The following is a 128,415-nucleotide window of genomic DNA, read 5'->3' as shown; positions in this document are numbered from 1 at the left end:
TCTCCGACACACATCTAGCATGTCAGCCCGGCCCAGCTTGGCCCACCCCATCCTGCGGCGCTGACCGAGTCTGGCTCACATCTTTGTCCCCTGGAATCCGGGGGGCCAGAAGGTGAGTGACAGGGCCATGGAGGGCAGGGATAGGGCCTTGACAGAGGAGAGGAAGGAGAGGGAACGGCAGAGGGAGAAGAGAGGGAGTGGGAAAATGCAGAGGGTCCTCTGGGGACTGAAATATGTTCCTTCATTCCGGAATGTGCTTCTTAATCAACCTAATGGGCCTCTGCCCGAGAAGGGGCCTCAGGAGCTAGGAAAGATGGGGATGGCAGCCGAGGCCGCCCACTCGGGGCTCCAGAGGAAGGTCCTGGGGGAAGCGTGGATGCTGGGCTGGCTGTTGGGACCTTCCCCCTTCTCCTTCCTGACCCTCTCCCCAGCCTGGGCCTGGGTCCTCCTGGACTGGGTGGGAAGTGGGAGCCACTGACCCGGGCTTTTGATATCTGACCTCTGACTTAGCCCAGCAGCCTCATGAGTCCAGGGTGTGCTGGAGGGAAGGTGAAGGAGCCACCACGGGATGGGCCAGGGGTCATGGTCACGGCCGAGGCACTCAGGGGTGGCTCTTTCGGGCCATCAATCAGTGAAGCTCCAGAACGTCCTGCAGGCAGTGGCGCTGATTCTTGGCCCGCTGGGCGGGTGCCAGCTTCCTGAGCAGGGGAGCCTTGTGCCGCAGGGGTGCTGAGGTGGGAAGTGGGGTTGCCGTGTTCTCTCCACCTCCTTTCCTTTCTGTGCCTTGGAAAGACCAGCCATGGGAAGGAATCGGGGATCACGGGTCTCCCAGCTCCCTGTTAACCATTCTGGCAGGGGGACGTCTCAGGTTGCTTCATTCTGAGCCTTGATCTTCCGGACCTTAAAGTGGGGCTCCTGACACCGCCCTCCCTCCCAGCAGCGAGGGAGGAATGTGGCGAGTGAAGCGCTCGGGCAAAGTGGATGCTGTGGCCCCCTGTGAGCTGTGGTCCCGCTCGGGCGGCGTCTGTGGAGGCGGTGGGGAGTCTCGGATCCGGATGCGGATCCGGCCAGCAGGGTGTGAGGGTGCGGCGGGGGGTGGGGGGGGGCGGTGCGGGCGGGGGGTGGAAGCAGGAAGACGGAGCTTGTCGCTTGTCCCAGGGCACCGGGCAGTGTCCTTCCGGAGTGTAGGAGCTGAGGGATGCGAGGAAGAGGGCCGGTTGCGGGTTTTCCAGGGCTGTGCCTCTGACGCCCCCTCAGAGTGTGTTCTCCAGCAGCCCCGGGGCGGGCCAGGACTGGGGCCGCCTGGCTGTGTCACAGCTTGAAGGGCGCCGGGGCATCCCTTTGTGGGTACAAAGGCCAAGAGGGCCAGAGGACCAGGGGCAGGGGAAGAGCACAACCCCACAAATCTCAGGTTCCTGGTCCTGTGTGCATTTTCGACCACGTGATGATGATGACAGTGATAAGAACAGTAGTACCCATGAGCGCTTATCACGCCTTTCACTAAGTAGTTTCCTCACGTCCACTCATTGAGTCTGCACACCAACCCTGTGGAGTCCGTATTACGGGTTATCCCCATCTGACTGTCTGAGTCCCGAGGGCACCGAAGAGCAGACAGGTTGGGTGACTTCCCAAGGCCGCCCATCTGGACGTGGCAGGGCTGGGATTCACGCCTGGGCCTTGTGGGCCAGGACCCTGGCTTTCGTCCACCACGCCCTGAGATGCAAGTTCCCAGTGCAGCTCACGGATGGTCCCCCCTTGCCCTGGTGCCCCCATTCCCAGACCTGTGGGTGGGGGTGGGAGAGGCAGGGTGCCTCTGTCTGGGGCCCTTGCCCGGAGATGATTAAGTTGATTGCCTTGAGAACATTTTTTGTCTCCCTGGTGTCAAGCCCAGAACAGCCAGGGAGACAATGGCTGCAGGAATCACATTTGTTCATCTTGCATTCGTTAATTTATTTTATTTTCCATCCTTAGAATTAGGACAAGCCTCTTGAACTCAATATGCAAATGTATGCAAAGCAAGATGAACAGGCATCTTTAAAACCTTGACGCTTTGTTTCCCCTCCTTGCATTAGGGGAATTACAGCTCCCCCCCCAGCCAGTGGGTGGAAGGGGGGTGGGGTGGAGGGGTGGCGGGGTGGCAGGGCAGGCCTCAAGAGGGGGGGTTCTTTGTCCTGTTCCAAAGCAACTTTCTTTTTTTCTTTGTTTCTTTGTTTCTTTCTTCTTTCTTTTTTAAAAATATTTTATTTATTTATTCATGAGAGACACACAGAGAGGCCGAGACAGGAACGCAGGCTCCCCGTGGGGAGCCCAATGCAGGACCCCAGGATCATGACCTGAACTGAAGGCAGACGCTCAACCACTGAGTCAGCCTGGTGCCTCACCAGTGAAAATTTCTGTCCTTGAACTAATTTTCCCGTCCCTGGGACACCTTGCAGTGGGTCTGCATTTCACTAGGAGGCCAACGAGGCTCAAAGCAGTGAAGTTGCATGCTCAAGATGGCAGAGGAAGGAAAGAGAGGAGCTTGTGCCTGGGGCTTTTGACTCCAAACTCCGTTCTCTTTGCTCTGCTCCTGACACACGCCTTCTCCTTCTGCCACAGCCTGACCACTAATTTCTTTTCTAACCCTCATGTAGCGAGGGACCTGCAGCTCAGTGGCCTGGCTGGGCCCGGAGCTGAGCCTGTGGCTCTTGAAAGGCGGCGTGCAGGGAAGGACTTTTAAGGCTCGTATCCCCACTACCTTCTCTTCCCCCTCAGTCCTTCCTGCACCTGGCCTTGGTCCCTTGGCCAGGCGGTGGAAAGAGGCTCTGACTGCTGCCCTGCCCTCCTCCTGCCCTCCCCACGGGGCCCAGTGGAGCGGGTTATTGCTTGCCAGGTGTTTAACAATCTCTCGGATCAGAGGCCTTGGCCTAATTGCTAGAAAAGCCTCCCTCAGCTCCCCAGGAAGCAAAAGTTGACAGATTTCCCAGCAGTAGTCATGTTGCTGGAGGGGAGACGGAGAGAATCAGAGAGAAGCAGAGAGAGAGAGAGAGAGAAGTGAGTAACAGGATGCGAGGGACTTCCAGGTCTCCAGGAAGGAGGACTCACCCTCCCTCCTCACCTCTCCACCTCCCTGCCCTTCCTCATCTCTCTTCTTAGTCTACCCAGAACCCAGTTGCAAAGCTACCATCCTGAAGGATGAGGACAGAGCCATAGAAGGGCCTGGGGACAGGAGTGGGGCAGTGAACTGGGGTGGGCTGGATGGGGAGGGTGGGAGCAGGCCCCTGGGAAGAGGCAGAGAACATTAGGGAGTCTGAGGACGAGCCTGTGCAGGCAGGGAGATGTTTCTGCATTCTTTAGACCAATCCCCTCAGTGGGTTTGTGCAGACTCTAAACCCAAGCTGGGACTATCATCTAGCCTGTGCCCTGCTTCCCTGTGTGGATGGCCTCACCCTTGTCCAAAGCCCTCCCTGTCCTTAGACCCAGGAATGAGAAGTTTCCAGGCCCAGGCCAGGTGTCATGCAGACAGACCACAGCCGCCTCCCCGGGCATTTTGCACCTGTGCCTGCACCCATGGAGCGTGTTCTAGGCTGCAGCCTGTTGCTTGGGGAAGTATGCCCAGGCACAAAGCGAGGCTGCAGGCTGGTGTCAAGGGAGAGGTGCCCACCATCTGTTCTGTGAAGAAACAGATACCGTTAGCTCAGCCAACTCAAACAGCCGGGATGAAAACAGGTTCTCCCGGAATCCCAGCACCAATGGGCAGCTTCTCCATGAGCAATCTCGGGGCCTGGGCAGAGGGAACCACAGCAGCCCTGACCTGGGCATCAGCTAGCCTTCCCTCTCCAGGGGAGGTGGGCACAAGCAGGTCACCCACCCCCTCCCGATCCCCTTCGCTTCAATGAATTATTCTCCAATGTCAGGTTTTACTCGGAAAGAATGAGAGGGAGTTTGAAAAATAAATAAACATTTAAAAAAAATCAATAAATAAGAGAGCAGGCCACTCTTTTCCCCTTTAATTTTTTAAAGGAATAATTAATTTTCCCTTTGCCTAAGTACCTGTCACCTTAAATTAATGTCTATGCTGAGTGAGTAAGTCAGTCGGAGAAGGACAAACATTATATGTTCTCATTCATTTGGGGAATATAAATAATAGTGAAAGGGAAAATAAGGGAAGGGAGAAGAAATGTGTGGGAAATATCAGAAAGGGAGACAGAACATAAAGACTGCTAACTCTGGGAAACGAACTAGGGGTGGTAGAAGGGGAGGAGGGCGGGGGGTGGGAGTGAATGGGTGACGGGCACTGGGTGTTATTCTGTATGTTAGTAAATTGAACACCAATAAAAAAAAAAAAAAAAAAAAAAATTAAATTAATGTCTCTGAGAGCGAAAATGACGGAGAAGTTGGGTCATTAGGCAAATTTTAATTAGAGGCTCAGATGTCCTTTACTAATAAGATGCTACATATATTTCCTTCTGTTCTGCCTCCCGACTGCCAGGACATCTCTGCAATGCAATTGAGGCCTCTGGGGGGCCAGGGAGCTGGGGCCTTGGGCAGACAGGTGTGGGGCAAGGGAGGGCAATGGTGGGGGGTGGGTTTCCATGCAGGGCACTGGGCAGGGTAGGGAAGGGGAGTGTAGGGAGAAGGGGTCCACTCCAGGGCCTGAACCAGCTCCACTTTTCCCAGTGTGTGTTGTGTGTGTGTGCGTGTGTGTTGTGTGCATACACATGTGTGCAAAGACACAGTCTATCGGAGATAGCAGAACGGTCAAGAGGTTGGGTTCAGAAGCCAGGCTACTCTAGATTCACATTTAAGTTCTAATTATATATCCCTGAATGGTTACTTAACTTCTCTGTGCCTCAGTTTCTTTACCTGAAAAATGAGGATATTGGGTGCCTTCCTCCTACAGGGGTTGGAATGGTTCAACTTGACTTAATAAACCCCTTCGAAAGGGGTCTGGCGGTGGTAAGCCCTTGGTGTTGGCCACACGCGCTCATGTGCTGGTGAGAGTGAGTGAGGGCATGCGGTGTGTGCTTGTGTGTGTTGCCCTTCAACGGAGACAGCACTGAATTTGGACTCAAAAGACATGGCTTCGAGTTGGACATCTGCTACTTCCAGTCTGGGTAACTTTGGTAGGTCACCTTACTTCTCTGAGCCTTTTTAAGTTTGCCAGCTACCAAGAGGCTCAAAGATGTCCCTGAGTGGGGACAAGACTCAGATGAGACATGCGGCATATGCTGGGAAGCATGGGCCTTGGGTCAGGAGGCATGTCTGCTCACACCCCCCTAGTCACCTGCAGGCAGTGCTGATCAGCACGCAGGATGGGATGCATGACATGCCTCCTAACAGGAGTGTAAGAGTGGCTATCTATGAATGGATCAGGGGCAGGCTCTTTAAAAGGCTCCCTCTACATCCTTCAGGGGACTCCTCTGTGCTTTTCCTGATCAAGCCCTCCTCTGGCTCTGCAAATGTGCATCATTTCACCCAGGCCCACACCAGCCACAGAGCAGGCACAGAGCTCGGTGGCTGTTCCACAGCCTGATGGTGGTCAGGGACAGCGGTGGATGCAGAGATTTAGTGTATCCTACCCTTCTCTGTCCATATCTAATGTGCTCAGGCTCAGAGCTAGGGCATGATTTAGCAGGAGCCTCTCTTATCTTGTTGTGAGGCCTGAGGGGGCCCCTGAACTCCTCTGGGGACATGATCATCCATTTCTGGGCTTCAATTCCCTCTGGAAGCCATCCAGCACAGGGCAGGAGGGCACACTGTGAGCGTCACCCTGGATGTTCTTGGATGTTCTTGCTCCCCTTGGCCATGTTTGGAGAGGAAACAGAGAGTGGAAAAGTGCACCTATCATGTTCCAAGCACTGTGTGCAGCACTTTGAATATACTTTTGTTCTTTAACTACCCCAGAGATATGATCATTATCACCTTTTTAAAGAAAATATTTTATTTATTTATTCATGAGAGACATAGAGAGAGAGGCAGAGACATAAGCAGAAGGAGAGGCAGGCTCCCTGGGGGGAACCCAATGTGGGACTCGATCCCAGGATCCTAGGATCATGACCTGAGCCAAAGGCAGATGCTCAACCACTGAGCCATCCAGGTGTCCCTCATTATTGCCTTTCACAGATGGAAACATTGAGGCTAGGTAATTTTTCTAGGGTCACATAGTTAGTGAGCTGACACTCAAATCTAGGTCCCTCTAGTTTTAGTTCCTTCCTTTGTGCATAAGCTTGTAGGCTAGTGGTAGGGTCCTGGGAGTGTCAGAATGTCCCACAGCCTCTGTGGCTCGGGGGCAGTAGGGTGCTGAGTGGCTGTGTGCCTTAGATGAGGCCCTTCCCCTCTCTGGGTCTCCATCTCCCTCTGGTGCTGAGAATCAAATGAGCTCTGGCAGCTTTTCTTGAGACCAAGTCTGAAGGACACCCTGAAGAAAAGAAATAATGCGGTGTTGAGGGGCTGGTGCAGGGGGTGGTATGGCTGAGTTGAAGCTGTCACCACTCCCCCTGGCTTGTTGGCCCTAAGTTCATCTTTGGGGCATGAGGTACAAGCAAAGGACAGAGCCATTGCTGGGCCATTACTCACCAAGGCAACACCTCACCGCTGCTGGCTCACTGGACCCAGCTTCCTGTGGAAAGGAAGGGAAATTGCACTCATTTTCCAGGAACAAAGAGGCCAACTTACTGACCCTTGCCATTTTCCTCCTACCTTTGCTCTATTCTCTGCCTTTACTTGGTTGTATAAGGATTTCTGCTACCCCTCAGAGATGGATGGAAAGATACACCCCACCCAAAGCAGTGGGGCAGAGAGCTCAGGAGGGCCGCAAAGTCCTTCTCATCAATCTCTCCTTCCCCAGCTTACTCTGGTGGAGAGGGAGTCAGAGGCAGGAGTCAGGGGCAGGTAGTGGCAGGAGAAATATGGGTGGAAGCCCTCTAGGGAGAGCAAATGAGCTGATGATGGGGTAGGGAGAGAAAATTCACTTTTATGATCATCTGTTGTATATGAAGGTCTTCTTCACATGCTATGTCATTAAATTCTTACAATACCCATCATCAGCCTATTTTAAATATTGAAACAGACTCAGAGAGGTTAAATAGTTTTCCCAAGAACACAGAGCATCTCAGATGGCAGGGTAAGGATTCAAACACCAGCCCTATCAGACTAGAGGGACTTTCCACTCTCCCACAGTGCCTCTCCTCTGCTCAGGAGGTGGTACTTCTGAGTTTCAGACATGGAAGGAATGTTACATTACTATGCAAGTCTCTCTGAGCCTATATTTACCCATCTGTAAAATGAGAAGATTGGACTAAATGATTTCTAAAGTCTCTTTTAGCGCAGTCTTTCTGTGCGTAAGAGGTGAGAGTTTTGCTCCCCTTCTGCTCCCTGTCCCCGCAACCCAGTGGTGAGAACAACAGATAGCTTGGAGGGGCATCAGGGCATTGGAGCTAACCTCTGTCTTAAGTGAATTAGAATGAAGTCTTTTTGGCTCTCAGGACTTCATCATTACCAGATGTACCAGAGTACTTTGTCTACTGGTTCTAGCTCTGCAGACATATGCCTTCTCCCAGGATGTGGGTAAAGAGCCCCATCTTAGGGGGCCATCAGGCAAGGACACATGAACACTTTCTCTGTGACACAAGAACCCTTCTTTGCAAGCCACAGACCCCAATTAGCAGCTTAGCACCAAAGTTCCCAAGATTCTTTCCTGCCTTTGGATACACTGAATAATGGAGATGTTTTTGAAGCTGGGATGAGGAGGGGAGGTTGGATGTAAACCTGTAAAAATGGAGAGAGAGAGTGGGGGGGGAGAGAGAGAGAGATAGAGAGAGATTTCAGATTCCTGGGTGTTGCACTTCCTTCACACTTTTAAGAAGGTGTCTGGTTCCTGAAAGGAGTCCTGGCCCAAGTATAATTTTCTTATAATTACCCTCTTACTCTGAGCTCACACTATCATCGTAAGAATTGAGGAGTGAGTTAAAGAGACAGGTCTCTGCCTCCTGGGGAAAACCAGTCCTTGTCCTGTGGGAATGGGAATCCAGTGAGGAAGGCATAGGTACCAATGGGAATGAGTGTCCAACCCAACAAGCTATCATGGTTGCTTCCCTTAGGACATTCTTGGGCTGGTGAGGAAGATAGTATCCTTGTCTAGGGAGAGCTGATCTGAAGGCATTAAGGGGAATGCAGGTGGAAAATATAAAGTACAAATGCAAAAAGATGAAATAACTGAAGAGCATTCCATCTGATGCTGGAGGAAAGAGGGAGAGGGGAGAGAGGTAAGTCACCCTCAGGGAGCCCAGGGATAAAATTGAAGGGTGTGTGTGTGTGTGTGTGTGTGTGTGTGTGTGTGTAAATACACATGCAGTCACATGCCTAAGATAGGAACTCCTCCTTTCTGATTTTGCTTGACAGAGACTGTAACAAGGAAACCTCAAGAAAAGGATTCTTTTGTCCTGGTCCTCATCATTTGGGGCAGAAAAGCTCAAATTGGAAACACACATATAAATATCATGCCTCCTTCTACCAGGTTCAAGTTGTTTTACTTTGTATGCTTTGTATTGTATTGTATGAGGAAAAGGTGTAGAAGTCATAAGAGCATGCCTGGTCATTGTATGACTTCAGAAGGCTCCTTTCCCCATTCTGGGCCTCACTCTTGTTGACTGAATTTAGTTAATATCTCAGATATTTTCTAGTCCCTGACATTCTTGTTTTTGTTTTTCTTTTCCTTTTCTGAGTCTTCTCAACCAGCTTCTGGGAGGAGGCAGGATCTGTCTATGGTTCAGAAGACCATGGGGCCAATGAGAATCACCCATCTGGCCCAATTACAGTCATAATTGAAGTAATCTGAAGTTCAAGGGGCCTTTGCCTTCTTGGATTTCTCAGGCGGTGTTTAAAGGCTTATTGTATATGTGAGATGAGTGAGGCACAGAAGGGAGGACAGAAGAGAACCTGTCATTCAATCAGTCCTCAGAAGAATCCTGTGAAGAGGGATTGCTATTATCAGGCTGATTTTACAGATGTGAAAGCAGAAGCCAGAGAATGAAATATTTGGTCCAAACCGACCAGTTAGCAAGTGGTAGATCTTATTTTCCAGTAAAGAACCCATACTTCTTCCACTCCAAAATGAATAGCAGACCAGAGGTAAGAACAGAATGGGCCCACAAGAATCTTAGTATGTCCTTTCAGATTGCTCATATCTTTCCATCTGCACCCCTGTCTTCATTGTGGCTGGCAAAATATCAGATTTCTTCTGAGAGTGAGTCCATCCTTCTCCCTTCTCCAGAGCGTGAAGCTGGGTGGGGCTTCTCCCTCTTTATCCTTGCCTTTCAGATCTCAAATATGCCTCTTGGGAGAGTTTTTGTCACACTAAGTGCCTTTGCAAGATTGGAAGTGCTCAAACAGCCCACTCTGCTCCACAAGGGTCGTTTGGCGGCTCCCTAGAATAGTAAATCTGCAGGTGGGGAGGCATCCTGCTGGGACCAACACTACTCACCCAATAGCTCCTGCTGATGCCATTCTTCCTCCACGTCTCACCTCTATATTGTGTGTAGGGAAATGTGAGTAGCAAGTGTGTTAAGGGGGAAGAGCCCCTCAAATGCTCAAAGGAAAAAGCTTTCTTATAAATATTGGAAATGTGATAAAATTGTCAACGTTACTCGAAACCAGTTGCATCAGTTGTGAAACACAAGTCATGATTCTGTTTATTCTGCATCAGTGTAAAAATTGCTAAAATGTCATCAAGAAGGGAAATAAAAGCAAAGGAAGCTGGATGAGAGTCACCAGAATCCTGGGTTTAGGAGAAAACAATCGGGATCAAGTTTACAAGCATGAGTCAGCACCACGGACAGAGACAGAGCTTGTTACAGCCTTCCTCCTTTCTCTTTTTAATGATGCTGTGCTTATAGCTAGGGTCAGGTCCTCCAACTGGCAGGCCTCCTTCTCCTGACCCCTGCCCTCCCTTTGCCCTAGCTTGGGCATCTCCTGGGGGCTGTGAACAGCTGGCACTGTCCTGGCACCTTTACAGGATGAACTTGCTACTTTTCAAAGCTCAGGCCTCCGACACGGAGGGCATCTGGGCTGCTCAGGCCTCCTCCCCACAGGGTAGGTGACCTTCTTCTTTGATGAAGGAGCAGGTGGGTTGGTTTGGCTCTAGTGAGGATTTTTGCTGTGACAGGTGGCCTAGAGCGATTGGACAGGAACCCTCTCCCTTCCCCCACATCTAGGAGACTCTGGCTGCAGGGAAGAAGGAGAAAAATTAAAACTACAGTTTATTATGAAATTAGGGCCATAAAAGCCACAGGCTATAGCAATGTGACAGCAAGACCATAAATATAGACCCCATTTGATAATCAAATAGATGATTTTACACATTAAGTAGAAACACTTATGTACAGGTAACAGAACAACTCCTATGCTTCTGTTTGTGGCAAAAACTGGACCTTTATGGAATTTCTGTGGTTGTTTACTGGTGAATTGTCTGGGATGGGGTAGCTCAGTGTATCTAAAAGAATCAAGCCTCTAAGAAGCAAGTGCCTAGTGTTCAGGTCTGATTGGTAATGCTCACTTTGGGACATAGGAAGCAGGATGTTGTTTACTTGTGTTGTTTTTTCTAATCAGCATTTTTATTAAGTTTTGCTCTGTGATATGCAGTGTAACCCTGTCTTCCATCTTCTGTTGGAATCTTCAGTAAAACTGGCTTCATTTGCTAAGACTTTATGTGTACTTGGATCAGCTATTGGAGTCTTGGCTAAAGTGCTAGGCCCTCCTTAAGGGTGGGCGCAAGTTGCCAACAAAGGCTATACCTGGGGCTCTCATTCTGGTTTCCATCTCTAGGTAATTTAAAACTGGTTCAGCATAGAGCAGAAACAGAAAGATCCTTTGCCTTGAAACACAACAAGTAATGAAAGTCCTGTTGTGTTTCGTGAGCTATCATCAGATGTAATACTGCTTTTCCATAATACTGGAGTTTTTTGGTGGCAGGCTATTTTTCCTCCTGGTCCTTCTGTTTTTCCTGGCTCCAGCCTCATCAGTAGAGTACCTCTCTCTGCTAACTCTGAGGACAATGCCAGCCTGGGCTCTTCCAATTGCCCAGTTTCCAGCTTGCCACATGGAAGCAGAATGTTTTGAAGTATTCCTTAGGTTTTTCTCCCCCCACAAGCCCAATTTTTATTCAGTAAGTCACGGCCACTTTCAGCATTAGGAACTCAGCTCTGGAGCTGGTTTTTGGGCTTAAGCTCCTTTCTTCCCATCTACTAAGGGTTTCTATGGCCTCCTCTGATCTGTCACAAGGCAAAGGTAGATTTCTAGAATAAGGGCCATTTTGCTCCCTAAGTTCTAGAAAAGGCCAACAGGCACACCTAACAGCTATCCAGAAATATCTCTAACAACTAGTAACACATTCTAATCTCTAAATTCAACAAACATTCATTCAACAAAATTCGATGAGACCTATGATATGTCAGGCTCTGGACACAAGGGTATAAAGTGAATTAAACACAATCCCTTCCCTCAAAGAGTTCCCAATCTGGTGGGTGGGGGAGTTGTAAAGGTAACATATAAATGATGATGTAATAGAAGATGCAGAACAATAAGACTATTGCCATGTCATTATCTGGGGGCCAACTAATGCATTACCTGTGGCTAAAATACTTTAGAACTGGGATGTGCTTAACTCTTACAAAGGGACGTAGAAGAGGTGATTAGTGTATATTGAGACCTCTTTTGTGGAGGGAGAATGTCTGTGATTCCATGTTAGAGGGTCGTATCTAAGCCCCTACTTAAGCCCTAACTGGAATACCCTACCTCATTGTCTCCATCCCCATTCCAAGCTTTATGATCCTAAGGTTAACTCCTTTCTGTAATTACACGCATTACCCCTTGCCCATTTTCCAAGCCCCTTCTGAGAAGTAGGCACCTCTGGGTCCATTGTCCCCTTACTCATAGTGATCTGATAATATGTGATGGAGGATTGACTACAGTTATGTTTTGTTGGTGACTCAGGTCTATCTGTGGCTTCCTTCCATGTCTCTGTGTTCAGTTACTTAGTTACTTAGTTAATTGAGAGTTAGACATTTATGTAAGCAGCAGAACTATCCTGGGGGAATAGGTGAGGATCTCTGGAGGACTTCCCCCTTCTGAAGGAGGGGAGGTATCTGATATGGGACTTTGAAAGATGTAGAGATATATAATTAGTTTGGTTTCCCCTGTATGAACGTCGTAGGATGTGGAGGCAGGTGTGCAGTAGGTAGCTGACTTATCCTGTTCTATTTCCCTTGTGCCTACTCTAGGGTGGACCCTGACTAGGCTTATGCCACAGAAGACCCTGAATATCCTTCCACTGTCAGAAAGGATGGCAACCCAACATTCTCTAAGTTGGCTCTTGTTTGCATTTTTCAGAGGCAAGATATGTTGTACTTTTCCCAGTCCTCTTCTCTCCCGCAAATGTTATTTCAATGATCTATACTGTCAGAAATAATCTTAATATGGTCACAGAACTTTATAGTTTATGAGATTTTCCACTAGGGTGTAATCAAAGCCCTATAGTATGGACAAGTTGGGAAAGAATTGTCAGTTTCATTTTATGGATAAGATGCTTGGGCCTCAGAGAGATCACCTTAGGTGGCAAACTGGGGCCAGAACTTAGGTCTCCTGACTTCAAGGAAGGACCTTTTGATTCTATGAGATTTGAAGCTCTACCTCAGCCTAATAGCCTGAATACCTATTGCTAAACATGACTCTCACATCTTCATTTTCCATCTTTGAGAGGTTCCACAAGGCAGATCCCCACATGATTTGAAGTCTCCTGGGTTTAGCCCGTATTTCCTGAATGATAGTGATAGTTGGTGCTTACTAAATACCATTTGCAGGCAATGTTCTATATTCTTCACATATATTAATACATATAGTTACACAACTCTATGAGGTCAGAGGTCACTACTATTATTATCCCTATTTGACAAATGGGGAATTGAAGCATAGGGATATTAACTAACTTACTCAATGTCCCACAGGTGGCAAATGGCAGACCAAGCAGCCTGCTCCAAAGTCTATACTGTCAATCACTACACCACATTGTCTTTGGAGAGTGACTTATGTTCAAGCTCTTATCCGCATTTACTTTGCAATGTCACTTTACCTGCGACTCAGTTTCCTTCATTGACAAATAATAGCAATACCTCATCTTCATATGGTACTTTGCAGTTTACAAAGTGCTTTGTCAGACGCCATCTCATTTGATCCTCACAAATGTCAGTGAAGAAGATGACTATCTTGACTTTACATGTGAGAAAGCCCAAGGCTCTAAGGGTCTGGCCAAGGTTATATAGCTTATATGCACTGACGTAAGATCTGCAACTGAAGCCTTAGTGGTTTCCTTGGTGTAGATTATGTGTGTCTTGGACCAAATGCTATCCAAGAGTCCTGTCAGCTCTGATCTTCTCTGTGCTGGAAAATAAGAATATGAGGTGGTCTCAGTCAAATTGGGATACTACAATAAATTACCATAGATCAGGGTGACTCATAAACAGTAGAAGCTTATTTCTCACAGTTTTGGAGGTTGAATGTTTGAGATCAGAATGCCAACCTGGTTGGGTTCTGGTAAGAATCCCCTTCTGTGTTGCAGACTGCCCACTTCTTATGTCCTCACATGGTGGAAAGAGATGGGAGAGATCTCTAGCATCTCCTTTATAAGAGCACTAATCTCATTCATGATGGTTCTACCATAGACTTAATCACATCCCGAAGGCCTCACCTCCTAATACCATTACACTGGAAGTTAGGATTTCAACATATGAATTTAGGGGGGACACATACATTCAGTCTATAACAGGGGTAATAGTGAGCTCTTAGCTTGGGGCCAGCCCAAGCTGATGGTACAGATAACAGCTTCTTTGTACACAGCACTCAGCTAGACATCTGAGACTATCCTTTTTGTAATCCCTCACCAATCACAAGGCTTAATGGGAATCTCCCACAGACCATCCTTCCAGTAGAAGCTGGCTTTAGAGAACAACCATGAAACCACCTTTTGACCTTCTCTTCCTCAGCCTGAGAAGCCTCCTCTCCCTTGCCCTTTCATTTTTTTTTTTTTTTCAGATATCAACCCCAGGGATGGCCAGGAAGCATCTCTGAGCTGAGGCTTTGTCCCCAGAGAGGCAAAAGGAAAAAGGGCAAAAATATAAAATAAAGATTATATAGAAGAATTACCCTGCATGTTTCTCCCATCTCCCTCATCTCCCCGTGTAAATTACCCTATTATTCTGCTCCCTTAGGACTCCTGATCGTCCTTATTTCTTCTTTTGAGCTAAAGTCATTCATGCAGTAAATTAGTTCTTTGCTTCGAAACAGCTCTGATTGTAGCAGTTGCCACCACCAGTAGCAGCACCACATCCCCCGGACAGTTTCCAAAAAAAAAAAAAAAAAAAACCCTCAACAACTCTCCCTCCCTTCCTCCCACTCTATTCACATGTACGGAAAGACATGGGGTGCCCATTTCCTGGGAAATGTTTTCTTCGAAAGGCAAGTAGGTGTTGAGAAGGAGTCCAGATGGAGTCCTAACTAAGAAACAACTCAAGTTGGATATGGCCTGAAAACTTCCACTCTGCTGTCTCCCCTCAAAAACCAAACCTTGGTTTATCTTGGGTTACTGGGGAAGCAGTAAAATAACACAGAGGTTAAGGACTCAGCTTTGGTGTCAGACACGCCTGGACTGAGTCCTGGACTCTGCCACTTTTTAGCTGTGTGACCTTGGGCAAGGGTCCTAAAAGATCTTAATATACAAGTTTCCTTTAAAACATTTTATACATATTCATTTTATTTTTATGTCTGACTATCCATCAAGTATATTTAGTGCCTACTATGTGCTAGTTTCATTGTAGAAGTTGGGGATTCAGCAGTAAACAAAACATATAAACATACCCGCTTTTAGGCAGCTTACACTCTAGTGGGATATTCCAATATCTGAGGCCAAATGATTTGCAAGTAATTTCTCTCGTTCTGTGGGTTGTCTTTTCAATTTTTTGATAATACCTTTTGATGCCAGTACCATACTCTTGCTTTCTGTGGCTTTGTAGTAAGTTTTGATACTGGGGCAATATGAGTTCTCTGACTTTGTTATTATTTATCAAGATTGTTTCGGCTGCTCAGGGTCCCCTTATAACTCCACATGAATTTGACAATTGGCTTCTCCATTTCAGAAAAAAAGGCTATTGGTTTTTGATAAGGATTTCATTGCATCAGTTAGTATAGGCATCTTAACAATATGGTCTTCCTACCTATGAACATGGCATGTGTTTTGTTGGGGAGGGAAAATTTTCCACTTCCCTTTGTGGTTCTTATGGCTGATCTAAGAATTAAATTGACATGAGACAGATTACATGAGAAAATAAAGTTTAATCATGCACCTACAGGAGCTCTGTAAGAATATGATACCTCCAGGCAGTCAGGTAATTGAGACTTATATGCCATCTAAGCTAAGAAGGGTGTTTAGGTCTGGAACTTCAAAGAGAAGGAAGACAACTCACAGGAGGGTGAAAAGGAGTAAATGTTTGGTAAGCAAATATTTGCTGGGTAGTGCAGAAACAATGGGACACAGAGGAATTTTAACATGACTTTGTCAGGTTCCTTCCTGTCTACCACACCTAGTTCATATTATACAGTAGTCATCTATGGTGATAACTCCCTTCCTGGAACAGCTCCTCTGTCTAAATTCCTTTCAGGCAGTTAGAAGGGAGCCAACAAAGAAAAACTTCTTGAGTCTTCTATTTTTTAAAAAATAATCAGCTCAAAATAATCCCCATGCCAAAGATATACATTTTGGGGTGGTAAATTTTGCTCCCTTAAGAGTCCATTTAGTTAGGTCTTTAATTTCTTTTGGCCATTTTTGGATTCCTTTCCTATATTTCAGGTGTATAGAAACAACTGATCTTATACCCTACCACTTTGCTGAATTGCTAGTTCTAGAGCTTTCTTGTGAGTTATTTGGGATTTATATATATGGGATCATGTTATCTATAAACAGAGGTAGTTTTACATCATGCTTTCCAACATGGATGTTTTTTATTTATTTTTCTTGTCTAATTGCTCCACCAGTTAAATAGCAGTGGTGAAAGTAAGTATCCTTGTATCCTTGTCTTGTTCCAACACCTGTCTTTTGAGTTGCCTTGCTGGCCTAGTTTCAGTAAATTTTGGGGGGATGGACGAGACCATTACATATTTCTCTTACTTATGTTGACCCTAGAAATGAATTTAAGTCTGTTTTTGCAGGAGCTAGTTTTGTAGTGAAGGACCTTTTAGGTTATTTAGTTTCCTATTGCTGGAAGCAACACAGGATGACACTTTGAAAAACTCTGACATAGAAAATGGGGGATTAGTTCTCATGGCCTACTTTAATGGCTCTCTTTCTATCTCACCCAGAATAATAAAAACAAGCTGTATTATCACATTAGAAACTGAGTCCTAAAGAAAATCTGGAAGTTAATCAAACTTATAGGGGCCAGAGTGTGGAGGAGGCTCTGGGAGAAAGTGACTTGAAGGATGAGAGTTGAATAGATCTTGTATACAAGATCCAATAACCAAGTTTGTTCCATTTCTTAGCCAAATGTCTAGGATCCAATCATGTAACCCTTGCAAATGTGTCATCAATTGCTAGGGAACTTACCCTTGAGAACATGAATCACACTTTAAGCTGTGTATCTGTGTATTCACGAGATGCACGGTGTGGAAGGGGGATGTGAGAGAGAGAGACTGAGAGTAAGAGAGAGAGATAGAAAGAGAGAAAATGAGATATGGGGGAGATGTACTAGTTGTCTCATGGAGTCTTCTATAAAAGAGAAGCAGAGAAAACACTTTGGCTCTTCCCCCTATCTCTTTTCCTGTTTGTTCTTCCTTGGGGCCTCAGTACCATCTTCCTTTCTCTAGATATCTGGGCACACCCCACCCTCAGTTCCTGTGAGCCCAGGTGTGTGAAGGCGGATGTGCTTCCACCTGCCCAATAAGCTGTTGAGCGCTGTGACCTGCTGCCAATGCCTGGGGGTGACGTTGCCCAGTTACAGTTGCTGGGGGAACCTCAAGTTAGAATTTCTTCACTTTAGGGCGTGTAAAGTCTCAATCACTACACTGAATTAATGTTGCTTTTCCCTGACTAAATGTGAGTGCTGGCTTCTGGGATGATTGAAGTTAGAGCGTTCCTACTTGGATACTGTCAATCACTCCTCCCTCACTCTCTGCTGAGTGCACTCAGCCTGCACAACCCAATTGGGAATCATGATAATATAGGAAACCACTGGCAGCCCTCTGAAAAGACCCTATCAAATTGGCAGATACATCCAAGGAGGCCTTCTGATGGTAGAGTTAGTCCCCATCCTAAGAGAGTTCCTAAGCTGATGGAAAAGACATAATTTCTAGCCTATTGAAGCTCCTGGTATGATGAGGAAGACCTAGGATCTATTTAAAGTAAGCACTTAGTCTGATAGGGGATATCTAGTCCCTGTACTGGGGAGCCTCTGGTCCTATGGAGATGATACTCTCAATGGGAGATATGATGGCACCATGCTGTCCCTCAGATGTCCTATTGGATAGTTGTGATTAGGCTGGCTGGACTGTTGACAGAACTGCTGGGACTCATGTTGACTGGCTTTCTGACACATAAGAGCTGTAGAACCCCAGCTGAACCCTTATTTCACCCAGGAAATACTGACCACTTCTTCCTGCTCTCACCCCAAGGCTGTTATGAGTTTTTTTCCATTCTTGACCAGCTTTGCATCCCCTCTTTGACTCCCTTTTCCCCAAAGGTTTATTATGAAATTTTAAAAATGAAAAGAATTGTTGAGTATTCATAATTGGGTACTCCGCATGTAGATTCTACAAATGTGAACATTTTGCTCTGTCTCCTTCAAAGATCTATCTCTATATGTACCCTTCAAAACATCTTGCTTTTGGTATATTTTAAAGTAAGATGCAGACCATCAATATCTTCACTCATTAAGCAGAATTCAGTATTTGCTTGTGATTCTTTGTGTGTGTGTGTCAGGGGGTGTGAAATTTGTATCAGTGAAATGGTAAAATATACAGATTATAAGTATATTCTTCCAGAAGATTTGACAAATGCTTACACATGTGTAACTCAAATCCCGATTAAGATATGGAACATTCCTATCACACAGGAAGTCTGTTCATGCCCCTTTCTAGTCAATCATTGTTTCATCTTGCAGAAACATTCAGTTTGCCTTAAAAAAAAAAAAACCTTTCCAGAATTTCATGTAAACGGAACCAAATATTGTGTACTCATCATGTTTTCGGGATCCATCCATTTTGTCGCATGTGTCAGTACTCTGTTCCTTATGTGTCACTGAATAGTGGTTACAATTCGTTTATCCATTTCCCCCCATTATGTGGGGTTGTTTCCAGTTAGAGGCTGCTATGAATGAAGCTTCCATGGATATTCTTGTACAAGCATTTTTGTGGATGTATGTTTTATTTTCTTTTGGGTAATTACCTATAAGTGGAATTGCTGGTCATAGGACAGGCATACACTTAGTATATCCACCTTATTTTGAAGTGTCTGTTCAAATATTTTGCCCTTTTCTTTATCAAGTTGTTTGTGTATTTATTGTGTTTTAGTTCCTTATATATACTTGATATAATTCTTCTAATGAACATGTTTTTGCAAGTATTTCCTCCTACTCTGACTTGTTATCCATTTTCTTTCTTCGATAGGAAGTAGGATTTATTGGTGGGCGTGAATAAGGAGGAGCAGTGTAGAAGCTCTCAGGAGTGCAGGGCTTAGCATTTGTCCAAAGGGCCCACAATTAGGGATGTATTTGACCCCATAGCCATCCAGGATAAACTACTTTTTCAGGTGCCATGTTTTCAAATTCATCCGTATTAAACTTGGTAAAGCCCCACTTCTTGGAGATGTGGGTCATTTGGCCACCAGGGAACTTGAACTTGGCCTTGTGAAGGGCTTAAATCACATGCTTCTTGTTCTGTAGCTGGTGCAGATGGACATGATGACTTGGCCAGTGTGGACCATGGCCACTGTGCCCTGAAGTTTCCAAAGGCACCTTGAATACCAGGAAATCCTGACCACTCCTTCCTGCTCTCACCCCAAGGCTGTTATGAGTTTTTCTGGAGCCTAGACTGGGGACATCATGAGGTCCGACATGCGTGTCCACTGGAAATTATGGTCCCAAGGTACCTTAGGACAACCTCTCTGAGCAACTGGCTGCATACACTACTGAGGAGGCCACTGTGCGCAGTCACTGCACACCATCATTTTCTCAACTAGGTTTTTGATGAGAAGTTTTTAATTTTTATAAAACCTAAATTATGATTCTTTCTTTGATGGTGATTATTTTCTACCTCCTGCCTAAGAAACTTTCGCCCATTTGCAAATCATGAAGATATTCTCCTATGTTTTATTCTAGAAGCTTTATAGTTTTAGCTTTTATGTTTAGATCTATCATTCATCTCAAATTAAATTTTGTGTATTTTGTGAGACAGGGATCAGTGTTCATGTTTCTCCATATTGATAGCCAGTTGTGCCAACCACATCTTTTGAAAAGACTGCTTTATCTAAGTCGCTTTGGCTCCTCATTGAAAATCAAATAATCATATTACACGTGGGTCTATTTCAGGGCTCTTTATTTTGTTTCATTGAACTATATGTATCCCTTTACACTACCATCCTGTCTTGAAGATGGTATACCAGCTTTATAGCAAGTCTTGAAGTTAGGTAGTGTTAAGTCCTTTGTTTTTCTTTATCAAGATGCCTTGAATATCCTAGGTCCTTTGCATTTCCATAAAATTTTTAGGATAAACCTATCAATTTTTACAAATGAAGTCTGCTGGAAAATGGGGTTTGGATCGTGTTGCACCTGTAGATCAAATTCGAGAAAATTGACATTTGAACAATATTGAGTCTTCCCATACAAAAACATTTATTTAAGTCTTCCTTATCTCAGTATTTTTAAAGCAGTTTTTAGTACATAGTTCTTATATATCTTTTGTTGAATCTATTCCTAAGTATCTATGCTTTTTGGCCTTATTGTAAATGAAAATATTAAAAAAATGTCTTTTTCCAATGCTTTGCTGCTAGTATATTGGAATACAATTGATTTGTGAGTATTGCTTTTTTATCTCGTGACTTTGTTAAATTCCTTTATTCATTCCAGTTGCTATTTCGTAGGTTAGTTGAGATTAAAAATCACATCATCTGTGCATAAAATTTTAATTCTTCCTTTCTGATCCTTGTGCTTTTTACTCTTTATCTTGCTTTATTGCCTTGGCCAAAACCTCCACTAGAATATTAAATAAATGTAGTGAGAGTGGACATCCTTGCTTTGTTTCTCATCTTAGAGGAAATGTGTATTAAATTATACTAAATATGGTGTTAGCTGTAGGTTTTTCATGGAGGTACTTTATCTGAAATGCCTTCTCTTTCTACTTGGCTCAGACTTTAAAAAATGATAAACAGGTTTTGGATCGTACAAAAACATTCATTTTGCTTCTTTATGCTGTTAATGTAGTGTATTACATTAACGAGTTTGTTCAAATAATCCTACATTCCTAGGATAAACCTACCTGGTCATGACATATATTTTTGTGTATTGCTGGTTTTATTTGCTAATAATCTGTTAAGAAATTATGTTCATGAGGCATATTGACTTGTCTTTTTTTTTTCTTTTTGTAATATTTTTGTCAGGTTTTAGTATCAGGGTCAATCTAGCATCATAAAACAAGTTGGGAATGTTCATTTTTCTCCATTTTCTGAGTTTGTATAGAATTGATATTATTTCTTCCTTAAATTTCTGATCAAATTCATAGTGAAACCATCCAGTTATGGAATTTTGCCCGTGGGAAGGTTTTTTTTTTATAACAAATTAACTTTATTTGATAGATAAAGGCTACTTAAATTTTTCTATTTTATCTTGTGTCAGTTTTAGTAACTTGTATTTTTCAAGGAATGTGTCCAATTTGTCTAAGTTGTTCATAATGTTCTTATTACCCTTCTAATATCTGTGGGAAATGTAGTAATAGTCCCTCTTTCGTGCCTGATATTAGTCATTTTGCTCTTTTTTTCCTTTGTCAACCTATGGACCCCTATCCTACTCCCTACTTTTTGGTTTTAACTAATGCTCTTGCCTCTGACTTTTCTGGAAGTCAAGGGTGAAGCTCCTAGGCCAGTCAGTTTCCCACTCTCTACTTCAACATGCCTTTATCTTCTCTTTCTTCCTTCCTTCCTACCTTAAAGGAAGAATTGTCTTGATTCTTCCTGTTCGAACTCTCCTCTGACAGGAAACCCATGTCCTGAACTCCCATTAGGGTTCAAACACCCCCAACACAACATTCTTCTTGATTTTTCCCTCTTTCCATATTATGGCCCACACTGCTGATCATGCCATGGTGTCTTTAGGCATCTCCAGCCTCAGCTCTGGATCTGACAGTTCCAAGTATCAGAGTGACTCACAAGTCTAAAACATGTCATGTTTCACTCACTGGTATTTTCTTCATGCTTTCTCTCCATATGGAGCATGTCTTCCCCCACAGTCTTCCTGGAGAATATTTACATAGTTCTTGAGTAACTTCCTTCTTTCACTTCAGTCTGATGAAATCAATCACCTCCTTGTTTTGTGGTCTCCTTGGACTGATACTGTGGATAAAAGCATCTGTTATATTTCATTGCGTGCATTTGTTGATGTCTTTGTTTCCCGCACTGATACCATAAAGTCCCTGGGGCAGAAACCATGTCTGTTTATATTTATATTCCTAGTGACTGACATACTGTAGGCTCAACATATGATTGTTGACCGAATATAGAATATTTGCATTTTTTGAAGATCAGGGTTTCCAATATGGAACCACTCACCCTTTCCCCATCACTTTTGCCATTTTCTTAGTACCCCCCTTTCTTAAAACTGTGACATCACTGCTGAGTCTTTTCTCTTTATTATTTACCAACTCTTGCTCTGCTAGGTCCTTTTCTTTTTCTTCCCATCAGTCTCTGTTGTTGCCACTAAATTTTGAAGCAGCATTACATTACTCATGAACCACTGTCTTTTTTTTAATTATTAATTTATTTATGATAGACAGAGAGAAAGAGAGGCAGAGATACAGGAGGAGGGAGAAGCAGGCTCCATGCTGGGAGCCTGACGCGGGACTCGATCCCGGGACTCCAGGATCGCGCCCTGGGCTAAAGGCAGGTACCAAACCGCTGAGCTACCCAGGGATCCCCATGAACCACTGTCTTGAAATCTAGCTCTTAGACTTTCCTCTTACCCCACTCCAATCCATTCTCCTTACCACCATTAATTTCCTTAAAACATATTAGGGATAATGGAACTACATCAAAATAAAAAGCTTCTGTTCAGCAAAGGAAACAGTCAACAAAACAAGACAACTTACTGATTGGGAGAAGATATTTGTAAATGACATATCTGATAAAGTGTTAGTATCCCAATACTCAACACCAAATAACCAAATGATCCAATTAAAAATGAGCAGAAGACATTAACAGACATTTCTCCAAAGAAGGCAGACAGATGGCCAACAGACATACAAAAAGATGCTCAACATCACTCATCATCAGGGAAATGCAAATCAAAATCACAATGAGATATCACCTCATATCTGTCAGAATGGCTAAAATCCAAAACACAAGAAAAAATAAGTGTTGGCAAGGATGTGGAGGAAAAGGAACCCTCATGCACTTTTGGTGGGAATGCAAACTGGTGCAGCCACTGTGGAAAACAGTATGGAGGCTCCTCAAAAATTAAAAACAGTTTACCATATGATCCAGTAATTCTACTACTGGGTAGAAGGAATATGAAAACAATAATTTGAAAAGATATGTGCACCCTTCTGTTTATTGAAGCATTATCTACAATAGCCAAATTATGGAAGCATCCCAAATGTCCTTTGATAGATAAATGGATGAGGAAGATGTGATGTACACACACACACACACACACACACACACACACACTGGAATATTAGCTATAAAAAAGAATGAAATCTTGCCATTTGAACAACATGGATGGATCTACAGGATATAATGCTAAGTCAGTCAGAGAAATATAAATACCATAGATATCACTTATATGTGAACTTTAAGAAACAAAAGAACAGAGGAAAAAGGAGACAAACCAAGAAACAGACTCTCAACGACAGAGAACAAACAAATGGTGGCCAGAGGGGAGTGAGGTGGGGGGATGGGTGAAATAGGTGAAAGGGATTAAGAGTACAGTTATTGTGATGAGCACTGAGTAATTTATGGAAGTCATTATATTTATGGAATCACTATATTGTACACCTGAAACTAATATACCACTGTATGGTAACTATACTGGAATTAAAAGAATATATATCAGGAAAAAGCTGCCCTTACTCTTCATCCCTCAAAGGACAAACCATAGCTCCCATTGATTGAGTGCCACTGCCTTCCAGGTGCTGTATAAATGTTAGCTTATTGTTACTTTTTAGGGGCATGTATTAGCCTCTTAGTAAGGATGAGAAAACTGACTCTTAGAACCATACTTGCTCAAGGTCACTCAAGTACTAGGAGGAAGTGGACCCAGACCTCTGCCTTCCCTGGCAAACTTGAACCTCGTCTCCTAATTCTCTTCTCTTGCCAGCTTCAGGCAAAGATTCCTGTGGTATAAGCCCTGACAATTTTTTCTTCTTTCTTTCTTGTAATTCAAGGGCTGGCTTTGATAACCAAGGCATGCACTTCAAAGACTGCGATCTCACTATCTGGAATAAACATTTACTGGCCACAGGCTGGGTAAAGAGCCAGATGAACTCCTCCAACTGGGGCTTCTTTGTTTTAGAGATCATGACTGATTTTGATAACTATTTGGGCCAGTTGTCTTTTCTCTTCTCTGTGCTTTAAATTCCCACCTGTATATTTTATTTATTTATTTTTTCCCACCTGTATATTTTAAATTCACCAATAACAAGTGAGCCTGAGAAACCCTCGACCTCCAACGTTGACCCCAATAAAAACAGAACCCCCATCCAGACAGGCTCTCTCTCCACCTGTGACCTCGTTGTGTGACCCTGGGTGTGCTGTGTAATTACTTTCCAGGTCTTGTAAGTAATAATCCTTTTATTTATTTATTTTTTTTAGTTTCCTGATGGCTGTTGCTGCAGGGTGTCTTGCAATCGTAATGAGAACCACAAGAGAGTCCTAATGTTGGTTTCGCAAAGGGAGATGTCTACAGGCAGCTCACTCAGGCCCAGGTGAGTGCCCCCAGGCATTTTGAGTCCATAGCATTATCGCTGGTAGGTTGAGACCTCACCAAAAAATGCCCTGTAGAGAAACCCTGGCACCTGTCATTGTGTGTCCTTCACTGTCTTCCCAAGAGGCCATGCACTCCTACCCTGGGTCTTTGCTCTCATGGATCCCCTTTCCAGAATGTTCCATCCCCAGCCCCACCCCCATTTCTGGATACTTGCCAAATTTCCACCCTTCTTTTATGCCTCATGCAACTTTCACCTCTTCCAGGAAGCCTGGCTTGTTATACCATCAGGGATATCATGACCCTTTGATCATTTCTTCCTGAAGGTGTTGGTTGCTTACACTCAGTATGAGCCCTGCAAAGGCAGCTGCTCTGCATCCTATCAGCTAGCACAGGGCACCAAACGCAGCAGGTTCTCACAAATGTTTCTTGTTGATGAGGGTTTCCTGTTTATCTCATACCTGGCTCATTCACTCACTTGATCTATGTTTCCCCACCACCCCCTCAGCTTTACTAAGATTTAATCTACATATAATATTGTGCAAGTTTAAGATGTATAACATGATGATCTGATACTGATATATATTGTAAAATGATCACTGTAGTAGGGTTAGTAAACACCTCCATCACCTTACATTATTACCATTTCCTTTTTTATGGCAAGAACATTTAAGATCTATTCTTTTTGCAACTTTCAAGTCTATAATACAGTTGTCACCATGCTGTATATCAGGTATCCAGAGCTTGCTCTCCTTGTAACTGAAAGTTTGAGGCCATTGACCGACATCTCCCCATTTCCCCACCTCCCAGCCCCTGGTAACCATCATGCTACAATCTGTTTCTACCGGTTTGGCTTTTTAAAATTCCATGTGTAAGTGATATCATACAGTATTTGTCTTTCTCTGTCTGACTTCTTTATTTATTTATTTATTTTTATTTATTTATTTTTTCTGTCTGACTTATTTAACTTAGGATAGTGTTCTCCAATTCTATCTATGTTGCCACAAATGATAAGATTTTATTCTTTTTTTAAGGCTGAGTAATATTCTAGTGTGTGTGTGTGTGTGTGTGTGTGTGTGTGTGTGTATACCATATCTTCCTTATCCACTCACCCATATGTGGACACTTAGGTTATTTCCATGTCTTGCTAACTGTGAATAATGCTGCAGTGATCATGGGAGTACAAATATCTCTTCAAAATTCTGATTTCATTTCCTTTGGTTGGATACTCAGAAGTAGGATTGCTGGATCATATGGTAGTCTTAATTTTGTGAGGACGCTCCACCCCATTTTCCATAGTGGCTGCACCAATTTACATTCCCACCAAGAGTGTACAAAGGTTTCATTTTCTCCACATCCTCACCAGCGTTTATTAAGTCTTGTCTTTCCCTACCACCCCAGCTTTATTGATGTATAATTGACAAAACTGTAAGATATTTAAAGTGTAAGCAATACGCATATAGGTTGTGAAGGGATTCCCCCCACTAAGTTAAATAACACATCTATCACCTCACATAGGGCATTATGGTAAGTGAAAGAAACCAAACAGAGAAAGACAAATACTCTTTGCTATCACTCATATGTGGAATCTAAAAAAAAAGTCAAACCCATAGAAATAAAGAGTAAATAGGTGGTTGGCAGGGACTGAGAAGTGGGGGAGATAGAAAGAAGTTGGTAAGAGGACCAAACTTTCAGTTATAAGATCAATAAGATCTGAGGATCTAATGTATTACATGGTGACTACAGTTGATAACACAATGTTGTATAACTGAAATTTGCTAACAGTAAAATTTAAATGTTCTCACCCTCCCAACAGCAACAACAAGAACAAAATCCCAAACAGAAACCCTGGATCTTTGAATAAGTCCTAAGAAGAACCAGTCATTGGCAAGGTGACCTAGAGCTGAAGCTGGGGACAGGGATGCTGGGTGACAATGACGTGAGCACACAGCTACCGGATACTTGTTTTGTGCTAGGTTCTATTCTAAACCCTTTACACGATTTGTAAATTCAACCCTCTCAATAATCCTGTGAGATAATAAGGACTATTATTAGCTTCATTTTACAGATGAGGAAACTGAGGCACAGATTTTTTTTTCCTTTTAAGAAGTATGTCAGATGTAGCTACACGTGTGGTAAGCACAGCATAATGTATAGAGATGTTGAATCACCATGTCATACACTTAAAACTAATGTAACGTTGTGTGTGTCAGACTATGCTCCAAGAAATCTGCCCACGATCACAAGTGAATGGTAGATCGGGAGCCAGGCACCTTGACAAAGTCCAATCCGACAGCTGGGGAGCTCTCATTCCTGCGTAGGTTTACTCATTACAGACTAATAATGATAACTGCCACTTATTGGGTACTTAATATATGCAATATATTATTCTAAGCACTTTAGATGCCTTGTTTTACTTTAATCCTTTCTCCAAAAAAATCCTATGAAGCTGGTAGTATGACTCACATTTCACAGGTGAGGAAATAGACGTTCAGAGAAAGTTAACTTGCTCAAGGTCACACAGCAAGTAAGATGCAGAGCTGGGACCTGAGCCCAGGTCCACCAGTTCCAAATGGTACATGCTCCTAACCATCCCATCCCACTGCCTCTGCTCTCACGAACTCTCAGAATTATAAGAGTCACCTTTAGGATCTCCTCCTTGATGTGGAAGTTGTTCTGATCATCTCTGACAAAGGATCTTCCCAGCCCAGTTTGAATGCTTCCAGGGGTGGGGAGCTCACTCCCTCCTGGGGCAGGCAGCTCACTCATGGTTGCACAGGGCTGATTGCCAGAATTCTTTTTTTTCCTAACAAGCCCAAGAAGTCAGCCCCCCTCAGTCCCCAGAGGGTCCTTTCCTGAACTGCCTATACCCTCATCCTTCAGGACAGGCTCTGTGTTCCTCCAGCTTTGCCCATGGGAAGATGGAGTCAAATCTCCTGGGCCAGAGAGGGGGCTTAGCAGGCATCCCTGGGAAGAGATGGTCTAGGTCTTTTCATCTTAAGTGGTTTCTGATTTGTCTGGCTGAGCGAACGCCTAGAGCCACTCCTGTTTAACATTCATGTAGATTCCAGGCTGGGCTATTGCAGGAGTAAATCACCCCTGCCTGATATGCACCACCCCCCAATCCCAGCCCCCCAGGACAAATATCCCCCTGGTCTCCATGGCAACAGGGCCATCTGTTTCGCAGAGCATCCCAGGCCAGGGAAGTTCATTTTGTCCCAACTCTGCTAAGTTATGGTGAGTGCAGGAAGAAGCGGGAGAAAGGAGCCTCAGGGGAGCAGAGTGGGCTTTTGTAGTTCCTTGTAATTCGATTTAGAATAAGGCAGCCTGTCAGGGCTGGAAGAGCCCTTAGAGGTCCACTGGCCCAACACCCTCACTTTATGTATAGAAACTGGCTTTAGAGAGGAAAGTGGTAGTCACATAGCACATTAGGGACAAAGCTGGGTCTAGCGGATAACCAATAAACATTTGCTAAATGAATGAATCATAGAATCATAAAGAGTTGGAGGCAGCCAACAGATTATGCCAAAATTCTCATCCAGTGCATGAAAGTGTCCAGAAATTATATTCTACAACAGATGGTCATCCAAACCGTGCTTGAATGCTTGAATTGTGCTCGATCACTATCTTAACTGCTTCCATTACTGGACACTTTGAATACAGAAAGCTTCTTCTACATACTGCATGGAAGCCTGACTGCCTATAAATTTACCCATGGGTTGTGATTCTGTCCTTTGGAGCCACGAAGATTCCAGCCGTTTGTGGGTGTTGTCCTGTTTGACTAGCTCAGGGGAAGTCTGATAGGGCTCTCGGGGGTGAAGTAATTGACCAGAGGTTGAGAGCTAGTTAAGAGTGCCCTGGCCCTTGGGTGGGGGCAGTTGTCTTTTATCTCCTCTGGGTGCTTCTCATTTTCCTCCCATCTGGTGGGCTGGGCCAGCCCATTTCTCATCTGTACCATCTGTGAGGTTAGTTTCTGAGCTGCTGCTTTTGCCTCTCCGGCTGCCTTGCCCCTGCCTCCCAGGGACCCACTATCTCTGTAAGGCAAGAAAGCAGCCCCCTGCCCAAGCTCAGGCCCAGGCCTTGTGAATGGATGGGGAAGGTGTCAGGTCCTGATCCCCAACTCAGCCCTTCCCCCTCAGCTCCTCCACAACTGCTTCAATAGCTTCCATGATCCGTGGTGTGGAAGCTGGTGAAACACAGAACGGCCAAGGCATCTCTCACTTTCCTGCTGGGGAGCCTCTGGTCTGTAATTTGTGGGGAGCTATTAAGCTTCTTCAAATATTTCTGTTGTCCCTTCTCAGTGCTCCTAGTGCCTCGTATTTCCTGCAAGAAACTCTACCTGGGGAAGGGTCTGACGGGGTGGGCTGCTGGCACAGTTCCCAAAGGGGGGTCACCCTGGCAGACAGGGACAGAGGAGTGAGTGTTTGGGGCAGAAGGCAGGGTTAGAGCTGAGAAAGGGGCAGCAGAAGGTGATTTGGAGAGAATGTCCTCTTTTCTTCCTTCCCACCCATCTGGAATCCTGCCCCTTACTCCTAGCCTTCCAATTAGGCTAAGAAGCTCATCCCTCCTGGGACTCAAACATTGCTGAACGCCTTTGGGTGGATTGATACTCGGGTTCCCCTCTGCCTTAACTTTGGGGCTGGTGTTCCACCCCAGGCAGCAGCAGTTTAGCCATTCAATGCAGGTACGAAAATGAGAGAACCCTGAGCAGCCTTTTCCCTGGCCATTCAGCAGCGGAGTTACACCCTCAGCTCTGTGATTGGTCCGTCCCAAGACTGACCGTGGGAGCTCAGGCTGCTATTTTCTTTAAAGATTGGGCGAGGGATCCCTGGGTGGCGCAGCAGTTTGGCGCCTGCCTTTGGCCCAGGGCGCGATCCTGGAGACCCCGGATCGAGTCCCACATCGGGCTCCCGGTGCATGGAGCCTGCTTCTCCCTCTGCCTGTGTCTCTGCCTCTCTCTCTCTCTCTCTCTATCATAAATAAATAAAAATTAAAAAAAAATAAATAAAGATTGGGCGAGTGGGCAAGGAAGGAAGGCAAGCGTAATTAGGACACACACACACACACACACACACACACACATTCCGTTTACTTTGGAATGCATTCTATCACAGTTCTACATCCTGTTTGGCTTCAAATAATGCAACAGTCAGTTGACTTGTTGTCAGAGGGTGTAGGGGGGATTGGGAGAGGGTTGAGAAGGGCAGACCTGGACAAACACAGGATGGATATGGTAGCCACCCCCCGCCACCCCTGCCCAGTTACGCTTCCCACATTATATCTCGTCTCCCTTCTGATTGGTGTCAGCCCCCTCTCCATTGTCCCCTCCCTCAGATGTGTTCACGGGGACCACTCCAACATCTAGCACCAAGGCCTCGGGTGTGCCCCGAGTGGGGCTCTGTGTGTACATACCAGACAAGAAGATGGATTGTTCCCTGCAATAAATATCGACTGATTCATAAATCTGGTTGCCAGATTCAATCAAAGTCTCTACCTGCATAATCCAGGAGCATAAGACGCCAGCTAATTCTGTGCCGGGCCCGCTGATTCCCAGCGGAAGATGTTGTATAAACATCAATGTCTCTTAGCTCCGTGCAACCTGGAGACTGTGTGCGGGGGTTACGGAGAACAAATTTTCCCAGCCGAGGGGGCAGGTGGTGAACACAGAGTGAGCCAAGGGGCAGAAGGTTCCATGAGGCGCAACTGCCACGGCTTCTCCCTCACCATCATCCCCTGGCCTCCTCAACTTGAACCTGTCTCTACAGCAACCACTGCCAGGCTGAACCTGGGGAACGCTGAACATCTGGACGAAAAGCAGAACCAGCCAGCCCATCACTCAGATGTTTCTAAATACCTAGAGCTTTGTACTGAAAAAAGAAACAAACAAAAAAAAACCCAACCAACAACCCAACCTGACAATGATGATTTTTCATTTCATTCAGATGTGAGGGGCACCCTTTTACCTTCCTGCTCTGTGCAGGCCTTCTGCTCTCCTCTTCTGGGGTCAGGGTCTGTAATCAATAATCCAAACTGCTCTGCCCTCCACTGTCTATTACAGGTGTGACTCCAAGAAACCAGCCCTGCCCTGCCCAACCCTGGACAAGGCCGGGTTCCCTGGGCTCCTGATGGAGAAGAGGCAGGGCTGGGAGGGTGGAGGAGCTGGGCTAGATCAGGCGAGGCGCTTGGGGAGGGCCTGAAGGAGGTACAGCTGCTAAGAACGTGCACTAGGCTGCTGGACCCTCTGGGCTCTAATCCCGGCTTTGCTCCCAGCTCTGTGGCCTTGGGCGGTCCCCTGAGCCTCATGTTCTCATCTGTAAGTCAGGGGTAGTAACAGTACCTGCCTCACAGGATCACTGTGGGGCAAAAATCGGTCAAGGCACCTAAGAGCTGGAGCCTAGATGGAACAGGATGTGACCTGCGGTGTTGGCGGTGACTTCAGCCCTGGGCTAGGTCCCTGGTATCCCATTCTACCAAGCGTTTGGGGTCCCTGGAGTGCGTAGGTCACCATTTGGTGCATGGAGCCTGCAAAGGTCAGTCAGAAATCGTTCCGTCATGCTCCTCCCATAATGGCCATGACGACGGCAGACAAGGGGCCCAAGGCAGGGCTGGGTCAAATGTTCCAACTGTGGGGAGAGACAGGGAAGGTCTGATGGAGAGAGGGAGGAGGGTTTCTGGTCGGGTCACTGGAAGATGAGTGGTTGTGACCAGGATGGGAGGGCACTTGAGGAGAGAGACTAGTGTCAGCGAAAGCACGGAGGGGGGATAGCACAGGGTCTGGAGAACAGAGGATGAAAGAGGGAATTGGAATTTGGAATTTGGACTCAGAAAGAGGGAGCTGAGGCTGGGAAAGGCAGGTGTACTAAGTCGTGGAGGGCCGTGAAAGCTCCGTGAGGGCCTGTGCCTCATCCCAGAGGCAGTGGGGAATCATCGAAGGATCTGCAGGAGGGGTGATCAGAGCTGTGCAGTGGTATGGCCTCTCTGGGGGAGGTGTGACAGTGAGAGAGAAGGGGGTGAGACTGCAGAGCTGGTGGGGTGCCCCAGGCCCGAGTGAGGTCATGTGGGATGGAGTGGACGGCGACCCCCCATAAAGCAAAGAATGGGGTCCAGAGAGCTGGTGTACACAACCAGGAGAAAGAGGGTGTAGGCAGCTGGGAGGGGTGGGGGAGACACACCACATCTCTTTAGTGGTTACTCAGTTTCCCTCTGGGGAAAGGGAGCAGCTGTCTCCCTCAGGAGGTAGATTGTGGAGTGTGGAACCAAACCCTTACAAATCCCCAGAATGTTAGAGCTCGAGACACCCAGAGAGAGCTGTGCAGCTCTCTATTTCATGGGTGCCCAAAGGAGGTCTCCAGGGGGTAGGGAGCCATTCCGTTGCCACCTTGCTGGCGGTGGGGAGGGGTGCGCAGAGCAGTTGGAGCCCACACCCCTCCCGACTCCCGCCCTGGCCCAGCTGCTTAAACACAATTCAAACCAAGTCTGCTCCTCAGAGGCTGCCGGCAGCTACTGCCTGCCAGGCCCCAGCTAGGCCGGCGGGAGGGCAAAGTGAGAGCAGCGCCGGCCCCCCTCAAAGAGCCCGCCCGCAGCAGGAGAGACCGGTGCATCCACATCCACACGTGTGATCCGTGCAGCAAGGATTCCAACAGCATGAGGTGCTGCGTTCCAGCAATTGCGAGATATTCTAGGCAGCTCCAGCTCTCCCGCTCACCCCCTCTGGTTTCCCGTCAGTCTCTAGCTGCCTGTTGACTCTGAATATCTTTTTCTAAATTTTCCCTCTCTCATTTCCCTCCCTCCCACTCACACCCTCCGTGCTGCTCTGGCCCCTCCTGATTGAATAGAAGCATATGCTGCAGTGGGGAGAAGTGTGTGGCTGTAATGACTCTGATAATTGAGACCACCCAGCGGAGATTTCCTGCCTGGCCTGGCCTGGCTCCCACTGCCCTCACTCACGTGCTCTCGCAGTGGGGTGGTTTTACAGGTGCCTGGATGTGACATCTTCTCATCGCTTCCGAACGCCGACCCAGACTGTGGCCCAGGTGGCACTGGCTCCCACCTTCAGAAGGTTAAAGATACAGTGATGGTGCACACCTGTGCCAGGCACGGTGAGACACTCTGGGGAATAAAGCAAGCTGGACAAAATCCCTGTCCTCACAGAGTGCATGTGGGACAGACCAACAGACACATACATACATTAGGGAGAAATATATTGTACTAGATGTCTGGGGGCGTTAAGGAGAAAAGGCAAGAAAGGGGGGTTAGGCCACGGTGGGGCAGACTCGCAATTCTAGCAGGTGTGGCTGGGGCGGGTGGGGGGAGTGCTCTCTGAGAAGATGATATTTGAGTCAAGACCAGAAGAAAGTGAGCCGACCATGTGATGTCTGCAGGGTGTACGGGCAGAGGGAGCTGCACTTGCAAAGGACCAGAGGCGGAACTGAGCCTGCGGTGTCTGAGGAATGGTGAGGTGGCCCATGCGGCCAGGGAGGGTGAGCAGCGAGGCCAGAAGTAGGACATGAGGTCGGTGTTGTCACAGGGCCTGGGTCATACAGGTCCCTGGTGGCCAGTGCAGGACTGTGGGCTTCTCCCTGGCTGAGCTCCAATCCTGTGGGCAATCCTCCTAAGAGCCAAGCCCTGCAGGAGAGTAGCTTCACTGTGCTACCACCAAGAGCCTCCTCCTCCTCCCCTTCCTCCTCCACTCATCCAGGACTTTCTGGGATGGGGGTGGGACCTTTGTGCTCCTGGTGAAGTGCGTTTCCATCTAGTCTACATGGATGCCACTGACCCTGTGGCCCAGGGCCACACCCTGTTCTGGGGGCGTCCAGGGGCTTTGGCCTTGGGGTAACTAGGCTGTGCATACAGGTAGGGCAGGCATTTGTGTGGTAAGAAGAAAGACCAGACCCCAGGTGAGAGTCTGATCTGTGGGTGCTGCTGGCTGGGGTCCACTCTGACTGGAAGTGAGCTCAACTGTCTGCTGGCTTGCTCGGACCTAGCACTTGTGACAGAGTTATTTTTTAGTGGATGAAATGATCCCCCAACCCTACTCTGACCCTCTCCACCTGGCTCCTTCTCAGTTTGTGGGATTTTAAAAAATGGGATCCGAGGGTAGTACTAGGAAGAGCATGGGCTCTGGGGCCAGAGAGCTTGCAGTCCTAGATCTACCATATGCCAGCTGTGTCACCTGGAACAAGTTGCTCAGTTCCTCTAAGCCATGGTTTCTTTATCTGTAGAGTGGACTTAGTGGAATGGTGCCGACTTCACGGCGTCGTGGGAGGGCCAGATATGATGATCATGCAAAGGGCCCGGCACATAACAAGCCCTCAGTGCAGCTTGGCTTCTGTTATGGCAGCAGCCAGAACAAGGGTAGATCCTGGGATCCCGGCCTTAGCCGAGGCGTCGGGGAGGCAGAAGCACCAGAGCCACTATTTCTCAGAGCCCAAGGCCCTGCTTGGGGCCCAGGAAGCTCTGGAGGTAGCCGTGGTTCTAGTGCTGCGGGTCACCCAGGGACTGGCCTCATAATCGTGCCACTCTATGTATGGCTTCTGCTTTCTCTCAGGTGACACTTGCTCATTCAAGTACCTCCTGTTTTTCTCTTTAAGTGAATAGTTTCTGGAGGTTATAAAAGATGACCATCTGCAGCAGAGGGTGAGAGAGAAATCCACACAAGGGGCCTCAAAAAATGTGGGTTCTCACCCTACCTATGCCATGTGGCCTTGGATGGGTCACCTCTCCTCCCTGGCTCTGAGCAATTGCTTCTGTAAGAGCTCCAGCTTGGCCCAGAGGATCAGGGGGTTCCTCTCTGGCTGGGAAAAATCTATTCTGAGGATCAAAAAAAAAAAAAAAATCAAACCCAAGTTCTAGTGCCAAAGTTAAAAGCCTCTCATCTGTGAAAAGAGGGTTTAAATTACCCTGTGTTTGAAAAAGAAGAGAGGGGAAAAAAATTAATGGGGCTTAGAATGGAAAGTCCAAGTGCAACCCACTCTGCCAAAGGGGGTGAGGCGGGGCAGGGTTATTATCTTCAGCATCCGAGCTTTTGGAGTCTTTCATCTCTGATTTGAAAAGTTTTGCAGGTGTCAGAAGGGGGTGGGGGAGTTCCAGATGAGGTGTTAGAAGGAGGTAGGTCTTAGAGGAGACAAGCCCCAGAGTGGGGAACTGGGGGAAACCATGGAGGGACAGCTGGGAGAGGCTGGCTAAATATGTCTGGTCCTAGGGTGGGGGTGTCTCGGAGGCTGGGCTGGTGAGAAATTTTCTCAATCTAGAGAAGGAGTAAGTTTTGCTGAGGAAAAAGCCTGGCAAACGGTCTTTGCCAGTGAAGGAGCTTCCAGGCCTGATTGGGTCTTCAGAATTTGCATTGGCTTCCCCCAATTCAATTTGCTCAAGCATCAGTCCTGACCATGGCGGGGGTCAGGGTGAGGGCTGGCATGAAGGATGTTGTGTCCAGTGCAATTTGGGGCCAGGCAGGACCAAATCAGGGTGTGTGGGGAGAGCCTGGGCAGGCCAGGAGTGAATCTTTGGCAGTGGCCATGGTGCAAAAGGTGGCATATGGGGCCATCTCAAGTGTTTGGAGCACGAGGTTTGGTAACCAGTTGGAGGACTGGAGGAATCAAATAACCTTGGTGTGCACGAAGGACAAAGATTCGTGGGCAAAGTGTTCCAGGTGGAGGGAAGGCATGAGTAAAGGCTGAGGGGCCAGCAAATAAGGGTCTGTTTGAGGAACAGGAAGTAGCCCAATGTCAACCATTGCTTCTAAGCCCATTGCTCATTCTAGCGACCCAGGACCCGCACACAGGACAGTCTCATATCCAAGGAACTCTGGCTCTTGTTGGCACAGCTGGTTGGATTGGGGCATGCTGAGCCAATCAGAGAGCCCTGTTCCTGGGAATTTGGAATTTGGACTCAGAAGGAGTCAGATGGGAATGTAAGAGGCCCCATGGGTGCCTGGCCCCTCTGGAATTCTACCCAGAATTCCCTTCTATCCCTCCACCTTCCTCTCACAGGGAGTAGGGCTGGTCACGTCTACACTGCTGTAAATGCTGTGCTATAGGGTCCAAGAGGATCTTCCCTCTCCAACGACATGAGTGCACCTGACACTTTGTCAAGTGTTTAATATGTGCTCATTGAATGAACAAATGCATGTAGAAATGATTCCTAGAACCCGTTCCTGGAACCCGGAGGCCAGTACCTCTTCACCTAACTCCTCCTCCTCTCTGCTGTGAGCGTCCAGTCTGCAGAGCTGGCCCTCTGCTTGGGTCCCGGGACACCGGTTCCTTGCCTGCCCTAAGCTGGTGGAGTCCCTGGGGGCGGGACCCAGCTTCCAGCTACTCCTCATCTCCCTGTCCAGGGCCCTTGCCCACTGGTGTCTGGGTACTGCGTCCCCCCACCCCCACCCCGCCCCCACCCCAGACTTTTGGCTGAAGCCTGATGCCTCCCTAACCTGACATTAGTCTTGCTGTCTCTGATACCCTATCCCTTCCTCTTTCACCCCCTCAACCCTCTCTCCTCAGTGATAACCACTGTTCGGAGCATGACAGGAGTTACCCCGGATCTTTTTCTATACATAGCTTAAAATCCTTCCCTTCCCATAAAATCCAAACTCTGTACTGTAGCTGAAAACCTTTGCAGTTCTGGCCTCTGCTTTCCTCTCTGACCTCACTCTCCCCTCCCCCACCACTCACACAGCAGGCTTTTGTCTGGCTTCCAAACACAAAAAGCTCTGTCCCACCTCAGGGCCTTTGCACAGGCTGTCTTTTCTGCCGGGAACAATCTTGGCATTAATGGTCACATGACCAGCTCCTCATACTTAAGTTTCCACAAATGCTACCTTCCTGGAGGAGTCTTCTCTAGTGATGCTCCCGTGATGCTCCCTATCTTCTTCTTCTTCTTTTTTTTTTTTTTTGTCACAGCATGTATTATTATTTAAAATTACCAACTGCTGGGGCACCAGGGTGGCTCAGTGGTTGAGAGTCTGCCTTTGGCTCAGGTGATGATCCCAGGGTTCAGGGATGGAGTCCTGTATCAGGCTCCCTACATGGAGCCTGCTTCTCCCTCTGCCTGTGTCTCTGCCTCTCTCTCTATGTCTCTCATGAATAGATAAATAACATCTTTGAAATAAAAATTGCCAACTGCTGATTTACTCATTTATGGTCCATCTCTCTCTCTGGAATGTAAGTTCAACAAAGGTGGGGACTTACTTTTTTTTTTCCACCCTGTATTCCCTAGTAGCTAGATGAGAAACAGCACACAAAGTTCCCGTGAATATCTGTTGAAGGAATGATTTTTTCTGTGTCTGTGTGTGTTTAGTTTTCATTTAGCGAAAGCAGGAACACACTGTAGGTTATTTATTTTTTTAACTTTTTTCCCTCAGCCCTGCGGCAGGGCCGTCTTCTACCTTCAGTGTCCAATGTTGGTTTACCTGCCTGTCACCGCCAGTCTGAGAGCTCCTGAAGTAGGGCTCACCCAGGGAGGAGGGGGAGGGAGGAGGGAGAGGGAGGTAAGGCCTTTAGTATCTCCCGGATCTGGCTTTCTTCCCTACCAGGGGCTGGCTCTATGGCCCCAGGCAAGTACTCTGGGAGCTTCTGTTGCCTCAGCTGGGATATGAAGGGACCCTTCTCCGGCTGCTGGCTGCTGGGAGTGAGTGACAGTGAGTGCTCCAAGCGGGCGCAGCTGGCTCAGGATTCATGCACGTCTCAAAGACCAGGCATTTAGCTGGATCTGCAGCACCAGGTTCTGGCTGGAAACACCGAGGGTGGCCCTGCCCCACTGCCCCCACAGCCCTGGCCTCTGGCCTCCCTTCTCTGTCCCCTGGGCAGGGAACCTGAGGCCCCAGGTGGGAGAGAAGAGGCTACCCCAGAGGACACTGGACAGCCCAGAGCAGTCAGCCTCTCCTGCTCTCCAGCATCTGCCCCTCTGCTGGGAGAGCAACGAACAAAAACAAACTTGCTGTCATCATGCAATTAAGTGCAAATCAAATAATCCCAAGAACAGAAAAGCCAATTAATAAAGGAGCAATGAAAACTAACAGAACCATGGGGGCTGCGAGGAAATGCTGTGCAAACAGGACCAGAGCTGGACATTGGAGGCTGTTGGGAGGCCGCTGGGCTCTGGGCTGCAGCCCAGGGCAGGGGCAGGGGCAGGGGCGGGGGTGGGTGTAATCTGTAGGTGCCCTGCTGGGGGTGATCCCCTTGGGCACAGCCCAGCCTCAGGGGGTTCCAGATTCACTGAGGAGACACAGTCCTGCCCTGGAGGTTAGGGATTTGAGTTTATTAAGCTGCTGTTATATGTTAGACCTGGTGCAGGGTGTTTTTACACAACATTAATTCCTTCAAAGTCATTACCCTCAACTTGACCATCTCATTTGGCATAAAACCCAAAGTGCTAGGCCCTACTTACTACAACCCCCATTACCTCTCCAGAGTCCTCACCTACAACTTGCTTCCTTCTACCTTCCTGGTCTCCCTCATGCTCTTTGAGCACCACAGGCACATTCCTGCCTCAGGGCCTTTGCGCTTACTGTTTCTGCCTGTCTGGAACACGCTTCCCCTAGACATTCATAGGTTTTGATCTATTCACTTCATTTTGCTCAAATGTCACCTCACCGTAGAGGCTTTTCTTGACCACTTTTCCTAAAATAGCACCCTATCCCACCCTTGGTCCTCATCCTCTTTCCCTGCTAATTGGCCTCCATAACAATTAGCCCCACCTCCTGACCTTTTATATGTTGATTTGGTTCTTTCCCATCTCCCTCCTACTAGATTATAATGTCCAGGAGAGGAAGAGTCGTTGCATATAGTAGGTATCCCACACATAGGTGTTGAATGAATGACACGAATAAAGCACAGAGAAGTTGAGTTACTTGCCTAGGGTCACCCAGCATTAAGTGGCAGGCCTCCTCAGGCACTAGCCCAGACCATTTGTCCTCATTACACTGCGTTCCAGGCTTCTGTGGCTCCTGGAAGAATGTAGGGAGACAGGGCCCTCCCAAAAATGCCCGCATCCTAACCCTCAGAACAGTGAATGCATTAAGCTAAAAGCAAAGGGGAAATAAGCTTGCAGACGGAATTGTTAACTGGCCAACCTTACGAAGATGCAGAACATGCCTATTATCCAGGTGGGCCCGGAGTAATCACAAGGATCTTACAATCTGGAAGGGGACAGCGGAAGAGTCAGGGAGGAGGTGATGGCACAGACAGGACTGAAATGATACAATGGGAGGGCTCCCCTGGCCCTTGCTGCCCCAAGCCGGGGATCTCCAGGGTCCCCTAGAAGCTGGGAAAGACTAGGGAACAGATTCTTTCTCAGTACCTCCAGAAAGACTCCAGACCTACTGACACCTCATTTCAACTCAGTGACATCTGCTTCAGACTTCTGACCCCCAGAACTGTAGAATATTATGTCTCTATTGGTTAAGTCACCAAATTTGTGGTAACTGGTTACAGCAGTCACAGGAAACTTAACACACATCATGTCCAGAATGACATGGGAAACAAAGGCGAAAGATAAATTATGAAATGTCCTTACTCCCTACGGCCCATTGACAAGTCCTTGAAACAGACAGAAAGTCTGTCACAGGAGTGACTTTCCTCCAGGGTCTCAACTGCCTTGATGTTCATATTTTGCTAAGGGCAGAAGGCAATCTTAGCCCGACCCCCAGGATCCTGAAAGTCTACTTTCACATATAAAAATTCCTTTGGGGAGCACCTGGCTGGCACAGTGGGTTGAGGTTAAGTGTCTGCCTTTGGCTCATGTCATGATCCCAGGGTCTTGCTCAGTGTGGAGCCTGCTTCTCTCTCTGCCTCTCCCTCTCCTTCTCCCTCTCCCTCCCTCTCTCCCTCTGCCACTCCCCCTGCTTGTGCTCTCTCTCTCTCTCTCTCCCTCTCTCTCTCAAATAAATAAATAAATAAAATAATAATTAAAAAAATTCCTTTGGAAACTTCCTTTATCTCTACCCACCGCCCAAGATACATGTTGGCAACCACCCCCCAAGCATATAACCCAGTGATATACATCTGAAGGGTCTCATGACTAAGGTTTTATTAGATGGTGATAAATGACCTTACCCCAATAATAGCTAGCCCTGTCAAGGTCCTGGAGAGCTTGCTTCCAAAATTCCTTGGAGACTTTCCCTCTCCCTAACCCCCTCCCAACTTCAAAGTCTATAATGGGCCCCTCCTCATGACCCCAGTGCAGCTCTTTGTGCCCATAGGTCCTGTCCCCATGCTTTAATAAGACCGTCTTTTTGCACCAAAGACGTCTCAAGAATTCTTTCTTGGCTGTCGGCTTTGAACCCTAACACCTTTTCCTACATCAAGGAAGCTTCCCCAGGCTCAGGGTGGGAGCCTGAGCAGAGGGGGTGGCTGAGCCTGGAGACAGCAGAGTACACAGGAGCCCTGCAGGGCAGTGCCTGGGGGAAGAGCTGTCCTGTGGGCTTGGGGGGTGGCATGGGCTGGGAGCAGGGTGGCAGGCAGGAAGAGGTCTTAAGCCTATGCCCTAGGCCCAATAGCTGCAGTGGGGGCTGGGGTGGAGCAGTTTTTCCAGAGCACCTTGAAGCCATGTCCCACACCCACAGTCCTGTGGTTGTAGGGCACTCTGTCCTAATCCCTCCCTATCCGTGCTTGCTTTTGGCTCACAATCAAGCACATACATACCCCAGTGGGTACCAAGTGCAGTGGACCTCTGACCTTGGCCTGAGTGAGGCCTGGGGGATGGGCTGCAAAGAGAGGCCAGCTAGGAAGGGAGGTGGGGAGCAGCAGGGACAAACCCCTGTGTCCTTGCAAAAGTCACTCCCTGGTCTGGGGCAGACACCTCCTTCACAGACATTGGCCTCCCAGGCTGTCCCTCAGAGGCTGTCAGGATGGAAGGGGAATCCTGACATTTCCAAATATGCAAGGGCCATGCAAGGGCTCAGGCCGGGCTGCAGGCAGACCTCACTCCCACGTGCGGCCCTGCTCACACGCACTGGGTGTCCCTGGGCACATCTGTTTATGGAGCTCTCTTGGCTTCTGGCTTCAGTTGCCACATCCATAAAATGGGGACAGTAAGCCAGGTCCACATGCCTTACCTGGAATTCAGGAAGTCAACAATTCTTGAAAACCGAGCTGTTTTTCGAAGCTCATTTGGTGACAGACTTGATTTGAATTGACATGAGGCTGTAAACATAGAGTTTACTTACTTTCCTTGATGTGAGGAATCGCATGTCTCACTGCAGATAAGTTAATGTATTTGATGATGGGGTATACCCCTGGAGGCTTTATAAAATAAACATTTGATGCACTGAGTTACTTTTAAAACATCTGGTTCCATGGTTTTTGAAAATGATTTGGACCTATAGCATCCATTCTATGGGGCTGAAATGAAGCAGTCCTTCTGGGGGCCCTGGGATGCTGCGGGCCCTCGACAGATGCTCAGATGACCCCTGTAAGGAAGTGGTAGTGTTCTCATTGCACACATCAGAAAACAGAGGCTCAGAGAGTTTAAGTAACTCTCCCGGGGTCAGCCAGCGGCTAAGAAGCAGAGCTGCACTCAAACACAAAATTCACGGTCTTAGTCACCATACGAGTCACTGAATTAGAATGTCTGCTACCAGGTGACTCGGTCTTCCCAGAGGCAGTACAGGATGAATTCTATCCAATGACTTCCACCCTGTGCATCCCCACCTCTGTCCTGCTGGACACAGGACTCAGAGAAAGGCTGGCTGGAGTTCTGGGGTCCTCTTTTCTGACCACGTTGAGTTCGGGAACCCATAACTTCCACACTCCTGGATGACCTGTGTGCAGAGAGCTCTTGAATGCCAGCACTGGGAAACTGCTCTGTCATCCCTGACCCTTCCCCCCCTGGTCACTTAGACCAAGGTCTCTGGTCATTGGAGGCACAGGCTTTTGCTTAATTATAACTGTATCTGGGAGTAGGGGCTGGGTGTCTGGACCCTCTTTGCTGTCTGAAGCCTCGGTGGCTTCTAAGTTTGTAGAGTCAGGGAACGGTAGGGTGCTCGGGTGTCAGAGAGGGCTGGCCGGAGGTGTCTTGGCACCACTGGACCACGTTGGGTCATGCGGGGGTATGTCCTATGAAGCCCCAGTGAGGCTCTCTGGCATGTCTAGCAACAACATGCAGCATGAATGGAAGGCCTGCTGGCAGCAGGCAGTTCAGGGAGCCAGAGTAGCCCACACACAGATCGCCCCTGCAGAGTAAGGGCAGATCAGATGCAGGTGCTTTGTGCCCCAAAACACCCAGAGTGTCCCCAGTGGTGCTCAGGAGCCCAGCCACGAGAGGTCGAACAGAGGTCAGAAAGCACTAGAGAATAGTCTGGATGATAGAATCAGAGTCCAAAAGGATCTTGGATGATTGGAGCAAACACCAGAATTGGACAAGATGACCCTTTAACAGGGACAAAGGGGACATCTTGCTTTGGGAGTCCCAAGAGCCAAGCAGGGCCCAGCAGGAGTGACAATGGCCTGGGGGCTGTAGCACATAGACAGCTGACACTGCGCAGAAATGATTCTTTGGTGGAGAGGTATAGGTACCCGGGCAGGAAATGCTCTCCGGGGCTCTGTTCATGCAAAAGCAGCAGCCAAGAGGAGGGGCGAGATGGTTCTTCTTGGGGCGAACCCAGTTCCTAGTATGAGATGAGGTTAGGATATTGACAAAGTGGGATGTCAACCTCGGGGTGGCCCAGGAAGGTCTGGGGCCTGACACTACACACTGGGATTTAGAGTTAGGGATGAGAAACATCCCGAGAGGCCCAATCCCCAGTCTGGTTTTAGACAGCTGTGACCAAGAAAGCCTCAGGTCTAAAGGCTGTGGGGCAGGGAAGAGCATGAGGGATGGGGCTGGAGACAAAGCTGTTAGGAATACCAGGCTCAGGCTTCTGCTAGGACTAAGATGCCCTCTGCGTGTGGGTGTGTGGGTGGCCTGACGCAGGGCAGGGCAATGGCCCAGGTGCCCACGGAATGGGAGTGGAGGGGTCCCCTCCCAGCGCACGGCCACCCCTGCTGGGAAGAGAGGAGCATGGTGGGGAGTGGGGTGAGGAGCCAGACTGGCAGCCTCAGCTGGCTCGCAGGCCCTGGGAGGGAAGGAGGCGGGCAGGGGCCTAGCGGAGCGCACTCTCCCTTTTAATTACCCCCTCGGCCTAATTGGGCTCCCAGCCTCCCCTCCCGCTGCGAGGAAGAGGCCTTTGTTTGCTGCCTGCATGTTTACCAAGCAAATGGTTTTTAAAAGCTTTCACAGACACAGAGAACCCATTTAGGAGGCTCGTGGATAAAATTATTTATAGAGATGAATGGTTATCGTTCGTGCCTTTAGGAAATCAGGAGCCATATGCCCAGGCGGGCGGGGCGGGGCAGGGGCGCCTCGGCTCCACTCCCTGCTGGCCATGCCTCCCCCCACCCCTGCCACCCAGTGAGGGGGGCACCCCCCAGCCTCCCCTCCCCACCTCAGAAGTCCCCTAAACACCCAGATTGAATTTAAATTCAGTTTGTCAACATATAACACTCAATGCTCATCCCATCAAGTGCCTTCCTCATTGCCTGCCACCAGGTCACCCCATCACCCCACCCACCTCCCCTCTGCAACCCTTTGTTTGTTTCCCAGAGTTAGGAGTCTCTCCTAGTTTGTCTTCCTCTCTAATATTCCCCACTCAGTTCCCCTCCTTTCCCTTATAATCTCTTTCACTATTTCTTATATTCCACGTGTGAGTGAAACCATATGACTGTCCTTCTCCGACTGACTTACTTCACTCAGCATAATACCCTCCAGGTCCCTCCACCTCGAAGCAAATGGTGGGTATTTGTCGTTTCTAATGGCTGAGGAATATTCCATTGTATACATAGACCACATCTTCTTTATCCATTCATCCTTCGATGGACACTGAGGCTCCTTCCACAGTTTGGCTCTTGTGGACATTGCTGCTAGAAACATCGGGGTGCAGGTGTCCTGCCGTTTCACTGCATCTGTGTCTTTGGGGTAAATCCCCAACAGTGCAATTGCTGGGTCGTAGGGCAGGTCTACTTTTAACTCTTTGAGGAACCTCCACACGGTTTTCCAGAGTGGCTGCACCAGTTCACATTCCCACCAACAGTGCAGGAGGGTTCCCCTTTCTCCACATCCTCTCCAACATTTGTGGTTTCCTGCCTTGTTAATTTTCCCCATTCTCACTGGTGTGAGGTGGTATCTCATTGTGGTTTTGATTTGTATTTCCCTGATGGCCAGTGATGCGGAGCATTTTCTCATGTGCATGTTGGCCATGTCTATGTCTTCCTCTGTGAGATTTCTCTTCAGGTCTTCTGCCTGTTTCATGACTGGATTGTTCGTTTCTTGGGTGTTGAGTTTGATACGTTCTTTATAGATCTTGGCTACTAGCCCTTTATCTGATAGGTCACTTGTGAACATCTTCTCCCATTCCGCAGGTTGTCTTTTAGTTTTGTTGTCTGTTTCCTTTGCTTTTCCAGTAGCTTTCTGGCCTCTGCTGTCCCCTGGCCCACCTTCCCCGCAGCTCTAACCTGCTCGGCTAGTACCCGGCTTCCTGCTGCCTCGCTTCCTCAGCTCTGTGTTCGAGATCTCTGCCCCCTCTGTGTTCTAGGTCCTGCTGGATCTCTGGCTCTCCCTTCTCTGCTTCTGTCTTTGCCAGCCTGCATCTCCATCTCTGTCTCCTCCATCTCTTTCTGTCTCTTCTGCCTCTCTGTCTCTCTCTCTCCAGTGTCTATCTTTCCTCCATCTCTGTCTCTGTCTCTCCTCTCTCTCTCTCTACCTCTCTATCTTTCCAATGTCTCTGTTTCTCCTCTCTGTCTCTTTCTATCTCTCCAATGTCTCTGTCTCCATCTCTCCTCTCTCTGTTCCTGCCTTCATCTCTCCATCCATTCTGCTCTGTCTGTCATTGCTCTCTCCTTCATGTCTGAGTGTCAGTCCCTCTCTCCCTCCTCCCTCTCCCCCCCTCCCACTGTACCCTGTGTGCTGTCTGGCCATCCACCCTGGGTTGCAGGCAGTGGAGGTGAGCTGCTCTCTACAAGGGTCTCCTAGGCCAGTGCGAGTGGCTGGTGGAGTGGGTTCCTGAATGTCCTGGGCCTGGTTGCCTCTGCTGGGGCCAGTATATCAGGGCTCCGTGTGTGTGTGTGTGTGTGTGTGTGGTGTGTGGTGGGGGGGGTGCTTTGAGGGTGGGGTCCTCGGGTTTCCCTGCAGAAACAAGGCCCACAAGAGAAGCTTCTGTCCCCAAAGGTCACCTAGCAGACACTGAAGGGACCAGAGAGAGGCAAAACTGGGAGCCAGGGCACCCCTCAACCCTTGCTTGTCCTCAGGGTCAGACTCCCTGGGACAGAGGGTGAGTTCCAAGAGGGCTTAGGAGGTTCCCAAGGGTCAAGCATTCCAGGGGAGCTCTTGAGAACTGGGCAGAGCTTTGTGAAATTTCTCTGAGATCAGGTCCACCGAAGGTCTGCCCCAAATAGGCTCCTGTCTACCCACGAAACCTCCCAAGTGCACCCCGTCCTTCCCTCTAGCCTGATGTGGACCTTCTGGGATGGGAAATCCTACTGGGAACCCGCTAGTCTGCTTTCAGGCAGCTGTGCTTGAGGAAGCATCATCTCTACACTGAGCCACTCCCAGCTGGGGACTCTGTGTATAGAGGGCCTGGAAGTAGAGCTCGTCAAGCCCCTGCTTCTGGGAAGGCCTGGTCTGAGGAGGACGACATAGCCTTCATCTGTACAGGTGTATGTGGTATCCCAGAAAACAGTGGCCTCTGGAGAGTGGGGACAGCCTGGGCCCCAGTGCTGATTAATACGTCACTAGCCTTGTACCCTGGGCTTGTCACTTGGCCCTTAGAAGCCTGGTTTCTCCCTCTAGAACATGGTTTGGTGATAATACATCTCAGGATTGTTGGCAATATGACATGATGACGAAAGCCCAAACTCAGGGTGGGGGAATCACTAAAAATCCTGGGTCCTAAGTCATATTACCCATCTTCTTAGCTGTGTGGTATTATGCAAGTTACTTAACCTCTCTGAGCCACAGTTCCCTAGTGTGTGAAATGGGGATAATCAGAGCACTCGCCTCCCATGGTGGTGGGGGCGCTAAATGAAATAGCATAGCATGCGGAGAGCATCGGGACCCCTGCCTGGTAAGGAGTAGGTGCCACCTGAGGCTCGCCTGTTGTTACCAGCACAATGCCTGGCCTGCAGTAGGATGTGTCCCATCCATGCCCCCCCCCCCCCCCCGCCCCTGCCTCACGGACATTGACCTGCTTCCTCCCACACCCCTCCTCTGGCAGTTCCCTTTATCCCTGTCGCGCATCTGCTATGACTAGAAAGAGGGAAAGCCGGAACTTTGGTCTCCTGGGAAGATCTCTGCCTACATTCCTGTTCATCCATCCATCCATCTGCGGACTTGCAGCGGGATCCACCAAAAAGCTCTTTGATGAGCCTCCACGGGGGCTTTCAGATCACCTGCATCCCAGGAGGCCCAGGTGCTGCTCCCCGTGGCTGCTACAGCCCAGAGGAGATGGGGTGGGAATGGTGTAGAGCATCTGGAGCAGAGGCCCCAGGTGGAGGAACTTCATGCCCCCCATGCTCCCCGGCAGGGGTACCTGGAGTTCCAAGCCAGCATGGGGCACAGCGCATTACCTGCATGGCTCCTTTGTGACACCGAGGTGGACACGGCAAACTGGGCACAGGACTCCTGGGATTTTGGTAGCTGGGCCTCTGTGGTCATCCTCATTGTTTGGCCTGATCTTCTCATTAGATGGTCCCAGCCTTTCTCTGCCCCTGGGGAATTGATGAGGGGACTTCAAATCAGGAGTGTGGGGGGCCCTGAGTCTGGTTTTCTGACTTTGAACTTGAACTTACATTTAGAGACATTTTGCATCTCCTTATCACCTGGATCTCAATTTGCCAGTTTATAGGATGGAATTAACAACTCTTGGACCTCACTTAGCCTTTTATAGGGGGTGGATTAATAATTAATAAGCACGCTAATACCAGCCAGCATTTATTTAGAGTTGAGTGTGTGCTGGGCACGGGGCTAAAGGCATTATTTTTGCATGGTCCTATTTACTGCTCACAACCTTGTGGGGTGAGAGCTATTATGGTCCCTGTCCTCCATGTGGGAAAGCAGACAGGTGAGGACCCTGGCCTAAGGTCACACAGGGGGTCATTTGTGGAGGAGCTGGAGCTCCAACCTTGTTCTATCTGATGTGCTGCCTGATACAGTTTCCACTGAACCACACTGGGGAGCTCTAAAGACCCAGGAACTTTGGTGGGGAAAGGTGCTAGTTTCCAGTCTGGGGAAGGAGGCCTCATGATAAGAAAGTCTTCCCAGGGGAAGCTGTAGCCACTGAGGCAGGCCAGCTGCCCTGGAGTGTGGAGAGCCCTGCTTCCCACAGGAGGATTTTTGGCCAGGCTTGCTTGGAGGTATGGGAGTGGGAACATAGGGTCTCTCTGGTTCCTTAAGGCCCTACCTGATGCCAGGGCCAGTTGGAACAGGAGTGACAGCAGGACTGAGGCCTAGGGAAGTTGAGGGAGACCCAAAGGGGGAGCCCTCCTGGTCGGCTCAGCTCTCAGAGCACATAGCAGGTGCACAGTTAATGCTGTGTGAATGACTGAGGAGCCCAGCAAAAAGATCCTGAACTCTGCTTTCCAGAGCCCCGTTCTGAGAAGCCTGGGCATGACTAGAAAGATGGAGGACCCTTTCTGCTCAGAATGTGGGGCTGGAGCCTCCCCTCAGGAGGGAACAAGGATGTCTTTCCATGTTTCTGTTAGCAAAAACATTAGTGGAACAGCTGTTAAGAGAGATCACTAGAAGGTCCCCACCTCCTTGGTCAGGCCCCATGGCAAGGGAGCAAGTAGCTGGGAGCAGTACCGGAACCGATGGACAACTGGGGTGCACCCTGCCCCTAACTCCCACCCTCCCAGTTTCCAGATGAGAAATTGCCAGACATCCTGGGAGTATTAAAGGATAACTTATTTTGAAAAAGTGCTATCCTGACTCTCATACAGAAATAAAGTGAACATGTGTCAAGATTGTATTTAACTCATTAATTAGGGAGGGACCCCAGGAGATGTTCAACCTGTTCAAAGGAGAATTCAAAGTACCTCTCATATATAGTCAAATAAGGTATGCTGGAATGAATTTATAAATAGATGCAAAACTGGCAAATGTAGTCAGTATCCACAGAACAACAATCAATTGCATGCCTCAGAAAGCAATTTGCATTTCTATGGGCAAGAATTATTTGCATTATTATCGCTTGGGATGTGAATGACATCAGGGCAGGGGTCCAGGGAAAGAGATGAGAAGGGCCCCGCATGCATTTTCGTGTGTGCATTGGGCAGCCTCCCTGCACTTGGCTGGCTCACTCCGGTGGGCGGGCATCACCTGCAGGTGCTGTGCGCAGCACACCTGTGCACAACCTGGAAGCAGGCTGAGCGGAGGGCCCATCAGAGACCTACGTTCTACCTGCCGGTGAGCAGTCTGTGGCCTGAGCACTCCACACGGAATAGTAAAATGATGCCTGCCCACGACCTCAGCCCTGGAGGTGCCCTCTGTGTTATGGACAAAGCACCCTGGGGGCGTTGGGAGGGAGAGCAGCAAAGGGAGGGCCAGGTCTGGGAGGACGTGGAGAGAGGAGGAGAAGCTGTGGTGGGGACAGGAGGCCAGGAGGGAAAGTTCTCAGGAGAGAGGGAGAAAAGCCCGGAGGTGGTTTGATGAGGAAGCAAATTGGGGGCTGAGTTCCCACACTCAGCCCTGGCTGCCTGGCCTTGGTGGGTGGAGCCTTCCTCTGGTTGACAGGGTGACATGAGATCTGCAGGGCCCCAGCAATTCGGACTTCTCTGTGGGTCTGGCGGTACTCAGGAACGCGCTGTTCCCCACACCCGCCACCCGCTTCCACGCCTCTGGGCCTTCATCCATGCTGTTCCCTTTGCTTGCAATGCTTCTCTTCCTTGTCTTCCTGACAGTCTTATTCTCTGGCGAGACCCATCCTTGTCAGAAAGTCATCTCTCTTTAGCGTTGTAGACTCTCCCAGGCATCATCAGCTCCTGGTCCCTCAGCTGCATTGGGTCATGAGGTCGTAGGTAAAGGACAGGGACTTGAGGTCAGGCAGACTGGGTCTCAGCTCTGGCTCTGCCACTTAGATGTGCTACCTCGAGCGGGGACAGCCTTGCTGAGCCTCAGTGTTCCTGTGCCTGAGAATGGGACCGTTTCATTGCAGTAATGGCACCCACCTCACAGTGTGGGGATGTTTTGGGGGGATCATGCTTGTAAATCCCCCAGTCCTGCCCCTGGAACCTGTGAGCTGTTACTATACACCTGTAAGATGGCACATGGCCCTCAGGTCAGTGGGGCTGGTTGTGTTCTTACGCCCCACTGAGCCAGCCTGGGTCTCATTTACTCGTGGCCCCCTGCGCATGGTCCAGTGCCTGGACCTCAGCAGGCTCATGGTGAGTCCCCGTTGGAGGCAGTGATTTTGGAAATAAATGGCAGAAGTGGAGCAACAGGGAAGGCCTGATAGGAGGAGAGGCCCAGCGGGGCAAGGTGTGGAGGTTGGAGCTGCCAAGAGGAGCTGCCAGAGACAGCGATAATTAGCTTGGGAGGGAGGGGACCAGCCCAGCTAAGGCTGGCTGCTGGTAGGAGAGCTGGCATCTGGTTGGGGACTTATCTCTCAGGGCAGGAGCCCTCTGGACTTTCTCCAGGACAGGGGGAGTACCTCCTGGACATGTCCAAGGATGGATGGAGATGGGAGCGTGTGTGAGAATCAATCCTTGGCTTTCTTGAAGGGCAGGGAAAGAAAACCTGATGCTCATCCCAGGCAGCTCCAGCTCGGAGATGCTCTCACTTTTCTCCCTGAGATGGGGATGGGGCAGGGAGGAGCCAGACACTTACCAGCTTCTTTCCTAGTGCTGCCTCATATGAACTGAAGCACAGAGGAAGGCAGCCACTTGGTTAAGGTCACACCAACGCAAGTCGATCCACTGGACTTGCACAAACTCATTTTATAACTACAGGGTTGCGGGAGGTAGGGAGGACAGAGTGGATTCTTTCCGTTTGACAGATGAGAAAATGGGCCCTTGGAGGAGCCATGCCCAAGCCCAGGACCAAGAATGAGTCAGTAAATGGAGAAGTGAGCTGAAGCTCAGGACCCCACTCTTCTGTCTGGAGCAGGGGGCTGTCCCTGGGGGCCTGGCCGGGGCTTCGCTCCAGAAGAGCTTATAATGAAATTTTAGATCCTCGAGCTTGGTGATGAGACGGAGAGGGGCTGTAGTGTCAGGGCCCAGGCAGGGGCACTTCACCCCGCTGGCAACTAGCTTGGCAGAGTCCCAGGCTCCCAGGCTGCTCTGGAAATGGAGGGACCAGGGGCTGCCAGGTTTGTTGGCAATGTGGCCACCACACCCTGGGAATGGGGAGAAGATGGGATTTGGGAAGCGGCATTGGGCAGTGCTCCAGCATCCTGAGTCCACTCCTGGCAGTGGCCACTTGGATCCCAGCTGCCCTGGGCCTGTCCTGCCACCACACAGGGTCCCTCCTGGCAGCTGATTCCAAGCCTGGATGCTGCTGAGAGAAGCCGCCTCTTCCCTACCCTTTGCTACATTACAGATGGGAACCAATTTACCCAGTCCCTTGGGGTGTGGGGGTGGGGGGTGGACAGGGAACTCAGGGGCCCTGAGCCTCCAGCCTGCCTCTATCCCCCTCACTCCCTGTTCTAGCTGCCTGTCCACTCTGCAGAGCTATGCAGAGGCTCTAAGGCCAGGCGAGGATGGTCAACTCCTCTTCTGAGGCAGTCCTGGCCTCCCAAACAAAGGTGGGAGGGATGGAGGGTGGGTGAACATTATTTACTCAGGAGTCTACATGTACCTGTAAACATCATTAATCCTCCCCCAAACTGTCCTTGTTTCCACTGTATAGACCAGAAAACAGGTGCAGAGACCCTCATTCACCTGGACAAAGTCATCACACGTAGGCGGTGGAACCGGGGGACTCAAATGCTCAAGCTCAGTCCTCCTCTGTCTCCTGCCCCTCCCCCCACCAGAGAACTCTCAGTGGGGGGAGGTACAGGTGCAGTGACAAATGATCCCCACCTAACGCGATGCAGGAGATAACAGAAGGGAGAGGAAGGGTGCCCAGGAAGTCAGGGGAAGGACCCAAACTTCAGATGGGGACAGCAGGGAAGCTTTCTCAGAGAGGGGAGGCATTTGGAGCCCAGCCTGGCTGAACAGGTAGGGATGTCTTCAGGCAGAAGGAAGAACCAGAAGGGCTGCTGTGGCAGAGGGGGCAGCAGCGGTAAGGCTTGAGCGTCTGTCCAGAAAGTTTGGGCTGGATCTACAGGTTTTATCCCTTGTGTCTGTGACTATTTGATTAAGATCTGTCTCTCTCAACAATCTGTAAGCTCCATGCAAGGGTAGAGGGCACGTCTTTTTTTTCCTTTCCTTCCCAGACTTGGCACACTGCAGGCACACAATAGGTGCTCAATAAATCTTTGTCAGTCCAATGAGTAGTCCTGTTTGAGCCTAGCACCCAGGACCTCTGGCTCTGCCCCTCACTTCATCGCGCTCCCACCCACCCTGAGCTCTCCACCCCTGCCTCCTTTGAACAGGACTTCCCCGCTGGCTCTCAGACAGCTGGAGGATCCTTCCCTCAGGGCTGAGTCACACCACCCAGCCACTCTCCTGAGCTACCGGGTGGAGGCTCTCCTGCAGCCCTGGCCTCCCTTCTCTCCCTTCTCAGCCCACCCATGCCTACCATCTGTGGGGCCCTGGGCAACCGTGGGAACCATGGAGGCCCACACACCACACATCTAAATACCTAAGTGTCACTGAGACAGCCATCAGACTGGCAATGTATCCTTGTAATGACAAAATTGCAAAGAATGTATAAGGCTATGGTGGTAAATACCAAACAATTTAATGACGACTGTGCATGTCCTGGAATCCTGTTGGTGGATTGCCGTCTGGATGAGTAATGAAATAAAAACATGCCGAAGAAGCCAGACACAAAAGATGACACAGGATTCTGTTCATATCAGGGTCAAGAACAGGCAAAATGCATCTGTGGTGATTTTTTGGGAAAGATAGAAGTCAGAAAATCAATTGCTTCTTGGGAGGTGGGTTTCAGGGAGAAGGAATGCCAGGGACCTGTCTGGGGTCTGGGGTTGTCTTATATCTACATGGAGGGTTGGGAGAATTGGAGTATACACCGATCCAGACTCATCCAACTGAATACTTAAAATGAGGGCGTTGCACCATATGTAAATTTTACCTCAAACACAGTAACAGAAAATCCAATAACATCAGAATCAGGAGAAATTTAGAACAACTCAGGATTAAAAAATGACAAAAATAGCTGTGCACAATGCTTAAACTGTCACATATTTACTCCACAAAATTTATTTTTTCTTGCCATCGTGTCAGCAAAATCACCAATTTTGTTGTTACAATCAGGATTTTTATGTAATTCGTGTTCTATTTGCAGGAATGATCTAAGGCAACCTTGTCCAATAGAAATAACATGAGCCACAGATGTGAGTCACGTTCACAATCTTCCAGGAGCCACATTTTTAAAAGTGAAAATAAACAGGTGAAATTAATTTTGATAATATACATTACTCAATCCAAGGTATCCAAAATTTTATTTCAACAAGAAATCAATATAAAATTATTGACATATTTTGTGGTTTTTTCCTTACTAAGTTTCTCTGTGGAATTTGGTATGTATTTTACCCTTGCAGTACATCTCAATTCAAACTCATCACATTTCAGGTGTGCCTGGCTCAGTGGGTTAAGCATTTCCCTTCAGCTCAGGTTGTGATCTCCAGGTCCTGAGATTGAGCCCCACCAAGGCAAGGAGTCTGTTTCTCTCTCTTGTTCTCTCTCTCTTAAATAAATAAATAAATAAATAAATAAATAAATAAATAAAATATTAAAAAAACTGATCACATTTCAAGCGTTCGATTATTATTATACAGAGAGTGACTACTGTAAAGGAAAGGTCAGCTAAAGGATGAAAAAATCATATGCAATCTTTTTCAAAGTGTACAAAATTTGAATATATTTTCTTTAAACACTTCAGTTCAACTGATAGAGAAAAATTCAAAACTTAAATTTTGTTCACGTTTTTATTTTTTATTTCAAGATTTTATTTATTTATTCATGAGAGACACACACACACAGAGAAGCAGAGACACAGGCAGAGGGAGAAGCAGGCTCCATGCAGGAAGCCCAATGTGGGACTTGATCCCGGGTCTCCAGGATCACGCCCTGGGCCGAAGGCAGGCACTAAACCACTGAGCCACCCAGGGATCCCCTTGTTCACGTTTTTAACAAAGCATTCAAAATGATTAACATCAAGAGATATGATTACATGTTGTAATTATATATTAGAATTAATGAATATCAAAAATGTAAATAAAAATTATTTACATAAGGTGGAAACTTTGTTTTAATTTTTTGGGAAAGATATTTATCATTAAATATTTTTATAAAAAATTAAAAAATTTATAAGGAAATAGCCTTAACTCTTCATTTTTTTTTGTTAATGTAATGAATCGGTATCATCTAGACCTGCATTTATGCCATATAATTAATATGAATTGTTCAAAGTAACGGAATGTTCCTTAGCTGCTGTGTCAACTGTAGCAAATACTATGTACCGGTAATAACTTGATGATTGTGAGTACTTCCAGAACCATTAATTGGAGCAGTCAGATAGCTAGAAAAGGACAGTTGGAAGCGATATTTGTTTTTCAAGAATCTATTGCATTCATGCTATTGAAGAGCAAGGATATTTGAAAAGCTAATTAATTCATTTTCCTGGTTACCTAAGGGCTTCTGCTGCTCTATGCTTTCCATGTTCCCCATTCCATCAAGCAGAGCGTGATGGCAGCAGCAGCAGGTCCCAGAAAGCTTCTCGGATATCTGACTGTTGCTTTTTATTTTGCAAACCTGGAGCAAACAATGTGCATGTGGAGATGCATGTCTCTGGGGCCCCCACTGGGCAATCATGAGGGTGGATGTTTAGGATTATGGGTTATATGATGCCGGCCCTGAGTGTAATATTCCTGAGTGACAGGAGGTGCCCTGGGTTCTTTAAGGGGTGTGTGTGTGCGTGTGTGTGTGTGTGTGTGTGTGTGTGTGTGTGTGTGTGTGTGATATTTGAGTTCCGGCAGACAGCTTCCTGGTTTTATAAATAAAGTTGTCTTGTACCACAGTCACTCCCATTTGCTCAGGGTGTTGTCTGGTGCCATTTTTTTCAGGGGCAAGAGAGAGGACACACTGTGTCACCAGCAAGCCTGAATTATTTGCTATCTGGTGCTTTAAGATAGTTTGTTGACCGGGGGCAGGTTCTTGTCTGGGTGTGAGTGGTTCTTCTCCTTGGGGCCCCTTGAGCTGAGACCTCATGTGAGTCCAGATTCAGGCCAGACTTCTGCTATGGTTGCAAGCCCCTTAGAGAAGGAGATCTTAGGGATGTTCCCCAAAGCAGATCCTCCAAATTAAATTCTAAGGGCCTCCGGTATTTTCTGCAGTGAATTTGTTCTATGCATTTGTTCTCTCATTAGTGAGGCCAAAGTAAGCAAGTGGTTAGGGCTGATCAAGAGAATGCTTCTTTTCCTTTCCTGCTTCCATCAGCTACTCCCCATCCCTTACAAGAGCCATGATGGAATTTCTCACAATTCTCCGCTCTCCTCTCAATGAGCAGAACTGGTACTAAGCTCTGTCCGTTCGAGCCCCAGTGTCATAGACAAGGGAAGTTGGTGAGGAGGGCACCTTGCCTACCTGGGGAAGCCTGATTCAGCTCCAGAGGGTGTGCCAATGTGGACAGAGATGTGGGGTGAGTAGCTAAAGGGCCAAGTGTTGGGGTGGGGTCTGCCCACCCTTATTGCAGCACTGGTCACAGCAGCATTTTGTCTGATTGCACACTTGTCTCCTCTACTAGATGCATCGTTTTCGGTCAGCCCCTTTGGGCCTTCATGGTACCAGGCACATGTGGCCCCACAGCCAGTACAGTGGTCATGTGCTCTATGTCAGGCACAGGTGGGGGTTGCAAAGATGAATCCAAAGGGTCTGTGCCCTCAAGCAGCTCACTGCCCAGTGGGAGGGACAGAGAGGCTAGCAGCTTGGGTCCTCACTTTGAGGGCAGAAGCCTCAAGGAAGCACTAGCTCTGAGACTTCCAAGGAGGACACCATAATTCAGCTTACAGGGAGGGGAAGTCTTGGGCAAAGGGTGACAAATTAGAATACTTGTTGAATGAACGCGTGAACAAATGAGAGATGAGGGCCTAATGCTGGAGCCGAGAACTTTAAAAATGTGTGAAGGGATTGCTTCTGAAGTTTTAAATTGAATCGATTTAAAATGTTCCTGGGCTAAAAGTGGGAGGGGAGGAGAGGGCTGGAGTGGAGGGGAAGGCTCTGAACTGGGAGGGGCTGCGATGAGCCCTGGGATCAAGGCCAAGTGGGTGGGCTCCTGGGCCACCTGCCCAGGCTCATGGGGCAATCCCCACAGAGCTGCCAGCACAGGAAAGTTCTCGCTGCTGGCGTGAGAGAGATGAGCTGTCACTGCTGAGGACAAATCTCTTTTAATTTTGTTCTTCCGTGGAGGGGGTGGGGTTAGGCCAGTGTTGGAATGAGAGATTGGCTCAGTGAGTAATGGCCATGCCAGCTCCACTAACACCCCCCCGTGAGGGATGAGAGGAGAAAGGCCCCCTCTACTCGCCTTTCCTGGGGCTTGCCACCAGGGGACAGGGAGGGACTGCCTCCACCTGAGCATGAAGAAGCAGACCATCTCAGAGAGCTGAGGAAGAGTCCTTAGGAACCATCCTTCAAGGGCTTCTGAAGTGGCCTCCACGGAGTTTTAAGGAGGAGTCCATGGGAGGGTCCTCAAGGGTCCACCACCCCCACTGAGTAGCAGGTGAAATTTCGAACAAATAGGAATTTGTTTTAGAAAAGTGGTGGGGAAAAAACATTAAAAAAAAATTAAAAAAAAAAAAGTGGTGGGGGCTACGTTCATGGCTTTTTTTTTTTTTTTCCGTTCATGGTTTTCACTGGCTTCTCTAAAGGGTTCTTACTCCTCACCCCAAGTTAAGATTCTGTCCTCTTGCTTAATAGTTGAGGAGAGGGACGCCTGGGTGGCTAAGAGGTTGACCATCTGCTTTTGGGTCAGGGCCTGATCCTGGAGACCTAGGATCGAGTCCCACATCGGACTCCTTGCATGGAGCCCGCTTCTCCCTCTGCCTGTGTCTCTGCCTCTCTCTGTGTGTCTCTCATGAATAAATAAATAAAATCTTAAAAAAAAAAAAAGACAGATGGGGAGAGGAGCTTGTCCAGTGTCCCATGGCAAGAGTGTGGGTCCTGGGGGCTGGCCTGGGTTTTGTTTATCTTCACCTCCCCATGATCTCTGCTAAAGAGAGGTACGGAGTGAGAGAATCCCGGTCTCCTGGCCCTCCCTGCATGGCCTTTCTTCTTGTGAACCACACAGGGCATTAGTGCTGGGGGGTGGGGGTAAGAGGCTGGGGTGAGACCAGGCGGTTCCAGCAGGGCCTGTTATGTGTGGTGTATGTAGGAGCTGCCTTGTCTGCTTCCCCAGAGGTTCCTAGGGGTGGCAGGGGCCCTGGTGCTCCAGGAGGCAGATTGAAAGCAAGGACCCCTCACCTGGGGCAGCCTATCTCTGCACTTCCCAAAAGACACCAGTGAGGGGTAGGGGTAGGGGACACAGGGCAGCCTCACTGAGGCAAGTAGGCCACCGGCTGCACTGGAGGCCAGGTAGGAGGGTGTTGTGGTGGTCCCAGTGAGAACCAGGAGGTGAGAGGACAGAGAAAGAGCATTGACATGGTCCCTGACCCCTGGCAGTGACAAAGTAGGGAGGGGCGGACCTCCTGCTGGTGCTGGGGACTTTGAAAATGTGGAAAGGGATTGTTTCTGAGGGTCCACACATATCCACATATCCGGCACACATACTCCTTGCTTTGGCTTCGGGCCACTCTAGGCAAGACTGTGTGTTGGCCTCAGTTTTGTGGTCTGTGAAATGGGAAATAGAATAGTAACCCTTTATAGCAAACAAGGCTGGAAGATAGGAGGGTGGGCATGAAAGCACTTTGATGCTTATGGGAGAACAGATGTGGGATTGCTGACAAGTCTTCCAGGAAGGTTGCACAGGAAGAAGTGATGGGGGTGGGGAGGGCCCAAGAGGGAAGCATCCGACTCCACCCAAGGTGTCTACTTGCCTTTCCCTGAAGCATGAGATTCTTGACAAGAGCATCTGACAGCCTGACGAGAGGGAGGGAAATGGTGAACTATGGTTTTACGCATGTTGTAGCCCAGTCCTCAACGGCCCTGGAATGCAGATGACTCACTACAGGGGAAGGCGAGAGGAACGAAGTTTGGAAATGATTCGACTCCGGGAAGCAGAAGCACCATAAAAAGGATTCTGCTCTTTAAAGCCAAATGACTTGTAAGATACATACTCAGAGCAGTGGGAAATAAAGCTGGGGGGATCTGGGAAGGCTCCTTGGAGGAGGTGACTGGCTCTAGGCAGGATCCAGAGGTGGAGGCCGAGAGAACTGCCCCAGGCAGGGGACAGCACAGGCAAAAGCAGGGCTTCAGGAGCAGATCCATGGGGGGGTGGGGGGGGGGAGGTCATGAGGTTGGCTCACGGTCCATCCTAACTTTCGCTTCTCCAGGGTGTGTGTGACTCCACCAAGGCTCCCTCCCCGTGGGGCGATAGCTGGGGCACCCCGGAAGGAGTCTGGGTGCCGGCAGCCTCCTGGCCCCCCGGGAACTGGAGAGCTTGGGCCCCGCTCCAGGCTGTTCTCTGAGAGGCTCGCCTGTTTACCACTTGGCTGCAGAGCAGATGGATGACGCCGAGGCCACATTTTTCTCCCCGAGAAGCGGGGAAAATGAATCTCACCAAGTGTTGCCGACACCATCCGCCCAGGTTCCGCATCCATCTCGGCCGGGGGCTGCTGACAGAGCCCTGGCCTGTGCCTTCCCCCCGCTCTGGGGCCCAGGGAGAGAGGGAGACAAGAACATTCCTCCGTGCAGCTCCTTCTCTCCCTGCGCTGGGCCTCTGGCCTGGATGGCGCTCGGGAGCAGGTGTAGCCCCAAGACAGAGAAGGGGAGGCAGTGGTCGGGGCAGAGGAGGTGGAAAGCTTTGCCTTCAGGCCCCATAGCCTTACATGGTCTTAGGGCGTGATGCAGGGCAGTCATTTCACTGAACCTGCAAAGGTCAAGCTGGGAAGACGCAGTCCCTGAAATTCTAGGACTTGAGGCAAATCATTCTACGGCTCTGGGTCTTGCTTTCCCCTGGAATTGGAACGGATTCCTCCCAGGGTTGGTGAGTGACGATGCACAGGGGACGGCAAGCTACGATGTGAATGTCCCACCATTAATCGAGCGCTCACTGTGTGCCTTCGACTGTATGGAAAAGAGGGTCGGGTCTTCACAAGAACCTTGGGGACCAGGCCTACGTCAGTCCCATTTTACACTTTGGGTAACTGAGATGCTGACTTGAGGTGACTTTCGAGAAGGAAATGGCAGACCTAAGACTCAAACCCAGCCCTGTTGGCTCCATCATCTTTTCTTCTTACTTAGGTGATGTGCCCATCCCCCGGGTGCAGGGACTTTTGGGGCCCCTGGAACTTAGAGAATCTCACAGAGAAATAAATAATCAAAAGAAGGGATTTGAGGATCTCGAGAGAGCCCTTGGGGAAAGCATTCCCATTCCAGGATGCAGGTAACACCTAGTGGAGCTCCACATCTCAGGGGGCCCCAGTCCTCTGCTGCCCCTCTGCATCATAGCCATCTTTCTTTCTTTAAAAAAATGTTTATTAATTTTTAAAAATATTATTTATTTATTTATTTATTTGACACACAGAGAGAGAGAGAGCGAGAGAGAGAGAGCATGAGTGGGGTGAGAGGCAGAGGGAGAAGGAAGCTCTCCATTGAGCAGGGATCCCCGACCTGGGGCTCCATCTCAGGACCTTGAGATCATGACCTGAGCTGAAGGCAGATGCTTAATCACTTAAGCCACCCAGGCGCCCCATAGCCATCTTTCTAAGACCTGATCTTCTGGGGCCACTCTGCCAGTCCTTGTGGGTGCACACTGGCCCCAGGAGACAGCACTACCTGCCTTCCCAGTCTGCTTGCTGAGCTCTGGGGGAGAAGCCTTGTGCGTTTCCCAAATCCCTGGTCCCTTCTCCTTCTTCTGTGTCTCTCTGGAGTCTGGGTTTCTTTCCAGCATAAGTTCTCCTTACTCGGTGTCTGGAAGGAGGTTTTGATCTTCCTATGTGGACTTTAGAGTTTGTTCCACCTCCTTCCCCACACCTGGGGAAACCCTCCAGGCAAAAAGGTAGAGTGTTTTTACGAGAGAGGGGTGACGACTGGAGGAGCCTGAGCACTGGGGGGTAGGTGTTCTTACAGTCTGGTCTTTGAGTACAGCTCGAGCCATGCCTGCCTAGGAGCTGTGGGTAGTGGCTGGGCCTGGGAAGGCGGGAGCCACTCACTGTGTCACTGGGGACCAGCTGGGGCTGCCTCCCCACCTGTGGGCCCCAGGGCGGTGGGGATGGGGCTGAGAAGCTAGGTCCCTGCACATTCATTCCCTTCTAGCAGAGGGGCTTGGAGTACAGAGTAGCCCAAGTAGAATCACACACCCTATCCGGTGCTCAGTCTCATGGGGGGACTGAGATGCAGGCCTCGGAAGGGGACAGGAATAGGGAATGGAGAGGGGAGCCCTGGCGGCAGGCTAGCCAGCCTGTGAGCACAGCCCAGAAAGGTTAGTGTGAGATAAGCTCCCTGCATTAGGCTGGGCCTTACTGCCACCCTGAAGATCTATATCTCTACCTGGCTGCTTGCTTCTGGCCCACAGTGGTCCTCTGAGCCCTGTGCCAGGTTGAGGAGTGGCGGCAGGGTCTGTGCGGCCTGGCAAGCTGCTCCCTGGCCTGCCTTAGCTGAGGGCCTGCTTCTCTGAGCTGAGTGTCCCTGGCCTCAGCTGCAGGGGCCGGCTCTCTCGAAGCATTCCTACTCCTTTTGATGTCACTTGGGCTAAGATCAAGACACTCCATCCCTCTTCTCCCAGCACACACAGAAGATTCAGTTCAGACCTAGTTCTAGAACAGCTCCAAGGAACATCAGTAAGAACTCTGTCCTGAAGACTATTTTAAATGCAGGCATTATGACACCAGGCTGGATTCAGATCTCCTTTGGGTTGTCAGATGAATTGATTGAATCCCTCCTGCCTCCAAATTAGCAAAACATCAATATTTTTTTTAGGGACTCCAAGCCTCTCCTCCAAATTGTTGAAGTACCCCCAGAGAGATGGCTCAGTCTGAGAGAAAAGTCCCGCAACTGAACACCAAGCTGGAAAAAAAAAAATTGGAGTATCACATGGAGAATCAGATCATGTGTCATGTCACTTTAGAAAATTCATCTTTCCCTGGAAAATGATAAAATAATAGCTAGCATTTACTAAGATGAGCTATAGGCTGGACATTTTCTGTTTTTTTTTTTTTTCTTTTTCACATGCAATAACTCATTTCATCTTCTCAAGAACCCTATGAGGTGACTGCTATCTCATACCCATTTCATAGACAGGGAACTGACCTTAGGGAAAAATTAACTCTGCTGCCTTCCAGGGCGAGGCCATATCCGGGGTGACCCCCGAGTCACTTGGGATGCCCTTCACGTCCAGTCAGCCTCAGCGGGGCTTCCTCCATCCACAAGAGAGATATTAATCTCTCCAGATCTCTGTCCTCTTTCCCAAAGAAGTCTTCATGACTTCTGTGCAAAGAGTGTCAGCTCAGACAACCAGGGTACACCCACCCCCTCCATGAGGGCTTCTGGTCCTAGGTTCTACCTCACTAGGCTCCAGTCCAAAATAAATCATTTCATTAGAGGTAATAACATAGTCCCTTTAACTGCAAAGTGTTTCCAAATAGAGGGCCCTCCAGTCTGCTTTAATGAACAGATAAGAATCTTTGTAATTAACTCAGTGACGGCTCGCATGTAAATGGGAATTCTTCTGAGTGCCATGAGACTATTTATTTATTGTTTTAAGTATGGGATAAATATGCTCCTCACCACTCCTCCCTCCAACAAGGTCCTATACAGTCAAGCCCACTCCCACCCTGAGGTTATTTCCGCAGATGGACAGCGGCAACTCTTTGCAGAACGCCCCTGGGTACCCTAGAGCCCAGAGTGTCTGTCCTCATTCCAGCCCCTCGCTGTTAGGCCCGCCGTCCTTCCTTCGCAACTCTGGGCCTTCCCGCCTGGTGGCACGGTGGGGCTGGGAGGGCTCTGCCCTCATCATGTGCTCAAACATTAGCTGCCTCTGCTTGTGACTGCACTGGGCTGTAGTGTGCAAGCGCCGTGTGCATATGCATGCCTGTGTGTACATGTATGCATGTGTGTGTTGTGTAAGTATGCATGCATGTTGGGGGCAGCCAGTTTGGCGGGCACATGAGTGAGTAGCAGTGCTCAAAGAGTGTGCGTTTCTGTGCACTCTGTGCGCGTGTAGGGAGTGTGTTCCCCGAGTGCTCAGCTCACCCTGCCACTCCCCAGAGCCTAGTTTCTCATCTTTTGACAAAGGCAGCGATTTAATCACCGGGTACTCCCTGTGCTTTGTTGTGTCTGTTCATTGAGCAGGGTTTGCTGGGGTGGAGGGTCACCTCATGTCTCTGGCATCTCTGGAGATTTCCTAGAGAAGCCCAGAGGCTGAGGATGCTCTTTGCTTCCCCTCTTCCCCTCTACCCTCCCCTGGGGAAGTAGTCCCTGCCCAGAGGGCTCACCACAGTCCAGCTCCGGTCCCCTGGGCCCACCCCTTCCCATCTCACCCAGGGGACTGGAATATGGACCAAAGCAACCAGGAAGAGGTGGGCAGAGGCAAGAGGACCCCATGGAGTGAGCAAGTGTGTGTGAGGGAGGCGGCCCTAGACCAGTGCCCTATCCAGGGGAGGGGTGGACTCCACCCTGTCTCTTGGAGGGCAAAGTATGTGTGGAGTCAGTGGTAGGAGTAAATAATGAGAGGCAGAGAGCAGGGAGGCTAGGGGGACCCTTCATTCTCTGCAGCTTTCTTCTACCCTCTTCCCTGATAGGTCCATGGGGCCAGGCTGTAGGTGGAGTCCACTTTCAGGGCAAGTGCTGGGCTGCAGGGCTCTGTGCTAAAGATGGGGCACAGAGATCCAAGCCAGGGCTCTACTCATTTTCCCTCTGCTTGCTGTCAGTTCTCCAGGCTGGCAGGACCTCCCCTGGAGGGAGGAGCTGCAGGGAGCAGCCCCAGTGCCCCTGCCTGAGGTCCAGTCTAAGCATCCAGGGAGGGGGTGCCAGGCACCATGATTCCTGTGCTTGAACTTATGTATATGGGTCTGCATATGGGTTGCTTTTGGGCTTCTGATGGGAGGACACAAAGGCTCAGTCCGGGCAGGGCCATCTGACAATAGCTCGTCCAGAGTCTTTGTCTTACAGAGGAAGGCCAGAGACTCATGCCAGGTCTCACTGTGAGGGGGCTTGCCCAGGGGACTGGAAGCCAAGCCTCCTGGCTCTGATCCAGGCCTCTCCACTGGGTGCCAGGCACCTTTTCCTCCCTGAGAGGTGGAAAGGGTTGGGGCCATCTCCCCAGCCTCTCTCATGCCTGGACAGCAGTGCTCTCTCCAACAGCCCAGGGCTGCTCCAGGGTCACCTGAGGGATAGTCACTTCCTCCCATCCTCACACCCACTCCTCTTGGTCAGGTTCCCTTAGGGCTCCCTCCCTTCTGCCAGGGAGAAAAAAAGAAAACAACAACAACAACAACGACAACAACAAAATCCATCTCACCTCCTAAACCTCTGAGTGCTGATGCCTGACTTCCCAGCCATCTGGTAGACCCCTCTCATGACTCCCCTCAGTGCCACCAGCAGCCCTGCTCCAGGCTGTCTTTCTGGGTTAGCCGTCTGCCTTCCACATTTACTTCATCCCTCTGTGCTGTGGGCTAAGTGCATGCAGCAAGTACTGTGTGCTTACTTGCACCTGTTTGTATACACCATGTACTTTCTTCAGGGTGTGACCAGGCTTATCAGATTAGGTGTTTGTCAAGGGCAGGTGGCTTGTTTCCCCCCTCAGGCTGGGAGCTGCTGTAGGAGAGGGCCCGTTCCTCTTCTCTAAGACTGGGAGCTCCCCTGGGACAGCACCGGGTCTCTCTCATAAGACTGGGAGCTCCCTGTGAGCAGGGGACCTTGCAAGCTCTGTCTTAGCCCAGAGACTCACTGCCTCTCTGGCACACACATGGATAGTTATCATTCCTACCCCCCCTTTGCTCCTCCATTATGCTCTTCTCACCCCAATACGGCAAATCCAAACCCATGGTGGCATCAGGTAGAGGATGGCAGAGCCGGCAAAGCTTTGAGGACAGCTACTTGCCAGGTCAGTTCTGAGCTGGAGGCCATCAGCCAGCTGCTTGCCCTCTCTGTGTTCCTGTCTCTTTAACATGGCATTAATAATTCCTATCTCTCTAGACTCTTCTCAGCAATATTGGTGTTGAGACACTGCGGCCTCGTGAGAGAGGCCAGTGGACACTGCCTGGTGGTGGTGATTTCCATGTTCATAGAAATGAGGAAGTGAGGACCCAGAGCTGGTGATATATCAGCCGAAGATCACACACAGCAAATGTACTGTCAGACTCCAGGAGTCCTTACCAACCCGTCTTAGGAAGTATCATCGCTTCAAGTGAGAATTTCCTTCCTCTGGCCCATTTGTTGTATTTTCAGGATTCTCAGTTTGGCTCCAAGACCTCTCCTTCTCCCAAAGCCTTTCCTTAAAGGGAGCATCGTGTCTGGCACTTAGTAGGCACCTGTCAAGATTGTTGAAGACAGGCAAGGAGGCGCAGGCAGGGCTGGTGTGGGTGGAGCAGGGGGTGGGCAGGGAGCTGAGCACCAGGGCTGGGACAGGTTCAACGTGGTTTCCCTGTCCCTCCAGCTCTGTCTTTGCCAGGCCTGGCTGTCTAAGAAATCTCATTTTGCTAGCAAGCTGATTCATGGGCCTGGTGTCCCGCTGCTCCCTGAGCAGCTCTATGTCAATAACTATTCTTTACAAGGTCCCTCGATTCATTTTCGGGGTTGAAGACAAATTTTTAAAGAGAAGTTCAGTGCCAGGGCCATTCCAGAGGGGCTGTTAACTTAATGTCCTGCCTCGTTCCCTCCAAGCCTGCTCCCTCTTGAACTGCACAAGGGTCAGGACTTGCCATTTCTAGCAATTGCTTCTGAGTTCTCGCATTTAGACAGGGGGTGAGGAATGAAGAGAAAGGGGCACTGTTACAGGACAGGGTGGCAGGCACAGCAGAGTTTGCCATGTAACTTTGGGCCAACTGTCCCCTTCTCCCGGTCCTCGTTTCCCTGTGTGTGAAAGCATGGATGCTGACAGACACCATGTTGATAGCTTCCACTTTGTTTCCTGGAATGGCCTGGTCTCTGAGGTTCATTTGGGAAGGAGGTCTCGGTGTCGAGCAGTGGCTGGTGTCCTCTCCCCGCCCTCCATCCCCATGCGGGACAAGGTCATTGGCAATTCCACACCTGAATGCCACTGTGTCCACTCAGCTCTGTTCCCCTTGGCCCTGGTCCCCCTGCTGCAGCATCCTCCTAACTGGGTCCCTGGCCTCCCCAAATCTTCCTTTCATCACCTGGTCAGAGGGAAACAATCTGAACCTCAAGTCTGAGCCTGATCCCCCAGTCCATGCTGAGCCCACTACACTGCCTCTGACCTTTGCAACTTTGCATGTGTGTTTTGGGTCTCCCTTACCACTGGGAACTCATATTCCAGAAATATGTGCATAGAGAAACAGAAAGAACATGTGCAGAGACATGTCAGCAAAAGAAACTGGGGTTTCTTTCCATGGGGTATGCAGTATGCAGCCTCTAGGCCTTTACATGCACTGGCTTCCCTTCTTTGAATAACTCTAGGCCCTGTCCTCAGCACACACAGTTTGAGAATGTCTCCTCCCTCCTCCTCTGTGTTCCACCAACCCATGGTAAAGCTATCATATATGCCATCAATCATTATAGACAACCATGGACAGCTGGCATGTCCATCTTCCCAGCAGGGCTGGGGCTCCTAGAGGACAGGTCCCTGGTTTTGCCTCCATGCTGCCCAGGAGGTCCCAGTGCCCAGTAGGAGCTTAATGTGTTAAATAAACAAATGGATCCTGAACATTAAGGCCTGAGATACTTCATTTTCTGAGAACCTCCACGAGCGGGGTCTGTGCTAGGAGCTTTGGTCCTCATGACCACCCTATGGCTACCACAATCCATTAAGCAGATGATTACGGAGGCTGGCTTCCTTCCGTGGTGGGTGACAGCATGTTGAGGTGGGCGCCACTGCAGCCCTAGTCCTGTCCTTGGTTCCTTGTGGGACAGATGCTGGGGGCTGTAGTCACCTGTCTGGGGCACTGGAGGAGGCAGCCTTGGCTGGGCTCTTGCTCTGGCCAGGCCTCCTGTCTCTGCTACCCCCACTCCTACCCCCACCAGGGCTGTTGCCCATCCTGGGGAGTGGTGACCCAGGGCCATGGGAAGCCATGGGCATACACACAGGTCAGATGTGCCCTCACAGCCTATGGGTGAGCCCTTGGCCTGTTGAGAGAGAGAGAGGCCCACTCAATGGCCTTTGCTCTCTCCTGCCTGGCTCTCGGACAGAGAGACCCCCAGGCTTTCCTCCATGGAGAAGGGAGGCCTCCTTGAGACCTGGTGACAGTGACAGTGACGGGGAGTAACCTGCTCTGGGAGGTGGAGTGAAGGTGGAGAAGGAATCCAGGGTGAGCTCAGGTATGCACAGCAACGCTTTTTCACCCCTTTCTTTATCCTTCGGTGCCCTCTCACCCCCTGCAAGCCTTTTCTCTGGAGGCCCTGAGGCTTGGCCCACCCTCCTGAGCCAATCATGGCAACTCCTAGAAGAGGTAGATCTTTGTGAGGTCACATTTCTGGGTCAGCGAATCCGTCCTCTCCTGATGCGGGTGGCCCCTCAGCACCAGAGGGTCCAAAGGGATGTGGATGTTAGAGGAGCAGCAGGCCTGCAGCCTGGTTCAGCCGTGTTGTGATCTCATGTCATTTAGTGTGCCCACAGTGTGCATGAGCGTGCGCGTGCACGCACAAGGACGAGACACAGAGCCAGGCACCATGTACTTTCTGTTCTCTGGGGGCGGCTGCTCCGGCCCCATCTGGTCACCCCCATTTATTTAAGAAAATCTGACACAGTGGTGGGTAGAACCCAAGAGAGAAGTGGGCTGTGGGCTGGGAGCGGTAGGGGAGATGCCCGGCTCCCTGCTGTCTTTGCCCATCCCCAGGTCCTCCACAGCATCCCCTGGTGCCCTCTCCCCCCTCCCACCAGATTCTGCTCCCTGGGGGGGATGGGTGGCTGCCCCTGCAGAGAGGAAGGAGTGGTCAGCAGAGCAGGAGGGGCCTCTAAGGCGCGTAGTGTTGTCCTCACTGTGGGCTCAGCAGGGGGATGGGGTCTCCCTGGGCCGCCCAGACCACAGTGTTGGGGCTTGGCTTGCTAGGGGCCAGCCCAGGGCTCCTCCCCATTTAGGCCCTTGCCCACAGCCCATGGGGACAGAGGAGGGAGTCCTGAGATCTCAGGAAGGTGCCTGCCTAGGCCCAAACAAGACCTCTCTGTAGGGCCAGCTCCCAGGTCCTGGGACGGGACTGGGGGGCACCTGGAAGCCAGCAGATGCTACAAGTGTCTCCTCATCCCCCAATATTTTGTCCACAGCAAGATCCTCAGCAGGGTAGGCAGCCGCCGCCTCCCCACCCTGAAGGACAGAAATCCCTGAATAGTGGTTTGAGAAAAGTCTTTGTGCAGCTTGTGACACAAGACCCCCCCAGAAGCTCCCCCACACAGGGGGAAGACAGGGGACATGGGGGGCAGGGGCACAGTGTGGGCCCCCCTCACCCCAAGCTTGGCCTCCACGCCTCACTTTTGGGGCCGGGGGTCATCTAAGATTGGAGGAGGTTCAGAAAGGGTAGAACAAGGCCTGGGATCGCTTTCGTCCTAGCAAGCTCCTGAGGAAGGAGCCGTCCGCCTTCGGGGGCAGCATCGGGTACGGGGTGAGGTGGCAGGAAGGACCGCGTGGGGTAGGCGGCCACGGCCACCCAGCACAGAGCGAAGCTGCAGGGGCAGGGAGTACAAAATCCACTTCAGCCGGCCTGCATCAGTGTGAGCGGGGGTCCCAGCTGTGTCCCACACACAGCCCACCCCCCGGGGGGACGGCGCCTCTATGCCATCTCTTTGATTCTGCGCATATAATTGTGCAGGTCCGGGGGCGCAGTGGGCCGCGTGCTGCCTGCCACATCTGGGCAGCCCCAACCCAGGTCCTCTTCGTCCTCCTCATCGTCTTCCCCGGCAGGCACCGAGTCATAGGCCAGCTCCTCCGTGGGCAGCGTGGTGAAGGTGGTAAACTTGACCCGCTTGCGCTTGGAGGTGGGTGAGCTGGCAGGGTCCTCGGCCTGGTCCCGGGCCGAGCCGCCCGAGGAGCCGTCGCCCCGCCCGTGCACCTGGCTCTGCACGCTGGTCTGTGAGCTGCCGCTGCTGTGGTGGTCGCCGTGGCAGCAGGCGGGCACCGTCTCCAGCGGGTTGCCAGCGGGCGGCGACAGCTCCCCCTGCACCCGCAGCGGCTGCCCGTTGCCCAGGAACACCCAGTGGTGAGAGTGGTCCATGCTGGTCTGGCCCTCGGGCGGGATGCGCTTGTGCCGGTAGCGCAGCACGAAGACGATGCAGTTGATGAGGAAGACGAGGATAGCGAGGCAGAAGACGCCCAGCAGCGCGTACATGCCGATCTCCAGGTCCGTCAGCCCGCGGGGCATCTGCAGGAAGCCGGTGGGCAGCGGCAGGAAGTCTTCCGTGGGCGGCACCGCGGGGCTGGCGGTGCCCGGGCCTGGGGCCTCGGCTGCAGGCACCCCAGTGCCGGGCGGGCCGGCGCCCCGGGCCTCGTCCTCGCCCCCGCCGGGGCCCGGCTGGCTGGGCCCCGGGTAGTCATAAGTGGGGTCCTCCTCATCCCGCCCAAAGTGCACCCGCAGGCCCACGGGCGTCGTGGCCAGCACGCTCTTGCGCTTGGTTTTCTGGCAGGTCTCGGCGATGGTGAGCTCTGCGCGAAGCAGTTCCCCGGCCCCCTCGGCCTCCGCCACCACCAGCGGAAAGGCCCGGTCCTGGGTCACCGTGGCCACCCGCTCGTCCAGGCTGCTCACCAGCAGCCCGTAGTCCCGGGGGCTGTAGAGGGAGAGTGGGGCTGTGGTGCCATCGCTGTAGGAGAGCCAGAGGCTCAGGAGGGCTTCCTGGAGGAGGAGGAGAAGGGGACAGCGGTTAGAGAGCTACTCCTGGCTGGCTTCACTGCTACATGCTGCGCAGATGCCAAGCTCTGTGAGGACAGACGCTGCGATAATCTGGCCCCCTGCTGAATTCCCAGCACTGGAACCTTGCCCAGCAGGTGGCAGGTGCTTAGAGACAGCTGTGGGAGCAGGAAGTCCTCCTCTGGAGGCTGGGGCAGGGTAAGGGGCACATTATGGCCTCATACTGCACCTTGCAGGTCCCTGTCTCCCCTTGATGAGCTGAAACGTATATCCTGCCTTACGGCCTACCTCGAGTCCGTTTTGCTGCAGGAGTAACCCCATTATCTCCATGCCTGACCTGGGGATCATCCTCATTAAACATGTGGAGGTTGAGGAGAACACATACCCCATCCAAGCCTTCTCCTCCGTTAAAACATTCTGAGAATTGCCCTCCCTGCAGATGAGGAAGCAGGGCCCCGAGAGGAGGGACTGGCCTGGGATCATGGAGCAAGTTAGGGGCAGGGGATTCTTGGGTCAGTGCTCGACACCTGCCTTCTTGCTCCCTGTGCTCCTGCCCGTCACCTCTCCACCGCTGTCCTGTAGCCTGTGTCCCATTGTGTCGGGGGTGGGGGGAAGGCTGTAGTTGGGGCTCCAGAGATGGGTGAGGGTAATTCCTGGGCGGGGGGGTGGGCAGAGATGGTGATGGGCTTTCTGAGAATCCAGAAGGGGGAACCCTCAGCAGGAACATCTCGGGGTGGCAGATGCAAGGAGCGAGACCTTGGCCAGCCTCCCTGTGCAGATGGCAGGGGAATGGGGTGGGCCAGGTGTGAAGGGCACCACGGTAGATGGATCTCCCATTAAAGCCCTAATCTAGGGGCCTCATGGCAGAGGGACAAGCTCGAGTCCCCTTCTTCCTTCCACACCCCAAGCCCCCAGGTTGGCAAGCTGGGCATCTGGTTACCTGCTTGAGGAAGCTGAGGGTCTGTTGGGCAGCTGTGGTGGCCAGGATGGTGTGGCTGCTCCCTGGGCTGGGCCGCAGGGAGAGGGCCAGGCTGGCTACCACCTGGGCCTGCAGCTGTGTGATGCTGACTTTCTCCTCCGTCACCGTTAGCAGCGTTTCCCCGAGCACAGACTCCGTCAGTGGAGACACCACCTGAGGCAGAGTGGGACAGAGGTGGGCAAAGGCCAGGAGGGCAGCACTGCCAGGATTCCCAGCCAAGGAGGAGTCCGAGTGCTGCTGGAAAAGACGCCTGGAACCGGGGGGAAGTGGGGGCAGGCTGGGAGGCAGGACTCTCGGGCTCTGCCTTAGGGCTGTACCTGGAAACCAGGATCCAGAGGCCAGGTGAGTTTCAGGGGCTCACGAGAGCCAGGCAGGAGCACGGATGAGAGAGGTGGGCAGATTTTAAGGTACACAGTAGCCCCACATAGTGATAAATAGCAACGGATGTTTGGCCTCAACGTCAGAGACACAAAAGGGAGTGGTGGGGTCGTGGCAGAGGAGAACTCGTCCTCATGCAGGGAGGGCACCAGTATTGACTCCAGCCAATGATTGCCGCGTGGGACTGTGGGCCCAGTGTTGCCAGATGCATGTTTTGCAAAACGAGAAATCTAGATTTTTTTTTAAAACTGAGACAGCTCCCCATGTTTCAATGTCGGATCAGTTGCTTTACAGATAAACACATCTGCAGGTAGATCCTAGCCAACCGTCACACAATTGACAATCTCTTAGGGGATGATTTCAACCCAGTTGTAGAGAAGGAGGGTCAGAGTTGAGTTCCTAGGTGCCCGGATTCCCTTTCCTGCCCCCTCTCCTCACCCACGCGTGCTCTCAGGGACGCGCCCTGAGCCATACAGAGGTGGTAAAGGTTGACAGGGTTTGCAGGGAGAGCCTTCACCAAGGGGAAGTGGAAGGTGATCACCTCTGATGTCGGGATTTCAGGAAGGGGGAGGGTGGGGGAGGAGGAAGAGTGTGTTGTTTTGGGGGCCTGCTGGGGTTGACCCAGGAGGCTGAGGCCCTAGGAATCCTGTCCCAGGAACGTTCCTGTTCTCTGCCCACAGGTAACCAAGGCTACTGGCAGGGTCCCGTGCCTACCTTGAAGGGGGTGGTGCCGGGCTCCAGGCCCGCCAGCGTGCTGCTGTCCACCATGCGTGCCACTCGGGGGTCACCCACCCGCATAAAGTCGCTGACCAGGTCGGTGACCTCCACCAGCCAGTCTGGGCCCAGCATGGTGACCACCTGGTCTGTGCCCTCGGACGATGTCGTGTGGAACTGGGTGAAGACCTGTAGGGTGGCATGCTGGTACTGCAGGGTGCAGCCGCGGCTCATGCTCTGGCGTCGCTCCTCTTCCTCCTCATCCTCATCCTCGCTCTCCCGGGCCGACCTGGGGTGGGAGGTGGAGTGGAGTGGGGGAGGCGGGGGTGGTCAGGACTCCTCACCTGCCTCTGAACTGCACAAGTCACTGTCTGCCCCGTGCCCCGCTGGCTCCTTCCCTGCTCCCCGAGAGCCTCCCCCCTGCCCCACTCCTTCTGTCTCTGCCAAGCTTGGAGCCAGGAGGCCCCAGTCCTCACTTTCCTAGGAAGGTATTTTCTGGACCCTCCCTCTCGGCCTCTGCGGGACTCCACCCAGGCCTGGGAATAGGTGGTGCTGAAGGCTGGCAGGGGCTCTTTTTCAGCGCTAAGCCTGCGCGCGGCCTTGTTTTGGGCTCTAAACTGGAGCAAAGGTGCTCCCTGTTACAGAGGGCCAGAACGCTTGGTGGCCTGGGTTCCTCCTGCTTATCGCAAAACCTCAGTGGAGAGAGGTAAACTGAGGCAAGCACTGGTAAGCGCAGGGGAGCCAGGACTTGATGACTTGGGAAATTTGGCCTATCCAGACTGCCAAAGATGCTAAAACTAGGAGATCCACAGTCAGGAAAGCATGCTCTAGAGAGAGAGTGTGTCAAGGACGTGGCTAGTGCTTTGCTCCTGCTTGTAGAAGGATGGAGCACCCAGAACATCCCTTCACAGAGGGCTCGCAGGTGATGTGTTACCGCATCCTCACAACCACGCTGAGGTAAGTATTAACGTGCCCACTTTGCAGTTGAAGGAACAGGGGCACAGAGAGGCTGTGTAGGTCGTCTAAGGTTGCCCAGCTAGTAAACAGCAGTCAAGATTGAAACCCAGGATGTCTGGCTTCAGAGGTCATTGCGCCCTTGTTACTCAAAGCTGGTCCTCCCCGAGCTAGTCCCAGTGCAGAATCACAGGCCCCCTCCCAGACCCACTGGATCAGAATCCGCACTTTAACAGGCTCCTCAGATGATTCTTATGCACTTTCAAGTCTGAGAGGCTCTGATCTACATGGCCTGGCTGTTCCTAAACTCTATAGAATGGACTGCGCCCAGCTCTCCCTTGGCCGCCTGCTTCTCCTCCGGCCCAGCCCCTCCTCTCTTAGTTGCCCACCTCTCTTCCTCTCTCTGGCTTTTCTCTCCAGCAGCAATGAGGGGTGTGTGAAGTACATGCCCCAGAGACGCACAGTCAGGTGTGTGAGGTGCCCCCCAGCCAGGGAGGCTTGTGTGAGTCGCTGTACGCCTGGGCTGATGGGCTCACGAGTGTACCCCTGCTACGCACAGGCCGAGTACACGTGTCTGGGTGTGTGTGCTCCTGCACTGCTGTGTCTGCTCCATCTTGTCTGTGGCCTGGCTACTCTCTCACTCTGTCTCCCCAGCCAATTCCTTTCTACCCATTCTTGAAGACTTGGTCAGGAGTCACCACTTCCAGGAAGCCTGTCTTGGCTTGTCTTGGAGGGGAGGTGGTTCTCTCCTATGTGCCACTTGATCTCCTGCACACACGTGTCCACCATGTCCTGTGGCATGTACAGGACAGTTTCTGCTGGATCCAGAGCTTGGCTGGGTCAGGCACCAGCTACCACACCCACCCATGTCTCAAGCACCCATCAGTGTCTGGCACACAGTAGTTGCTCAATAAAAGTGTGCTGACTGCATAACCGACCTGCAGGTGTATACCTAGGGCCTTATACACATATGCGGACCAGACTATGTGCCAGGGCTGTGTCCACCTGTGAGTATCCTGAGGAAGGGCTGTACCTCCGGTCGGGCAGGATAGGTACCCTCCAGCCCTTCACTTGGCTGAGGCGTGCATCCGAGAGTTCGATGTGCAGGGGCAGCTTGGGGACCCAGACTGTCATTTCCAGAGGGGCATTGAGGATGTCATAGCGGAAGGTGACCCTGGCGTTCATGGACCCACGAGACTCCTTTCCACTCACAAACACGTAGTCGCAGCTGCTGGATACCTGGGGATGGGAAGGGAGGTTGGTTGGCATGTCTTGCCTACAGGGCATCCTGTGGGCTGACAAGGAGGAACAAGGTGGGGGAAGGCACCAAATTTACTTCCTCTGGGAGGTGTCCACTTCGGGTGTCTCTGTTCCCATTATTTCTTCACAGATCATCTCCCAGTGGCTATGAGGGGACGTTTTGCTCCCTGGCAGGGAGCCAGCATGCACCTGCTCTTACCCGAGGCTGCTTCTGGTGTGCCAGACCACATCCCCCAGGCTGGCTCCCCTTCCCAGCGTGACTGCCTGTGCTCTGGCATAGGTGTCTTTCGGTAGGGTCCTCTGTAGTACAGAGGGGCACGTCCTGAACCCATGACTCTTCCGTGGCCCATCTGGCCCTGTGGCCCCAGGAAAATAAGCAGCTGCTTCATTTCAGGTGAGGGGACCCTTCTGGCCAGGGGGTGGAGGTGGGGGATGGGGAGAGGAAAAACCAGGACAGACTGGTGGATGGTGGCCACCAGTGGGTGCAGCTTTTATAAATGCCCACTGAGACACCAACTTATGTTCCTAAAGTTTCCTGGGATGGGCACGTGCTTGCTGAACACATCTTGGTGGATACCTGGGCCAGTACTCAGGACAGATGTAAGTGGGTGTATCCATCAAGTATGTCCAGTATGGACCTGGCACACTCAGGACTGAATCTCGTGTGCAGTGCATTTAGGTGTTCCTGTTGGTACATGCCCATGGGTGCACACCCTCACATTTGGGGAGGGTCTAATCACGCAGCTGGCGGGCTTCTGACATTCTGCAGGCTCTGGTAGGGAGCAGGGAGGGTGCCCGGGCTGTGGCTCATCTCTGTTGATCCCCTAGCTGTTCCCAAACTCCTGCTAGTCCCCTTAATCTTCTCAGATGGGGATGGTAGGACGTGGGGCAGCAGCCCTGCCAGAAATGCTCATTTCCCACTTCAGAAGGCAGAGAATTCTATCTGAAGGCTGGCAAATTCCATTCAGAGTGTTGGCAAACTCCATAAAGAACCTGAGTGCATTTCATTGAGAATGGAAACAAATTCTAGTTAGGATCTTTGCAAATTCCCTTTGGTATCTAAGCAGTCGAGACTTTGTTCTGGTCCACTCTGTGGCCGGGATGGGGGGAGCCTGGGGGGCAGAGGCCGGTGCTGGATGAGGGTGTTTGAGAGCAGGTCCATTTTTTTTCCTGTCCCAGCCTGCCAGCCCTGGAAAGCCCCAGGGGCCGATGGGGGTGTGGTACCAAGCCATCTGCTCTGGCTCACGTGGGGGGCATTCTTCCTGGGTGGGGGGTGGATGAGGCGAGGCTCCAGCTCCCAGGACCTGGAGGGATCTGGGGCAGAGTGTGGAGAGAGAGAGAGCGTGCACACTCCAGGCTAGCCCCAGCTAGAGGGAGAAGGACACCCACGGCCCATTCCTCCTGCTCTCCTTCAGGCTGAGCTATTTACAGGCATAGGGAACAGATTCCCTTGTCTGATCATCTGATTTTGGCACCTGCTGGAGGCCGGCCTGATAAACAGCTCACCCACCACACCGACACCAGGGCTGCCACACTCCTGCATCACCACCCACCCCACTACCCAAAGGGGCAATTCTGGAGGCCTTCCTGGGGTGGGGGCAAACTGGGTCATTTGAGTCACACTGATGTCCTGTTTGTTGGGCCATGAGGACCTGGGGCCCAGAGGGGGTCTCTGGGGAGCAGATCTAGGAGGGACCTTCAGGAGTTGGTGGATTTGGGGTGTGTGTGCCCTGAGCAGGTCCTTCCTTATACGATCTTCATGACTGGCCCAATCACATGCTTCTGGGGTTTCCTCTCTGAGTGGAATCTCCTCCATTTGGGCACCAGCAGCTAGGGTCAGAGCATGTCCTTGAGGGGCCCCCTCTCTACCCACGTTGCCTTGCCTGGTGTCTTTCCAGGCAGGGGCTCAATAATCACTTGCTGCATTGGATTGAGCTCAGGCTGTCAACACTGCCTTCTCCCCAGTGCCTGCCTAAGGGTCTCATGTTCCTGCAGGAAGCCCTCCAGGACCAGCAGTACCTGGGGCTTCTCCTCACGCCACCTAGGCTAGCTGCAGGATGCCTGAAGCTTATTCTATCCACCGCCCCCCCCCCACACACACACAATTTGTTCTCTTCCTGCTTACCACAGGGAGCTGCCTGGGATGCGAATTCCCCTCTGGCTTGGGGTTCCCCCCACCCCTGAAGGTCTGAGGCCTTCTTCCCAGGGTCCCTGTCTCCAGGAAGCCCACCTTGATGATGTCCTCATTGTCAGATTCGCATTCCACCAAGGCAGAGACATCTAGGACGAGGCCAGTCACCTCGATGGCGATGACCTTGACAGGGATGGCCACCGTCCTGCCAGTCAGGATAGCAGTGTTGATAATCTCCGTGTCCTGCAGGGAGGGTGGGGCCCTGCTGAGCTGGGGTGCTGGTGGTCCTCCGCTCTCCCCGGACACAGCAGCCGAGGCCTGGGCTCCTGGCTGCCCTACCCCTCAGGTGAACGGCCTTCCCCCCGGGGACACCTGCACTCATGTGCAGACAGGTGCATCCGCCCAGTTTCACTCATCTCAGATGCTGTGCTTGCTCGGCCTCCTGTAGGCTTCTGCCTCTACCTCAGTCGGCTGCGAGGAAACAGCCCTGCCCCAGTGCCCCATCATCTTCTCTCGACACCTCGCAGGCCCCTCAGCACTCACAGAGTCACATACAGCACATCTGCCTGGCCATTCCAGGTGCCCCTGGCCTGGCCCAAAGTCCCTCTGGCCATGTGAGGTGCCCTGGGATGGTCTCATGTTTGCCTGACATTCCAGGCACCCTGGGGCTGTTCACAGAAGATCATTCCAGCCTTACCACCCCCTGCCCCTAGGCACTCTTCCTAAATCCAGTGCACCTTAGACCAAACTACTCACATTGCCATCGCCACAGCTTTGCCCATGTGATCCCCTGCCTAGAGCACCCTCCTCACCTTCTCTGATTCTATGAGCCCTTCCTTCCAAGCGCATCCTTCAGGATTCAACTGCATGGTCACCTCCTCCAAGAAACTCCTCTGAGTGGCCTTTCCATGGGTGACTTCTCCCATCTCTGTCCTCCTGAGCATCTGCTGTCCTACTCCAGCCCAGGCACAGAGTACCGCCTGCCTCCACACACTCACGCACACACACCTATACCCAAAGGCACACCTGGGTGCAGGAGGCACTCATGCACTTGGGCGCATGCACTGATCCATACACATGCACAGCTGGGCACATGCCTGTCACACACATGCACCTACGACAGACATATGCACCCACCGACCCAGTCGCCTCTCCTGCTCACCATGGCTAGGGGCAGGATGGCTTGTACATCCCGCTGGATGACGGTCAGCTCTGTGACCGCCCGCTCCAGGTCAGGCAGGGCGCTGTGGCCGCGGTAGTCAATGTGCCACATGATCCTCCGCTTGACCGACTGGCTGGTAAAGTTCTCCATCTCAAAGTCCAGCTGCAGGATCTCCAGGGGCCCCTGGCCTTCCCTGCAGGGTCGGGGCAGGACGCAGAGCCCAGGAGGAAGGGCAGGGAGTATCTCAGGAGCCCTGAAATCCCTGGTGGGGACCCCAGCCCTCCTTGGCAGCCTGCCTACTGGGGCCTTTTGAGGCTTCTTCAGCCACCCGAGGTGCCCCAACCTGGACCTCAGAGTCCCCACAATCTGAGCCCCAGCCCTTCTGCCAGCCTGGCCTCCTCCATCATGAACCCCCCCCACCCCTTCTAGTTGCTGTCCTGCAACAAGGTGGACAGAGGTGCCACCTCGGCTTACCAGGGGGGCAGGGGAGTGCCCTGGGCCCAGGCCACATCCACGGTGGCTGTCGAATGCTTTGCCCCGGTCAGCAGCTCCGAGGTCACATGCCACTGGCCACTCCGTGACTTGGTGCCCAGAAGGGTCACACCCTTCTTGGCCTTCACCCTGGGACAAAATGGGAGGAAGAGGAGGGAGAAGGTCAGCCTAGGGCCCAGTGGTTGCCCGCCTGGCCACCCCCCTGGGCTGAGGCTAAGAGTAGGGGGAACGGGTGAGTGAATCACCCCAAGTTTTAGACCTAGTGCTTGAGATGAACCTGGGGAATCTGGTATCATGTAGCTGAAATCTCTGACCCTTAGTGGAGGCTACACTTGCTTCTACCATATCTCTCTGCCAAGTTTTATCAAAGCTCTACTTGCGTACCTCAATGACAGGGGACTCACTACTGCATACATCCCATTCTATTCTCAGAAAGCCCCTAAGGACCAGAAGCCCCTTTCCTTTTTTTTTTTTTTTCCAGAAGCCCCATTCCTATATTTAGCTGAAATGTCATGGGTTCTGCTGGGGAAGGAGAGAACAGCTGTCCTTCATCTCAATTGTAAGAGTTCTTCAGACAGTAGGAAGGGAGCAGGTGTTCCCTGAGTCCTCTCTTTGTACAGGCCTAAAATCTCTAGTTTCTCCAGTTGTTACTTTTTGCCACAGTTTCAGGTCAGCCCTTGCAACTAGGGTTCAACCCTTGCAAGTAAGACTAGTCCCTCTCCTCTGGACACTGAACACACAGGCACTGCAGCCTATACAACACTTCAGCTGTGCTCTCATCCTGACTAAAGCAGAACGGTGACCACTTCCTTAAGTTTACATGCTCTTCTCCTATTAATGTAGCCCAAGATCTGTGATGACTGATTTAAGTCATATTCACGTTCAGATATCAATCATTGAGTCAGGTCTTATCTCTTCCAGGAATATCTGAACTTTAAGGTGGTACACTCAGGAGAGAGGGCAATACTTAACTCAAAGAAATTGGAGGCTAATGGTGATGTTTTGGGTCCTCTGCATAATGCCGGGGGTAAGGGGAATGTTTTGGTGGGGCCTTTGAGACGACTTAAGGCATTTCTGAATTTGTGAACTGTATCCTGTTCAGGGTGTAGAAAAGGCTGGGACACCTGAGATTTTTTTTCCTCCCAACTCCAGGATGGGGCAAACGTCCTGACACATGGACAGACTCCTGCTCATCTTTTGGCTCCTAGCCAATGGGCTGCTCTCTGATCTCCATATCTTCTCTTTGATCTGGGTTTCCTCATCTGTGAAATGGGAGAGTTGTGCCAGCTAACGTCTAGGGCCCTTCCATCCCCATTCTGTCATTCTTGATACCTATGCTCATGAAAACTGACCCTTCTCCTTGGCCATTTCTTTTTCTTTTTTTCTCTTTTTAAGATTATTTATTTATTTATTTATTTATTTATTAGAGAGAGAGAGAGAGAGAGAGAGAGAGAAACAGGCAGAGGGAGAAGCAGGCCCCATGCAGGGAGCCGGAGGCGGGTCTCCATCCCGGGTCCCCAGGATCAAGCCCTGGGTGGAAGGCGGCGCTAAACCGCTGCGCCAGCCCCCGGGGCTTCCTTGGCCATCTCTGTGAGCTACAGAGGTCGGGCAGAAATTTTTGCCGCCATCAGGCCTAGTGAGTACGGTGTCTTCCTGAGGTTGCTCAAGTGATGATTAGGAGGCTGGCCAGGCAGGTGTGGGGACACCCCTAGCGGGGCCGTGCTATGCATTTGACCTTGGACAGAAAGGCAGCGCCCTCGACCTCGACCCACAAGCCCCCCACCTGAGTGTGAAATGCTCCACGCTGGGGCCGGGGCCGGAGGGAGAGGAGGAGTTGGGGGCCAGGTAGAGGAGGATGCTGAGCACTTCCCCAGGCTTGAGGGGCCGATCAGGCAGGCGGATCATGAGGTTGCTGTCCAGCCGGTGCTCCTGCAGAGTCCTCCTGGGGGGCGGGCGGAACAGGCTGATGCTCCCGATGCGCAGCAGGGGGTGCTGGGTGGGGCTCTCGGCGCGGGCGCCCGCCCCCGGCCCGGCCCCCCGCCGGCCGCCCCCGCAGCCGCCCGAGGCGTCGGGGGCGTGGAGGGTGTAGTAGAGCTCCGCCTGCTGACTCTCCCCCGCCGCCTCGGGCTCCAGCGCGTCCGGAGGCTTGCGGCGGGCGGCGGGCGGCGCGGCGGGGGCCGGGGGCCCGAACCAGGCCAGGGGCAGCTCGGCCCGCACCAGGCAGGTGGCCAGGCCCCCGGCCAGGCGGCAGGAGCTCTTGACCTCGCGGGCGTCCCGGAAGGCGTGCAGGCGGACACAGGGCAGCCGCTCGGTGACGCCGAAGTCGTCCCAGTCGCGGCCGGCCACGTAGAAGAGCACCTGGGCCACGGGCTGCGAGGCGGGCACGCGGGCGCGGACGATGAAGGCGCGCACCTTCCAGTTGACGGTCAGGCGCTCGGGGATGTCCAGCGTGCTGGACGGCTGCAGCAGCTCCCGGCCCACCACCTGGCTGGTGCTGAACGGCCCCAGGGACACGTTGAGGACGGGCAGCTCCTTGGTCTGGAACACCACGAAGGGCTCGGAGCGCTGCAGGGAGCCGTTGGCGGCGGCGGGCGGCGGGGGCCGCGCGTCCCGCAGGAAGAAGGCCAGCCGGGTGCGCGACAGGCGGTAGCTGACCGGCAGCACCGGGCTGGCCTGCGGCCCCGGGGGGCTGGGGCTGGCCGGGTGCGAGCGGCCCGAGGCTGGGGACAGACAGAGCGAGAGCCCGGCGGGGTCAGCAGGGGCTGTGCTGGGACGGCAGGGCACCCCAGCCCCCGCCCCGCAGAGGGCAACCGCCCCAAGCTCTGCCCCGCGCCCACCGGTGCTGGGGTGCCAACTGCCCTCACCATTGCCTCTTTTGGGTTAGGGTTAGGGTTAGGGTTAGGCGCCCACCGGTGCTGGGGTGGGGGGCAGAGCTGATACCAACGCAAAGCACTGAGGCTCTAAGGAGTCTTACCCCCCCTCCCACCACCACCGCCCTGCACCCTCATCTGTAAAATGAGGATAAAGTGGGGTTTCTGCCTCCAAGTGCGGTCATGAAGATTTACCAAGTAGTGTGCGGAAAGGGCTCAGAGTACACAGACTCGTGCCATTACAGCTTGCTCCGCGAGCATTAGCTTGTTTGATCCTCAGATGGATCCTCCCAGCTAGGCCGGCTGCCATCGCCATGGATTCAATCCATTTTCTATCAATTTCTCTTTTTTTGAGAGCCGATTCCTTACATCTTACAGGTAAAGGCGCAGAGTGCTTAAGCAATTTACCCAAGTCATGTGAGTGACAGGCGGCCAGCAATGAGATTCGAACCCCGGGGCCACCTGACCCTCAAAGCCAAGCCAGTTCCTTCTCCGGCTGCCTCAGATGGTGCAGAGATCTGTACCTATCCCATCCCCCCCACACATAGCGCTCTGCTCCCTCCCTTCCCTGCACTATGCATACAAAGAATCCCCCCCCCCCAGCGCCCTGCTCCCTCCCCCCTTTGCACTATGCATGCAAGGAATTTGACCCACCCCACAGTCTCACAAACCCTTCTTGGGACTGACATCTCTGGTCCCCACCCCACATCCCTGCAGGACCCTGCCAAATTCTTGCAATTCCACCTCTTGACTCTGTGCTGTGTCCCCAGAACCCTGCCCCAGTTCTGGCCTGGATCCCGTTGCTATGACAATGTCACAGGGCATGACTGGGTCTCCCCTCTCCCCTGAACCACTTCCTTGGCATCCCCTCCCCTCCACAGCAGCAGAGTGATTTGTTTGTCCTGGACGCGAATGGGCCCCTCACCGCCAGCTCACTCCTGTTGGACACTGTCAAGGAGTAGGAGGGACCACGATGTGGGGGTTCAAGGTTTGAGAAACAGTTCTGGATCTTCCTATGGACCCCCCTGTCGCTTCCCTCACCTTGAAAATCAGGATCATAATAATAGTGCTGCTCTGAAAAGGATGTTGCGCTGTCATTGTTCTGTTTTCGAGATTCAAATAAGAAAGCAGACCATAAATTGTGTGACACACTGCCAATGTCTGTTAAGTATTATGAGAGACTCTCCCCCTTCTGCTTACAAAACAAAATTCAAACTCAACCTTGAGCCTGAGTCCTCAGGGTCCTCTAAAATGCGGTTCAGGTTCCCCTTTCCCTAGGACTCCTCCTCCCAAGTCCCTGCTGCCAGCATAACTGGACAACTTCTGGCTTTAGCATTTGCCAACACTACCTTATCTCCCCTCCTTTGCTCATGCTGTGCCCTCTGAGTCAAAGTCTCTCCTAACTACAGGCATCCACATAGGAACCTGCCCCTGAGGTCCGGCTCCAATGCCACCTCCTCCAGGAAGCCCTCTAAGATATGACTCCCCAATTCCCGGGACTTTCCTTCTCTGAGGGGACCTCTCATCCTGTCTTGTCTGGAAGTTAGTTATCTGTGAGGCGGTGCACTGAGCAAGACTTCGACAAATCATGGTTGATTTACACTAGGTGATTTGCGGAGACCTGTGTCCCCAGGAGGAGACTCCTAATAACGCTATGGTGGTTACTTGCAGCTTATGCATATTTATCATTTTATCACCATCAATGAAACCTTGACAGTTCTACAAACCTTTGCAGCCAATTCCTCTTAAAAGGAATGAACTAAAAATCCCCGGCTCTGGAGACTCCAGGGGCTCTGGTGTCTCCATCGTATTTTTTAAAAAAATCTGTAGTTAAATTTCCTCATCCAAAAAGAGGCATTTGGCCTGGGGCAGGGCATAGGCCCTTGGGGTCAGTTGTTCTAGAAGGAGTGGCACCTGGTCTTAGGCATCTACTTGGGGGCTCTCTCTGAGTGGCCCTTAGGACCAGCTGGGGAAACTGGCCATGGGGGTGCTGCCCATGCTTTAACCACCAGATGGCTTCTTCCAATTCTCAGGAGAACTCTGTTCCTGGGTCACCTTCCTCACTAGATACTCTGTGTCCTGCAGGGTACGCTGGCTCCCAGTGGTGGGGGACAGATGGACAGCCAAGTCCAAGACGAGGACAGGAAGATATCCAGAGAGATGGGGAGAGCCTTCCTGGCTGGAACTGCTGCCTCACAGTTCCCCCTGGAGTCCCTGAGGTTCCCTTGCCATCAGGGAGGAGGAGATGGTGGGGATGCTGGCCCAAGTCATACCATGTTGGAGTCCAGGGTAACAGCTTGAGCCAGAGCAACCCACTGCTTTGGAAGCAGCGGGAAGCAGGCAAACAAAGATTTCAAGGTTCTTCTCCCTGTGACACTTGCTTGGCAAGTCACTTCCCACTTTGGATCTTGGTTCCCACATCTAAAATTGAGATGGTGGGGAGCCCCGGTGGCGCATTGGTTTGGCGCCTGCCTTCAGCCCAAGGCATGATCCTGGGGTCCCGGGATCGAGTCCCATGTCGGGCTTCCTGCATGGAGCCTGCTTCCTTCTCTGCCTCTCTCTCTCTCTCTCTCTTTCTCTCTCTCTGAATAAATAAATAAATCTTAAAAAAATAAAATAAATAAAATTGAGATGGTGACGTTGGCCCCCTCATGGGGATGTCCAGAGCAGTTAAGAGGTCAAGGGGGTGGCGAGTGGGGCGGGGGGTGGCTCTGCATGCTGGGATGTCCAGGGTTTGTGGGCACCAGGCCGACATGGGGAGGGGCCACCATGCTTGTCTCACTGGGGTTACAGAAGGGCAGCTGTTGGAGCTGGAAGTGCTCACTGTCCAGGCCGGGGTGGACAGGGTGGGGCCGCAGAAACCATCACCCCTGGGTCTGCCTTGCTTACCTTCCCCAGGAGATTCCAGAGGCTGCTAAGTGGCACTTAGCTCCCTTTGGCCCTCTCACTGTCCCAACCTCATGGAGGGCCATCTGGACCCCTGGGAGGAGGCACAGCAGGGGCAGGAGCCAGCAGATGGGCAGTAGCCCCAGGGGGGCAGGGAGGACAGGACTGGAGACTGTGTTTGCACGTGCCCCTCTGCCCTCAGTAGATTTTGAATGAATGAGTGGAATTCTGGGAATGAGCTGCCCACCGCTGGCAGGGGTGCCATGTGGGGTATGAGTGCCTCTCCTGCAGTATCCAAGGGGAGACCAGGAGGCCGCTAAGGGGCAGGGTTCCTGGCGCTGAGCAGCAGCCTTGCAGGCAAGGAGTCTGAGTTCCTGAAAGGGGGAGTGACTTATGTTAAGGGAACAGCTTGCTTTCAGAAAGGGAAGCCAGAAGAGACAGTATTAGGGTGCTACAATTTTTATATTTATGTCATCGTGACACACGACACCCCCTCCAGTCACCACCGTGAGTCATTCTATCCTCTGGGGCCCCGAGGCCTCCTCTGTGAGGGAGGCAAGTGTTTCTGAGCTTCCGGCACTAACCTCTGTTCTTCTGCTCACTTACTCCGGAGCCTAAAGGAAGTTGCTTGATTTCTCTGGGCCTCAGTTTCCCCAGGGATGTGGGAGAGGCCCTGGAAGTGTTCTGTGGAGGTGGGAGCTGGAGGGGAGGAAGCTGAGACCTGTGGAGTTGTGGGCTGACAGGTCAGGTTTTTAGGGACGCTCTGGGGGAAGGCGTGTGCACACTGTGCATGTGCTAACGTGTATGCTGGCCTGCATCTGGGGATGGAGCAGGACCCGCCCGGCCCTGGGAAGGAGGAGCTGCTGGAAGGTTTCCTGAAGGAGCTCCAGGAAAGAGCTCCTTTCCTGGGTGGATGGGGGAGGGGAAGAACTACACAGATCTGAGGTTAGGCAGGTCCAGGGGTGGAGGAAAGGTGCTGGGTGTCACTGGGGTGGGCATGACAGCCAGGACCCCCAACACAGGGGGAGCTGCTCCCCTGGGCTGGTGCATACCTGCCCACCGGGCCCAACACCAGACAGCCCACTGCAGCTCTGCAGATGTGGCTCTGAACCCCAGCCATGCTTCGCCCCTCAACCCGCTCCCCTTGTTTCCACAGAGCACTTGCCCTGCAGGCCCCCCTTCCTGCTCCTGTGGTCTGGCCCAACTCACCCTACAGACCAAGCTTTGCACTGTCTTCCCCTCAGTGGCCTTGGCTCCCCCACCCCCAGCAGAGGTTGGGCTCCCCACCATGTACCCAGCCTTGGGCCTCCTGAGGCATTTGGGCCCAGCCCTGCTGCCACCTTCTCATAGGAAGGGCTTCTCCACAGCCTCTCGGGTGCATGATGGGTGTTATGAGTTGAATTGTGACCCCCACCCCGATTCATATGTGAAAAACCTGACCTCAGAATGTGGCTGTGTTTGGAGAGAAAGAGTCTGCAAAGAGGTGATGAGGGTAAGATGAGGTAATTAGGGTGGACCCCAATCCAATACGACTGGTGGCCTTATACTTTTTTTTTTTTTTTTTTTAAGATTTTTATTTATTCATGAGAGACACAGAAAGAAAGGCAGAGACACGGGCAGAGGGAGAAGCAGGCTCCATGCAGGGAGCCTGATGCGGGACTAAATCCTGGGACCCTGGGATCATAACCTGAGCCAAAGGCAGACGCTCAACCCCTGAGCCACCAGGTGGCCCTGGTGTCCTTACGCGCAGAGGGGATGAAGACACGGACACACAGAGGGAAGGCCACGGGAAGCCTCAGGGAGAAGGCAACCATCTGTAAGGCAAGGAGAGAGACCGCAGCAGACAGGAGAAACCCACCCTGCCGACACTCTCGCCTTGGACTTCTAGCCTTCAGAACTGAGAAGCAAGTGTCTGTTGCTTCAGCCCTCCAGCCTGTGGTGCTTTGTGAGGGTAGCCCAAGCAGACTAACCCGGGGGATTGGCTATTTGTGCTGCTCACGGCCTCAGTTTCCCCAATCAAGAGTGGAGACACGGTACCAGGGGAAGGAGGTGGACTGAGATGGTGTGGGTTTTGTGTACAGGGATGATGATGGCGGCTGAGGCCCTCCCAGCCCCTTCCTGATGCTACACCCAGCATGTGACCCTTCCCGGCTGAGCTGAGCCAGCTCCTTCCCACAACCCCAGAAGGCACACCCCGCTCTTTACAGTGTGGTAACTAAGAATGGGGTGTCTGTGGATGCTCCAGCCTGCACTCCCAGCATCCTGGAATCCTCCCACCCCAGCCTCCCTGGGCACTGAATCTGCCCAGCTCCTCGGGGAGCATCGACCCGGGCCACTTCGGGGTTATGCTCAGCTGAGAGGTGGTGGCCCTTCATCCTTCCTTTCTTATTCCAGAAAGAGACCGTGACATGAACAAAGGCTTCACTGGCTCTGGACCCACTAGCACCCAAGAAAAGACTTGCACAAGGCATGGGTGTGGGGTCCACTCATCCTTCCATGCCCAGCCCTGGCACTGCCTCCTCCTGAAGCACTGACCTCATGCCTCTCACCACAGCCACCTGGGTGGTGCTTTGCTGCTTCTTTGCTCCATCCAGCTTTGGATCTGATGGATCTGGAGCTTGGCCCTGGTGTCAGCATGACATGCAAATTGCTATTGAACTGTTTCATTAGTCACTTCTGTGAATGCCCCCCACAGGCAGGATGCTGACCCCCGTGCCCCTTCATCTGTGCGGAGATCTCTCAGGCCACTCCCAACACCAGCAGGCACATACTGGTTTCTGCTTTTGCCTTTCCATCTGGGCTGGGATATGGGCAGACGCTGGGTTTGGTCAGTCAGCTTTGCACACGTAAGGGGTGGCACACAGGAGGTGCTTCATGAATCTCAATTCTACCCTCTTCTAAGGCTTGGGCACCTGCATGGGGACAGTGGCTGGACAGAGGCCCTCCCGTTTCATCTCAGGCTGGCTGTTCGGGTCTGGGAGCAGAGTGGGGACCTCTCTGGCCACCCCCACAAAACCTTCCACTTTCTCTCCAGGCACACAGGCCAGCCCCGGCCCCCTCCCCGGCAAACCTATTGAAAATATAAATTAATCTCCATGGAGGCTACAGCCAGGCAGGCTGGGGATGGGGGTGCCTCTGGCCATCTCCCTGCTTCTAATCAAGATCAGATGCCTCCTGCTTCTACCTCTAATTGTCCCAAAATTAAAACTAATCGCTGGCAAATCAGAAAAAAAAGATTGTCATTAGCTTTGGTGAGTTTGAGACTGAGGGACACAGCAGAGTGTGCCAGCAGGGCCCGAGGGTGCTGGGCCGTGCTGGGAGTGGGCTTGGTTACTCACCTGTTTGTGTGTGTATGTGTGTGTGTGTGTGTGTGTGCAAGTGCCACACCAGATGTCAGCGTTCGGGGATCCTTTAGCATTTGCTCCTGAGCCTGCCAGAATGTAAGAATCAGGAGGAGCAAACAAGAGTAAAGAGACTCTAAGGGTGGACCCAGGCTTAACACAATCGAAATTTCCAGGGGAGAGACCTGATGATCTGTATGTTTATAGAGCATCCCCGACACTGTTATCACAGTTTGGAAAACACAGTGCTAAAGCACGAAAAGTTGGGAGACACTGAAGGTTGTGACTGGTGTGATATAGTTTGGCAATGCTGACAGTGGATGATGACACACCCAGAGTCTAGAATAGTGCCTGGCACATACAAGTGCCAAATTGGTGAATGGATGAAGGAATGAATGAGAGGCAGCAATAGACATGGTTGCTGCAGGTGGCAAGCGTCCTATGGTCTGCATGTCCACTATCAAGAGGCCAGGGAGGGGCTTTGCACGGTGACCCCCACCCCACCCCCAGGTCAAACCTCTAGGCCCATAGCAGAGGTGGGCCTTTGGGGAAAACATCTCTGGCCCAGGAGAGCTCTAGGACAGGAAGAGGGCTCTGGTCAGGAGGAGGGCTGCCCGGATTTCAGTCCTGCTCTTCCTTGGCTAATGGGTAGATCTTACTGGGGCAAGCATGCCATGTCTCAGGCCCCATTTCCCCATCAGCAAAACCAGGAATCATCAACCAATATACCAGATACCATGGAGCGGGGTGCCAAAGTGGGAAAAACTTGTCTTAAGGAGGGTTTTTTTGTTTTTGTGTTTCATTATTTTTTTAAAAGATGCTATTTTTTTTTATTCATGAGAGACACAGAGAGAGGCAGAGACACAGGTAGAGGGAGAAGCAGGCTTCCTGCAGGGAGCCTGAAGCAGGACTTGATTCCAGGACCCTGGGATCATGCCCTGAGCCAAAGGTAGACACTCAACCACCGAGCCAGTCAGGTGCCCCTGTTTTTGTGTTTTAAATTAATGATATCAGTATTAGCAAGGGTTTTAAGAAATGGGGCATCTGCATACTCACTGTCAGAGGGTACATTAGACAATTTTCTAGAAAGCACATGAACTTGCCACTGTTCATGCTCCTTGCCCCAGGATCTCCCTTTTAGAAATCTCATGCATACACATCAGCTCAAAGATTTATGTAAGAAGATATTCACTGTGATGTTATGTTTATTAGCAAAAAATTAGAAACACCTAAATGTACAAAAGCAGGGTATGGTTAAATAAAAGCAAATGCATAAGAAGGGATGTGTGTAACCATTACAGATCTAGTTTTCAAAAAAAAATTTACTCAGATGGGAAAATGCTCACAAGATAGTTTGAATTAAACAAAGAAGGATATAAAACTCGCTGTATGGTATGATACCAATTTTACATAAAGAGATGTAGACACTGGGAGGAAAGACATCAAAATGCTAATGGTAGTTATATCTGGGGGGTGGGGATTATGGGTGATTGTTATTTCTTACTTTATGCTTTGATGTATTTTCCAGTTGTCTGCAATGAACATGTATTGCTTGTAAAATTAGAAAGAAAACAATAAATGTCATTAAAAACGAAGGAAAGTATTTGAAACTATTCCAAGATTTTTTAAAGGAAATTGGGGGAAAAAAGAAAAAGAAAAGGAAGAAAGAACCTTTTGTGTGGTTGGGGAGCCACACAGACTCATGCTCAAATCTCAGCTTTGACACTTCCTAGCTGTGTGACCTTCGGCAAGTTACTTAACCTCTCTGGGCCTCCATTTCCACACCTGTTAAATGAGGGTAATAGAGCCTATTTCATAATGTTGTCATGACTAAATAAGCAAATTGCTCATGCAGAGTCAGTGCTCAGCGTTCATTCATTTATTCATTTAACACTTATTGGTTATTTTATTCTGAGGAGAGAAGTGCTGACCTGCTTTTCTTTAGCCCTTGATGCATTGTTTAGCTCACAGCAGGTCCTCTGTCAGGCCCTGTTAAGTTAAAAAGGACAAGTACAGAGATGATAGGTGCACGGAGCAGTGTCCCAGGAAGCTCAAAAGTGGCACGAGGCTAGCAGGAGTACCAGTTTGGGGGGGCTCTGGAAGCCAGCCGAGGCAGATCTGCCAGTGGCCTGCTGTGTGACCTCGGGCAGTTTCCTCCCTTCTCTGGGGCTCATCGGGCAGAAGCCCATAGCCCCTGCCCTGCCTGCCACATGGCTGACCTAGGGGTGGGCAGGAGCCATGTGTGCAGGGAGTCTGGTGGGTTCTGGACCAGGTAAGGGTCAGCTGGGTAAAGGGGAGGTGACAGCTGGGCCTGGTGGGCCCCAAACACTGCCCTCCCCTATCTGCTAGGACAGGGCCTCCACGTACCAGCAAAGATGCTGGGCCCAGGGAGCCGGCAGGGGATTAAACCCAGTCCCCAGGCCCACCCGGCTCTGCTCATCAAGCCCAGCGCCTAGTGCAGAAATGCTGCTGTCTTTCTCCGAGTTCACCAGGATGCCACATAGGCTGGTCCATAGAGCTGTGTCCCCACCCAGGGCAGGGCTGCAGTAAATCACCCCTTGGAGGAGGAGCCCAGTGGACGAAGGGGTGCCTCCCTGAGGTCTGGGGCCTGAGATGTCCGCCCCCACCCTGAGCCGCACTGCCTCTCCTTCTCCCCTTTCTAAGCCCCTTCAAGGCAGCTCTGTCAGGGAGGGGCTGTCTCCCTATCAGCCTGGCTCCTGTGTCCCCCACACTGAGGACCCCCGAGTGGCTGTAGCCCTGGCTGCGCCCTGAGAAGCAGGAGCTCCAGGGCGAGGACCTACGGCCGGTGAATACAGAAGAACTAACTGCTCGGCATGGGCAGGGGTGGGGGGAGGCGATCAAAGCCTCCAGCAGCGCCTAGCCCCCAGGTGGCTCCTGCTCACCTCCTTGGGGGCTGTAATCCTGGGGGGCAGCTTCCCGTACTGTCACACCCCCTGCCACGTCTGGCTGGAACACGCTGGGGGGAGGGGTCAGCGGGAGAGACACCCATCCCCCACTCTGCCTCAATATCCCCCCTGTCTGCTCACTGCCAGGGGCACCTGCCATCGGCCAGGTCGCTTCCTGCGTCTACCCAGGAACTCCCCGATCTTAGCTGCAGGGATGGCAGAGTCCATCCCCCAAAACCGAGGGTCAGGAAGGCTCCCTTCAGATGGGCTCTGTCTGCCATTTTGTGTGAGCTTGGGCAAGCAGCTTAGCATACCTCTACCTCAGTTTCCCAGACTGTCCCAGGGGGAGAGCAGCCCCTCTTTCACCGTGTCACTCTGAAAAGGAAATGCACGTGTTGTAAGATGATCTATAAAGCCCTCAACCATGCCTGGCACACAGTCAGCCTCTTTAAATGTCAGCTTTTGTTTGATGGTTACAGTCCTTATCACAGAAGGGAACCCACACAGCCTCCTGAGTCAGGGCCCTGGATCCCCTGAACCCCAGCCACCGGCTGCCCTCCTCACTGTGTACGGACCTTCCGTTGCTTTGACTGCTGGTGACTTGCCTGCTATATCCCTGGTACACAGCACAAAGCCATGAACAAATGAATGACTGGGGACTGAGGGTCCTGGGCAGTCAGGCCTGCTGATGCATGCGTGTGCACACATGCATACACACATATGCACACATACACACATATGCACACACACAGGCTCTGTACCAGTCCTCCCCCTGCAGGCACCCTGCTCTACCCCTATCCTCAGACAACTATCCCAACTCCTTTTGCTCCCTCAGCCTAAAATCCTTCCCTCCACCGGCTGTGACCCCTTATCTTCAAGAATAAGAGAGGAAATCAGAGCAATGCAGGTGGAGGGATGGAGGGGAGGAGGAACTATGGATGAATGAGGGAAAGGACCAAGCTCAGCTATGTAGGGGGCTTGGAGTGCTTCCCCAGGGGGCTTAGAGAAGGGTCAGCACACCTGAACTCCCAAGGAGCTACCACCAGGACGGCCCTGCATGCTGGTCCCTGAAGCCCAGGGAGAGAAGATCGGCTCAGGACACAGCAAGGCAGGTGGGAGACCCACTGGAACCGGAGCTCTTGTTTCCCGGCTCCCTGCTGGTCCCAGGGGTGCCTTCCTGCCAGTCCCGGAGCCTGGAAGCCAGAGGAAAGTGACTCCAGGGAGGGTTTCCTGGTCCTAAGACTGGTTGGGCCAGGATGGTTTCCTTCCCCTCTGGCCTCTGCTCTCTCTGTGGGATGCTGTAAATCACATGGCCCCCTTTGCCCACCCCCCTGCAGAGCCTCAGTGCCCATGGAGAGAGGGAGGGGGAGAAGGGATAGCTCTGGAGGGGGTGAGATAGACCTCCTGGGGGCAAAAGCTCCGAGAGGTGCAAGAGTCAGGATGGTGACCCGGGGCTGGAGAAGCCCGAGCACAGAGGTGGGCTTTCTGGGCTGGGGGAGTCCGGGAGAGGAGGGGTTATTGGCTTCAGGGACAGAAGCCCCGTCCCTTCCAGAATGCACACTGACCCTGGCCCCCTCCCAGCGCCTGCTCTGTGAGCCTGCCCTCATGAGCTGTGAGTATGTGTCTGTTCGTCCGCCTGTATCTATGAACTCAGGACAGGGACCAGAGGCTCAGACAGGCTGGTGAGGACAAGGAGGCCTTGTGTGTTCAGGCAAGCATCCCTCACCCCTGGGGAACAGCTCTTTTATTGATTTCTGAAAATCTGGAGGGGACCCCAGCCTCACCTCTGCCCCCTGCCACAACTGTCAGGGCGAGGGCAAACTCGGTCTGCCCAGCTGTAATGGGCCTGATGTGAGGTCCCCTTTGTGGTAGAAAGGGTGAGGACAGGGCCTCCAGGGTGGAGGAGGAGGCGTGGGGGGGTCATATGTGGCCAGGTCTGCAGTCTGCCAGTGGCTGTGGAGTTCAGAACAAAAGGAAACTGCTGGAATAGCCACTGTTCCCGGCTGCCCCTACCCACCTGGGGCCACATGAGGCAGAGGGCTCCTTTCTCCGCCAGCCCAAGGGGGGCCCCGACCATCACCCCCCAGAACCCCAAGCCCACAATCCTCCAAACACCCCCGTTTCTGGGATTTCAGGAAGACCCAAGTGCGCAGGGGGTGTGGGGAATAGGGCAATGGAGTCCCAGTGCTGTGCTCATGGGAGGGGGCTTCTGGAGACCCGGCCTGGGGCAGGGAAGAGGGCAAGGCTGCTACGAACAGGCGCCCCCAGGAAAGCAGGCCTGGGGGAGGTGGGCCCCCCATGAGGTCTACACTAGAACTGCCCCTGCCCAGGACCTGGAAACCCAGGCTGGCTTACCTGCCTAGGGCTCTGGTTCCAGGTCCCAGGAGGGCTGGGGAGGGAGAGGGCGGAAATGAGGCCTGGAGGAGGGTGCTGGGGTGGGGGCATGGTGGTTGGGAAAAGGAGAGAGAAAGCTAGAGTCAGGAGGAAAGAGGGGAGGTACAGAAAGGAGCCGGAGAGAAGGAAACCAGGAGATAGAGGGAGGGAGAGGGGGGCAAGGGAGGAACCCCTCAGCCTGTAGGGTGCCAGGTGGGATGGAGGAAGGGGGTCAGGAGGTGGGCAGAGGGCAGGGGTGGGGCACACGGTGCGCCTGGCCTGGGAGCTGCAGCAGGAACCGTGGGGGAGGGGCTGCTCTCCGAGTTACACTAAATGACTAATGTGCATTATCCTAATTATAGCGGAGCAAGCTGAGCCTTCCCACTGGCACAGCCGCCTGCATCTCCTAATAAACAATTAGCCGCAAACAACAGAAAAAGAAAGAGAGAGAGAGAGAGAGAGAATTTGTGTGTGTGTGTGTGTGTGTGTGTGTGTGTGTCTCCAGCATGCATCTGCCTGTGGTGGGTGGAGTGGGTTTGGAGCTGGGCCGTGGGAGGGGAAGCTCAGGGGGACAGCTGGGGAACCCCAGCACCCTTGCAGCCCCCTCCATCCCAGGCTGGGAGTCCGGGCTGCAGCGCACAGAAGGGCTGCAAAGGGCAGGGCATGGCCATGGGGGTCCCGGTTCATATTGAGAGGCTGCTTATGGAGTGCGGCCACTAGGCTGAGTGTGTCACTCCTGTCCCAAGAAATCCAGGAAATAACATCCCTACTTCTGACAATGAAGAAAGCACAAGGTGGAGAGGCTAAGAGGCTTGCCCAGGGCCCCATAGCTGGGGTTGGGCCCCATCAGGCCTCTCTGCCCTGGGAGCTCTCTGCCTCTCATCAGGGCTCACCTCCTGGAAGCAGTGGAATCTGGAATTTGAGAACCTGTATTGACAGATCGAGCTGCGTTCCCAGAGCTGCTCTGGTGCTGGGCGCCCTTTTGAACCCAGGACTTTGCAGCTCGTCCGCGGTGCAGTTGTTTCGTGAACTGTCTCCCACGTTCTGACAGCAGTTCTGAGAGGTGGGCCTTCCTCCAATCCTGTTTTAACTGAGGCCTAGGGACTGGAAGGTATTTGTTCATGGTCCCAGAGGTTTCATGGCAGAGCAGGGTTTGGAAGTTGGACTCCTGATCCCTGGGATGGATCGGCGGGGTAGGAGGTCTGTGGGGGCTGCACAGCTGGGCAATGGGAGCCAAAGCCCCATCCAGGGAGTTTCCAGTTGGGGAGGAGAGAGCCACCCACTGAGGTGCAGAGCACATTCCAAGCCGGTCTGGGCATGTGGACCTGCAGGAGGAGCCCAAGATGGTCCTAAGGTTTTGAGCCTTGGCTTGTGTTTCCCTGACTCAGGTCTAAGCTGTCTGGTGCCCTTGCTAGAATGCTAGAGAGTCCTCTGTGGCCACCGGCTTGGGGCCTCCAGAACTGAGTGGTTAGGGAGGGAGGCCCCTTCCTGAGCTGGCCCCTGGGCTGGAATATGTATGTGCACTGGAGTCGGGGCACACTTGGGGACCAGGGCATTTGCTACCTGCTACCAGTAGCTTGGGCCTCAATTCACCACCTGCAGGATGAGTAGCGTGACCAAACTGTCTTGGTGTGCCTGGGACTGCCAGGGGTTTCACGCTGACAGCCCCTCGGTCCTGGGGAAACTGACACAGCTGACCACCTTAAGAAGGAGGCTAACCATCCCTCCTCTCTCTGCCCCACAGGGTTGTGACAGAAAGAAGAGAAGAGCTACCAAGTGTGTGCAGGGTGACTGCGGGGCCTGGACCAGTTTCCTGGGGGTGGGGCGGGATGGAGTGGAGAGTGGGATCCCTGGATGATGGGATCTGCCTACCAGCAGGGGACAGATCAAGCCACTTAATCCTTGGGCCTCAACTCCCTCACTCATGAAATGGGGCCAATCAAACCCACCTATATCTGGGTGTTGGAAGAGTAGATATGGGAATCCATCCTCAGTGCTCTCACAGACCCTGCGCCCCACAGGCCCCCGTGGAGCCCTCCTGATTTGCTCTGGCCCACCTTAACTGTCCCTTGAAGCCTAGGCCCTCTTGTACCTGGTTCTCTTGGCACCACACTGGCTGACTGATGGGTAGTGGTCTAGCTGACGCTCCATGGGCATTTCTAATCCAGGACTGGTCAGGGGTCTTTCAGATCCTCTGATTGAAACTACCCATTTTACCGGTAAGAAGGTTGAGGTTCAGAGAGACAAAAACCCTGCCCAAGGTCTCACAGCTCCCGCCTCCCCCACGTACCACGCTGTCTCACTGCAGCCCAATCCTCTTCCCCGTGGGATGCTTTCTTTCCTGCTCCCCGGCCAACATCCCCAGGAGTGTTTCATTCCCACAGTGCCCAGCGTTGTGTGTCCCTACCTGCTCTTGAGTCATCTCCCACTCCCCACCTCACACACTCGGGTCTGGAAGACTCCAGACATGCTCTCTGTCTCTGTGGCTTTGCAATGCTGTTCCCCCTGCCTACAGTGCTGTTCCCTGCGTACTCTGTTCGGTAGGTGTTGCTTGTCCTTTGACTTCTCCCAAGTGTCACCCCTTCTTCTTCTTTTTTTTTTTTTTTTTTTAGTGTTACCTCTTCTATGATGCCCTCCTTGACCACCCCAAGGCTGTGTTAGGCACTTCTGAACTGCTTGCATCCATTGTTCTGCATTCTTCTCTGTACAGCGACTGTTGTCTTACAGGTTTTGCTTTCTCTTAGACTGAAGCCTTGCTGAGGACAGGGACTGGGCCTTATACTTTGCAGCAAGGCTGCCCATACAACAGTACTCAATAAAGATATTCAGCACATAAATATTTACCCAGTCCCTCTCTGCTCAAGACCCTGTTGGGAATTGCCAGGGAGACAGAGATAAAGAAGACAGTTTCTGCCCGTAAGGAATTTGCTAGCTAACAGGGAGACCAGACAGGTACATAAATAACTATGCTAAAAGGTAGGAAGTGCTGCAAGGCTCAGGAGGAGCCAGATGCCCTGGGAGAAGGAGGAGGGATGAGTGGCAGAGCATCGAAGAGTGTGATAGGACCTGGGAGTGGGAGGGCTTCCAGGCGGAGTGAGCAGGGTGGCAAATGGGGCCAGGGATTAAGGCAGCTCTGGGCTGAGTGGCATGTAATAGGGAGCCACTGGGGTGGCAGTGGTGGGGGGTGGCGAAGGGCTTCAGGTACCAGATGGAGGAGTCTGGGGACTTTATCTCAGGGTTTCTGGTTTTTCTTTTTCTTTTTTAAAGACTTTATTTATTTATTCATGAGAGACACAGAGAGAGGCAGAGACATAGGCAGAGGGAGAAAGAGGCTTCCTGCAGGAAGCCTGATGTGGGACTTGATCCCAGGACCCTGGGATCATGACCTGAGCCAAAGGCAGACACTCAATCGCCGAGCCACCCAGGTGCCCTCCCAGGGGTTTTCTAACTGTGTTCCCTGGAGCCCTGGGGCTCTGCATACAGGTCCCAGCCCTACAAGGCCCAGGGCAGCACATGGTGGGTGATGCTATAGGAGTCCTCAGCAACTTTTGTAGTCAAGGATTGTCACATAGGCTTTCACATGAATAGCAGTCTTATTTACAAGTTTGCTCATCATGCTGCCAGGGATGGGAAGCCACTAGGGTTCTGGAGCAGGGCAGTGAGGCCATGAGATGGTGTCTGGCCTTATCTCCCGGCCCCTTCCCATATACCCTGCTCCCAACATGCACTCAAGACAGCAGGATCAAAGCAGGGGACCTGGATGAAGCCACTGCTCTGAGGGGCTGATACGGGGCATGAGAAGCAAGTGTTATCATTGCCAAGAGTTCCCTGAGCTGATGTTATTGCAACAGCCTGGGCTCTGGACATCCTGAGGTGAAGGGGCCAGACCCCCGCAGGCCCCTGCCCTAGACCCCAGCTCACCCGACGGCCCCCTCTGCTCACAAGTGCATTCTTCCTCCTTCTCTCCCGTTGGGTCCCTGTCTCTGGTCCACTGGACGCCAGCCCGGTCTGCTCTGTCTCACGGGCACCTGCTGGGAGGGCAAGAGGACCGAGCACCAGGCCCTCCCCGGACATCCCCACACTGCACACCTGGAATGTGCTCTCCCCCCGCCTCCTTTAGAAAGCCTGCATGGACTGCTGTAGGGCAAGACTGGTCAAGGAGTTCCTATCTCTGGTGCCAAGGAGCCTGAGTTGAGAGTGGCTGTGACTCTGAGTCCACACTCAGGGAAAGAAGAGAGCCCTAAGTGCTGAGTAATGTCTGCTGTGAGGGCCGGATGGGGACACAGTAGCTCCTGACACCATCTTTAGTGTCCTTACCCTCCTGACCCCAAACTCCGAGATGGGGGGTTATTCAACTAGACATGTTTGCAGTTCCCTACAGCCCTCAGATTCCAGAAGAGGGCACACAGGAGCAGATGACATCTCTTCAATGTGAAGGCCACCTGCTTCTCTATCTCTGTTCCACCTTTTCTTTGGTCCTAATGCCCCCAGGTGGTTCTTGGGGCGCAATGACTCCAGTCCTCATTTCTGAGAGGAAGCGACAAGAAGGCAGATAACAGACTCACATTCTCTATGGTCCTTTGCTCACTCTAGCTTGGGGGGCGACTATAAAGTCCTGCTCTGAAGGTCATAGTTTTAACTTGCTAAGTGCAGATGTGCTAACTGCTGACTCCATCTTGGGGCACGCGATTAACGACAATGATGATGACAGTGCCATTCACGGAGCCCCTCTATGTGCCAAGTGCATTATGCACCCTTCCTTCCGTTCTCCCAAAAGAGCATGTATCCATTATCCCAGGGTTATGCAGAAGGACGCTACAGCCCAGCCATGCCCAAGGTCTAATAGATGATGATAGATGATGACAGCTAATAGATGATGACTCCAGAATTCAAACCCAGGTCTGTCTAGCACCAAAGCATCTCAAGATGTCCTGGGAAAAATGATCCATCTGTTGCTCCAGGAAGATTAGGACACCTCCCAAGGAAAACCGTGATTCCCCCACTTGAACACTTGTCACCATGTCCCCTCATCTTCATCCTCTGTGGTCTGCGGCCCCTTAGGCATGAGGACAGACTCTCATCTCATCTCTGTATCCTCAGGCCTCAGCTGACATGTAAGTTTTCCCCTAAACATTGCACTAAGATCCATGAATAGAATTTGGAGGAAGACAGACTTGGAACTAAAAATGAGTTGGTAATTCCTTGGGGTCAGAGCTGTCCAGCAATGGAAGGGACTGCCTTGTGGGAGTAGGGAGTGAGCTCCCCATCTCTAGAAGGATCCCAGCCACTTGAGGCTGACGATTTCCATCAGTGATACTGCACAGGGGCTTCTGCGCTGGCAGAGCATTGGCCTGGAGGACTTTCCAACCAGGAGATTCTGTGAGGCTACCCTTCTTAAGAACTGCTGTCTATTGTGTAAAGTGGAGGAAGAAAAGAAGGAGGAAGGGAAAGGAGGAGAGAGGGAAGTAGGAGACGCAGAGTGGGGAGAGGGGCCCCTGTGCTGTCCTTCGGGCAGGGTAGGGGCAGCCAGGGAGGGCAGGTGGGATTGTAGATGGAGAAGCTCAAGCAGCCATGTCTCTGCTCATTAGGGGAGGTCGTGGTATTGGGGTGGCACACTGCCCCCAACCCCAGATGGTTCAGTTGCTCCCTCTCTCCAGGGAGCACAAGCACAAGCTTGTGAGGCGGGATGAGGCTGGGTCCCAGGACTCTCTGGGTACATCCTATCCCGTCCCTGGGGTTTGCTAGCTAACAGTTTCTAGGCCTGTGATCTCTGGCACCCTTTCTGGCCCTGAGTCCAGCTCACTTTCTCCTTGGGTGGGAGACAGAATTATGGGTCTCAGTTCTTCACTGCTCTGCAGCCAAGACACATAGCTGCACCCCACCACGGCTTGTGTGTGTGGGGTATACTTCCCCACCTCCTGATTTGGAGCTTGGCCACGGGACTTGTAATGAGATTCTAGTGAATGAAACACACAGAGGCTTGAAATGTGCTTGCACAATTGGGCCTTTTCACCAGGAGAAGAATAAGCCTCAAGTAGCACCTGGTCCAAAGAGGATGTAAGAAACATGGACCGACCAGGGCCCAAACTGCAGCTTGGGGTCCAGCCAGCCAAGCCCAGTGTTGAACAGCCTGGCAGATGCACGAGAAAGACATACCTTGATGCAGATGGGGGTAGTCTGTTACACGGCATTATGGTGGTAGCTGACTAATACGTGGAATCTTGGTGCTGATGAGGGGCTTTGAAAAGTCATCTCAGCCTTAGTCTGCCAGTTGACAATCCCACAGCTTATTGGAGGCACAGTTCCCTGCCTGTCTGCAGCCCAGGTGGGACAGTAGGACAGGGTCAGGCTGCTCTGATGCTGGGGTGTATTTGGAGCAGGCTGGCACCTCATCCAGCCTGGCTCTGGATGACAAGGGAAGGGCCTCCATAGGGGCCTGCCTAAAGGGGCAGCCCCTCCTGTCCCATGTAGCCACGGAGATGGGGGTGCCAAGCACACCTGACCTCCTTATTCCAAAAAGAGATACCTTTGCTGGGCCCAGGTATGAAGAGCCACGTGGTTCTGGAGCTGGGCTGAGCCTCACTCATCATATGGTTCATGCTCTGAGGGCCCCAATTGCCCGTGTGACAGGCAGGGACAAGGGACCTGAGTCTGCTCACTTAGGACTTCATGGCTGATTACATACGGAAATGCAAGCAGCTCTTTAGGCAGCAGAGGATGGGCACATCCCTCTCAGCGCTGCCCACACATGAATGGCCCTTCCAAGCTCGCCCCATTATTCTGGGCAGTTCTGGGCAGCAAGGTTGCAGGCAGTGGGGGTCTGCTCAAGGTTGGACTCAGAGAAACCTGGCTAGGAATCCCAGCCCCGCTTCTCTTCAGCTGTGTGACCTTGAGCGAGCGCTCAACCTCACTGAGCCTCAGCCACCTGTCCATTAAAGTGCTGACAACAGTAATTGATGCTTCATGGGGCTGCCATGAGGATGGGAGGATACGATACAAGCTCTGTGTGGTGCCCAGTGCCCGGCACAGATACATGCTCAGTAATAAATGCTTGCAATTGCTATTAATAATAAATCACTCTCATTAGACTTAGGACTTTATCTTCCCGAAAATGCATTTGTTCCTTTATTCAGCCCTTCAAAGGTTTTCTACATGCCAGGTGCAGCAGAGAGAGGTCACAGTTGGACTCGAGGGGGACAGACCCACAGGTAGCTAATTCAGCTGCTAATTGAGGGCGTACAGGGCAGGGAATAATGGAGTCCACCTGGGAGACTCAGGAGGCCCCTTGACTGGGGAGCAGGATCTTGCCAGGAAGAGCCAGGGCCGGGTGGGTCAGCATGGCAACATGAGACATTAGGGGCATGGTGAGTTCATGCCATCTGGGTGGGGAACCCTCTGAGAGTATGTGTTCAGGGAGAGAGGGCACAGAGGTGGGTGATGGCACAGCAGAATGGGCAAGGCCACATCAGGGCCTCGGATGCCACTGTGAGAAGTTTGGGGGGATTCCATCCCATACACTGACAACGGGCAAGGGAAGCTAGTAAAGGCAAGGGAGCAGTGGTGACATGGTTAGATTTTCATTTTAAAAACAGCCCCAAATGAATGAGACCAATATAAAATTAGTGAAAGGGAATAAAGGGAAAGGAGAGAAAATGAGTGAAAATATCAGTGAGGGTGACAAACCATGAGAGACACCTAACTCTGGGAAATGAATAAGGGGTAGTGGAAGGGGAGGTGGGTGGGGGGTTGGGGTGACTGGGTGACGGGCACTGAGGGGGGCACTTGGCGGGATGAGCACTGGGCGTTATGCTATATGTTGGCAAATTGAACTCCAATAAAAACATAATAATAAAATATATAAATAAAATAAAATAAATAAAAACAGCTCCCCTCCCCCCCGGGGCACCTGAGTGGCTCAGAGTTGAGCCTCTGCCTGTGGCTCAGGTTGTGATCCCAGGGTTCTGGGATTGAGTCCTGCATCAGCTCCTGTCGGGAGCCTACTTCTCCCTCTGCCTATGTCTCTGTCACTCTCTGTGTGTCTCTCATAAATAAATAAAATCTTTAAAAAAATAAAAATAAAAACAGCCCCCCTGGACACAAGATGCAGTTGCAGTGGTCTGGGGGACAGATGCAGGGCCCGAGTGGGGTGATGACAGAGAGGAAGCAAAGGACCCTGCCTGAGAAGCCACTGTGAAGCCCAGTGACCACAAGGGCCCATCTGTCTGAGCCTGGTCCCACCTCCACACCCTGCTTGCTGTGTGGCCTTGGGCAAATTACCACCCTCTCTGGGTCTGCTTCCTTGTCTGCAAAGCAGAGACAGTACTGGTACCCACCAGGGTTATTGGGAGGACTCAGTGAGTTAATATGTGCAAACCTCTTAGAAAAATGCCAGGTAATGGGTACGTACCAACAGGTATGAATGCTGCTGCTGTCACTTTAAAGCAGTACTGTCAACCAGACCTGAGGCAGAGTGGGGGAGGGAGGGGGCAGGAGAGGGAAAGGTCTAGATGGTGGGCAGTTTGCCACTTTGGCCCCTGGGTGGAGGGAGGGCCGCTCCACTGTGTGAGGCAGGGCTCAGGTGGGTGATGGGGCTGGGTGGGTGACCTCGGTGAGGAAGCTGTGCGCTATCCAGAGCAGACGTGGATGCGTGGCTGGGTCTGGCACCCAGAGCTCCGAGCATGATGGAGACGGCCGAGGGAGACGGCTGCCCACTGGGGCACACGGCTGAGAGTGATGGGCATCGAGAGGAGCTGCAAGGAGGCTGAGAAGGCAGGTGGCAGTGGTGGTGGTATGGGGACACCCCAGGGAAAGAGCTGGCTAGAGGGGTACAGGACCACAGATCACACCCAGGGAAGGAATGGCCCCTGAGAGCTCCCTCTAAGGTCCAGGCCAAAGTCCTCTCAGTAGCACCACCGATCCTGTCCTGTGTGTCCCCCGTCGAATGGATGCCTGGGCAGGAGCAGGCACAGCCCACACCCTCCCTTCCCATGGTACCTGGCACGACCAGGAAAGCAACACTTGACTGGGAGTCATCGGCTGGCTTCCATGGGGCACATCTGCATAGTGCGCTGGCCAGTGAGCTGTCTCCTCCTTTGTGACCTCTCCGGGCCTCAGTCTCTCTACAGTAATGATAGGAAGGGGCTAAGCTGGCCCCTCCATGGGCCCCTTCCAGCCCTGACAGCCTCTGCCCCAAGGCTCCAGGTGGTCTGTGCGTCTGCCACTTTAGGCTCCTGCCGGAAGATCCCTGATACCGCAATACAGACTGAGGAATCTGAGGTTGCTCACATCTGAGACAGGACACTGGCTTATCCTCAAAGAGAATGAGCCTGGAGAGGATGCCTGGGAGGTGAGGGTCCCCTGCATCTGTCACTATTCTGCACCCTGACCCTCACCCATCCACTTCCTGCCAGCCAAGATGTAGCCACAGAGATGACTTGATATAAGAGCTTAGCACCAAGATACTACCTCTGGGCCTCGCACAGGCCAGCTGGTCTACCTCCATCCCATGTAAGCCAGGCCTAGGCCAGGGGACAGGTCTCACGGGAAGACGTCCTCCAACGCCATGCCACCTGGCGGCCATTCTACATGGCAACCCTGCACAGCTGGCTCTGGTGTTTTGCACTGCACTTCTGGAAAGCTCTTCTCTGCTCTCTGCAGATGGTTCGCTGACTTCGGCCCACTTGGACCTGCTTCCCCATCCTCTGCCCTTGGTGTCAGTGATTCTGGTCACAAGACAGGTAAAGAAACCCATCTAGCAGGGTCTCCAAGGGAAGCTCAACTGATTCCATGGTGGACACTGCCTGTTTGCTGCCTACCTCCAGGTTCTCTTCCCCTGCCCACCTCCTCTGGAAACCACTGCCCTGGGCAATGCCCTTCCTCTGCCCTGAGTGTTAGGTCCAGACTGAGTCCATAGGGAGGAAATCTGAGCTGTAGTTGTTTTCAGGGGACACTGTGAAGCTCTGGATCTTCTTCCCTGCCAGCCCACCAGTGTGGCCAAGTGTCCCACCTGCTCTCACCTCTACAGAATGGAGGCAGAGAGGGAGGGCTCCATTTTCCAGGCATGGAAGAGAGAAGGGCCCCTTCCCCTCCACCCCTTCTAGGGTGACCTGTCAAATGTGAGAGTTGTAGGGCCCTAGCCCAACTTCATCTTCAGGTCCAGCAATGCTGGAGTTGGGTAAACTAAGACCCAGAGGACCAAAGGGGCTTGTCTCAGCTCATTCAACTCAGGGTAGAGGGAGCTGCATGCGGGAGCAGCTGGGGACCTGGCCTCTGACCCTGTGCTCACCTAAAATGCTGCTGCTCCCACCTGTCTTTTGAGTGATGCCAGGTCCAGATACTCACTGGGCCCAGCTTCCAGAAGATGGCCGTTGTCTCCTTGGCTGGGCGGCCAAGCAGAGGCAGCTGGCTTTTCTTTGGAGACACTGATTTTTGTCCCTGCCTCCCTTCTTGGTGGAAGCTGGAGCCTGATAGAGTCGGGAAGTAGTTTCCAAACTGGGTTCCTTGAAACCTCTCAGGGGGCCATGGCAGCAGGGCTCCCGGGGGCCTCAAGAGCACAGACTGAGCACCTTCAGGAGACCACAGAGCCCGAATGGTGTGCGGAGAGGAGCACCAGACCAGGCTCCGAATGCCAGGCGCAGGTCCTTCTATTCTGCTGACTCGGAGCCATCTCTTCCCTGGAGGACCCCTAATTGCCCATCTGTGGAGCAGGGATGAACCCTGCCTGACCTGCCTCAAGGGGCAATTGCAGGGGTGACAGCTGTGGAAGCCCTCGGGAAGTGCGATGGGAGGGGTCACAAGGTTCAGGAATGTCCCTGAGCCAGGGGGCTCTGGGAGGGGGGTGGGGGAGAGGCCACAGAGGCCAAAGCACTGCCTCCTCCTTGCCTCCACACTCTTTCCTCTCTTGGGAGCCCCAGAGAGACCGCGGCCATTACAGAGAAGGGACTTCAAGTCGACAAAGACAAATTGGCTTAATTGACCCAAATTAGCAGCAGGGAGGGCCCCGATAGCCCAGCTGCTGGTACATTTAATCACTGTCACCCTGTGTGGTCAGAGACAGCCCCCCACCCCCAAGGCCATCGGGTCACCTCCCCTGTGAATGGTCGCCTCTCTGGAGTGCCCTGCCAGCAGGAAGGAGGGCTGGGACCGTGGGGACAAAGGAGCCTTCGGCCAGAGGTCAGAGCACCCTGCAGGGCCAAGCCCGGCTTCAGGACAGCCAGCCTGGTCTGGGGTTGGGGGCGGCCTCGGGAGCTGGGGGTCTCTCAAGCCCTCCATTCTGAGATCTGTGGCTGCCCTTTGGAGAGAGAGGGATACCCCGGGGCTGACTGGCCAGCAGGTAGACAACGGTCATTCGCCCCCGGAGATATTGCCTGACCCTGTGGTTTAGAAGCTCAGGGGAGGGAGGGCGCTGGCCAGGCCTCGGGACCAGCCTCTGCTTCTCTGGCAGCTTTCCACTGCATTCCTTAAGGATGCCAGCGTGATGGTCAAGTCGGGGTCTCCTGCAAACCTCTAGCAGCCTGTCAGCCAGAGCCCTCCTTGGTCTCTGGTGACCCTCTTCCCAGGACTCTGGTCAGCTGTTCCTGCCCAAGTCCTGTGTCATGAGGAGGCAGTAAGGACACTCCTCCTCACCCCAGCCCCCTCTGCTTTCTGCCTGCTTCCTGGTGGGGACCGTCCCTTCTCTCTCCTACAGCAAACACTGCACTCCGAGCTGGGCCTGGGCTGGAGCTCCAGGTCATGGGGTCCTGTGACCTCATGGCTTCCCTCTTGCAGCTCCCTGTGTCCAGCTGCACCTTTTTTCCTGCTTGGAATCTTTGATCTGCTTGAGCTGTCCTTGCACACCCTGCGGAGGCCGTGTGTGCAAAGGCCCCAAACATCTGTATCCTTCACAGTTGCATCGCAGGCCCCAGCTTTGCCCTGGCCTCTCTAACCCTTGCCCCTCTGCCTGCCCTGGACGCCTCAGACCCTTCTCTGGCTTTTCTTCTCAACCACCTCTCGGGCCCTCCTCCCTCTGACTCCTCTCGGCCAGCTCCATAAATGCACCACTGAGTTCAATCTGGGGAACTCGTATCACATCTCAGTACAGGTCCCAAGGTTGGGGTCCACGCTAGGTTCACTGGGAGCAGAACATTCTCTTTCTCTCTCTCTCTCCCTGTGTCTCTCCCTCTCCCCCTGCCCCCCCACAGAGTCCAATTTATACATGGGCTACTTAACAAAAGTCCACTGGAAATTGGGTATCAGAACCTGGAAATGCATTTCAATGCCTTCCTCCATAGAGCCAGTGTCATCAATAGCAGTTACATTCCCAGGCTAGTCCACCAAATGGATTTCGCTGATAATGTGTTCAATAAATATTTATTGGGCACCTCCTGTGTGTATCATGAAACTGAACAGCAGTTCTAAGAGCGGCCCCTTGAGCTCTGGGCCCTGGAACAGAGAAAATGAGAAGACAAAAAAACCAAGACAAAGTTTCTCTTCAAATCACTTAAAAATGGGATAGGCCCATGGTTAACACCTTCTCTACCCTCTTCCTCCATCCCAGGGCCTCCAAATCCCTGTCCCCACGGGCCCCACCATGGTGGCATCTCCCCTGGGCTCATCCTGGTTCTAGGAAGCTTTATAAGATGCAGGTTTCTAGGCCTCTCCCCAGCCACCCAGGTCAGCAGGTCCCGGCGGGTCCTAGGAGGAGACGCCTGCCCTACTGCCAGCCCTCCGCCCTCGTTCTACTAGTGACTCAAGATTCACCCGGGAACCCATGCCACACCCCAGGGTAGCGGCTTCAGAATCATTAGGGCTGGGACCCAAGGCATGAGCAATTTTTAAAAAAACTCCCGAGTGTGTAGCCGAGATTTAGAACTGCTGCCTGAGTTGTTCTACTTCTCAGCCCCCCTTTCCCCACACCTGAATCCACAGACACCGTAACTCACACCTGCTCCCTCTTGCTTCTCACTCCCGTTTCTTCTCAGAACCCAAGTCCCTGCCTTGACGGTGACACTTACTTCCATACACCTGGGGTCAGACCAAGCAAGTGTCTGTGGGACCTGGGACGAGGAGTCCACATACTGGGTCGATCACGTTTGGCTGAATGGGATACCAGAGACTGGGGGCCGGAGGTTGTGCTTGGGTAGAGGGGGGCCGGACTGGATTACCCTGAATCTCTCCAGGCTGGGGGAGGGGGGTCAAGAATCCTGTGAGTCACCCTTCTGCAGCCCCTGGAAACCCTGCACCATGGGGCTGGTCCCACAGGCTCAGGCCGAGTGCCGGTTCAGCTCACATCCCCAAGTTGGTGGAAGGTGATTTCACATTTGTAACAATTACTCACTTAATTGGATTCCAATTAAATTGGAGAGGAAGCGGAGGGCTGTGTCTGTGTTTATTCTCCTCCTTCCTCCTTCTGCGCCTCAAAGAGAGTGCAGGGAGGGTGACAAACGGGCTTTATCCCATCTGGAACAATCCGCCTCCTGTCAGGGGCGGGCAGGGCTGCCCTGGGGCTGGCCCCACCTGCCCCCTTCTGAGCAGCTCTCATGCCTGCATTTCTAATCAGAGGCTGGACTCATTTAAGGTCCTAGGGGGTGCTGGGTGCCCAGGCAGGAGTCAAGTTTTCTCATGGGTTTCACCTCCTTTGGCGAGGGGTGGGGGGTGCGGTGGCTGGGTGTGGACTCAGGGGAGCGGGGACAGAGAGGTGGAGGGACTGCCTCCAATGAAGCAGCACTATCCAGGCAGAGTGGATGGGGCCTCAGAGATGGATTAAGTGCACCCAGGGCTTGCCAGCTGGGCTCACTGGGTGTCTCCAGGGCTGCCCCAGGGTGACAGGGGATGAGGGGAGGGCAGGTGAGCCCTCAGGGAGATACCTCTACTCTCCATTTAACCACTAGCTCTGCTTTGACTTGGAGCATATATTAGCTGTATTACCTACAATGTTGCATATGCAATTTATGTCCTATATACAATATATGATGTGTTTCCCTGGCCAGAAAAAAATTACTAGTTGAGTGCAGTTCTGTCACATATTAGAAATTGAGGCCCAGAAGGGGGAAGAGTCTTGTTCAAGTCCATGCCACCATCTTAGGGCCTCATTTATTAGGATCAAGGTCTCATGGCCCTGATCTCAGCCTCCTGTAGCCAGGAGATGGTGTGGGGTGGGGGCCTCGGGGAGAGGTTATGGAGGGAAGGATGGGCCAGGCTCAGGTCTCTGTGGAAGCACCTCCCTCCGGCGTCTGCTCCCCAAGAGAGGCCCTTCTCTGGTCCACCACACTGCAGAGGCCAGGCGGTCATGATGGTGACCAGGGGCTGAGGCTGGGCTCGTGTCCACGAGGGACACTAGCCCAGCTGGCCCTCTGACTGGACACCCTACTCTCCAGACCCCGATCACAGGAGCACCTCAAAGGGGCAAAATCTGCACAAAGATACCTATCTAGTCAGTGTCTGGTGCACAGGAGGTATTTAGGAAAGCTTTGTACAATGAATGAATGGATGGATGAATGTGTGCTTGATTGAGTCATGGAAATGGAGCCCACTCTAGGAATCAGGGCCCAAGTTTCTAATGTTGGGTGAAGGAAACGAGGCTCTAGAAAGAACCAGTTGCCAAAACAAGGAAGGTTAGCCCTGGCCAAAGAGAACCCCGGGCTTGATGGGGCAGGCACAGTCTCTCCTGGGAAAGCTGCTCATCCGATGAGAGAGGCACTGACTTCTCTGGGGAGCTCTAGACTGATGAGGGAGGCACAGTGCCTCCCGCCCCCGCCCCGGGGAGAGTCCCCAGCCTGGTGGGGGTGGGGGTAGAGGTGAGAGAAGGAAGAATGTCCTGTCCTGGGGAGCTCCCTGTCTGATGGGGGATGCACCTAACGTGGGCAGCTTCCTGCCTGAGGGAGAAGATGAGGCTGGGCCTATGAGGCAGTGCTCCCCACTTCTTGGGTTAAGGAGCCAAGGCCCTGTGTGTGGGTGCAGCGAGGGAAGGAGCTGGGAGCTGCAACCAGGCAGGATGAGAGCCATCCACATTCTGGTCAGGCAGCCACTCGCTGAGTTATTATTATTTCTTTTTTTTGAGCTACTTAGAGCAATTTACAGAAATCATTTAGGGGCCGTTTAGGGAGAAGAGAAAAGATGAAGACTTTTAAAGGCAGGGCCCGGGGATGGTTTTATGCAGATCAGCTTCGCAGGGCTGCCAAGGAGAATCTGGATTCGGAGGGGTGTGGGGAAGGAGAAGGGGCTTACAGGGTTCTGCTCTGACGTATCTCCCGTGGGGTCCCAAGGCAGCAGCCAGGGACCCAGGAAAAGGATGGGTGGGGAGCATATGTTGGGCAGAGGGCTGAGGCACATGAGGAGGGAAGCCAGCTCCAGGGGATGAGCCAGTCACTCTGTGCCTTGGTTTCCCCTTTTATAACTGGGGCATCTGCATGGGTGAGTTGCCCTCTCTGGGACCAAGCTGAATGAGCATGACACTTCCTCTATGATACTGGGGTGAGAGAAGGGGCCTTTGGACCTGGAGCCAAGACTCAGGAGATAGGGCTCAGTGGGGAGTGGCAGACAGAGGCAGACTTCTCTTTCTGTGATCTGGGCCAGTCTCTTATCTCTGATCCCCTCCTCATCCATATGATGGGAATCTGGATCGCCAATGTCACAGGCTGGGCTTACCTGTGACAAGGTGATAAAGTGTGTGCGGCAAACTTCAGGGGTGACCTTTGAATACCCGCTTCTCCTATCTACCCCCCAGGCAGAAGAAATTGCTCTTTGAGCTCTTCAAGGGCTTGAACAGGGACTAAATGACCTATGCCGGGCCGGGATCAGAGGCCTGAACCGGATGCCTGGGGAATGCAGGGCACGTGTGCGTGTATCCATGTGTGGGCATGTGATGTGGCAGGGGGAGAAGGAGGTGGAGGGAGTGGAGGGACAAATAAGAAAACGGGTCACACGTTTAGCAGAGCCTTTCCCACAGTTCACATTTCATGCTGTTTGTGATGTGATTATTGGAGATGGAATCTGGTTACTCTGTGTAAACACCACGCCTGCTGAGACATATCCCCCAGATGCAGCTGCTGGGGAAGCCGGAGGTGGCAGGGGTACCCTGCATAACACCCTTGCACAAAACCTCTAAAGACACGGTGACAAGGCCATGGCGCTGGGCATCAGGAACGGGGTCTGAGGGGTGGCCTCGGCGTGCCTGATAGCTGTGTGAGCTAGGCTAAGATCGGTCCCTTTCTGGACCTTGGGGCTCCTATCTTTCAAATAGAGATGGTTCAAGGATGAGAGGGGCCTGAACTCCCATCTAGCTCCCCTGACCCAAGGTTCTCTGACTTTACTGTCTCACTTTACTGAGTGGCTTCTCTGTACCACAGTGCAGACAGGATTTTAGAGGGCACCAGCTTTCAGCAGATTCTACAAGCTCTGACGGAGTGCCAGCTGCGGGTAGGGCCTTTTGCAAGGAGATTCACGCTGCCTGCCTTCCTTCCAGCCAGTCTTTCAATAGTGAGGGCAATAATGTCTGTCTGCTCGGCATCCCGACCAGTGCCTTCATGCAACACTAGCTCGTAGAGCCCTCGGGATCTCAGACGTAGGTAGTGTTTGTAAGGAGGCTCCCTCCCCTATCTGCTGTGCTCCCTGCAGGAGCTGGGTGGGCATGGCTCTGGACAGGATGGCCACCCTTGTGGCTACTGGGGCTCAACTCACCAGTTCTCATAGATTTTGGCAGTGATTGTTGCAAAATGACAGGAAGCCACAGCTGCGCCCCCCCAAGTCCAGGTGAGGCCAGTTACTTGCCCCTCTTCCCCCTGCCCTCCTGCACTCAGCCACCCCTGGCACCAATTCCACAGCAAGGAAAGCATTTGCCTCCTTGTCCCACATCAGCCGGGGAATGCATCTTCACTGCTGCATGACCACCATTTGTCACGGCCCTTGTCATGGCCTACTCCGCAGAGTAGGTATTCAAAGCCCTGTGCTGAACAAAAGTATAGTTACCGTTTCCTGAGCACTTGCCACAAGCCAGGTGCTGCCTGCTTAAAGCACATTGTGTGCATTAATTTGTTTATTCATTACAACAACCTATGAGACAGGTACTTATTCCATTTCATAGATGTGGAGACTGAGCCACAGAGCAGTGAAATAATTTTCCCAAGACCACAAAGTTAGAATATGGCAGATGAGTGTGAGAAGGAAAGATGGAAGGAAGGAAAAAAGGAAGGAAGGAAGGAAGGAAGGAAGGAAGGAAGGAAGGAAGGAAGGGAGGGAGGAAGGGAGGAAGAAATTTTTCTTTGGTCTCTGTGTCTCATTTAACTCCCAAATCTCTGGTCCCAGTGGCTCCCGAGGGAGTAAGGTGAGAGGAGGGACAAGGAAACACCTTTTTATTCTTTCATTCACACATGTGTACTGAGCATCCCCTGTGTGCTGGGCACAGATCCAGGTGCTGGGAATATGGCAGTGAGCAAGACAGCTGGGGCCCAGCTCTCAGGAGCTTCCATCCTAAGGTGGGGGTGTGGGGGGAGGTGTCAGTCTCTGAACCAGAAGACACATAACTACACAACATGGCAGGTGAAGGGAGACAGTGAGCAGCAGAGTGAAGTGTGGGCAGGGCTAGTCTGGCTAGGGGATGGGCCAGGGCGGGTCACTCTGTGACATCCATTTGAGTGGAGGCCTGAAGGGGGTGAGGGCACACGTTGTGCTTATTTGAGGGAAGAGGCCAGGTGGGGGCAGCAGGGGCTGAGTTGCTGAGGCTCGGTGTCTGGCATGTGTGAGGGCAGCAGGGAAATAGGGTGGCGGGGGCCAGGCAGCTGAGAAGGAAGATTTGGTCAGGAAGAGGGACAGATCCGTGCCCGCCATATAAGCCACTGTAAGGACTCTGGCTTTCAGTCTCAGTAGAGTGGAGGGTTCTGAGCAAAAGAATGACTTGATCTGATGTGTGGTTTACAGGATCTCAGGAAGGAAGGAAAGTGGCCTCTGGGAGGCGGCTGGGAGCCCCGGTATGGATGGGTCATCTTGGCCAGCATGCATCACGCCAGCATGCTGGGGAGGAGCTAAGGAGGCTCCACGTGGGCAGGGAATCTCCAAGGACCGCATTTGAGAGGCCAGTGGCCTAGCACACCAGTCCCAGGGCCCCAAAGGAACCTCCCGGGGGAGAATTTGGTAGCACCCTTGGGGAGCATCTAGCCCTTCACTGTCCAAGATAGCAGCCAGTCTCTAGGCTTCACTACTGAGCAACTGAAATGGGGCTAGCTGGAACATGCAATGAGCTTCTCTAAGAGTTAAACACAGGGGATTTTGCAGATTTAATACAGAATTTAAAAAACAAAACAAAACAAAACAATGTAAAATAGTTCCTTACTAATTTTTATGCTGGTTACATGTTGAAACGATAACCTTTTATATATATATTGGTTAAAATATATTAAAATTCATTTTCACCTGTTTCTTTTTCCTTTTCTCGCGCGATAACTAGGAAAATTAACTTACATAGGTGGCTCCGCAGCCTATCTCCATCGGGCAGCCCTGATCTGGTACAGCGGCCCTGACTTTAGAGACCCAGATACAGACCTCCAGTGGGAGGAAGGCTGTGTCTGAGGCAGGTAGCTGGCTGAGAGAGCCCAGAGGCCGAGGAAGGGCTTGCTGGGAGGCTGGGGAGACAAGGGCCCTGTGGGCGGGGCGGGTCATCTGAGGTGACCCCTAGGGGCTCACGATAAATAAGAAATGGTTATACTGACCTGAACAGAGTTCCCACCGTTCATGCTAGCATGACCTCAGGTACCCTGCCCCCAACTCCCCTACAGGACAGGTTTGCCTTTCTTCCTACTGTCTGCAGATGAAGACTCCGAGACCCAAAAGAGGGAGAGGAGGCAGCTCTGGCACCAGGGTCTGCGTGTGCTTTGGGCTGTAGGATGCACCAGAGCAAGTGTTTCAGGAACACCCTGGGTTCTATAACCCCAGACCTGATTTTTGGCAGTGGTTTTTGCATTGCAGAAGTGCCCTTCTACAATGCAAATATCCACAAGCCATGGCCTCACCAGCCTGATATGACCCAGGACCCAGGAATGCCTCCCCTGCCCCAGGGTGGGGGAGAGGCGCTGGGAATGGGGGCCAGCCGAAGCCTGCGGCTGCTTCCCTGGTTAGGGAAGGGATGAAGAATGGAGGGAGGGTGAGGGGCTGGCTGCTGGCCACTGCTGTGTTTAAAACAGCAGCACGTTGCTAGGAGGCATTGAGGGTAAGAAAAATAAGACCCCAAACAAAACAAAACAAAAAAAACCCCAACCTCCAGAAAACAGATCTCCGGGAAGTCTTTGGCACAGTCTTAACCGCCCTTCCCAGCAATGAGGCCTGGCTCTAGGCAAGAGAGGAAGGAGACAAACCAAGCCTATGGCATTTACTGAGCCCTCCGGCAGGCCCACAACTTTTGTTCTGGGCACTTCCACCCTTGCACCCTTGTAGAAGCCCGGCTGCAGAGAGGTGACACAATTACTCCCATTCTGTAGATGGAGAAGCTGAGACCCAAGGGGACAGGCAGGCAAATGCTTCTGGGTTACTCAGCCTCGCCGTAGCAGGGCTGAGATTCAAACCTACATTTGTGTGACTCGAAAAACCTATCACCATTCTCTGACCTGACATGGCTTCTTCTGAGGCTTTCCTGGAGTCCAAGCTCTGGCAGTGACCCCTGGGATCCGGCCCCTTGGCCGCAGCTGCCAGCTGAGCTGGGAAATGAGGAGGGAGACGGGGCGTTTGTTGAAAATGCTGAGGGAGATCTTGTGTCTCTCACTTCTCCTACCAGGCCACTTTCCCCAAGACTCTGACACTCCTGGACCCCCAGGGGGTCAGAAATGGCTGTGGGCCATAGGCAAGTCCCTTTTGCTTTTCAGGACTTAGCTGCTAAGATAATCAAGACAGCTCCAAACACTGAGCCTTGGGCTGCAGGTTCTGGACCTCTCATCCAGAGGTCCAGAACCGAGGAGTAGAAAGAGGTCCGGCCAGGGCAAGTGGCAGAGCCAGCACTCAGATCTATCTCTCTGGTTCTAACGGTGGGCTCTTTGCCATATGGTGGTACGTCTTATGATGGCTGGCAATCACTTCCCATCCCAGGAGTCCCACTCAACAGCGCCCTTCAGCATTGCTCCTATCTGCAAATCGCCCCCAAACAAGTCATTACTGAGAACCTGGCTTTGATCATGTCACTCCCTCACTCCATAACACTCAATAGCTCTCCAGTGCTCCATGGAATATAGGGGCAAAGCTACAAGGGGTCTCAAAAGAGCATCCAGGTAAAGAACTACCAACCATATGCCCGGCATTTAGCCCCCTCTCCTGCTACTCCTTCCCAGGCAGCCTTGGCTCTCCCTTGGTGGAATGACTTTGTAGGCCAACAGCCATTTTTGCTCTGCGTTTCTGTCTTCCCCAGGGTATCAGACACACAGTAGATAGTGACTGATTAGTCTTCAGAGGCAGAACTCTCAAACCTTGTTAAGGCCTCTTGAAATGGTACCTCCTCTGTGAAGCCTCTCCTGATCTCTCGAATAGTTGTGAGATTTCTCCCTCCACAACCCTCTTTGTCCCTCCTCTCTCTCTCTCTCGCTTTGTCCCTCCTGACACACCTATGACTACATTGTATCAGAGTCTGTGTGGACATGGCTCATCTGCCCAGGCCATCACCTTAGAAGCTCCTCTTGGGTCAGGCACCATATTTTCTTCATTTTTACATTTAACATGATGCCTGGCATGTACTACTAACATTAATAACAATGACAGTGACAGCCATGATTTGGGGGCACTTAATATGTATCAGGCACTATTCTCAGTATCTGACATGAAACATGGACTCATTTATGTAGTCATAACAACCCATAAGTTGGGTACTTTCATAATCACTTGCAGATTAGTAAACCAAGGCACAGAGTCACACAGGAAGTGACAAAGCCAGGCTGATTGGTTTTAGAGTCAAGTGCAGGGAAGAAGTGAGGGTACAGGAGGAGAGCTATGGGCATCAGGACTAAAATAAAACAGAGGACAGCCTACTCCTGCCTCCACGGGAAAGATTCCTGGTGCCCAGCACAGGGCATGACACATAGTAGGTGCTCAGCTAATAGAAGTGATTCTTGAGGCAATCAGATAATTCAATAGGTGCTCAGACATAGGCTTGTGGTCAGTGGGGGCTGCTGCAGGGCCTGAGTGGGGAGCCCAGCCCCCTGCACCATGCCAGGTCCCCCATTTCTCATCCCACTACCTCCCCCAGCTCCAGCCTCTCTTCTCCAGCATCTCAGACCTCTCATGCACGGGGCAGGCGGCTGGCAGTTTTTCTCCTGCAGAGAACAGCCACAGAAAATTGAGATCATTTCTCTGCTGTGTTGGCAGCTGAGAAAATGGTAATTTTTCCTATTTTCAATCCAAGAATTCCTTCCTATTGAACAAAGGCCCCATACCACCTCTCTTGCTCCAGGAGGGACCCGGCTAGGGAGGGTGTGGTTTGCCCCCAGGGCAGGTCACCTCCCTGCCCCAGAGATGTGGCTGCAGTGGTCACAGGGTGGTAGGCGCGGTGGTAGATGGAGGGAGGCCACCAACTGAGCAGACATAAAACAGGGACAGGCAGAGAGGTCAAAGCAACAGGTGATGTGGAGTTACTGCGGGGCACTCAGGCATCCAGGGAAATTAGATTTTGCTTCCCTGAACACAGAGCCTGCACACATCTGAGCTGTCACACTTCCCAAATCAGAGTGGTGTAAGATCACTGTCCACACAAGGGCCTATGATCCCCCTTGCCCCCAGAGTGGATTTTTCATAAAGGGAGATGATTAGTTAAAAATCAGAATCTATGAAATAAACCGGAGCTAGCTGAGCATCCCAAATGCCCCAGCTGAGACGAAGGCACTGGCGTCTGGCTTCCGCCACCGAGGCGATGGTGGGGGTTTGAGCAAGAAGAGGCCGCAGAAACACCCCTTGCTGCAGCCCCATTTTACAGACAAGAGGTCCAAGCCCATCGGAAGAGGCCTGGGCAGTCACACGGCTCCTTTGGCGGGGCAGGTCTGGACATCAGCTTGGCCAGTCCCTGGATGGTCCCTGCTGCAGCTGGCTCCCTGCACACCCTGGTCCTGCCGCCGGATGGGGAGGCTGCGGGGCAGCAGGGAAGGCAGCCACAGCCAGGATTATGAAAGTCAATTGGCCAAAGGGAGCCAGACATTGGTCCCCTCCCTGCTACTCTGGGTGGGGGTGGGAGGGGGCAGTCCCTGACCTTGCAGGGTCTGGAGTTCTGCAAGCCTGCAGCTGCAGATCAGCTCAGGTCACTCCTGCTCCAAACCCTGCTACGGCTCCCCCTTGCCCTGAGCCTACATGTCTTACAAGAGCCGCCCTCTCCCCCACCCATTTACCCCAACTCTCCTCATCTCACAGTGTCCAGCCCCTCTGGCCTCCTCACCATCTCTGAATGGTCAAGCCCACTCCTGCCCTAGGCCTGCCCTCTATAATATTCGCATACAGGTGCTTCCTCACCTCCTTCGAGCATGCTTAATGACACTTTAGGATACCAGCATTCATTCTGTACTACGCAACCCCTCCCGGCACACACACGAATTCCCAATTCCCCTTACCCTACCTTTCTTATTTTCCTTAGCCCTTTCTGCCTTCTAACATATTATATAATTCACTTGTTTAATATGCTATCTGCCCTCCTCCCCGCCTTCCACAAGAATACAAGCTCAATGAGTGCAGAGATTTTTGTTATATTCCCTGATAAAGATAAATGACTAGAACAGTACCGGGACCACAGTAAGCACCAACTGAATACTCACTGACTGACAGGGAAGGTGTCTATGTGCACAAGTAAACGCACAAGAGTACCTTCACTGACTTATCTGACAAATCATTAAGTGCCTGTTTTGTTCTAGATATCCCAGTAGACTGCGGGAACACAGCAGCAGGAAGAGGCCAGGTCCACTCAGGCTTACGGCCAGCAGGGAGGCCATGCAGTGCAGGTACACACAAGGCAAATCGGTGATGAGTTGCAGAAGGCGGTGGGTCTTTGTCCACCTGAGAATCAGGGTGGGCTTCCCAGAGGAGGGCTGGTTACACTCTGGCCTGAAGGCTGGGCAGGAGATAGATATGGAAAGTTGTTCCGGTCAGAGGCCGCAGCACGTACAGAGGCTCTGACGTGGAAAAGAGCACTATTCCTTCAAGGGACTGAAAGAAGCCTAGACAACAAGGGGGAGAGGGGCTCAAGATGAGGGGGACTCACTTGCGCGTCTGCCTGTCCATGTCTGTGCTTATTCCCTGTATTTGAGAGACAGAGAGGGATGGCAAGAAGCCTTCCGTATTCAGGGTGGGAAAATGACCTCAGGAGCTGGTGTGGTGAGGACTCCGTGGGGCCTCAGTTTCGCCCTCCGTAAAATGGGGATCACGATAGCTGCCTGTGCCCAGCGGCTACTGTGGAGGTCAAATGAGATGGTGGACCTGAACTCCAAAGAAGCGTGGGAGCTCTCAAGCGTGTCCAGGTGTGCCCGTGCCTGTGTGGTTGCTCATGCACGCGTGTGCCCATGCCGCGAGCTTCCAGCAACACCGTTCTCCTGCCGTGACAAGTCTGCTGCATCATCTGTACCAAGCCACCAAAAATACACTCGCTTCTGGCCCAGAGCCATGCTCTCCAACAGCCCTGGGGGCGGCGGGGAGCAGAGGAGGAGGCCTGCGAGGTGGGGCCCTCCACTTCTGGGCCGATGTGGCCATCTTGTTGCCCAGTGTCAGACTGTCACCACGCAAGGGGACAAAAGACCTCTGAGGGCTGGGGCTGTGCCTCCTTTATCAGACGGGCCTCTCTGGCATGAGACTGTGTCCCCTTGTACTGGGCACTCCTGGGGTGGGGTGGGGGCAGAAAGCATCTTCCCTCCTCTCCTTTTCTCCCTCAAGCAGGGAGGTTGTCACTCAGTGTGGCCGTGACTCCTTCTGGGCAAGGGTTGGCCCCCTCTGGGGCCAAGCCCCTGGGCAGGGGTTTAGAGTTCAGGGTGTCCTGGTTGCCAGGAGCCTGCCCTGTAGGGGCTGATGCCATTCAGACCTGGATTCTTGGATGAAGACGCCTTTGAAAACCTCAACTGTTGTGTCATCCTGTTTATCAGGTGACCCTGGGCACCTCACTCTCCTGGCTCTGAGGGTCCTGAGGATCCTGCCCCAGCATCCTGCCCCCTGTGTCTGGGGTGGAAAGAATGGGAAAAGTCCTCCAAAAGAAGAGAGCAGCCAGTTGCCCATCCTCACAAGCCAAAACAGTGTGGGCAAGAATGCAAGAGGAGAATGCAGGAAGGACTCAAGGGTGATAAAAAGCAGAACTTTCCAAAGGCAAATAATCCTCTAGATAACTTAGGCAAAAAGGGATTTTCTTCCATGACCTTTTCTACCTATTCCTTGCCCTGAATCATTCACTCTTGCATTCACTCACGCCTGCAACTAGCCTTGGGCACCACACAATTGCTTCTATCATCCACTTTATCCTGCTGGACTGTGCACCAGCCCGTAGGGCCTGGGGTGGACGTGTGTGCGTGGGGAGCTGAGGCAGGAGGGGCTGAAAGGGGCAAATGGGACAGAGGAAGGAGAAAATGATGTCTGGCCTCTCTGCCTGTGTCCCTGGTAGGGCTGGTCCCCTCCCTGTTACAGCACTGGCCTCCCCTGCCTCAGTGCCTCTCTCCTCGGGGTGGGCTGGTCATCTCCCAGAGATGGGTGCAGTAGCTAGCACAGTGCTGGTGCTTCCTGCTATGTTGCCCCATTCTTGGGGATGGCTGGAGTAGGCAGGGCTGACCCAATTGATGGTCAGGAGGCCCACTTTTCATGTAAGAAGACAGAAAAGGAAAATAGAAAAAAATGAATTCATTTTCTTAAAACAAAACCACCACAACTGGTTCATTAATCTCTTATTAAAATTCTGTGCTGAGTACTGGCAAGGAAGAAGTAAGGAGGATCCTGGGGAGGGGATGGGGAGAAAGAAACGGATACCCTTGTTAGCATCTGCTGTGGCATCATCCGAGGGAAGCCCCACATGGAGCCGAGAAGCATAAGAGACAAAACGGCAGGCTTGTCCATCACAAGAGACAAGACAAAGGGAAGGGGATATGACAGGCACCGTCCCCTCATCCATAGAGGAGGAAAAAACTCAGGGAGGGAGATGGCTTTACTGTGGTTGCACAGCAAGTAGACAGCAAAGTTAGGATTTGAACCCGTCTCCTGTTTCCTGGCGACTCTGGTTTCAAACTGCCTTGAATTTTAGAATCTGGGCCTTTTTCTAGTCTCAACTGGACTTGGAGCTCATGAAAGGGAGCTGAAGGCCCGGAACCCCTCCACTCTCCCTTGTAGTGCTTGGCGAGGCTTATTAACGCCACTGGTGATTGGCTCTCTTGACTGGTTGGAACTCGAGGCTGGCTTGAGGCCAGAAGTGCATCTTTGGACAAAGCCCTGGAGACGGGATAACAGAGGTAGGCAGGATCTCTGCTGAGTGGCCTGGAGCCGACCACCAATCCGGGAATCCCCTCTGGGCTCTGGTGCTGGTTCTGATTCTAGAACAACTGGCAGGGTGACCTTGGCCAATCCCCTTCCCTCTCTGAGCGTCCATGTCCTCATCTGCATGAAGGCTGGAGTAGAGGCTCTGTGTGGTTCTTTCAGTTTCAAGGTTGTGGATGACCATCACCATGTGTAGGGCTGCAAAGCCTGCCTTCCCCCACTGCCATGCAGCCCCCTTCCCCTGCCCCAGGTGGTTGGGCAGACCCTGGTGGTTGGAGTTGGTGCCTCTAAGGGTCTCAGTTTCTGCAGGCTCATGAGCCCTCACTGTCAATCTCAGGCCTGGGAGCCATCCGTTCCAGACAAGCCCCCAGCGAGGGTCTCGGAAATGGCTCAGGTCCTCCCCTCATCTTCCACCGTGGCCTTACCTCCTACAGCCACGCACTGAGTTATCCTCAGGATTCTAATAAAGCTCATCTTCTGCCACCAAGTTTATAACACATCCCCACCTACTGGTCTCAAACATAACAAGGCTGTGTTGTGGTGTAGGGCTCCATGTGGCCAGGATGAAGATGGGTGTGTGTGTTTGCAGGGGGGAGGTCAGAGCATCACTGCTCATTCCCAGCAGTGAGGGAACGTCCCAAGGGTCAGTGCTGAGTTTGTTCTGCTGTGTCCCTCCTGCCTCCCCAAAGGAGCCCAGAGCTTGGGCCATCCTGTGGGGTGGGGAGAGCATGGACCCAACCCACCAGGGAAACTCAAGTTTGCCAGGCTGATGACCAAAAGGTGAGGACACAGGCGTTTGAGGTCGTGTAGTCAGAGTGCCATGGGACATTGCGTTTATATCCTGTGGGGCAGGGTTGTACTGTGTCACTTCAGATATGCATATCCTGTGTGTGCCCCTCAAGAGGGCGTGGCATGGCTCTGCCCCATTCCTTTGCTGTCTTCCTGGTATCCATGCCTATCCTCTCCTGGTCCCAGCTTCTCCCCCACACCCCAGAGCTCTCTTGTCAATATCCACTGGGAGGGCCCCACAATAGAGCTGTCCTCCCACCTCATTCATTTCTTCAGAGCACCTACTATGTCTGGAGAATGGGGCAAAAATGAAGAACACATGGCACCTGCTCTAAATGCAAGTATGCGGAGACGAGGAGGGGCGTACTCAGAAATATGCCCACACACCCCCTCTGCACACACACACTGTTGGCCTATGAGGAGTGCCAGAGATGCAGCATGAAGAGCCACGGCTGCTCTGGAAAGAGTACTTGCTTCTGTTGCAGGGTGGGGGCTGCTGGTGGGAAGCCAAGGGGCAACAGAGGCAGACTCCCTGGAAGAGATGAGGTTAGGATTGGGTTTTGATGGCTAGATATGGATTTCTGGAGGCTGGTATTCTAGAGGGAGGGGCTGGTGGGTACAAAAGCAGAGGGGCAGGGAGGTGAGCCAGGTGATACTTTCTAAGATGCATGGGGGACGAAGGGCGGGCAGTGCCACCAAGGTGATGACGTGGATTGAGATAAAATCATATAAGAGTTTTGATTCTTGGGCCAAAGAAGGGCTCCTTGATCCTATAGGCAGTGGAGAGCCAGTGATGAAGGTTACCGAGTAGGAGGCTGTGACATTATCAGCTCTGCCACAGATTTAACCAGCACCCTGCCCCCCTAAACTCCTAGTCAAACTAAAAATGGAGCAGAAAGCCTCCCCAAAGACCAGATGCGGGGAAGTGGCCTTCTCAGAAGCCTGGAGATGAGAGAGGTGTCTAGGCTGCCACCCCACCAGGCTGAGCTGGGCCCTGAAAGGTAGTGGGGCTCTTTTCACACATGGTATCTGCCCAGAGGTCCTGGCACAAAGTGAGAAGGGGAGGGAGGGGGGCACACTGCTTGTGGAAGATGGGAAACATGAGGGAGGCAGCCCAAGGTCACCCTGCCCGATGGCGCCAGAGTCAGACAGCAACCCAGGCTATTTGGCTCCCAGTCTGGCTGTGTTGGCAATAGCCTGCCAGGCATCCAAAACTACAACTCCCTCTCCCCAGTCCCAGCATCTTTGAAGGGCTCAGAAATCCCAACCAAGAATTGGTTTGAAGTGAGACTAAATCCATACATCCCTTTGTGTATAGAGGAATGGTTTGGGTGGGTGGGTGTCAGGCAGCCTGAAGGAGGAAAGTCCAGGGAAGATGGCTTTTTTTTTTTTTTTTTTTTTTGAGGGGGAGGAACTTCTAGGATTCTGGCCTTATCCATCTTGGGATGGGGGGGGGGGGTGTCTCTAAGCTTTGAGCATCTGCTGGTACCCTTCCTTGAGGATTGGGAGATTGAGGCATGGGATGGGGGCTCCAGGAAGGAGTTTGGAAAGGGATCCGGGTAATCAGGAGGGGAAAATGTGGGCTCAGTGGAGGACTCCCAGGCCACCCCTGCAAATGGCTTCTTTCAGTCGGCCAGCTAGCCCTGGGTCCTGTGTGTACAGGAACCATGCTAAGCCCACGGTTCTGCCTCCACCCCTCCAGAACTAACAGGGTACAGAGAAGACACGGACATCTAAGGAAAAATGAAGCAGATTGCTAACCCTCTAGAGCAGCAGCGCCAGGACAGCTAGGCCCTACTGGGGCTGGATGTGAGGAAGCAGGCAGGATTCTGGGTGGAGAGGAAAGAGAAAGGATCTTTAACAGCAGGCTGAGGGGTCAGGATGCTGGGCAGTGGACAGTGGGCTGCCCCAAGGTGGGGCCATGGCTGGGTTTTAGGAAGGGAACTCAGGCAACAAGACACAAGGCGCAGAGGGGGGCAGAACCACGCCCAGAGCGAGGCCTGGGCTCAGTTTCGTCCTGCTAGGCGGCCAGACTCCAAGCTCACTGGGGCCGGGTCACAGGCGAACCCCGGCAGCTCCCCGTCGCAGACAAGCAGAGCCCACGGCCCCACCTGCTCCCGGGCCTCAGCCTGGCACACGGAGCCCAGATCTCTGGTTCCCAGCTGCATTACCCCTGCTCCCCATCATCCCCGCCCTGCCCATTCTTCCGATAAAGCACTGAGGTTGGCAGTGTCTGGTGAATTGAACTCAAAACAGCTCCGGACCGGAGTCACCCCCCCAAGCCGGGAAGGACCGATCCACTCTGGAGGGAGGTCGGTCGGTTCCCCACCCCCTCCTAACCCCAGGACCCCGGATTCCCGGAGCCGATTCCTTTCCTTATTCTTCCACCCTTGAGAACGCGCCTTGGTGAGGATGTGAGGCAGCTGGTTTGAGGCGGTGGGCGCGCTCAAGGGGAGCCTGGGCCGGCTCCTCAGGACTGGGCAGATGTGGGGGAAAGCTGAGCACGACATATCGAGGGTCTTCCGTCCACGCGGAGAGCCTACTGCCCTCTCCATCTGAGTCCCTCTCCAGCCTGTCCAGCCTCACCCCTCAGTACGGAGCAACAAAGCCCTCCCCGAACCCCCCTCCCCGCCGCCGTTTAGGGGAACTGTGTCCCAGGTCTGCCGGTTTCAGGTTGGGTGGGGGCAGAGGGCCTCTCTCCCCCATCCTCCTCCTCCACCCCAGGTCTCTCCCTCCCCACTCGGTCCGCGCCCCTCGCCTCCTGGAGCGCCTCCCGCTTGCAGAGGGCCCGCTGCAGCCTCCTCCCGTCGGATCGGAGTTGTCACTGGGGGGGGTGGGGGGGGCGTTCAGAGACCCTCGGTCCCCCGCCCGCGTCCCCGCCGTCCCGCTGCCAAAGCGCGCCAAGCCCGGCCCCTCCCTCCCCCACCCCCTTTACCGCGGAGCCCGGGGCGAGCCTGGGGAGCAGACGCAACAGATTGCAGAACGCGAGAGCGCGGGGCCCGCTCCCTCCGCGCGCCGCCCGCTCCCGCCGCCCGGCCTGCGCCCGTGGCCCAGACCCCCGCCCTCCGGGCTCGGCTCAGCCGGCCATTGAGATGCAGCTCACAGGACGGCGGGAGGCGGGCAGCGAGCCGCCGCGGCCCCCCGGCCCCCCGGCAGCCCACTTCCCTTCCCGAGGACCGCCGCAGGAAGCGAGGCTCCGGGCGGCGCGGCCCCGCACCGGCCTGCGCACCCGGGGCGGAGGAGACCCGGTCCCCGCGGACCCGAACCGGCCCGGGTCCCGCCGGCTGCGGGGGTGGGAGTGGGAAAGGGCGGCCCGGGCACGATCGAGCCGATCCCTTGGATCCCCCATAGATTTCCGTGGGCGGACACGCCCCCAGACTCGGGTTTGGACCCTTCCTCCTAACCAGGGAAGGACTGGAGTACCCCCCCCTCCCCTCCCTTTTCCGGGTCCGGGCTCGGTCCCCAGGGCGGGGCTCGCAGCCTCCGCTCCCGCCAGAGGACTGGGGGTGCTGGAGGTAACTCGGCTGTAGCCCGAGATGCCGGGCTGCGAGTCCGGGGGTGGGGGCTCGCCTTTCGCCCGTCTCTCGGTGCCCCCTCCAGCGGCGCCCGCCGCATCCTCACTCCCCAGTCCGCGCCGCGACACTTACCGTGGGCGAGCAGCGCCGAGAGGCAGAGCAGGGCGGCGCCGCCGCGGCCCGACATCCTGGGGGCCATGGCTGAGGAGGGAGCGGGAAGGGGCCGAGGGGGCAACAGTCGTCGACGACTTGGCCCCGGCCCGGGCTCGGTCACATCCAGCTCGGGGTGGCCGTGGCGCCCGAGGGTCTCCGCCGGAGCTCTGGGGGGCAGGGAGCGCAATTCGGGGACACTTTGAGGGGAGGGGGCGTCCCAGGCGCCGCCGGCTACACCCTCGGAGCTGGTAGGGGCGCAGCTCCGGGCGGGAGGAGCCTCCACCTCCCCGGGCTGGTGCCCCCTGCAGGATCTGCGCGGCGAGGGGGGAGCCGCACGTGCGGTCCCGGAGCCCAGTGGCCACCGGCGTCTCGGGGACCGCCTAGAGCCGAGAGCTGGATCCCGCAGCCCCGAGGCCCAGCTCGAGTCCGAACTCGCTCGAGGGTGCAGATTTCCGACGCAAGCCCCAGCTCCTTCGGTGTCGGTGGCAACCCCACATAGACAGCAGCACGGCTTCCTTCCTCCAAGCGCCCTGCAGCAGCCCCAGCATAAAAATCCCAGGTTAGGTGCAAATGAATGATTTCTTTCGCAAAGAAAGAGAAAATCCAGGCAACTTTAATCCATCCGGAGCAGGAAAAGTTTCCGTGCAGCGCTGAGACCGGCGACGCGGGTCGCCACCACCCCAGGCGACGCCGGGACAGAATGCCCGAGGCGGGCGGGCGGCCGGCGGCTCGTCCCCTCGCAGAGCTCGCGGCTCGGCTCCAGCGCGCTCTCTCCAGTCTCGACCAGGGCCCGGGCTCCGCGCAGGCTGGCTCGGCGCCGCCGGCCGGGGCAGCGGCTCCGCGGCTGGGGCGAGGGGGGTGCGGCCGGAGCCCGCTGCCCCGTGCAGACCGGGCTCGCAGGAGCGGGGCAGGGGACAACCGGCGCCAGCGCCCGACGCGCGCCCTCCCTGCTCCGGCAGCCTCCGCCAGCCTCCCGGCCGCCCGCCGCAGTCGGATGGCGAGGGGCTCGGGCGGTCGGCGGCGGCTCCGGGCCGCCCCCTCGCCGCCCGGGGTCTCGCAGTCTCAGCAGGGGGGCGCGCGGCTCCGCCTCGCTCCTCGCCTTCCCGGGGGGGCTGCACAAACCTTGAACTTTTCCGGGGTTCAGAGTCTCCGACGTCTCCTTCGCCCCGCCGCCCCCGCCCGGCCCCCGGACGCCCGCTCGCTGGCCGCCGTGGCGCGGCTGGGCATCGGCTCGCCGGTCCCGGAGTCAGTTTGGGGGAGCCGAGCGCCTCGCCAGCCCCGGCTGCGGGCGGCGAGACCCGGGCGCCACGCCAGGGGCCGGGGCACCGGGCGCCCGCGCAGCCCGCGGCCGGGGAGGCGGCAGCTGGTGCCTAGGGGGCCGAGCGGAGAGGAGGTGCCGGCAGGGGGGCCGGCTCCCCATGGACGTGTGTGGGGGGAGAAGGATCAAGGAGCGAGAGGCGAGAGGCGAGAGGCGAGAGGCGGTGGGGGAGCCGCGGTTGCCGAAGCCGCCGCCGCCGCCGCCGCCGCCGCTGCCTCCTCGGCGATCGCGCCGGCTGCTCCGCCGTGAATGACTCGAGAGACACACACTCGCGCCCGCCCTCCTCCCCCGTCCGGGACGCAGCGCCCACCCCGGCCGCAGCGGGCGCCGAGCCAGAGTCCCCGTGGTCACGTGGGCCCGGAGCGCGCGGCCCACGACTCGCGCGCCTCGGAGACCCCCCCACGCCGCCCCCCGTCCACGTGTCCATTCCGCATTCCCAGCCTGGGGGCGCGCGCGGCTCCTGGATGAGACGCGGGCCGCGGCCGACCTCGCGATTCCGTTCGCCTCTCTCCTAGGTTTTATTTTCCTCCGGGTCGTAGGCCAGCCCCGGGGCCCGAGCGGGGCCGGCCGGCTGCGGCGGCTGCATTTCCCCGCGTGGACAGCACCGCAGCCGCCACGGCCCCTCTCAGAGGCCGCACGCTCCTCGCCAGGCGCCGAGGCGCTCCACGGCCGCTCCCCGGAGGCGCGGGTAGGGGACACCCTACCCCACCCCCAGTCTGCGCGGGGCTCTCCGGGGCGCCGGGTGGGCACCGGCCGGGCCGCCGCGCCCAGCCCCTCCGCCGCGCGGGGAGCTCGCGGGCGCAGCTCGGGCCGGGATGGACCCCGGGCGCAGCTGGGGAAATCCCGTCCGCCGCTGGGTGGGGGCGGAGAGGAGGGGACGTGCCTTCCTACAGGTTGTTTTGCAGGCCTTTACAGAGACGGGGGGGTGGGGGTGGGGTGGGGGAGGGGAACTGCCCCTCTGGCACCCTCGCCCGGGCACCTGCTCACGGGGGGGGGGGGGGGGGCGTTCTTTACCGCCGTCAGGCCGGTTCCTGTGGAGCGCAACCCAGATCAGACCCGACAAGTCAACCGTCAACCGTCAGCCAGGCGTGCCATCAGGGCAGTGATTTTATAGCATCCTGGGGTATCGCGCCCCAGCCCCCGGGGGCCGCATCTAATCCCACTCAACTCGGGAGGGACAGACAGGGTCTTCAGTCCTGTGGACACAGCTCTTATGGGGCTGGGGGGGAAGTGGCTACAGATCTTGGGGGTCACTCCTCCGTACTTCTGCTCTCAACCAGTCTGAGAGTGTGGGGTGAGGTAGGTCAGAGCAAGGCCAGCTGGGGTGCTCAGCCTCTGTCCCCCCAGGCACCTGACTCTGCCCTAGACTCCTTGACCCTGTGAGTTTCCTGTTCGTCCAGGAAAGTGACATTTTCTTTTTGGAAGATCGGCTTGGACCCTTTCCTGAGAGCCGCCTTCCTCCCTGGCTGCCGGCTCTTGCTGCCTCAGCTTAGCACTGGGGCCTGCGGAGAGCCGCGCTCGCCCCTCTCCCACCGCCACATCTGTCTGGAGCTCTGAGGTGCAGCTAGGGAGGGCTGGCCCGGCTCTGGGAGGCCCTCGGGATGGAAGGTGCTGGATTCATCAAGGAAGATGATTCTCATTAGGCCCCTAATGCCTGATGGCAATTAATGTCACCCAAGGGCTTATTAACCATCCCACTGAGAGGCAAGCCAGCAATCCGGGCTGTGTGTGTGGGAGAAAGAGGGATAGAAGCCACCTTCTGAGACAAGAGGGCTCCAGGAAGAGGAGGAAGGAAGCAGGAAGGACTTCCATCCCTTCCCACCCCACCCCCCAACTCGAAGGGGCACAGGGCCTGTACATCATAAGTCTAGAGGAGAGACACAAGTTTGCTTTTCTGAGCTGAGGACCCACTGCCCCCAGTGATGTGCACCAAGCTGTCCTCCACAGGTGGTCATGGCTGGCATGGATCAGCAGTTTCAGGCCACTCTCCCGGCCTTCTCTGGAAACTGAACAGAGTTCAGTTCTGGTTCTTCTCTCTACCCTCCTCTCCACCCCCCTCCTCAGCTCTTAGAAGAAGGGAAAATAAGCCTACACACACACACACACACACCTGTGTCCTTTCACAGCACCTTGGTGAATGTCTCCAACATCACAGACACTACTCACAACAGGGAGCACGGTAGACCTAGCCCATCCCCGTGGAACTTACATTCTAGAGGGGAAGACAAATGTTAAACTGACATGGATTACCACTGTGAGAAGTAATAGGGCAGCATGCATTTTTGCTCCTCTTATGTATGGAGGAGACTGAGGCCCAGGGTCAGAAAAAGTAGAGGGCAGCCTGCTGTGCAATTTCAGTCCCAGGTTCTCCTGCCACCCCCTACGTGGATCTAGCCTTCATGGACCAGAAGCTGCCTGCCCGGGCCACATGTCTGATTATCCTCTGTTGCTCCAAATGCCAGATCGGTCTCCTGGCCCTAGGGAAGCAAAGGGCTGCTGACAGCCCACCTAGGGGGTCAAGTGCCCAAATTACTCCAACCCCAGTGCCCCATGGGCCTGTAACTCTTGATGATGCCAGTTCTAGGACTCGGGAAGGAAGTGGTTGGCATGAAGTAGACATAGCCAGCTGCCCCAACTATTCCAACCCCGTATGTCATTTACCTGGAAAGGGACTCATATCTTTCCACAGTCCTAAACACCCCCACAGGCCGACCTGACCTCACCCATGAGGCCTACTCATGGAGCCCAACTCATGGAACCTGGGGAGGAGGTCAGAGGAGCAAACCCAAGGGGATCCCAGCCTGGAGAAAGGGCCTGGCATATACTTACTCTTTTGTCCCAAATCTTACTCATTCGGGTGATGGCATCTCCTTTCTGCTGTTCCCATTTTGTTCGGGGCCAAGTATCTTTCCAGCCAGAGGACTGGCAATGGTTGGGGGTTTCCTAGAACCCCAGCTCCTGGATGGTGCCTAGAAAAGCCCCAGTCTCCTGCCACGCAGCCAGAAAGCAAGCTGGGCTCTGTGTTAGGTCCCTGTGCTCTGCATGGGAGTCTATGAAGGACCCACGCTGAAACTGGCATCTGCTTCCTCCACTGTTCCACCTGCCACCATGGCGGACCTGATGACATCTGCCCTGTCAGCATGTCCCAGTTTTTCAGGATGCCTGCCAACTGGAGAAGATAGGACAGGCCAATATGGGGCTTCACTAAGGGGGGACTCACCATTTGTGGGGAGTTCCTGGGATTCCCCTAGAATCCTGCTGGCACGGGGATCAGTGATGTCCTAAGCTAGGCCTCTCATTTTACAGCTGCAAAAACAGAGGTCATTCAGTTCATTCATTTTCTTATATTAATTAATTAATTTAGTCATCTTATTAAATACTGTGACTTTTTTTTTTTTTTTGAGCTCTAATTATGTGTGAAGCATTGTGCTAGGTCCTGGAACACATAGGTTGGATAAGAGAGACCAGAGCCAGATGGGGAAGTTCAAGAGCTTAGTTCTACAAACCCATACTGAGTGCCTGGTCATATTAATAGCTAACATTTACTGAGTGTTTCTGATATATCAGGCATCATGCTGGGTATTTTGCATACATTATCTGGGTGCTCACTACAGCCCTGTTAAGTAGATGCTATTATTATTGCTATTTTCCAGAGGAGGAACTTGAGGCTCAGAGAAGGTAAGTGTCTTGCCTAGGCTCACACAGCAAAGAAATAGCTGAGCCCCAATTCGGTATGTAACCCACTTAACCACTCTTACTGTGAGGTGTAAGTTCTCACGCTTCCATATAACAGTGGTATTGCCTCTGGCTGGAGAAGTCTTGGTCAGTGGGGGCACCAGGCACAAACAGGCCATTCAGTGCTGGGAGGGCAATGCTGTGGAGGCCAGCTCAGGGGCTCTGGGGGCACTGGAGCCTCTGATGAGAGGGCAGTGTTCTCTCCACAGCACCATGCTACTGCTAATTCCCCAGTTTGAATCCTCTGCCCCAGTCAGGCCAGGCCAGCCAGGATCACCACCAGGGATGTCCTCCGCCTTGCAGGCTTATTCTCCCCCACACACACCTTGGCTGGCACTGTGCCCCTGCCTCATTACCACTCTTCTTCACCACTTAAAATCCTGCCCATCTTAACATGTCCACTCAGGGACTTCTAATATGAAGTCCTCCTAGATTCAGAGTGATATGGTTGCATGGCTTCATGAGCAAAAAGGAACACACAGACGGTATGGAATCAGTCGAGGTCCAAATCCTAGCTGTATTACCCTCTGCTCCGTTTCTCTCTGTGTCCTGAGCAACCAGTCATTACTACACAGTTAATCCACTCCCCCACCCCGGGATGTGGTCATGTTCTCGATTAGGATTATGATTAGAATCCACTACCTTCCTATTTTATAGATAAGAAACCCGAGGCCCAGAGAGAGATAGCCACTGGCCCAAGGTCACACAGCCAGTTCTTGATAGATAGAAATATAATCCCATGCAAGGTTAGGTCTGGCTCCCTGCCCCCACGGTATGGCCATCACCAAAGTTTTACCACCTGTCTCAGTCCCGCTGTGGCCTTGGGAACCAGTCTTCTCTTTGATGGAGAGAATGAAGCTCCCCAGGTCATTATTTTGGGGGTTCAGCCCTGATTCGGTTCAGCTCAGGCCTTGGATTCAGTCTAGTAACTGCATTTACATACTCTTTCACTCATTCCGGCTCACTTTAGATACCTCTTCCTCTCTGAAGCCTTCCCCGACGCTGCACACACTCGTCCTTATTCTGTGCCCCTAGAGGGTCTTGTCATGAATCTAAGCAGGCATGGCATTGTGTCGATGTGCTCTGTCCTCCTATAAAAGGGAGACCCAGGAAGGCAGGCACCATGTATCTGTTGTCCTCATTATATGCCCCTGGAGTGGCATCTGTTGGGCACACAGTTAGTGGCTATTGAATAAATGAATTATTGACTACCTACTATGTGTCTGGAGCTAAGCTAGCTGAATAAAATGGTCTCTAGAGAGAGAGAGAGAGAGAGAGCGAGCTGAATAAAATGAGCTCAGAGAACTCACCATTGTTGGAAAAGCTAAGTGGGCAGACATAGGGATTATGAAGCAGGGTAGCTGGGAGTGTTTCCAGAGAGGAAAGGACAGGCTCTGTGGGGGCTGGAATGAAGGGCCTCTAGCTCAGCCTAGGTCTTGGGTGTTGCAGGAAAAGGGGGAGGGCTTCCTGGAGGAGGTGAGCTTTGAGCTGCTCTGAAGAAAGAACTGCTGAAGTGTGTCAGGAAAGTGGGGGAGGGGAGACAGGAGAGAAGGCTGCTGCAGGAAGAGAGTGCAGCTTTCCTAAGGGCCTGGAACCAGGAGGTGGGGGTATGGGGAGGATAGAGTGTGATGGGGATACAACAGGGCTGGAGCCTTGGGAGCTGGAGTGGCACTGGAGAGGGAGGCTGGAGAGGCAAGAGGACACACAAAGGCATATGCCTGTGATGACACACACTCCCATGTTATTATATTCAGTTACACACAACTTCACATGTACACGGGCAAAGACCCTGAGATACTGATATAGCATCTGAACAGTGCATCCGTGTGCACAGCCCCACACAAGCAAAAGACACTGAGATGCTGATAAAGCATCTGAACAGTGCATCCGTGTGCACAGTCCCACACAAGCATGCACACACATCCCAACTCTGCAAAATGAGTTGCCCCCTGAACCATCTGTTTACAGAAGCATCTAGCTGCATTTCCCTAGAGCACTCCACCCTTGGTTCCTCGTCAGGCAGCACACTCCTCCAACCCCCACCCTCTGCCAGCCCTGACTCTAGCTGTCCTCCTCCCCTTCCTCCCTCGGGCACACACTGACAGTAAGCTGGGACCACCCCTGGGCACCCGGCCAAGGGAGGATTTGGACTCTGGCCATGTGGGCTGGGCTCTGCTCTCCCATCTTTTCCTCCCTACCCCCCACACAGCTTCACTTAATTCCAAAGGCAAAGCTCTGATCAAATGCGAAGCAGAGAAATAGCCAGAACCAGGGAGAGAGAGAGAAAGAGAGAGAGAGAGAGAGAGAGAAATTCAGTGAGCAAGCATACTGTCTTTGCCACGGCCCAGCAGCTGAATGGCAGTAAACTCTTGGTTTTCCTACAACTTACTCAACTTCTCTTTTGTTGGCCAACTCGGCTGCCAGGTGCAGGTGGAAGAGGAAGAGCCAGGGGCCCGGCTTCTCTGCAGACCCTCCCAAACCGCTGTGATGCCACAGAGTCATTGAGCCAGCTCTGCCAGGCTCCTGGGCTTGGCAGTGCCCAGGACTCCTGCTCTGGGTGGAGGATGCCAGGCTGGACTGCTGGGGACGCTGAGATGGGAAGCCAGGTCTGCCAAGGACCAGCGAGGAGGCTCCAACACCTTAGGCTTGTACGGCTGTTCCAGATGACCTGGGAAGTCGGTGAGCCTTACAAGTGGGGACAGGAGACCCAGAGCCGTGGGCAACCCACCTGACTTCTCCCACAAAGAACTCGGGGATCCAAACTGAAGTTCTCCTTCCCAGTCCCTTAGGATGGGAATCCTTGGTTTAGTTTCCCACCCCACCCCCAAATCTTATTCTCAGCTTCCTTCTGTCCCATTCTTGCTAGAAGGCCAGCTACGGTGCCTCCACCGCCTTCAGGATTAATTCCAAATTTCCCAGACTTGCTTTTAGCGCTCGACACACACCCGCACCTCACCTTTAGCCACTCTCCCCTCTAATATTAGCTGTATGCTTCTCTGCCTTGGGGCACTTTGCCTGCTCTTCTCCCGGCTTGGAATACTATTTCCTCCTTCCCCACCTCCTCATGGTGCCTTTCCTGCAAAGACCTTACTCCTCACTCCAGGTGGAATCAATCACTGTCTGCCCTGTAGTTAGGATTCACCTGATCTCTTAGCTTCCCCTATTGGCTCATAAAATCCTTAAGGACAAAGATTACGTCTTATTCATCTGTAAGTCGCCCACAACACCAAGCATAGTTCCATATGTGCGTTTAATGTTCGATAAATGTTTCGTGAACAAGCGAATGAATGAATACATGAAGGGCAGAGGGGTAATGGCTCAGGAGCTTCCTACCCATCACCTCTTTGAATTCTCGCAATGATTCTGAGCGGTACGTAAATCTCATCTCCATTGGGTGATGAGGAAGCTGAGGCCCAGAGAGGCAAAGTAACTCGTTCACAATTACACAGCTTAGAAAGTGGAGGAGCCGAGGCTCAATTCCAAGTCTGTCTACTCCTGTGTTCTTTTCATCTGCTCAGAGCACATCGATTATAAATGTCCTCTGAGGCTGATCTCCCCAGGGCTTCTGGTGCTTACCTCAA

The 128,415-nt window shown here is 52.7% G+C and overlaps 1 protein-coding gene, 1 long non-coding RNA gene and 1 pseudogene across 2 annotated transcripts; 1 reads left to right on the top strand and 2 right to left on the bottom strand.

Moving 5' to 3' along the window:
• Nucleotides 1-19,148: 19,148 nt before the first annotated feature.
• On the bottom strand, nucleotides 19,149-19,251 carry LOC144287313 (small nucleolar RNA SNORA70; annotated as a pseudogene).
• A 4,838-nt stretch (nucleotides 19,252-24,089) lies between these two features.
• LOC144285278 (uncharacterized) lies at nucleotides 24,090-26,608 on the top strand. The gene is made up of 2 exons (XR_013353605.1): nucleotides 24,090-24,207; nucleotides 26,023-26,608. It is a non-coding gene; the product is annotated as an uncharacterized LOC144285278 (long non-coding RNA).
• Nucleotides 26,609-65,290: 38,682 nt separating this feature from the next.
• On the bottom strand, nucleotides 65,291-120,728 carry TMEM132E (transmembrane protein 132E). Its single transcript, XM_077852180.1, has 9 exons — nucleotides 119,761-120,728; nucleotides 77,307-78,243; nucleotides 75,506-75,652; nucleotides 75,032-75,224; nucleotides 73,969-74,112; nucleotides 71,512-71,717; nucleotides 69,525-69,813; nucleotides 68,394-68,585; nucleotides 65,291-67,438 (listed from the first exon to the last, which is right to left on the bottom strand). Exons 1-9 carry the CDS (start codon nucleotides 119,825-119,827, stop codon nucleotides 66,383-66,385), a joined length of 3,231 nt encoding a protein of 1,076 aa, XP_077708306.1. The 5' UTR covers nucleotides 119,828-120,728; the 3' UTR covers nucleotides 65,291-66,382.
• Between the last annotated feature and the right edge of the window lie 7,687 nt (nucleotides 120,729-128,415).

This window comes from Canis aureus, chromosome 16, assembly GCF_053574225.1.
Source record: "Canis aureus isolate CA01 chromosome 16, VMU_Caureus_v.1.0, whole genome shotgun sequence".
Classification (NCBI taxonomy): domain Eukaryota; kingdom Metazoa; phylum Chordata; class Mammalia; order Carnivora; family Canidae; genus Canis; species Canis aureus.
Note: the sequence above shows the minus strand (reverse complement) of the source record. Positions and strands in the feature narration are given on the sequence as shown.

Bases quoted from the DNA above. Each gene is read 5' to 3' on its own strand.
- TMEM132E (XM_077852180.1), bottom strand. From the start codon at position 119,827: ATGGCCCCCAGGATGTCGGGCCGCGGCGGCGCCGCCCTGCTCTGCCTC. The intron at 78,244-119,760 runs GTAAGTGTCGCG...GTCTGTCCCCAG, and splicing joins CTCGGCGCTGCTCGCCCACG to CCTCGGGCCGCTCGCACCCG. The intron at 75,225-75,505 runs GTAAGCCGAGGT...CCGACCCTGCAG, and splicing joins GGCACTCCCCTGCCCCCCTG to GGAAGGCCAGGGGCCCCTGG.